The 122,129-nt window shown below is 39.6% G+C and overlaps 1 protein-coding gene across 2 annotated transcripts; it reads left to right on the forward strand.

Moving 5' to 3' along the window:
- The first annotated feature begins 21,107 nt into the window (after positions 1 to 21,107).
- asic4a (acid-sensing (proton-gated) ion channel family member 4a) lies at positions 21,108 to 116,377 on the forward strand. 2 transcript variants are annotated; one of them, XM_039818676.1, is made up of 10 exons: positions 21,108 to 22,093; positions 100,583 to 100,727; positions 101,105 to 101,232; positions 101,356 to 101,509; positions 107,625 to 107,678; positions 110,126 to 110,279; positions 112,346 to 112,437; positions 112,619 to 112,698; positions 113,303 to 113,413; positions 115,309 to 116,377. In XM_039818676.1, exons 1-10 carry the CDS (start codon positions 21,518 to 21,520, stop codon positions 115,444 to 115,446), a joined length of 1,632 nt encoding a protein of 543 aa, XP_039674610.1. In that variant the 5' UTR covers positions 21,108 to 21,517; the 3' UTR covers positions 115,447 to 116,377. The 2 variants fall into 2 exon arrangements, with proteins under 2 accessions (XP_039674610.1, XP_039674609.1); XM_039818675.1 differs by having other exon boundaries at positions 21,109 to 22,093; positions 115,306 to 116,377.
- The last annotated feature ends 5,752 nt before the right edge of the window (positions 116,378 to 122,129 follow it).

Here is a 122,129-nt window from a genome sequence, read left to right on the forward strand (position 1 = left end):
TCCTCACCGCTAGGAAACTACTTCGGTGTGAGGAGAGCAGACAGCAGCTGCGGAGATGAAGCTTCTATTAGCGGTTGTAGCAACTTGAATGCAGCTAGCGTGAACCCCAGCGCTGTGGGTCACAGTGGGCATCTGGCCAGCTGCAGTGCTGGATCTGACCTAAGATGCTACTGTTGCCTACTAGTAGTATTCAAGTGAGGTTCAACCCTGATTACAAAATTTCAACTGAGAAAATCTGTCAGTTACCTATATTACTACCTGGTGTCATGAGTTGCCATTGCGTTATATGTGTCCACACAAGCAGAAGCAGGAAATCCAAACATAGCATCAGACAGTAGAGACATGTATTATAAGTCATGCCATGCAATTTGGTTCAGATGTTCATGTTCCCCTGAGGATGACTTGTAATAACTTTGGTCATCCACTAAGTTTTCATCTAACACCATAATCAGGTCAAATTAATTAGGGTGAGGCTATTTGCACCCCTGGTACAATTAGCAGTGTATGCTATTTGCACCCCTAGTACAATTAGCAGTATGCTATTTGTACCCTGGTGCAATTAGAAGTGTATGCTATTTGCACCCCTGGTACAATTAGAAGTGTATGCTATTTGCACCCTTGGTACAATTAGCAGTGTATGCTATTTGCACCCCTGGTACAATTAGCAGTATGCTATTTGTACCCTGGTGCAATTAGAAGTGTATGCTATTTGCACCCTGGTACAATTAGAAGTGTATGCTATTTGCACCCCTGGTACAATTAGAAGTGTATGCTATTTGCACCCCTGGTACAATTAGCAGTGTATGCTATTTGCACCCTGGTACAATTAGAAGTGTATGCTATTTGCACCCCTGGTACAATTAGCAGTGTATGCTATTTGCACCCCTGGTACAATTAGAAGTGTATGCTATTTGCACCCCTGGTACAAATATCAATCTATGCTATTTGCACCCCTGTGCATTTACAGTACCTTGGCATATATTTACACACAGTTATCCATACTACTCATGTATTACACCTTTTTGGAATATTATCGCCCTGACATTCTTACCCTAACCATAACCATCCCTCTCCTCTTGCCTAAACCTAACCAACCCAACCAGAGCAGGCATATTCATGAGTCTTCCCCTCCCACCCTACCAAAAAAAAAGTTTGCGGGTCCTGACTTGCGCAATTGCATGCAAATTATCCAATCCAAATTTTAAAAAAATAAGATCACCACACAGGGGAATTGAACTCCAAACTCCCATACCAAAGGCAAGCGCACTAACCACTCACCTAGCAGTTTTTTCAGAAAGTTGAACAACTTTTTACCACTTGGTTTCTTCAAGCCTCGGTTGCTAGGTAACCATACTGTATACAAAAAAATAGGTACTAACTAACAAACTAACGGTTGTATGCTTTCACTGAAGACAGAAAGCGCAACTGTAGTATCCATTTTCCGCTAGAAATTCAATTGTTATAAACTTTAGAGACAAAACTTCCCTAATATGCCAGTTTCTGCGGTCATGGAAGATGAACGTCCGCCATGATTTCGGTGCACGCGAGCAACGTTTTTTTGTTGTTACGTCACAGGGTGTAAATAGCTCAGCTGTGTGGCCGAGGCTATTCGTACCGGGGGTGCAAATAGACACTCCGAATTAATTATTTTCTTTTGTTACTAAATACCTGCATAACTGTCATTCCCCTCAGCTGTACTTTGTGTTTACTGCTAATTTGCAAATGTTAGCATGCTAACATGCTAACCTAAACAGCATAAACATTACACCTGTTTTATATCTGCATGTTAGCTTTGTCATTTTAAATGTGCTGACGTTAGCATTAAGCTTAAAGCTAAATTTGACCTCAGAGCGAACACAGTTTGTTGGAACAGAGTATATTTCAGTGGCTGCTGGCTATTCTTTCCTCCGTTTCTGCCCTTCTGGATGATGATGATGATGATGATGATGATGATAATAATAATAATAATAATAATAAGAGTAGCTTTGGGGCTAGAGGGGCAGATGGACCCTCATCCACCCTCCCCCCACTACTGGTCTGACCTCCACGTCCCTTGAAAGCATGATACCTGTGAATAACCTGATTATGGCCAGGCCAGACTGCATAGGCCCACGACCCCTCACTGTGCAGGTGAGTGTTGAGGCAGTAGACGGACATGATTGACTCTCACTGCAAACCCTGTCGGAGAGCTGCGTTCCAACAGGGAAAGACAGAGAAATAGAGGGAATTTGAGATGAGGAGAAAAAGAGAGAGCCCGCCCTGCATTCTCTGGCTAATTAAGTGTTATTATCCTGCACAACAGGAGGTACCTGAGAAATAATTGGCCACAGCGACAGCTAAATGTTCCAATCTGGAGGTGAAGCCAAAAGCACTGTAAAAGGTCACATGCCATTATGCATTGCGCTGATCTTATTAACGCTGCAGTCTGTCAAAAGACCCTCTATTAATTCATAGGCAAAATACTTCCTAGATTAAAACTATTCCCCTTCCCTCGATTTAAAACCATCTTGTTTAGGTGAGGAAATTAGATTTTTTTTGTCTGTGATTTCTGACCTGTTCGTCAAAGAGACAATTTTGGCTTTTATTCTCACTCACCCAGTAGCGATTATGTCTCTTTTGTAGTGCTAATGCCAAATTTAAAAGAAAAGTTATATCAGGGAAAGCATATAGAAATAATCTTCCAAATTATGAAATGTATATGCTCACTAATATGTGAAATTTGATGAGTTTCCTCCTTCCAGCACTATGCAGACATTATCGACTGCAGTCAACAGTGTGCCATGGTGTACCAAAAATATATTTAACATGCTAACAATATTACTTGGTGATTTCACTGATTAACATCTTTAAGAGGAGGAACTAATACGTGAAATTAGCTACTACTGAATGTTCAGTAGCTGTCTTGGTATATTTGGCACTATAGGCAAGACTTTCTGTACCCTTCTTTCATTTAAGCATATTGAAAAAAGACAGATGATTTTAGGTCATCTTTTGATTTAGCTTTTGTGTTGATTAACAGAAATATACCTCAGGATTACAAAGCCTCAACTGAATACATGGATCATACATTGAGCCAGAGGCTTTGTAATTTTGTAACTTTGTGGCTCTGTAACTTAGCTTTCACACTAGAATAACTGCTTAAAGTCCAGCTGTGTGGCAAAATTTTGTTGGAATAAATGTCGACAAAGCGGAGCGCGCAAACCTTAAACCGAAAGCTAAACATCTGAACAAAATCCTGCAATCGCATTTCTCCAGTGGCACCGAGTAATTACCTCAGATCAGTATTTAGAAATATGACTATGTGCTAATAAGAATTGATTTAACTGTTTTTATAGTTGTTGTTTTTTTATTACAATTTAATGAATAGGAGAAAATCACAGTAAAAGAGAGAATATTCACCATTTCAGATTGTGAGACTCCAGATAAAACAGCATTGGTCAGCTTAAAATAACCAATGTGTTTGGTGTCAAAGCCACAAGTGGTGCAACGTTCAGACTGTGGGTGGCAACTTGGTCTGCCACTGATCTCAAAACTTAACAGAGACTCCACTTCTTTCTGGTATTTCTTAGAGTGCTGTCCTTTTCTTCATATGTTCAGGAATTGGAGTCATGAAGCCTCAGGATTAGTGGAATTAGTTTTGCTTAAGCAGAATTGTGTCCTTGCCCTAACTCACTAGCCTGGGTAAACCCTGACTAACTTCCGGCAAATTTGAGATTTGCTCTGCAAGTCAGTCTGGCGAAGAGTCCATTCAAACCCATTTCTAATGTCCCCAAAATCGAGGCACCAATCACAACCGTTGAGACGGCGAGCAGCTTTTTGTTTACATTCAACATGACGGCTACCGAATCGCAGCACCACCCGGATCGTTGGTCTGATTGGTTGAAGGACTATCCAATGCACCCAGAGGCGTTTGAGCGGTGTCCGTTGGTGACGCCCCTTTGGAAATGAACTGTCAATGAACCTTTCCCAGACCCACTCTCAGTTACAGCTGAGAAGGGTCTGGTGTCAACCAGGCTACTAACTCACCTTTCCCTGGAGCAAATTCATGTTAACTCGCAGCTCTGCATTGACTTTATACTGAACAAAGACTTCAACAATGAACATTTCAGTTTGAATTAGCTGTAACTTAATGATAAACAAACCGCAAAACTGTGCTGGATTACATGCATCTTTTACTGGGAACCCCTCATGCTTGTGGAGGGACTTTTTTTTAATCATCGACAGACTTGTATTTTTGAATCCAGTTTTCCTGGAAAAGTTTTCGTTTACTGTCAACTGTAGACAAAATAATGAGTAGACAACATCAGTAGACACTGTGGTTGTGTATTTGTTCCTCTGTGATTATGAAGGGTTAGGAGCGTTGTTCTATTGCTGAATCAAGGCAGGTATTATTCTTCACCATTTATTTGAAATCAAACGTTTATCGTGCAACTAGCCCACCATTGCATTTAGTATAGTCCTCATTCACTTCTTCACTGAGCCACGCAGGCACACCTTCATATCAAAAAGTCTGGATCTTTCAAGAAAATAACCCAAGTGTGAGAGCTGTGAGGCAATCTCTTTTATGCTGGATCAATTTAATGTTGTTGTCAGTTGTTGTTGTTGTTGTTTACATTGCATTATTGTCACAAGGGAGCTTTAAACCATTTTAAAGCAATATTTCTAATATTTGACCAAAATTCCAATCAGAATAAACAATAATTTATCACCTTCTCAAACTGCAGTAATGATCCACTCAGTTTACAGTATATTATTTAACAATGCTGTTTGCTATTCATTGCTTTTTTCTTGCACTGATAAACAGTCTTCTTAATTCAAGGTTTCCTCCAATGTTTCCTCATTGCTCTGTATTGAATTTCAATGTTTTTTTGAGGCTGGTTAACCAACATTTATATAGATTATGAAAAAAATGTATACCAGAGTAGATTATTTTGTTGCTTTCGGGCAGAAACCTTGTATCTCCATATTTTGTCATTTTAGTTTTATTTATAATTCACTGTTTTGGGTCACACTTTACATCTGTCTGTAGGTTTTACAGGTTTTAAACAGTGACGAGGCAATTTCATCTGACTTTGTCAGTTCAATAAAACATTGTCAAATTAGCCTCTTTTCTTTTCCTTAAAGCAACGGTTTTGGACATTGACAATGATGATTTGTTGTATGACTAGTCACAAGTGTCAGGCTTGGTCATCAATCCCTATAGTCCTTTATCCACACCAGTTTGGCAGTGCCCAACCAATTTCCACCCCTACCTCGATAAGTCGCCTGCATTCACAAACTAAAGTCCACAAAGGGAATTCTTCTGATGCTTGACTGTAGATTTACATCTATTAATAACCAGTTACTTCCTCTGAGTTGTAATACAAAAGTCATAGACCTTTACAGTGAGCCACATGAACACCATGAAGTTCATTTTATTATTTTCACCTGTGCTTTTCTCACTGTGACAAGTCGAAATGTCTTTGATGTGAAAAGGCCTATTTGTGAAAAACATGGCTTAAATTTGAAAATAAACCCATTATGAGGCCATTTTTAATTTAGTTAAATAGCTTAATTTCACAAGTGATGACTGATGTGCCAACATACCAACAAATGGATTTGTTAATATGGCAATTAGGTTCTAACAACCAAATAATTAGCAACAATTTGTCAAAGATTATTTGGAGCAAGACAAACACCAAGTATGTCATCACCTTAAATTGATCCTGCCCTGTAAAGTAAGTAAAATAAAGTATGTGCACAATAAAAACAAAATGATACACGGTAAAGTTAAAATGTTCCCTAATGAGGACAATGAGGAAATAAGTCCCTGTGAGATTGTTGAGTGAGACTCTTTGTTCGTGCTGTGAGCAAGTGTTAGCATGAATTAATCAGTGTTGCTTTTTTCACAGAGTGCTTTGATGAACTGAGGGAGCCATGGCAATACTTTTAATACAAAGGATTATTGCTTTCTTTATCTTTGCGCCACAGAACTAAATAAGAATCGATGTGCATTCATAAACTGACTGAACAATATGAGGTGTTGTCAGATAACTGAACACCATGCTGTGAATAGCCAAATTTGTTATGAACAACTGACCCAGGAAATAAAAGGAATAATAAGCAGTACCCATCTCTGTTTGCACAGAGCAGATGGCTGATGCAAAAGCTTACCAAATAGTGTAAAATTGATCTTTCTTTATTTTCGATTGCAAGAATTCTATTATTGGGTGGCCGTTTTGCAATATTTATGCTTTTCACCCCTGGTTGCCTCTGCTATAATTGCTGCTCCCCCCCCCCCGCCTCCCCCTGCCCCTACCGAGCATCTTTGTCATCCAATCATTCACCTGATGCTAATGACCAGTTTCCAGCTCTACTGTCCCTCAGATATCATGCCTCAAGACTGATGTATTGATCAGGCAAGATTGATCAGGGCAGGGACGATACAGCAACATTACATGATTTATTCAAGTTCTAATATTTTGCGTCCCTACTGCCTTCTGGGACTTGGCTGTCTAGGCCTGGTGTACTTTCATCATTCATTCAAGTATAAGACAACACATTCTCATACCTAAATGACATTATGGGTAGATTTCCAAACACTTCCAAAACAACACATACGACCGTTTTATTTACTGCCGCACGGTGGCGGTTTAATCATGTGACTGTTATCATGTGACCATTCTATTTAACGTACGGCTGAACATGTACTTGTACAAACAACGTCAGGGAACAAAATTATTTAGTTAGGGTTAGTAAAACATCAGGAATTGGCTTAAAATGAGTAACGTAAAACTACTCAAATGAAGTTGTGACGTCACGGACTTAAGTCTGTAAAACTCATAGGTAAAACTTCAGTTAATTTCAAAATGACAGTTGACTTTTGGTTTCACTTGGGACATCTCCTTAGTGAAAGTCCTGCATTTGTTTGACTGTCCACCAACCCAACCTGCCTTCTTACGTGGAATTTGTCTCTTTTATATTTTGTTACCTCACTTTCATGTTTGCATTCGTGATACGTGCATGCGTCCGTCTGTCCAGTTGTCTTTTAAATATTTCAAGACCCGTTCATCCGATCTACTTAACACTTTGCGTGTGTATTGCTGGGTACCCAATGTAGTTGGCGTTTCGAATTTGGGGCAGTTTGGACAGAGTTTTGTTCACAGTTTGATAATATTGAACGAAGTGACCGCACAATAAAGGTTGAGGGGAAAAAAACGCAACCAGTGTATACAGCTCCGGGGGCGGGGCTTCATGGCTTTCAGTCAAGCATGTCTTCAGGCGATTAATACGCCTTTTTGGAAATGAATACCTCCTATTATCCTACTAATGTTACAACCAAGCTTTTCTAAACTTTCCCTCGACAAGCACGAGAGGATCCACTCTCCAGCAATACAGGAGGCCAAGCAATCGGCCCGTTTTCCAACAGACACGTTTTGAACGGGCAGTGAACTAGTTTAAACAAATCATGACACAATTTGAAAACTGGTGCTTTTATATTCATTATGCTGTCTATTGAAAACTTTTTTTCATTTCTGTCTCTCATTTTACTTAACAGCCACACAATTTGCATTCTGTAAATGGAAAATTTAAAAGCAATTGAATAAGCTGTTTTCATTTCTCAAAAACAAGACTTAACCAAAACAAGACAGTCTTGCCTCATAATAATGTATTAGTATTCAGTTAGAAATTACTAATACTAATTTGTGATGCATTAGACATCACTACATGCACATGCTGTACTTAGAGTACTTATGGCTTATTTAGCCACAAAGCTTATGTACACAAAATCACAGTCAAACTGTCTCCCAGTGGCAAGCAGATCATTTGTTCAGTTTTAGTGGGGCAGTAAAGCAGGCTGTCCTGCAAAGCTAACAGTGAATAGTTTCAGATTCACACTCAAAAGAAAAGCTAAAAAAAAAAAAACGACCATCTGTTGCCAAAACTTCTTCAGTCCATTTAATGAGCAGCTGACACAAGTATAAATGTTTTAGCCTGTGACCTTCATCAGTGCACCAGGAAACACCTTTTGATTCCCGCCTCTAAATCACCTCCCTAGAACTCTGCACACTACAGCAAACACAGTACAATCTAATGTGTGTAGTGACTACACACATAAGATTTGACTGGTACTGTACATTGACACCATAGTGTTTTCAAAGGTTGATATATGGTATATATAGAGAATATAACAAGACTGGCTCCCTTCTAGAACCTTTCCCAAATTTAAATGACCACTCCAATTGTTACACACAAACTTTAGTTGTCATGAGGTGTAGCCTACCACTAAGCCTGTGAAAAGAGTTTTAAGTTTTAAAAAAGAATTCTCAGTTTGGGCTTTTGGTCAACTTTTTTACAAAGTTCTGTTACAAACAAAGGATGTGTGGTGCTTGAAATATGTGGGTGTTTACTAGGCAGGGAGAGTCTAATGAAAGACTCTTGATTTGCATTATGGGAAATGTAGGCTCCAGTGTTTTGGAGTTTGCCCCAGTCGGGATATCTCTGCATCAATTGCTTCAATTTTGACCATTCTTTTTTTAATCTGTCTCTTGTGAGTCTCCCAACTTTACGGAATTGCAATACTAAAACTCTGGAGTACCACTTTAACTTCATATACCAGGCACTTTAAATAGCATACAACTGTAAATGATTCTGCTGTCTGTCTGGCCAGATGTTAAAAGGCAACCTAAAATGAAACTGTACATTACCAAGGATCATCTCAGAACCTCCTCTATGATTGCTTCTCCTGTGCTCTCTAAAAAAATAAAAAATGTCCCACAATCTCCCCCAACAATTCTTATTCATGCCATTGTTTATGAAATGTCACAGGCCGAATGAATGTGAATTCCCCCAGTGGCTAGCGGAGAATTTGTTCAGGCTTCAGCAGGCCAGTGGTGCAGGCTGTTAGACACAGCTGGCAGGGGAGCGCGCCTTGTTGTTCTGGGGGGCTTGAGGGTAGGTGAGCTTCTGTCAGAGTAGAGGCATAGGTCGGGCCCATGATGCGTGTGGCATGTTGTTGGTACAGCTGATGGGGAGAGGAAGAGGGTCAGCGGTTCCTCCCAGGCTTCCCATCCCCCCGTCCCATCTGCCCTGCACTGACAGGCTGTGAGCAGAATAACAAGTCAGCATCTGTCCAGTAATGAGGTCCCACGCTCAGCATCAAGATATCAAATGCTAACAGGTAGATGATAATAGTGTAGCCTCATCAGTTCACTCACTGTAATCACTTGCTCCTCTACAAAGCACTCAAAACAGTAATTACTGGACAGTTCTGCATTGCAGCAAATATCTGTACACTTCAGATTCCCACTGTATTCTCTCATACAGGGTAATGCTCCTAAGACAGTCAATAAAATACAATGAAATTGAAATTGAAATGAAAAAACTTAATTGCTCTTTTTTTTCGAGAGTGAGATGATATTACTCATGATGATACTACTGCTTAGCGCAAAGATGGAAAGCAGGGTGAAACAGCTAGCCTAGCTACTGCAAAGTTAATATGCCTTCCAACAACTGTAAAACTCACTAATTAACATGTACTGTATCTAATTGTTTTTTTATCTGTATGCAAACATAGACATAAAAGCAACAATTTGTGATTTTTAAATGGAGTGCTGCAACTATTTCTTGACAAACATCATTTTATCCATGTATTAGTATCTGCAACTACAGTGCTGGTTGCCAGATGTGGTCAGGGATAGGGCTGGGTACCGAACTCAATATTTATTAGGCACCGACTTAATTGCCTCTATAGTATTGAGTATCGAAAAGTCCTCATCATTCAATACCAAATTTCACTACCTAAAGAGTAAATCTCATCAGCGTCAGTGTGCCAATCAGCATGCAGCATGCTTCTACCAAGATGTAATAATGCTGGTGATTGGCTGTCTTAATGTTACACGTTGTAGAGGCGTTATTATGGATCCCACGAAGCAGACCGATTGGTTGGGCTTAGGCATTGACCTTGAGTGGTTAAGGTATGATAGCTGATTGGTCAGGGGATAGGACCTGAACAAATCGGGTTACATCACCTAGCGTAAGCATGGACGCATGGCCAATAATAGCGTGTGAATACTATTGAAGGGCGGATTGCCTAGAAGTTGCGTGGGTTCCATAATAAGGCGTTGTAGAGGCATGCAGGAAAAACTACGTTAAGCACAGAGACGGGCTCACATGGTAGGAGCTAAAAAATAAACAATAAGATTTGTAACGCAATTTGTAATGTTGTTAAAATGTTGTTAAATTGTTAAAATGGATTTTATGAAATTGGTATCGAAAAAAGTATCTATTAGGAACCGGTATCGAAGTCACAGTATTGGTATCGGTACAGGTTATGGTCTTTGAACAGGCACAATGGTGCTAACCTGGCAACCTCACTGTGATCACAAGATTATGCACAGTCACTGCGTGACTGTTATTCGCTACAAAATAGTACAGGTGGCAACTCACAGGGAAAAAAAACTGATTTCAACTAGTGGATGAATCAGGGGCGTAACACAAAATTCTGGGCCCTGTAAAAAAGGCATTAATTCTGGCATAACAGTTTTTGGGCCCTGGGTACTCAGTCCCCTTTCCACCCCCAGTCCAACACCCCTGGGACGGATTCAACACATAAGATATAACATGTAAATGAATAAGCTTTGGATGTGCTAGTTAGCTTTTTTCCATTTGGAGAAACAGAGCCAGATTAATTTCAATCTTCTCATCTCACTCTCGAAAAGAAAACATTGACTATTCTTTTAATATCACGCACTCAGGCTAGTGTTTGCCTTTGTGTTAGCCTCCCTCCTGACTGCAAGACTTAAAAAACAATGTAGTAGTTATTCTCTGTGTGGTATACTGTAATTCTGTAGGTTTCTAACAGTCTGGAGATATGTTAAATACCTCTTAAACTCTTAAATGCCTACCAGTTGTGTATCCTTCTTATACTATGGCAGCTCGCTCAGAAAACCTGACACCATGAACTCTGAAAAGAGAAGCAAGGCTGTTTTTTATTAAGAGGCTGTAAGAAAGTAAGCTCATTTATTATTTATAATAAACTACATCTATTGTACTGTTGTATTGATGTTTCACAAGAATGTTTTTTGGGCCGAAAATATTCAACTAGTGACATTTAGCTTTTGTTCCACTTATGGGAAAGAGAGGATTTCTTTTATTTTTCCATGCGGGGTCAGTTTAGAGAACTAAAAATGCACTTTAGAAGGAGAAAGCAAAGTCTCGCCTCAGTTAACTGCTTTGCTGCTGTGGCATTCAGCTATAAAGGCAGATCTCTGCTATTTTGGAAGTTGATTATTGGGTACCCTTTGTCAACAGGCAACTTTTTTTTAAATTCAGTTTAGATAAATAACTTTACATGTACTTCCATTTATTTTATAGTTTCAACTCATTCTGTAGAAATCATTGACATTCATCAGGTCACAGGAATAAGACAAGTTAATGCCAAATTCAACCCTCTTCAGCTACCTTCATAGCTAAAGGTCAATGGTTTGGACTACTACTTAGCCTACTGCAGTGCTATTGAGGCCACACCCACTGCACAGATCATTTCTAGAATCTAACATTCTACAGCAGATTGAAGTTGATTGAAGAAAGATTGAAGCCAGTACTGCGTTTGAGCCCAAGGACTACATCCCATCCAAATTCCCATAATTTCCATTAATTCCCATGAAAGTTTCCAAATTAGAATGTTTCCAAAATTCCCCTTTCCATGGAAAGCAATATTAAAAATATCCAGTTTATTCCCATTAATTCCCGTTTATTCCTGTTAATTCTCGTTAATTTCCATTAATTCCCATGAAAGTTTCCAAATTGGAATGTTTCCAAAATTCCCTAGCTAAATTTTCCATGGAAAGTTTCCGGAAAATTTACCGGGAAATTTCCACCCATTTGCAACCCTAGTTCTGACACACATCTCAAGCCTCTGGAGAGGTTATGGCATGCCCAATTTGTTTTACCTCCAGCAAGTGGCACAGTGGTCAATGTTCATAACTTTTTTTTCTCTGTTTTGCATATAAATATTGAGGGTGTGTGCATGAGTAATATGTTGCATTGGTGAATAAAACAGCGTGCTGTGTTTGGACTTGAAGAGAAGTGATCCTCAGGGCTATAAAAGAAATCACTGAACCCTGCTCTTTGCGCTCATGTGCAAAGCATGGCAATTCCTCAGTCCACTGCACAAGCTTCCCAAATTCCCTTTGGGCAGTGTGTTCTTACATATAAAGAGAAATGAGTACACATATGGTCCTTTAGAAGATAGTACAACCTTAATAATGAGAGCTCTCATTGGGCAGTGGAACCTCTGACTTTCATCTACTATTATAACATGCTAGCAGAAATTGTGCTCGCAAAGGCCAAACTAAGCTACTGAACCACACCATGTCCAATCTCAGCATTAATGCAAGCTGATATGATAGCTAGAAAGCTACACCAGTAATTCAAGCATTTTCATGGTGATGAAAGCTACTGTAAAACTCAAGTGTTCTGAATTTCCAAACTGGTTAGTGAATGCCTTCAAATCCACCTTTGTAGTTTCACCGTAGAATCGCCTAATCCAAAATCACAAATGAACAGATATTTAGACTATGTGGGTTTGCATGAGCACGTTGATCCCTCACCATGTGTGTGGTCATGATGTTTCACCAGGCTTTATTATTTGATATGAACAGTTTTCTATGGACTGCACATTGTTTTTATTCTTCTTATTTCTTTGCCTTAAAGCTTTAGTGCGTACATTTTTTATATTAATGAATGTCCGTTACATTCAAGCCATTTTCAAGTGAGTTGCTACAAAGCTAATTAAGACTTTCAGCTTCACACAACTCTCTCTCTATATTTCTCAGTATGGCTATGTTTAGAAATTGTTGTCGTCCGGCGACTTTCGTGCGCAGAAGCTCGAGTGAAGATAATTACCTTTTCTGAAGAGTCCATCATGTTTTTTAATCCTCCATGTCCTCCTTGGTTACAAGCAACTGTGTGGAGGAGGGGTGGTGGCGCATGCGCGATCACAGAAGGCTTGTATCATGTGGATACAACAACAGTTTTGTGGTCATTATTTATAATTCCTCATGGGGGCAACAGAAACTACGAACTATAGCTTTAACTTTTAAACCACCTAGTTGGTGGCCTGTTGTGCTTCATCTTAGGCCTTTTGATCACTGTAAATATTGGCATTGTGTAATGTGAGTGTCGTGCATTGCTCTCTACCATAGTTTCTTTTTTTGATATCACTTTACTACTAAACCTGTTTGAACTTGTCATTGTGTTTATTGATGAGCATATAACCTTAGAATATGTTCAGTCTTAAACTTCTACATCATTTCAAGGAGGGATGTTAATTATTTTCTCTGAAAAACAGTACATTGGTTATTTTACAGTAAATTGCAACAGTACAGTATGCATCACTTTGACCAGAATAGCAAGTTATGGTGTTCACTAACCACATAAGGTACCTTGATATAGGTAGTTGAGTGATTTTAGTTATGAACAGTAAAGCCAGCCCTTCTAATTGTCCTGTACTTTCAGCTGAAGGGAGGGACAGTAAAGCGGCAGTAGAGCGGGTAGTCGGAGTCGGTTACAACTGTGCATGCTCCCAGCATTAGGGTGCAGGAGGTGAGTTTAAACAAATTAGGAGAACAAAAGATTGAGAGAACAATAATTTTGGCAACTGTTTGTGAAATTCAGCCCTCTTACTAGAACAAGCATAGAGAAAAATCAAATAGTTGCATATAACGGGGCCAACGGGGTAGTTCCATATGCCATGACTTGCTTGAACTGACTTGTCAACCTGTCAATATACAATCCTTTGAATGTGCAGTTGTGAATTGAGAATGTCCGTCATGCATGAAAGTCTGATCTTTTTTTGATTTGGTTCAGATATGACCATCAAACAGACGGTTGAGGGTGTTGGTGGGGCCCTGCCGTGTCATATGTGCAGATCTGAGAGGCCTGATATTATAAATGGGCTTTAGGGGGTATGGATGTCATCCCCTTTGAATTCAATTTAAAGTTTGCCCGGTGATGAAGATGGCTTTTTGCATTTGCAGGGCTCTTTGTCACGGCTTATGTGTGCACATCTTGGCATGCATGGATTTCTTGTGAACAAGACAAAAATGTGCTTTGATTTGAGCACAAGCAAATGAGGCTCTGAAACTGCAGACATTTCCATCACAACATAATTATACTGAATAGCCTTCAGTGTACAAAACTCTACCCAGAGCAGTTACATCTAAGCGAGAGAAATTACATTGATTTAAGATAAACTATTACATACTTACAATTGTAGTGACGGACAAAGGTATGAAACAGAGGGCACAGTTTAAACGTGGGCTCTTAATCTTATAACATGCAAAAGTGGGCTCTAGTTATCAGATGGAGATTAAGAAAAAAAACAATGGTACGGCTTCGTGAACACAAACGTCAGTGACTTAAGTACCCTTCAGTACCTTTTCTCATTAGATTGCAACAGTACAATCTAAAGTTTCCTCTCTTAGCTCAAGGAAAAAAAGAACAAATATCAGCCTGCTGTCTGCAGCCTCCACAATTCCACATTTGAAACATCGAGAAAAACAAGAAATACAATATTTTGTGGCTTTTATGCAAATATGACATTTCCCCTGCTGGTTCCAAAGAGCCAAGTTCTCTGTTGACCACAGATACCTGCCTGTGTTACTGCTGAGGTAGCAGCAGCCTTTGTTGCACTGAGTCTTCATTATTTGTTATCAACACATTAATACCTGTCAAATAGAAATGACACAAATGCAAGTCTAAAAGTTGTGCTGCTCTGTGTACCAAATCAATGGGAAGTGTATGTTAGATGTATCAGTGGGCAGGCCTAACTCGTGGCTGCACTTTCGGGATTGAATTGCAGTGCGTGTCTAGCTTTTTTTTCATTCATTGTTATTGAAATAGATTAAGCATAAAAGTATAGTCCTAATATACAAAATTACAATTCCAATGTATCTTCATGCTGTAACTTTACATCTCTCTAATGTGTTTGTGTATGTGTGTGTGTGTGTGGGGGGGGCTCATGAACCGTTTATCCAATCTACGTCACACTTGGTTTCCTGGGTACCTGATAAACTTGGAATTTGTAGCAGTTTGGACAGCATTGGATATTAATAAACTGTGAATTAAACAACCAAACAATAATGGTTGGGGCAAAAATGCCCTTCACAATAAAAGCCCAGATTAATTTCACTCGGATCATTTCGCTAAAAGGAAACTCAATAAAAAGATATTTTTGCCGACACTAGATATCAATCAAAAGCCAGACACTATATCATATTAAGTTGCTGTGAGCTGTAAATTCACCAGTTCTAAGCACACAGCAGAAGATAACGTCATCTCGGAGCTGACCGGGCAAAGAGAGATTTCTTCCTCACTCAGACTCACCCTGGGTCCGGTTGTTATAAGTGGGGTGCTAAGTTAGGCTAACACCAATCACATTACCGTTGGCAAAATTCCACCACAAATCAAATTCATTCTTCAATGTTAAAGTAATGGTTCGGAGTAATTTCACCCTAGGGTCCTTTGCACCATGACCTCGAGCCAAACACCCCCCCAGAAGCTTTTTTCACCTGGGTCTAACATTGGGAGAGTTAGCGTAGAGTAGCGTAGAGTAGCGTTAGCCGCTGAATAGCTTAGCGCAGAGGCTAATGGATCCGAAGTGTCTCTTAACATTACCCCACTAATAATGCCCGAAATGATACCAAAGGTCTACACTAGTATATATAGGTTCTGCACTCATAAAACGATGGATTGTAAAGTTTGTAAGTACACCAGAAGGTTATGTAAATAACACTTGCCTGCTGGCTTCTGCTCTCTGCTGTTGTTGTTGCTGCTGCTGTAAGACGAGTGCTTAGGGACATCTACAAATTACAACACCGAAAAGAGATGCAACAAAAATATTTTTTAATTTAACTTATTTTTTAAAGTAAGTGCTGTAATATAACTAGCAGGAGACAAGTAATAATTGAGGTAAGTTTGGAGACATTACCTTATTTAATCATTAAATTAATAAATATTTTTGTTGCATCTCTTTTCGGTGTTGTAATTTGTAGATGTCCCTAAGCACTCCTACTGCCCGGTAGTAACAGCAGCAGCAGCAGCAGAGAGTAGAAGCCAGCGGGCAAGTGTTATTTACATAAACTTCTGGTGTACTTACAAATTTTACAATCCATCGTTATATGAGTGCATAACCTATTTGTACTACTGTAGACGTTTGGTATCATTTCGGGCATTATTAGTGGGGTAATGTTAAGAGACACTTGGGATCCATTAGCCCCTGCGCTAAGCTATTCAGCTGATAACGCTACGCTGCACACGCCTCCCAATGTTCGACCCAGGTGAAAAAAGCTTCTGGGGGGGTGTTTGGCTCGAGATCATGGTGCAAAGGACCCTAGGGTGAAATTACTCCGAACCATCACTTTAATCGTCAAGCCGAGCCTGTTTGGAAATTAACACCTCTGCTGAAGTGTTGAATTCATTAACGATAATAATGACGATACGAGACAGCACCGCCGTCATTAAACACTGACTGTCTACATGCGATATCGTTGACGAAAAAGACAACACTAACATGTAATCAAATACTCTTTGTTTTGTGATATAATTTTGTGATATTTTGTTAGTAAATCTGAATCTGCAACGTTCTCCGTCAGATAAATGTTTTCCTCTGAAGTAGATGTAGTAAGTCAGTAGTAGGTTATACAACGTAGTTGCATATTAAGTGCTTTAAGGTCCTTCTGTAAGTATTTTTGGGGTACAGTGGTTCTGGAGAATGCTACAAGCAGCAATACCACAGGCAAAGCAATCTGCCCGTTCCAAACAGGCACAACGGGCACTGTACTAGTCACTGTAAATGTGTGATATGCATTTCTCTGTTTAAATTTAGAGGATTAGCAAAACATTTGCAAAACAAAGCAATCAATCAAAATTATGAATTGACTAATAATTGACTGCTGACAGTTTTAATTAAATTTGTCATTCACATTCAAAGTAGGAGCTGCAGTGTTCAGCCAATTGATGATTTAAAATATCCCTGCCAGCAGCTTTTTGAAGGACACTTGCAAAAAGTTCACAAAGCTGTGAGTAAATAGTAATTCTTGACCATAGCTCTACATTCCATTCAGTCCAGATATTTTCCACTATGTTATCACATTGCAATAACATAAGACGTTTCAGAGCAAACATCAACCAGCACATCATCACTAAAAAATGTGTCCAGTCAAAGACACATTCGTAATATCTCTTTTAATATGTGTTTTATCTGTGACTTAATTACTGTGTTTAATTGATGATCCATGGGCAAAACTGCCAGCAGCACACGCACTTTTTAAAGATGATTAAAGAAACTTTTCATTCGAGGAACACTGTCAAGCTAATTCACTTTAGGCCTGCACTTTTTCATCATTTGTGGGTTTTGTACCTATCCAACACTATAAACTCACCACGCTTGTTCAAGTTCAGGTGAGATTTACCTCCAAATTTACATGTAATCTTTCTAATCATTCAATCCATAACAAAGCTTGTTGGAACAAATATCTAAGTTAAATTATGTTAAGTAAATTAGGTTTGACTATAATATCTCGGGTCCACCTACATACAGTACAAGCTTTTTCCAGGGCCTTCAGCTGCAACAGAGGATGGAACATTTTCAGATGCAGTTTAAAGCTAATGCGCAAACCTTGAGTTAAGAATTTGTTCCCGCTAGTAAGGCTCTGGACTTTGGGTCTACGGTTTGGTTATTAGTGTCCTTGCTTGCAGAGTGAGAAGCGCATTGTTGTTATTGTATGTCATTGTATGTCATTGTTTTCAACAACGAAACACACTTTAGCAGCTCTCAATATGACAGTTAAATCACAGACAAACAGAAATATAAAATTTAAATAATAAAATAGCAAATAACAAAATATAAAATTTAAATAGTAAAATATAACAATCAAGATAAATAAACACGATGAGGTGGCACTATATACATAGTTATTATTATTTTGTAGGTATTTTAAATATGAGAACTGTTTCCAGTACCGCACCTTTTACAGTCACAGACATCAACCTCTTGCCACAAGCCTTCTTTCTTTTATAATGTAAAAATCTAACCCACAGAAAATACACTTTTGACTCTTAATTGATAGACGTGGAGAGTACTGTCAGACTGTCATTTATTGTCATAGAAACTGAAGGCTGAATCCTTCTTCACTCTGCCTCTTATAACTTAAGTTTTTCCTTTTAATTGAATTGAATTTAAACGATGTACACATCATCATGTGCAGGTACTTGTGCTGCCTCTCACATGGTACAAATACTAAAGTAATATGTTTCCTCTCACGTGGTACAAATACTAAAGTAATATGTTTCCTCTCATGTGGTACAAATACTAAAGTAATATGTTTCCTCTCATGTGGTACAAATACTAAAGTAATACTTTTCCATATAAGCACACTTTCTATTTACACAAGATTATCCAGTTATCACAATTGTCTTTCAACCAAAGCAAACACACTTTTCTTCAGAACGTTTTGCCTTTACTACTATAAATGACGTTTGCTTACCAATAGGGGAAAATAAAATGCTGTATTGATTTTGATTAATAGTTCAACATATACTGTATGCTCACTCTTAGATAGCCCTGTTAAAAACAGAAACTTATTGGCAGGAGACCAGCATAATGTCCTGTTTTCACAGCACGTTTTGTAAGAACTCAGAAACCTTAACTGTGTACTAAATGGAAGAACAAGGGTCTAAATTTAGTTCCTTTGCTTTAGTTCCTGAACCCAAAAAGTCCCTGTTGCAGGGGAAGCACTTTCGGATACAACCATCAGGACAGAGTTAGCAGGGCACAGTAGCTGTTTATTACTAAATATCTTCAAATTTTGTGTTCAAAATGTTTTTATTTGGTATTCCAGCAGACGATCATTAGCAACTACACTTTTTTTGCAAACATAAAACTGACAACTTAACAAAAATACATCTCTCTCTCAATCTTCAACCCCACCCAAAAGTGCTATCCAGTGGTAAAGGCAGGTAATGAAGGCGTACAGATTAATCACTAGCTTGCAAAAAAGAAATAAAAGGGGACAAATATCTTCAAATTTTGAGCTTAGTATTTTCCGTCTTCTGTTCCACTGTACCCTGTTGGTGTTTTACTCAATAATTAAAGGTATTAGATTCTGGTTCAAAATATGTAAAATTATATGTGAAAGTATCTACAAACAAAGAACAGTGATTAATGATACTCAATTCCTTTTTGATTATGATAGGAGCATGTCCGCCCTCAAACATCCTCCTTAAATGTTGGACTGTGAGCTGAATGTGTTTTAAGTTGCTACACTGTAGTTTACGTCAAAGCAACAATTGGCCACAGAGACATCCAATAGATGGAGCTTTTGGACGAGATGATAAAACTGTCCGCCTGTTCTCTCTGGGAAGATGTCATCCATCCACATCTTTCAGTTCTTAAAATTACTTTGACTTTTCAATAAACCTTGTATTTGAAAAAGGAGAAAAGCACTTAGAGATCATGCCATTCATAAACTGTATAACATTTTAATTCATGCTACTGGTACTGTATTAAAAGTTAGTTAAGTTAAAGCCCTACAAAAACCCTATTTGTAATGTAAATGTTCCTGCAAAATGAGACATTATTGACAGTTTGAAAAACAAAAACCTGAAGGTCAGCGACATTTAATCGATTGTATCTCATTTTTAGGGATTCAAACACAAAACAGGCCTGGGCTTTGGAGTGTTATTGGCTCTGACAAACAAACATAATGCCATGCACTCCTTGAATGGTTTTCATCTGCCAGATGTGCCTGCATGTTTTTTATTCACATTTGGTATTTAGTCATGGCGTGGACTGTGAGCTTTCATTTCCTCTGTGAGACTGTAAATAAGCCCAGCATCCTCTGGGAGTGACTACATAAAACACTCTGTGGTTAGCAGACCTTAGTGCCTGCCAGAGGCATAGCTAAACCATGGACGCTTCACTTCCATCAAATAAAGGCAATAGCCTAGATATCTCTGTTTATCTAGCAGAAAAACACACCATCAAAAGACAATCCAACTATATAAAAAAGTATAAAAAGCAAATGTCTGAGTCATTGCAACAACAAAAAAACATAAAGAAAAAAGGCAGTTACAGTAGGTGATTTTGTTGTTACATTGTTCTGTCCCTAAACGAGATGATGTTATTTAACCAGCCAATGAGATTCAGTATACAATTTTAATCCAATTTAGATCTGATTATTCTAAACATTTAGTGTTTGATTGTCCTATTTTTTTCCTTTTTTTTTTTGGAAAGAAAATCAGATTTCTTTTGTACCCTTATTCGTTCTTTCTTTTAAGTAATGCATTTCTGATGCCTGCTCGGACTTGACTTGGCACGTGTGTTTGTAGCGGTTGAATTCACTTTTAAATATTCCTTTTCTCTAGAGGTCCCAGCCCCTTGTGATGCGAATGTGACCCGCATGACTAATTCCATTTAAAGGGGAATAACATGCATTAGGGCTCTCACTTTTCTGCCTCGCATTTGCATAATTTTGTTTGGCAACTTGGAAAAGGGCCATTAACAGCACTAAGACACACACTGTAAAGGATAGGGACGGAAGCAGATCAATACTTTATTTCAACATCTTTAGCAGCATTGGGGTCCAAAACAGGAGCCATTCACAAATTCAGATTCGTGCAGGAGTCTTGTGATGATACCATTAGTTCCTGATAAGAAAACACTGTTGTACTATCCTATCTAAGTCTCTGACAGACACGTTCGCTCGATCAATAGTCTTTTACTTTTTTGTTGCAAAGACAAGATTGATTGCCAGGAGTTTGTGCTCAATTCCATTTCTCGCACTCCTCATTATTGTTTCAATTAGGCATGTTCCAGAGACCTTATTGAGGGTTGCATTAAAAAGCGATGACCCCCTGCGATGCACATCAAACACCGGATGTTTGGCTGAACAACCTTTGACACCAACTTTATTCAGGTCAAGAAGTGGAAGCGCGTCCAAACAAGCGGATTAAACAGGAGGGGGGCTTTCTGCGGGAAGCGCTGGGATGACCGGGGGAAGTTGCGGCTCGCGCCAGTGAGGAGGAAATAATCACAATGTTACCTTCTCATGAATTATTAAGTACCCTGTGCCTATTTCAGTCCGACTGAAAATGCTGCATTTTCATCTGTGGGTCTGAGGCAGTGTGCAAGGGTGTTTTTTTTATTTTATTTGACAGCTGTATTACTGCTGATAAGCGAGACTGTGAGCTGATCAAGTAGTGAGACAAGCGTTCAGAGCAGTAGCAGCACAGCAGCAGCAGCGCTCTAGTCACTAGGAGCCGTGGCGGCAGAAGCAGCGGCAGCACTATCAGTCACAGCAGAGGCAGCAACGGCAGCAGCAGCAGCAGCAACAAACTCTCGCCTGTCTTTTTCTCTTCTTTCTGGAGTTGTTTTCTGCTCAGAGGACAAAAAGCCAAGGAAGAAGGAGGGAAGTGATCCAGGGCTGATAGCTGCCATCAAAAACAAAACCAAAACGCAGACCTGGCTGCCCCCATGCCTATCGAATTTGTTTGCAAAATCAAATTTGCAGAGGAGGATGAGAAGCAAAAAAGCAAGCAGGATGGAGACAAGGAGAGCCTGATTGAGGAGAGCTGCACACCTCCGGTTAAGGACTTGGCCGGGTTTGCTAACTCCTGCTCTCTTCATGGGATTAACCACATCTTTGTCTCTGGTCGCCTGGGCATCCGGCAGACTCTCTGGGCTCTTGCCTTTTTGACTTCACTGGTGCTGTTTCTATACCACGCGGCTAAGTGTGCTATCTCTTACCTGGAGCACCCTCATGTCACAGCTCTGAATGAAGAGGCGACCCCAGAGATGGTTTTCCCTGCTGTGACCATCTGCAACATCAACCGCTTTCGCTTCTCCGCGCTCACCGATGCCGACATCTACCACCTGGCTAACTTAACAGGTCTGCCCCCCAAAAACAAGGATGGGCACAGACCTACTGATTTGATGTATCCTGCCCCTGACATGCAGGACATCTTCAACAGGACAGGACATCAGTTAGAAGAGATGCTCATGAGCTGCAATTTCAGTGGACAGAACTGTTCAGTCGAGGACTTCTCTGTGGTGAGTGAAAGTTTCTCAAACTTCTGTCTCTGTCGGACTCTTATCTTATTACATTACTTCCTCGTGATTTATTGGCTTTATATATTTTTTTGTATAAAAGAAGTTCAGTAAAAGTAACATTTTCACATTTTCGGAAACAACAAATAGACTTGTCTTGTTCATGCGAAACTACTTATAAGCATGAAAGCAAAATAAATACTTTAAGGAAAAGGCATGTACTCATCTCTAGGGGCCATTTGGTTCCCACGATATATTTCTGCTTGCAAGATTCATGACTTTGGCTCAGTCGTTGAGCTGTATTTCTTCTCACTAAGTTCCAAGCAGCAACAGTGCTTCTCTTCAGCCGTGTGTTTCAGCCTGTAACCAAATCTATTATGTCAAAGAACAAAGGCTGTTCCCGAAGAGAAACCGAGAGCTGTCGTATGTGGTTGTGTACTTTTCCAAGGCAAACTGTGCTTTAATGCTGCCTCCAACTCCAGTAGCTGAGAGTGCATGGCAATAAAATTGTCATCGAAAATAGCCGAGTCTCCTCTCTTTTCCATTTCTCCCTGTCCTTCCCCCACTCTCTTTCTGACATTGGAGAGCAGCTGCTTTCTGCTCTCTCTCTCTCTCTCTCTCTCTCTCTCTCTCTCTGAGCTCTTGTACCTTTCAGGAGGGAAGGAGTAATGCTTCTTCAACGTTGTATTTCAATCTTGCTGTTAGGATTAAATATTTAAAGACAGACATACATGATTTTTGCATTAGCCAGATTGACTAAAAGGAATGAAACAGTTTCCATGAGAGATAAAGTGTGTGTGTGAGAGAGAGGGGGATCAGGTGAAAGAGGGAGAGTTTGTGCCTGTGTTCTGTGCACTATTTATTAAAGGCACTGTCCTTGCTCGAGATGGATTTCCCCATCTCTCCTGCAGGAATAGGAATATGCAATTGCTTTAGTGATGATAAAGTGCAGGTGTCAAGTCTTAATAGGGTATGTTGAACATTGAAATGCTCACCTTCCTGAGACCTAAAGATTCCGTCTTATCACAGGGATGGCACTACATTACCTCTGATGTGCCAAATTACAGCAAAGAAATAATGACATTTCACTGCTTCTCAGTCAGTTTCTGTAACAATGTATTGAGTTTTTGTTATTTTACTTTGTTGTGTTTAAGGCAGCCCCTTACATGGAGATGTAAAATTAACTGTGCCATGACAATGGGTCCCCCTCCAAAAACAAATCTCAGTTCTATCAGGGAAAAGAAAATGTCATGCTCCTTGGGGAAGCCGAAAAGTTTGATGAAATTCACTCTGAAACCACAACATGCCTCAAAAAGTTTATAATGTGCTTCTAGCACATTTGATGGCGATGTCCTCTGACACTTTGACACTCGGTCCTCCCTGAGTACATTAATTAGCAGACAATTCTGACATCCAGGAAATTTCTGTCCCATGTCAGTCCATGAAGCGTCCTATTCCTCTCTTTGGACACTGGGTGACTTCATCACAGATTAAGATCCTGTTAAAGGTTCCCGAAGCTGCTGTTTCCTCTCTGTCGGCGATGTGATCTGCATTTTCAGGGGCTGTCAGTTAGATTTGTTACAGGCTTCTTGCTGCCTCCAAGCATTACAAATCACCTACTCCGAGTCCTGGTGGGAAACAAAACAGTGCATAGAGTGGAAGAACTGGGAGCTGTGGGACCAGGCAGGAGAGCAGAATGTAGGAGTGCAAATTCAGTCACACGCATGTCAAGTGTGTATTTTGTAACTACAAATCGCACATCATTTGTTACAGCAAGGCAGCCAGTATTACATTTGGTGTCCTATTAATCACATGCAAGCATGTACAAAGCCACATACACACACATACAAAAGTCTCCTGCCTGCATCGGTCATTATTCGTCCTCTCATGGGGCCTTCCTTCAGGACCCGCTTCTTGTAATGTGTTTTCCTCTCGATTGATCATTCTGTAAACTCCAGATGTTTCATTTTGGTAATAGCAACATGGATTTGGGGCTCTTGAAATTAAATTGTCATAGAATGAAATATATTTAAATATTTTTTTTTTTTTTTTTTTTTTAATTTTTTTTTTTTTTTTTTGGTTAATTTAGGCAAAACATACTGCCTCAAATGTGTGCTTTAAAATACTTGAATCACAAAAAAATCCTATCAACTATCCTATCTGTATTGTACGTTATTAGTTTATGACAGGAAATCATTAATTAAGCTTCTGTGCTTTCACTGTTCAGAAGATTTAAATAAATACAAGTCTCAGGGCTCAAACAGAGAAATTTGTTTGCCCCTTTCCAGCATCGTGGACCGGCGTGATTATTTGACGTAGGTAATAAGGCCATTCTTTATAATTAAAGATTACATTATTGACTTGGATTAATCACAGAAGATAAAGCTGATTCAACAAGCCATGAATAAATAGATTATTTTTCTTCCAGTCTAACTCTGAATAATTGTTCATCTATTGTGTTGTGCTGTCGCAGAGATGAGCAGCGAGCCCTTTGGCTTTTTTTAAACAGAGCTCTGAATTAGTTTGCTCTGACTCTCAGCTGTGTTTGCTGCTGCATTATCAGATTTTGCTCTCAGCAAGGACAGATCGCTTCTGCATATATTCATGGAGATAACTAAACAGCTATAGGGTGGCATGCGAGGCGAGCTATAAAATCCTGGGTTAACGGGGACAACACTGAGGAGCTCAACACCTGCAGTCTGTCATCACTTTGACTGAAGCCCCTATTGTGTGTTTTATAGATAATTGAAAGTTTAATAGTGTAAGCCATAGATGATGTTCAACCACCCCTCACTCGTCCTATCCTTCATACTTGGATGAAATTTTAAACCAAATTAATTTGAATCAATACTGTGAACAAATGGCACAAAAGAGACGTTATTGTGAGTTGATCTCAATGAGTGTACTGCCCTTGTGTTGTCCATCAGAAAAAAAGATATTGTGAGCAAAGGAAAAACATGTAAAAAGCACAAATAGGAAAAGCAAATATACGAGCCGTGGGTACAGCGTGCACTTAAACCTAGAAGGCTGCACATATAGGTAGTAGAGTAGGGCAGCATTTGAGTGTGGCGTGTGTGAATTTTACCTATAGGGTTTGTACCAGCAATGTACAGTATTAGACTTTGAGGTGCAAGCATACAGAGATGAGTCACCAGACCTACAACATGAAAACAAGTTTAATATTTTCCTGTCGTGCTGAAGCCGTCCACAAATTTTATTTTTAACTTTCAGGTTCAAGATCGCACCACTGATCTTGGTCTCTTACTCGTTGGGTGGTTTTCAAGCATTTGTAAAAAGATACATGAGTGTGATTGACCCTGTAGCCACAAGAAATAGATGCCTTGACTCTGATGTTGTCTGTGAGTCCGGCAAAAACTCCCATGCACAACAGGATTTAATTCTCGGTTTTGTGTGTGTGTGTGTGTGTGTGTGTGCGTGTGTGCGTGTGTGCGTGTGTGCGTGCGTGCGTGCGTGCGTGCGTGCGTGTGTGTGTGTGAAAATGAGCTGTCTACATGTACAGATGACTGAGAGTGACATCCACCTCCCTAGTGGGTCTGCACACACCCCTTAACAGCCTACACACACCACTCTCTCGCGTCTCGCCAAGCCACCCGCCTTCCCCCTGGTGGAGAGTGAGGAGTGTGGGAGCGTGAAAGTGACTGGCTATGTGGACCAGCTTCGTCTCCAACAGCCTGTCAATTAGCCGTCTACAGTTCCACTGCTGTGGGTGTCCCTGCAGCTTAGCATGCTGTCTGATATCTGATCCACACACCCAACCCTGGAGGCCAACACTGAGCTTTATTACACCCCCTACAACCCAGAAACAAACAACTACACACGCTGTTTTTTCCTCTTAATTTGACCCTTCTTGAGAAATGCAAAAAGAAATATCTGAACATTGATCCCATATCTTTCGAGGCCAAAGGGAGGACTGCTGCTTTTGCAACCCACTTCATTCCCACTGCACTCCTTCCCCACCTTTTCCTCCTCCTATCAGAGGAAGATGAATTGCATTGCAATTGGTCGGCTGCACCTCCTGATATGCATCACCACTGTCTAATCAGATGAAACCCACCTGTGACCAGCCACTGGGTAACACCAATATGCAAACAGTTTATATTTGAGAAGATTTACCTTTTCCATCACTCCCTGAGCCGGTTTTAAAACCTCACTGTGCCACGGTTTGAAGCGCTCGGTTTGATGGGGAGAATCTCCAGCTCAGGGATGGCTTTTAACTCAACGATAAAGGCTTCCGATGTTGTGGTACTGCTAAGCCCCCCACCCCCTCCTCTAACCCCTGGGAGTCTTTTACTCACACCGACATTTGTCTCTTTCTGACAAGTCATACACCAAGCTGTTGGTAGTGTTAATGTGGCTACACACACACACACACACACACACACACACACACACACACACACACACACATACACACACGGACATGTGTATTTAGAGTGTGTATAGTGTAGATAAAATGCTTCCCCATATAAACACACACAGATTTCATCACAGATTGAGAGAGTTGGCTCACAAGATTGATCATGACTCTGGACTGGGTGCCCCTCCCTCTCTGCAGGATCAATACATCCTTCAGTCAGATTGCTTCCCTGCCCTTCCTACTCCAAGCTTGGTGTGACTAATTATCTTGTGCCTATGTTTTGGGCCTATAGTCTCAGCTGCATTTGTTAATGCCACCAGAGTTGGTGAAGAATTTGATCTTTAGAACAAGATATCTGTTTGTTTTAGCTTATATCCAGCCCAAATCAATCAATATACACTGTCTACCTTTTCCCTAAAGGGTGCTGAAATTATCGAGCAACACAAGATGACTCGCAGCTTTGACTGTGTGGGGATGGGGTGGAATGAACGTTTTGATAAAGTGAAATCAAATTTGAAGTCAGATCGAAAAGTCAAAATATAAGTTTTTCATATGCAGTTGATTGATGTTGAAGTGCCCCAAAACAGTCTGAATTAGGATCCACCTAATAAAGAGCAAGAGGGAATTTTGATGGAGCCTGATAAGAATACTCAACCAACTCAACCATACTCAACCAACTCAAAGAGTAATGAATTTGAATGACGAAAACCATGGGCCTACATGTTGCAGGGCCCTGGGGTAAATGATGTTAGATTTCTCCTTTCTTGATTTCCATATGGCACATGTTCTCCACATTAACAGGGCTAATACATTGTTGTGGCATTTCCAAGTTAAGTCTGATATTACCAGTTTTAGAAGGTTTAATTCGCTTTAGTAACCCTTATCAAACTAATACATCTCAACCTGACTCACAGCACTGCCCCCAATACCGGTATCAATCCCCTGGATCGTTTAAAAAAGAATTAATTAACAATATCAGTGTATTTAGGAAAAGATGATCTCTGTTTGATTAAAGCTAATACATGATTTTAGTAGTGAGTATGCATTTTTCTCAAAAAAAAAGATTTAAACTTCATTCTGTCACAATAAGTTGTTTTTTTTATTGATTGATAAAATAAAAATATTGATGATGAATAGCATTCACAGTACACGCTAACTATGATAATGAAAGCCTTTGGCTGAGCACACTTTAGATGCACACTTTTCTTCTTAGCTGCCAATGTGAGCTTTTTATTTTGTCATGTTTCCCAGTCTCTGAATACATTAGCGGAAATTCCTCTGAAAAATTAACCAATCTTGCTTTTAGGCCACCACCACATAATGGGTTCATGCTTCTTCATTCCCCTTGCTGGTACGGTTTAATTACTTTGGGAGACATAGCACATGCAGGAGGTGGACAAAATATTAGAGACACCTTACCTTACAATGTAATTCGGTTCAATGCAATAGAGAGGTTTTTGTTAATGAAAACTAAACTTAAAATGTAGAAATCCATTTTGTTTATTAACAGTAAAGCATGTTCAAAATAATGATGAAAACTGAAAGGTTACAATAGTACAAACAACTGATACAAAATTAAAATATTTAAATTTTCATTATTTTTTTATTATTTTAAATGCCTATTTCCAACTGAACAGAAGAAATTTCCAATATGTATCACAGAAGGAGTGTACGTTTGAGATCATGGATTTGAGCCACCAATTTAGAGGTTTCAAATGAGAGAGCAGTGTGTGGGATCATTTTGAGTTCATACCAGAAAGTATCACACTTAAGTGCTTAATGTCTTCTGGCAGCCATTTGTGAATTTGAACTAAAAGGGAAAACGAGAAAAAACTAAAAACACACCTCAATTTTCTCTATAAAGATGTGTTACATCATGTTATGGGGTGAAATGCCAAAGGATAGCCAACAATACCAGAACTAGCATGAACGAGATAAATGCGGTTAATCTAACAATGTAACATCATGCTTCAATACAGCTACTGTGGTCTGAACAGTCTGCAGAATACAAGAGAGAGAAACAGCTGTGGTGACGTTATACTGTATGTTAAATCAAGGATGTCTACCAGATTACGTGAAGCCATGATAATGAGTGGTGTGCAAGTTTGTTGTAACTTGTTTAATTCCAAATTGAGGTAAAACTAAACTAGAATACATTTTTCTGACTAAAATAAGGCAGAAACTCAGAACTCAAATAGATGTGGTCAAAAGCTCAGAATACTGAACTTTGAGGGTGAGGTGGTGTCATATCACCTCTTTATTGCAAAAACACCATGAACACCTTACAATCTATTGTTTGGTGTCCCCATACCAAACAGATTTAAAATGTAGAAACCATGGGCAGTGTGACTTGGATGAAAATGTCATTTGGCTACAATTCAGCCCATGGAAATAGCAAACAGCACAAATGTCATAGTGAATATTTACCCCGGGCATAGTCTGAACATGAAAGCCTCGTCTGTCCGCTTGGCTGGACACTTGGCCCTTATTCTGAATTATGTCTCATGTCACACACTTGCCTGTGCCACTTTTTCGAGTTTGTTACCCCACAAACTGTATAACAAACAAGCTTTTTAACATCCCTTTCCTGTCTCTTTTTCCCTCTATGGCTACATTACTGTTGGCTATAGTTATGCAAACAAGGATTGAACTGTAGTACATAAATACTATGGTGTCATGACAGGTGCGATATTTTGTCTGAGTCTATATGATGTTGGGGTGTAAACCACCTGGACAGGCCTTCTTGTATGATGACATTTGGCATACCCTGTGGCTTCCTCTTGGGAGATTCGTGCAATGGTTTGTCACATGGCTTCGAGGTTGGGTCAGCAGCAAGTGCACCAAACACATTTCTTTCTCCACTGTAATGTTAATACCGAATGAAAATACCTGACATTTTATATTACTTAATAATGTACACCAAGCTTATGGAACAATATGCCATGAATAATTCAAGTTATTGCCCTCCTAATGTCGCTCCCGCTGGCCACCATTGAGGCAATTTTTTGAGGAGGGACCCTGGTTATGTTTTTATACTGTTTTGTAAAGCTAAGAGGAATCAATAGCAGAAAACATATTTCAAAGCAATTTCAAATTTAGTTTCCCTTTTTTACTATTGTAATACTATTAGCAGCTGTCTGTTATACTCATCAACTCGAGCTAGCTGCTAGCTACTCATTTTAAAATAACATGAGGCCTACATAAACAATGTAGTTTTCAGTATTTACTATATGTTAGTATTAGGGCTGTCAGCATTAACGTGTTAATCGCGTTGCGATTAAGGGCCAAGCATAACGCGTTGATTTTTTTTAATCGCATGCCGCCATTTATTAATTTATTTTCACTTCACTCGGCACATTGTGTAAAGCCGAATTAAAATATCACCGAAGCACGTTAAGCTTGAGCTACCAGCTATGAGCTAAGCATAGTCCAGTTAACGTGACTCAGGTTGATGCTAGTGGGCTCAGGCAAAGCACTATTTTGGAGAGTGCTACTCGCCGACCTGTTATTGAAACCAAAGTGCAAAGTGCAAACGCTGCCTCATCAACCGGTGATCACTGGACGTCAGTGAGTAATCAAAATTATTTAGAAGTTACTGCGCACTATATTGACTCTGGTAAGTAGGGTTGGGTACCGAAATGTCCCAACCTAAACGGTAGTAACGAGACCGAATAAGAACGAAAATTTCTGTGCCTCATTTCGGTGCCTGACTTTACAATACACCGGACAGCAGGTAACGTTAGCCTACCTTTAGCTAGCAGCTGGATTAAACAGGGTTAAAATGCTGACAGCTAACGTTAAACAGTATAAAGTGTGACTGTATTTCACTGTAGAGGATTCCAACACCAGGATGTAACAGTCTGCTCTGCAGCGCAGTAGCTGCCATTGTCGGAATTAAACAATACAGACGGTGCGTTCACTTAAAATAGGTAGCCTCGTGGTGCATTCACAGTAATTGTAAAATACCCTTTTCCCATCTGGTGGTTGTTTTTGTCGTTCAACGGCAATTTACTGGTGAAATAAGTTATTGTTATAGTTATTACAATATTATTAAATCCTTAATTTTGACAATGGCCTTAACAATAAACAAGTTCCTGACTGTTGTTTAGTACCCTTCTTTTTTTCTTCTTTTGTTTACAGTAAATAAATAATAAACAAATACAAATCTTAAAGTCAAGTTTAACACATGATTAATCGCGATTAACTATAGAAATTCAGCAATTAATCGTGATTACAATTTTTTTATCATTTGACAGCCCTAGTTAGTATCTTTTTCGAACAGCAAAAAGACACAACCCACTCACTCATAATCAAAATGATATATCTTCCACGACAAAACCGTCTTTAGCAAGTGTTAATAAAATGCCCTGGAGTATTAACCAGACGACAGCCAAGATCTCTTTTTTGTTGTTTCAGTAAGAATTAATGTCAATTAGCTACAGCTGTAGTAAATTTTTTTGTCATCGGTTATTGACTTAAATTTCTGCTTGCTACAGCGTGATTAGACACTTAATTATGTTTTAATTAAGATTGCAATTTAAAATTTCAATATAAAAATTATTTTGTGATTGTTGTTGCGTCTGTTATATGCGTCTATTCTCGCTTTACCCTTTTCCCTTTTCTTTGCACTTTCTGCCTATCTTTACAATAACGAATTTGCTCTTTCTTTATTGTTTCACATTTTACAATTGGACACAGGTCTGAAATACAGTGCACCACACTCCCTAATATAGATATTGTATCACTCTTCATGCAAACCTTCATTGTAACTCTACCTTTTTAACCAACATCGGTAACGTCCCTTCCTCGCAAATGTGTTATGTCCACGTCTTGTTTGTGGACTGTAAATCTTTCAACTAATGTTGGCAGCTTCGTCATCGGGCCCTGTCAATGTTGACAAAACACTTGACCTTCAGGTGCAGTGAAATGTCATCTGATTTAGCACAGCCCGTTTGAATTGCCACCACTCATGTTGTCATCCAAGCGCTGCATTTTGGTTAGGAATTGTCTGAGCAAATGCATTACAGTATAATGAGCTTGCTTATATCATTTGGACACAGCATTTGCATGTGTGTGTGTGTGTGCGTGCATGCACTTTAGTTTAATTGTAAAGAATATGACAATGGATGACTATGCATTGCATGGTATTCTTTAACTTGTATACCAATTTGTTGGTCTTATAAATGTGAAACAGCTAGGCCTCTTTTGCCCTGCATAAAAGAGATACTAGATTTATGCCCTACAAATCTTTGAAGTGGCATTCATGCTTAAAACCCTGCTTTTATCCAAAATGACAGTGAGCAAAGCCATGCTGCACTGAGCGCTTGCAAAGCTAAAGATGGCATTGTGGATTGCTTTGTCATTATACATGTATAATGCAATGTTTAATTTATTTTAAGGCAAAATACAATGTTGTCTCTGCTCATCCCTTTTTTTCTTAATTTGTACTTCTCCTTCAGCTAACACAGTTTTGTCCAGTTTAACGTCTGTCAGGCTGTATTTACCTACATTCCTCATGTCCCCTCCTCACGTGATACCAAGCCATGTTGTTTAAACAAGCGTGTAACTCTAGTCATGTTCCCCAATGGTGTTGTCAAGATTAATTCCGTGTTTTCCTAATGCATGCTAATGAGAAAGCTGTGTGCATTTGATTGTCAATAATGTGAAATACGGCCCTGCTCCCTAAATGCTGGCTCCGTTCAATAACCTATTAACGTTGAATCACAGATAACTTGGCGCACATCAGGAAAGCAATCTGAAATTTGTGCTGACATTGATCCAGCAGGAAGGAGACCTATTGCTCCGATTAACACTGTTGCCCCAGGAGAGGAGTCCCTTAGCCATTAATAGCCCACTGTCCTAGATTGTACTTAGACCACATAAAATGCTTATATTTATGAGACACATAGGTGCAAAGCAGAATAGTAGAGTAAAACCAACCTTTTTAACCATCTCTGGGAGCTGTGTTGTTGTTTCATTTTCAGGTAATATTCTAGCCAACACTATGTTTTGATCTGTCAATATAACATAATTTGCTGATTACACTATGATGTAAAGACTACTGCGTACATTGATACATCTAAACTATTTACTTATTATACAGTAGCAGTCAGAGCCACTGTGTGTATGCTGGGAAATCTGTTCTCATAGTGATGTGTTTACATAAAGCTAACAGTCGATGTTATGAATGTTTAAGCAGTGTTGCACCAAATTATTGGAAAGATAAATTTGCACTTTGTGGCACAAAACATCTCTCCTCTAACACTAATTTAACAATGAGTAAACTGTGATTAAACTTTAATCTCTTTTTTTGTTGCTGATTTTTTTTTTAGCTACATTTTAAGATCTTTAAGATGTGACATTTGAGGTGCCCTTAATACCAAACATATGCATTTGAAGTTTGGAGGTTTGAATTCTTAGTTTCAGTTTCTTGCACTTCGGGTCTCATCTCAGAACCAGCTAATGGGTGTCCTGACACATTTTAAACAGTGCACAGGAACATCTGTAAAATGCCACGGACCCTTTCTAATTGTGCCAATTATTTGAATACCAGATGTCTGTGTGCTTCTGTAGTTTAATGCCAACTCATGGGAGGCTGCTATAATTAGACCCACTCAAAATGTGATTGTCTGATCTTACAACAAGATGAAAAGCATATAACATGCATCATGGCTGGAAAAGACAAATAGCTCAGCCATTAAACACCCCCAGGAACTTGAAAGGGAAAAAAATGACATTGTTTCAAAATTGCAGTCTCATCCATTTAATAATATACACAGTGATAAGGGCATCTCCTTAGAAAAATATGACCAGTAATGAGGTATGGCATCGCTGTTTACGCCTGTCCTTGACATTCACTTTGAGAATAAGGAAAGGGGGTAACAGCATCTTTCTAAACAGATCTGGAAAGTCCACGGGAAGGGATAAATGTCAGTGGGCTTCACTCACAAATCAGGGCTTTTTTCTTCCTCTCTGACCTTCACCATGTCTACTCTACAAAGAATTAGCAGGATATTAATAAATAATTGGTATGTATACTATGATGAAAGGGATCCCCAGAGACAGATTGAATATGTCTTGCATAAAAGCATGCCCTTGAACTGACAATTAATTAGTGCGTTTAGGTAATGATAAATAATTAATTAGCATGACATTGAGAGACTTCTGGGACAGGGCGACAACTGGATGAATTACCAAGCTTCACCGTAAGCCAAGTATGAGACTGTCGCCCATGCCACATAAATCCATTGTCTATTTGAATATCAGTGTAATCTAATTGGTGTCATCATATCTCTCTTGGTGAGAGCTTCACCTAAGGATACCATTTGGCTGCTCCAGTGGAAGTGTACTGCGAACAGATCAATAGATGTAGTTGGCATGATTATGTTACGATTATAACAGGAGAGAGTCTTGTAAAGCCTGGTGATTTGAAGAGAGGTGCCACACCTCTTGGCACAGTTCCTTCGGCTGAAACAGCTCAGTGGGAAACAGAGCGGTCAGTGAGATTGGCTGCGGCCCTGCTTTAGGACCAGCTGGCTCGAGAGCAGAATTAGAGCCTCCCTCCTTGTTTCCACCTGCCGTATGCTGATCAAGTGTTCCAAGTCAAGCCATTATTTGCTTCATTTCCTTGCCGAATAATTCACCTTGCAAGCAAGTCAGCTGTTCTCCCTATATGGCATGACATCTCCCTGCTTATGAAAATATCTAAAATAAATCTAATGGTGAAAGCTTCGAAAAGTGTGCTGGTATTAATTCAACCAATACTTAGTATAGATAATTAGTATAGAGTATGAACTTTTACCAGAATAATAATTGGAGCAAAGTGTCAACATGAATTTTACTCTTCAAATATCCTTTAAATATAATAACCACAACAGAGCCAGTTCTCTTCCGTATAGGCCTCTGAATAATTGAACTTACCGCTCTTAGAATTCAGTTATGATGTGGACAATGAATCAGAACTGATCCTTACGGAGGTTATGATGATACTCTGAAGAGGTCACCTTTAACCGTGCCTCTTTCTAATGCAGGTTATGCAGGACTATGGCCTGATCTAACCAGACATCGCCTGTATACAGAGTAGATGCCACTGAATAAATAAAACCCTCACCCCTCCAAACACCATTGAGATGCCAGGATTAGCATCTCATTAGACAGTACTTGCGCTGGTGGTTTGTGGACAAAAGAGTGCGAAGCCAAGCAAAAGAGGGACTGTTTGATGCCTGTTCTCTGTATGTGGAAGAGATTTAGGTTCTTGCTTTCCCTGGAGAGTTCATTTTATAAATGTAAAAGAATGCAGCCTTTTTTTTTGGAAAGGGATTTCCTTTTTGTGGATACTATGAGCTTGTTGTGAGGCATGATTGCCTGCTCTGTTACACCAGCTGCATCATTACAGAGCTGTGAAAGATATGTTGGTTGAAGGTAGACAAGGCAAAATTCACCCATGTAATATTTTTTTTAAGTGTAAGATTATTGCTGAAATCCATACACCCAGTAAGACAGTGTAATCTAAAGAATACTTGCACTGAAAAACTTAGTGACAGTTTGCTTCTGAGATAAATTGGCCTCAGCAAAAGTGTCTCCTGCTGGTGGCCAGTCTGTGTTATCTGCGCCATGAACATGCAATTTCCCCTTGATTGTCTTCCCCACGGATAAGTAAACACATTCAGCAGAGCAGTAAACTACAAAAGACAAGAGCCCTAAAGACTTTGGTAATAATCTACCTGAGGAGACAAATTCAAACCCTAATTCTTAGAGATTCTGAAAATTTTAGGTATTCAGATTGTCAGCCTGCCGTAAACATGTGGTCTCTTTTGAAGCATCCATTTATTAAGATAAAACTTGGATGTCAGTTTGTTCTTTCTGCATTGCTCCAGAATACGAAGCAAAAAAAAACTTTGTATCCACTCTGATTTCCTAGATGTCTCTGAGAGATGTACTAGAACTGACAGATATGAATGAAATATGAAACGCCTGGATTGCCTGGACAACTTCACACCACCACCTCAATTTAGCCGTACAAACAGCCCTTTGCAGCATTGGTTTGCTAGGTTAATGTTACAGAACTGCATGGAACAAAGTTTAAAAAGGTCAATGTTGGTATTTTAATGGTATTCCCAGGTGTGCTGTGTAGCAAGTTGAACTACAGAGTTTTTATTCCCATACGGATTGTGAAACATATTTCCAGGTGAAATGACATCCCTTGCATTTATATTCTATATATGGAGGCTGAAGTCTGAATGTTGATTGAAATGGCGGTGTTTACTTTTGGTTGTTGATGGTACCATAATCTCTTTCCAACTTTGACGACTGTTCCCTGTTAGTGTGCAACACTATCATAACAATCTTCATGTCACTATGAGCAGAGCAAGAAATCATACTGTGAATGTTACTAAAGTTAAACTGCCTTGCTCTGCCTTGCCATCGTGACATGTAGGCAGTGTCTGAAATTACCTTTTTAGCTCTCTGCCAAGGGCTGTAAACTAAAAAATTACCTGCCAAGAATACCGCCCCTTATCAGCCACAATATTTAATATATATTTTTCATAAGAAAATGTCACACTACAGGCTCTTCTAAATCAGGTACTGCATGTGGATTAGTTTTAATACTAGCTTATTTTGGCATACTCTTTTAATGTTTCAGACCTGATATGTACATTGGAATCACAGTGGAATATGGTTAAATAGGGTTAAAGGAACAGTTCAACTAGAGCTGTAACAATTCAAAATTTTGCTGTACAATTAATTGTCTAAAAAATAATTGCGATTAACAATATAATTGTCTCTTTAAATGAAATTGAAAAAGATTTATCAATGTAATACTTTATTAAACAAATGAAAGTTTTGAATGATTCCAGGAAACATCTTTTGGTTATGTGACCCAGATGTTGTAGTAACAACGCCTCTTTATTATCATAAAAACATTTTTTCTAACTGTATCCCCCCTTTTTGTCACTATGAATGTGTATAGAGTCAAGTGCCAACAACTAACAATTTAAATAATATTAAATATATAGTCCGACTGATATTCACTTACATAATTACAATTTGGCACATCTAAACTAAATCAACAATTACCTGTCATGCGCATTACTTTAGCTAATATTAGAAATGAATTGCGGTTAAACGTAAATATAGCGATTATTTAAAAATAATTGACAATATTAGACTATTATTTAATAATTCAAAATCAAAAATAGATATTTTTCCTCTTACCTGTAGTGCTATTAATCAGTCTAGATGGTTTTGGTCTGAGTTGCCCAGTGAAGATATCAGCCGTGGAGATGTCTGCTTTCTGTCCACTGTAATGGAACTATATTGCACTTGGCTTGTAGTGTTTAAAGCGCCAAAAAATACATTTGAAAAACTCAACAGCAATGTCTCTTTCAAGAAGGTCTGACCTGTTTACTCAAGATTATCCACAGACCTGGTTGTGATCGGTTTCATGTAGGAAGTATTTTCTTTTTTTACCGAACTAGACCCACCATCCACATCATGGTGCAGAAAGAAGCATACTCATGGACTCATGCTTGTGACAATGTAAGGTGTACACTTTAATGGCGTCCTCCTCGGTTGAGCTCAGGTGAGCTATAAACTAATCTCTAATCTTCAAGTTAGCAATTGGACCATGAAGGACTGCAAAGTGATACGGTTGTTGGATGTAGTTCAGTAGAAAGAAAATAGTTCCTGTAAGAAACTGTCCACAACCAGGTCTTTGGATTATCTTAAGTAACTGGGTCATGGTTTCTTAAAAGAGACAATGCTGTGAGTTTTTCAAATATATATATTTTTGGTGCTTTGAGCACCACAAGCCAAGTGCCATCTAGTTCCATTGTTTTCTAGAGAAGGCAACTGACACAGTAGTAGTACACAGCAGAAGACAATAGTACTCAACATTTGGTTTTTTAGATGGTTGGATTTGCTGAAATGTTTCAAAAGTTGATTTCACTGCAAGAAATAGGGAGCCTCTTCAGGATGATAGGTTAGAAATGTTTTTTTTATCAGGCACATGGTGAACAGTCCATGAAAGGTTTTTGAAGTTGATACAAAAGGGCATAGACACAAGCAAAAACACAAAATACAACTGTAGCAGCAATGGACCACAGTATGTGCACAATCTGTGTGTTAATAAAATGTGTGTTAATAAAACATACATGTTGCATTATTTAAGCTGGTATATATACTATGTAGTATACATTTAACAGTGAATAAATAACATTGACATTGGAATCATTTAAGTTGTAAAACATACTTTGAGTTTTTATTTTTACTCTGTTGGTATTGTGAAGAGAGAAATAAACGGCAAGAGTATAGATGTATGAAACTAACAGGCTAAGTCTTGATTTAGTTGTTTCTTAACAGGAAAATAGATTTAAACATTCACCCTTGTTCTAAGACAGTGTGAACACATCTTCTATTCTGCCTACACTAGAGGAGGCACCGGCCGTGACTTGCATTATCACACCTGTTTGGTTCCTTTAGTCTGGAACAAAGAATAAAAATGATATATTGTTGTCCTTGAGTTCTTGTCCATTTTGGGGTTACAGTGAATAGACATAGAGTGAGGTAAACATGAAGTCACATGGACAGACAGGTAACTCATTCGTTGGACAGTTTTGGTGGCTTGTCGTCCTGCATCATCAGCACGACATGGACCTTCAGGGTGAAATCAAGGTTTATTTTGGTGACTGATAGAAGGTTGTGCTGCACTTCACTGTGCTCTGTGGCTTTATTCAGCATCTAGGGTGTCCCAATTAGAGCTCACAAAGAAATTGTTGGCATTATTAAAGGACACTGCAACTGGATATCAGCTGTCTGACATAATGACAGAGTTAAAAATGCAGGAGAGAAATTAAGGTGTCTTGTACTGTAATATTATGCCTTGACCAAATAGTCTTTGGTTTAACCTAACCAAACCATAACAATAGCAGGGGCAGGTCCAAAAAGGGTCGTATGAATAATAACGGCCATTGGTTACGGTTTTGGCAGCCACTGACAATGTTGTGCTGAGAGAAGGGGCACCAAATCAGAAAACACTCACATGGGGCACTGGCTTGTTGCCCAACCAACCTGTGTATCTGTGATCTCCCACTCCTAATACATTGTGAAGTTTAAGGAAATAAAATGACTTGGCTAGGTATTCAAACCAATCACCCCTTCCTAGGGCTGCAGCTATCGATTATTCCATTGATTAATTGAGAAATTGAATAAGAAATACTTTTGTTTTATTGAAGAGCAATAATATACATGAGTGGTTTAATTTTCAGGAACAATTTACATTTTTATTGCCTACATTGCTTACAATATTATTTCTCAAAAAACTAAACATATTTAGTGCATTTAAGTGCCATATTACATTGTTTTTAAAGAAAACATTTTCTGAAATGCCAAACAACCTCAAACTAAGGCATACATTTAACATACATAAACATCGCCTTAAGTTGTGCAACTTAACTTTCAGAACTACAAGTTTCAACCTGAGACTATTCTATATATAGGCCTATATATAACTTATACTTATGTATTTGATTACAATGCTACACATCTTTGTTACACTTTATGCTAGTAGATCGTTGATCAGCTGTTTCTCCGTGAAGAGAGAGTGAGAGAAAGAGGTGCGCAACAATCAGCTGTTTTTCCGAAGGGATAGTCAACAAGTCGGCTCTTTAGATCAAATTGTGGTCCCAACTACGTATTTTCTTGTCTTTGTTTTTGGTAGTTGTTGTGTTTGGTGTAGTTTCATCGTCCATATGACTCTGTGATTTACTTTTGTCGGGTTCGCTTTGTGGAATGAATGAGTAAGTTAGACTGGATGTTTTCTGTTGAGATGCTGAAGCACTGACATTGTGCTATTATGTGGTAAGCTAGCTCAATTTTGCAGTAGACACACTGTACAGCGTTTTAATTACATTTGAAATTATTCCACACTTTGGACACTTTCTGTTGTTTTTTTAGTAATCTAATTATTCAAGGTACTCGAGGAATCGTTTCAGCCCTACCCAGTCCTAAGACTCCAGTGGTATAACATGATACCACTGTACTTCCATTGTTGCCATTGAATGTTTTCATTAGGGTTGGGGGATATGTTAAATATTTTCCATTCGATCACCATCAGCCCAACATCCAGCAATTGTCGAACATATTCGAAGAAGAAACGGCACATATTGTGTTTGTGGTAGACAATCATAAAGAAGCAGATCCATTAGTGTGCAAAAGTGGACATAATTGCCATCTCAGAGTGAAATCTTGGAAGTTGCCAGCTAACTATGCCACTACTTTATCAGATCATATTTTTTTATAATAAGAGATGTTGAAAGGATGGAGCTATTTGCGTGTTTATCCTGTTAGCATTAGTAAAGATGATGTCAGCGAGGGATTATTGTCATAATTTAAAAGGAAAGAAAAAGGGCATGATCATATGATGGAAAGGAGGTGGGAGGCACTGCCATTCTCTCCCAAGGCCAGTCATGTAATTTATTTTTCAGATTCACAGGCACAGAGAAAAATGATCAAACAGAGCAGAAGTGAAACCAAAAAGCTGCAGTTGCTCAGAACCATCAGGCAGCAGAAGTTAAATGCTACAGCTTTGTGTAGACTGAATAATGGACAGCTACTCAGAGCCATTGTCTTACTTTGATGTAACAGTGTGTGGAGGCCAGCAGAACAAAGTGTAAGAACCAAGGCGTTCAAATGTTACTATCCAGACAGTAATATACACCAATTGCAGTTTGTAGGGCCATATTTGCAAATAACAATTTACTATTTTTGAATGGACTTCTGTGTCAAATAAAAAATGCTAATAACTAATATTGATTTTAAAATGTTACTGTTTATTTTTTTTCTGTATTCGGATTTAATTCATGTGTGCTTGTCTATTAGAGGACACTAACAAAGTGTGATGCGTTGTCCTAAATCGGGACAGGTATTAATAAATAATTTACATTTAATTGATAAAGTCTACTGGAGAAAACTAATTACATGGAATGTTTCAGAAAAAAACAACATTAATACTGTATCTGTATTGGCCTAGATGACTATAAACATTGAAAATTGATTAAAAAAAAAATCCTAACAAGTATTGCCATTATATATTATTAGGTGGGAATTGCAGTATTCTTTCAGATTTTTTCACCAGCCACATATAGCAGAATTTGCTGCTCATCATCATGAGAAAATGCATAAGTAGAAATGAATCCCTGTAAATGTGGGGATTCAGGTTACTGCGTGAAATGTAAGATGTGATTCAAACAATCTTAAAGCTGGTAACACCTCCTGTGAAATATTGATAAATGTGTCTGGGAACTACTACTCTTACAGTCTCCCCATGCTGGAAAGTTAAGATCATTTGATCACCCACCTCAGAGACATCTGCAGCAGTGATTTACTCCCAGTATTTTATTTTATATTTTATCCAGCCGATCATCTATCTTGGCCCAGCACATGGAGCCTGGATTTGCCCTCTGTATTCTGTCTTCAAGATTACAACAGGTTCAGCAGCCTGTCCACCGCCCACCACTCAGCTGAAGCCTTTTGTGGGGCCTGTGGGACGTGGCTTGGTGCCGGTGATCCTGAGATGTTGCTGCAAGTTTAATCCCCACACTGTGAGAAATAAGGTTCTCCTGCTCTCCCTCTTGCTCTTGCAACTTTGATCAAGCCCTAATGTGATTAGGCAGTGACCCTGACATGACTGGCCCGGAACTTGTAAAAGAAGTCAGGGGAGGGGGGGTTAGGAGGGAGTCTGATCTGACCAGTAAACCAGGAGAAGAAAGGAATTATTCTGAAGGTGTCTTTCCTCTGTTGCTGCTCTGCCTTGTGGGTAATAAAGGTTTCATGTATTCGTTTTACCCTGGCAAAAATTGCAATCTATAATGACCTGACATTTCTTCTTTAAAACTAGCCATGAGGCTCATGATTTGAATGTTAACCAGGGCTGTACTTGATGTAAGGTGCAGTCTACTGGGAGGAAGCATCTTTTAAATTTTACAGGATCTCCTCTCAGTTGAGTCTTGGTGGTAAATTAATGAAAATCCTCTGCTTCCTGTATTACAGAGCAAAATGTGTGTACATATCCCATCATTGCAGTATATCTCCATAAATAACATATTTCAGTTATTCAAATAAGACTATGGCTGGACTATAATATAATATATATATATATATATATATATATATATTTATATAATGAATTAATTAATTATATATAATATAATATATCATGCACAAAGCCTGTTTACTGTGTCATGTACTGGACTGCTCCCATATGTGCTGCACATTATTCTTGCCGTCCACTCACTGATGATGTGTGTGGGGGGGAACGCGGGCCTTAACTTCAGAGGCCAAATGTGTCAAGTTTCGATATATTAACTTCACTCTAATGGACTTTATCAGCTATAGTGCAGAAAGTCATGGAGATTAAAGCGAGAGGGAGTGGATGTTTTATTATTTTAGCATTTTGTTTGGTTCCCTGCATGCCAGCAGTTGCATGAGGATACTTAAAATGCCTTTTGGAATCTGTTGAATATGGCATCATGCTTCATATTGAGGTACCTGCATTTCCTCTACTTATACGAGGCTCGCCACAACCCTGTAATCCTCACTTGTAATTAGTTCACAATAATTCAGGGCTATGGTTTATTTGTTTAGTGCCCCAACATGTTGGTATGATGCTCTCAAGGTTTGCACAAATGTTCAAAGTACAAACTTGTATACCATAGAAAAAAGAGAAATATATCTGACATGTTCACCATGTTTTTAAAAAGTATTCTGGTCAGATACTAGTATGAAGATCCCCCTACGTATTGTGTATTCCTTACTTGCTTTGGCAACCCAAAGGGGACAATGTCAAAGAAGAGACAGAATGTGAAATATGTCCTGTACAATTGGCAGTGAGATGGAAAAAGATGCTGCACCACAAGGGATCGTTTGCCATTAGTCTAGAATGAGAGAGCTGGTGTGGAAATGGAAATAGGTAGATTTACCGATATGATGGTGCTTTGGATCAAGAAAAATGTGTATCAAATTGTTGATTGCACTTGAAGTTTACTTTTGACCAAATATGAGGGAAATGAGCTGATCTATATATTGTTCTACAGACATTTAAAACATGGATTTGGGCCTTAGGGGTGTGTGATATGGTGATAGTAGATCATGAACAATTTAAATGTCTCTATGATCTGCCTTTACAGCAAATTCGCTATATGTCGTGCTACAGTGCATATTCTATCAGCAGTGTTTCCGCTTGCATACGGCGCAGCCCCGCTGCTTAATAATTAACGCTGCAGCTATATACAAATCTCCCCAAATGCAATAAACTTGCTATCTCTACTTTAAGCAGCATAAGTCAGGGCTGAGCGAGGATTACAGTTGTTGTCGGACTCCGTTTAAAAAATAGCCTTTTCAGTGCTATGTTTTTTATCAGCAGCCGGTCATATAGTAACTTAGGAGGCAATTTGTGTGCTCTGATTACCAGTCTTAATTTTGTTTTAATGAGAACTCAACTCCTAGCATTTTCTCACCACTGTTTCGGAAGAAGGAAATAACAGGACTAACAGTAAATGAGTGTTGTACAGTATTTCTAATCGTGGATTTCGAAAAGTAATGATAAATATTTGGAAAAGTGACTGATAAGTATTTCAAGAATGTTAAATTTGAGAACGGAATTTCTTGTGTTGTTCTGTTACCTTGTAGGATATATATATATATATATATATATATATATATATATATATATATATATATATATGTATATTATGTTTGTGTTTGTTTGTAATGTTCAATAACTTAATAGTTTTATAAACTAACATGAAAAGAATAGTGACTAGATTGTGGATCATGGTCCAGCCTGAAAAAATTGTGATATGAGCTTTTTGCCATATCGCCCACCCCTAATGGGTTTAATAAAGCGTCATAATTTACTGACAACACATAACCATTATAACAGTTGATGACGTTTGAGTTACTGCACAGAGTGACTCACTCTAACATCCGGGTTTGAGTCAGTGACTCATATTAACAGCAACCAATATAGGAACACTGCTAGGTATCATGTACAACCACTGCATCCTTCCCATCCATTGAATTATAGTACCAGACCTGATGGTCTTACTATGCTACAACAGAGCACCAGAACTCTCCAGGCGCTGGCAGCCCATAGATGCTGCCTGCCTGACTGCGTCTCTAGTCCCTCCGCATTCAACAGCGTCATTCAAGGCCGTGTGGGGCTAGACAGGAACATAAACTAACACGGATGCCTGCATGGTGGCCTTGATAGATCGGGCAATAAATATACCATTTGAGCAAGGTTCATTTCTTTGCATGGCCTATTTTACAATTGTTTTTTCTGGTCAGTAAATAAAAGGACTACAGATTGAATCAATTATAATGAAGATCAGTGGGTTAATCTAAGTATCTCTAGCGCTAAGAGCTCATTGTGCTGTGGTGTTTTTGCAGTGCACTTCCCAGAGTTCACTTGCCAACTGCTCATAGATAGAAACAGCTGTACCACCATTCCATAAATGGCAGATTGAGGAGGTAATGGCACATTTTAAACTTTATTGAATTACTAAAGCACGCCACCAGAGGTTCAACTGCCAGGCATTAAGATTTGGTGTCAATATGGTGACATTAAGGTTATCAGATCTTTGCATAGTATTCTGACTATAGGTGGACATTTGTCAGATCACATTGAGGGTGGTGGTTTGCAATGCAGATGGAAGATTTTAAATGCAAAATAAAATATTGGTAGCCTGTTGTAGGGTGGCCATGTTAAAATTACCTGTGATCATAACAGAAAGGTTAACATTTTGGCTACACACACTGCTGTTATGCATGGGTGGATACATCCTTGGCCTTTGGGCAGCTATTTTTAAGAAATTGTATAAAATTATTATAGTAAGTTATTCCATTTAGCTCCTTGTGTAAATTAAGCTGAGTGCTGGTCTGGTGCTTACTTTGAGAGCCACTGATTTTAACACGCAAAAAACCAAACCCACACTTTGCATTATACGCAGGGGTTTTCAAAGTCCGACACTGTATTTTTGGACATTGGGCTAATTATATCCTCTGAAAGTCTAAAAATATTTATATCATGAATTTGTATTCAGATTTGATGAGCTGTGACTCACAAATTTGTGTGCCAATTGCAGCTATCTGGGGTAACGACATTAAAGTAACTATAGTGGTGAATTGCTGTCACAACCACTGCTGCAGCTGCAACTGCTGACCGTGTTGATAAGCTGGCCAAATCAGTGAACCAAACTGCAATTACTAACTTCCCATTGTTTTCAGCGCATCAGCATCTACCTGTCCCTTTCACCTCACTCAGTACCGTTGCCTCATGTCTCTCCCTCCAAACACCCCCTGCATTATAGTAGCCATATATTTGAAGAGAGTTTAGGTGCCTTAGTTAGTGAGTAAATAAATACTGTAGGTTATTATTTGGTAAATGAATTTGTCAGACTTGATTTGTAAAGCAGGATTTATGGTTCTGCAGGGGCTCCACGCAGAGAGTTCACCGTAGCCTACGTAATTGGCCTGAGGTTTATACTTGTGCGCTGGTGTCTGCGTCGTTCTAGCGTATCTCTTTAACAGGGATTAGCTTTTGAGCGAGTACCGACTCTGGAGCCATAGTGGAAGAAACAAGGTGTCTCCCCTGTGCTTTCTGACCACAATTGGAAATCTGTAGCAGGAAAAGTTAACCCTCTCCTTGATTTCATGTTGTTCACGGAGAGAGAGAACCCGGAAATGAGTAGGGGGAAATGCGACGCTACCAAGCCACAGGCAAGCGGACCAATCACAGTTGTGCGGTCTGCGTCACAGCGACGTGTGGTTACATATTTTGAGAGGTGCACGTCAGGCTGCGCCGTAGCACTCTTTAGCACTAGACAATAGGAATAACATGTATGAATTTTGGATTGGCCTGGTTGATACGGTCATCTCTTTACCCTGTACAAACTTCAGTATCTACACTTTTACTGCAATGTTTTTACTTATCTTGGAGCTCTGGCCTCAAAAATAAAAGCCAAAGCAGCTTTCCACTGAACCCAAAATAGAAAAACTTACAAGTGGTTTACATCCCACACAGAGTGGGCCAGACATCCCACCTTCTCCTGTGTTGGCCTTTTATACATCCTGCCTGCATATAGGAAATATGTTATTTAATTCCTATACTCTTACTACTGTTTTAAATGCAACAAAAACAATATTTACATATCTCATATATGCAGAAAAGATTATGGAACTATTAATGGTGACATGAAAATTTCCATTGGGATTTTATTAATTAAATGAATTCATTTTTGGAAAACGTCCAGTTAGTTAGCCCATTGCACACTCAACACGTTCAGAATGGGTAAAGGGGGCTGAAGCCTCACCTGTTTGTGATCCTAATAAGGAGATCAGGCAGCCTGACAAGGAGGGCTTTAACGTAATTAATATTGTGTCATGGCTTAGCTGCCATACATGTAGTATTAGATGCCCTACGGCTCTCATCAGGTCTAGCATGACGGCACTGGTAGCCCGTGACTTGGCATAAGCAGTATCTAAGGAGGAGTGCATGGGGCCCAGGGGTGCACTTGATTTGGTCATCAACATAATGAGGTACTTTTAAACAGATTGCCACTGAGACATATAATAAGCACATCATCAATGTGCTGGCCTGACCTTTACTAACAAAGCATAAAACTGTCGTGCTCCTGCTTTATGTTCATGTTCTCGGGGCACTAAGCCTTTGTGTCAAGTTTTTACTCTTTTTGCACTTCGGAATTTATGTAAATGAATATGGATATATTGATTAAGACATGCTTTCCGGGGATTCCATATCATTATTTTTCTGTCACTTGGCAATAAATTGCAATAACAATGATTTTTTTTATTTAAATGTTGACAAAGGGGTAGTACAATCAAGGTGAAAACACCTTTGAAACTCTGTTACAGGGTACCCAAATAGCTCAGTTGGTAGAGCAGGCACCCATATGTAGAGGTTTACTCCTCGACGCCGCGGCCCTGGGTTCGACTCCAACCTGCACCCTTTGCTGCATGTCATTCCCCTCCTCTCTCCCCGTTCGTGTCTTCAGCTGTCCTGTCAAATAAAGGCCTAAAATGCCCAAAAATAATAATAAAAAGAAACTCTGTTACATTTCCAAATTGATTGGCAGGTCTTTTTGTGTTGGCCTCCCAGGGGTTAAAGTGGGCCAGAATGATCCGGAACGTGCACCATTAGTCCATAAACGAGTAAAAATAAAATAGCAGGACAGTCGTGTACTATCTGAAGGTACTATTTGAAGAGAATGTAGCCCAGGTGTGTGTTTATGTCGACTGACTGCACTGGACTCCGTTTAAAAATAGCCTTTGCAATGTGGTAACTTAGAAGGCAGTTTGGCCTTGTGTGCTCTGATTTGGCATGCAGTTATCACACCAGTCATAATTTTGTTTAAATGAGAACTCAACTCTTGGCTGTTTTGGAATAATTAAATAAGGACACTAACAGGTGAACTAGGTGTAGAAGTAACTTTTCTTAAAGTGCTGTGTAGTGGATAGAGACTTTATTAAAGTAGCCTAGTAGTAGTAGTAGTGTTAAATTCAAATTTGACACACACACACACACACACACACACACACACACACACGCACACACCACACAAAGTGGACGTATACACACATACATACATGCCGTCCTTTCAGCTGCTTATGGACTAGTACTGTATATCTACAGAGACCTTGAAGTAGATCTAAGACGGTGTTCCCCCCCCAAGGAAAGTCAATCAAAGCCTCCCAGCGGTTAGCCATTTCTACAGGCCTAGCTGATAATTATGCCTCTATCCTGAGTCCTGGCAGCTCAGAGGCTGATCAATGTTGTTGAAAACAGAAAACTGTCCATTCTGTCTGGGAGCAGTGGGGGAAGTGAAAAACACACTGAATTGATGACTTTGTAAATGGTAGCTGGGGTAGACTTTGTGACACCCACAGTTTCCCCCCTCAAAATAGGTTCCCTTTCGTCCTCATCACAAATGAATTAGCAATTCAAAGCGTGGCCCTGGGGTTGCCAAGTGTTTATGTGGATGCCCAGTGTGATGAAGGCTCACATTTGTTTCCCGTCACTGACCTGTCGCTCACTCTGCCATTAGAGCCAAAGGCAATGCTGATTTTAACCTCAAATAGTAGCAAAGACGTACGCTGTGACCAAAGAAAGAGGGACAGAAAGAAAGAAAAAAGAAGAGGGGAGAAATGTTTACCAACCACACACCCTTCTCCTTCATACACACACACACGCACATACACACACACACACACACACACACACACACACACACACACACACCAAAAGCAGACGTTATACCATCAAAGCTTTCAGGGAGAAATGCCCTTCACAAAAGTGGTGAGCTGGCACCCTCAGTCTCACAGTAGATTACACAGTGAGAGACAGGCTCTCTGTTTTTATACATTATTATATTCGATCAATATTCCTAATTAGCACTTCTTAAGCAGCCTAAAGTATTTGTCAGATTTTCAGATTGTATTTTCCAACGCATGGATCGATTTGAAGTGTCATCTTATTTCTACTACAGTAATTCTCACCCTTTGCAGCTTAATAAAGAAAGCTCCTCTGCCTTCTTGGGACGTAGAGGTGCACCTAGTCTTTTAAGGTAACTCATAATAACTTTACATCAAGTTTAAAGTTCTAAAGGATGCGGCTTATCCCCAAAGCACACACCTGACATTGTGTAATGTAGATTAGCTGCAGAGCGCATTACATTTAAATAGCATTTATTGCTGTACCTCACGATGATCCAAAATACCGACAGCAGGTGTTAATTGAGATTCAGTGCAATGAATGCTAGTGGATTGATGAAGGTGGAAATAACGCCTTGTGTTATGCACAGGGTTATTTTACATTCAGTACTTACATATACTGTATGACTTCTGTCTTAACAGTATCTGCTACAGTGTATGCATTTGGCTATTAGTCAGTTGTTTAAATTCTCTAAGGGCTTTTAGCTTATATGGTTATATCCTAATTTTTTATTTGTGCCTTGTGACAATGAATGGGTCCTCCTATTAAATGTACCTTTTGAGTCTTTTTCTTTACATTTAGTTTTTTTCTCACCAGAATGCATTGTGTGTATCTTTGATGAGTAATAAACACGTTAAATGCATTTCCTTCCTTATAAAATATATGCAAAGCTGATTTTTTTGAAGACTTTGAAACCTACATCGTTTACATTAATGTTTGTTTGCTTGCTAGCAGTCTTCTTCTTCTTCCATACCTAAATTGGCGCATTGCTACATTTCTTGGCATGTTACCACCACCAGCTGTCAATCAGCGGTATAGCGTGAAACCATCTGCAGGAATGTGCATGAGCGTCCTGGTGCTACTAATGCTACTGGTCAGGGTACCTTTAGGCCACATGGGTGCAGCAGAAGCAACTTTAAACACAACTTTGACATATTATAACTTTATAAACAAATGTACACATCCAGCAAATAACATTACCACTCATTTGGAATGTGAATGTCCAAAATCTTGCCCTGTTTTCATCTCTACCAACTCCTTAGGGAATGTAATACCTAGCTGCTACTACCTCCACTACGTTTACCAGCTTTAGTGCTAAGCAGGTAGTGTTTTTAGAGTTTTTTTAACGGTCAATATATCAAAAAACTGTTGCAAACCTGCATCCGCCCCTTACACGTAATGTGTAATAATGCTTTTGCTTGGGCTTTGCTTCTCGAAGACTGATAAATGAGAACCACTACTTGGTGAATTATTGTTATAATGCATACCAACTACTGACTTTAAGACTGTGCTCCTTTTAAAATGCATTTGTATATGAATGGCATTCAGTACATGTGGGCTGTGATAAAAACAGAACAGCTTGCCACATAAAACAGCTAATCAATGTGTTATTTCCTGCCACATTTTTATCCACTGGTTCCATATAGGATGACAGCTCATTGTGGCTGCACAGTCTTATTAAATTCAATAGCGGTCATGTCATCTTGGGTTTTATATATGCGGTGTTTGTCCATTGCTGACCCTAATTATTTAAATGCAGCATTAATCCTCAGAATCCGGGGGATTGTAAAGCTGAATTAGGGTCAGCCAGAGGTTAATAATGGTCAGAATTATCTGGGTGGTTCTCAACACCGTCTTTTTAAAAACCTGCATTTAATATAGCTGCTGAATGATTATAGCGTGTAGACTCAGTTTTTCCCACTTTGTGCATGTCCTGTTTCTTTCGTGTTTGGAAGCAATTTTAACCTTTACTATTTTGAAATATCAGTTGTATATTTAGGCCCACTGCCAAATGGTTCCTTTATTTTACTCTTTTGTTGATATTTGTAAAATGTTTTCACCTACATGAGTTGTTTAATAGTACAGATCCCAGTGGGATAAGTGTCAGTATTTGACTGCTTTTGATTTTGGGTCAAAAGATTGTGAGTGTCTGATCTTTCAGTGGGCTATAGCCTAATCAATAAGAACTTGGGTGGCCACTTACATGTTCTGCATGAAAGCATTCACTCTGGTACAGTTCAGCCCAAACAAAGCACCAAGGAAATCGAGTGAAATAAATGGTGAATAACCAATCGAGCTAATGTAGGTAAACAAATGGTGAGAATACTAATTCAATACTTCTTGAAAGCTTTTGATGTGATTTTGACGTGCATTGTTCTTCAGGCTACACTACAATCTTTGCATATCAACAACTCAAAGTGTTACTGAAAGGTAAGTAGGATGTAAAATGCTCTTTAAATAATAATGTGTTAAAAATTAAACCTTACAGGCATATTTCCAATGTCTGTTGTCAGGTAAAAAGTCACTGCTTACCTCTCATTCATCAACATTTAACTCTCTGTGGTGGGGAGATGTGCCTGCATGTTGGACGGATTACCACAAGACATAATGATGATGATGATAATAAATACTGTTTTATCACTCTGTTATGCACATAAACATAACCAGGTTATCTGAGCTTAGAATACTAATTATTTTAGACCTTATCCAGACTGCAGTGCATACATTTAGAAATAATACTACAGAAAAAAATCTTTCACGTTACTGATTTTGCATATTTACACTGTAATGACCTACAGGTAAATTCTACACTTACTCAAGACTATGGAAAGTCCATCTTTCCTTATTTTCCTACACTTTTTAAACAAAAACCTTCCCATTAATTTACAAGCAGTTTTGCTGTCAAGGTTTGGTTTGTCCTTTAAACTGTGAAATCCAAAGTCCTACCAGAACTTAAAGTTGAATATCCATTGGCATGTCATTGTCCTTCCAGTTTGTTTTCACCATACATCCTGCTTGCACAAAGGAAATATGTTATTTCATTCCTATACTCTTACTGCTGTTTTAAATGCAACAAAAACAAGAATCACATGGCTCACATATGCAGAAAAAATTATGGAATTATTAAAGCGCCCATATTATGCTCATTTTCAGGTTCATAACTGTATTTTAAGGTTTTACCAGAATAGGTTTACATGGTTTAATTTTCAAAAAACACCATATTGTTGTTGTACTGCACAGCTCTCTCTCACTGCTGCAGATCCTCTTTTCACCTGGTTTCTGTTTTAGCTACAGAGTGAGACCTCTTTTCATCTTCTTCTTCTTCTGTACTATTGTAAGGTTTAGAAGTGGAGTTAATTCATATTTGAAAGCTGTAAGGCATAGAATTTAATATGTTATATGTGAGTTAATTTACTAGAAATGTATTTACAATGTTTAGTCAGTTAATCATTTACATATTTATGTTACACAATTATTAGTTACATATTTACACGTTTACACATTTAACACAGGATGTTCTGTTGAATCTGCCTCTCTGATTTCATCACGTTTACCTCAGTCTGTTCTCGCTTCTGATTGGTTAGTGAAGTCACGTGTGAGGTCCGAACAAGGAAGTGTTGTTGTTGTGAGCAGTGTGCAGTAAAGTACGGCTTGAGAGAGTTATCCGTCTCCATCCTGCTGTTTATTCTCATAAAGAGTGATCCACCACCACATATCGAACCTTCACGTTACATTTGGTGGCAGCGTGGTGTTATTTTGGTGGTCCTTGCGCATTTGGTGAGTTTTATTCCTACGGACTGTGGATGTAGTCACTTTTTGTGCCGTCTGGATTTTACACTCTTTGAGAGCAGTGGATTAACTACAACGTAGTTTGGAGATATTACGGGACTTTTGTTTTTCTGCTTTACGTGCTTTTTGTGATTTTTGGACTGGACGTTTTGTTGCCATGTCGGCTGATGAAAGTGACGCTGTGCTGCAGTCTCCTCCCTCACAACGACGGCAAGATGTCACAGGGACAGGTGCTGCTTCTCCAGGCACACTTGCTGTCTCCAGTGCCCTGAAAATTGATCTTCCGCCTGCTTTTAAAGGAGATGGGACTGAATCATTCACAAGTTGGTCTCGACGCTTTGAAGTGGCAGTGCAGGCTATGAGTTCAACTGATGCGGATCTGCCTGCAGTGATGGCCTCCGTCCTCCCTACTTGCCTAGCGGATGCTGCATTTCTATATTGGGACAGCCTTCCTTCTTCAACCCAGAGGGACTATGATTCACTGAAGGAGAAACTCAGGGATGTTTTCGGACCAATATACTCCCTGCCATTCTTCCAGACACATGTGAATGCTCGACCTCGTAAACCAGGTGAAAGTTTGGATGTGTACAGTGCAGACATCACTCGTCTTGTACTAGAAGCCTTTCCCAACTATGACCACGATGCACTAGAGGGTGAAAAATTTCGCCGCTTTGTTGCTGGCTTGGACCCACATCTTCAGTCAAAAGTCAATGAGATGGGTGCTGAGGATCTGGAGGAAGCTCTGCGTATCGCCAGCCGCTGTGAGAGGGCCCGTGCAGCGCTCCAACTGACGACTGTAGGGACTCCACACACTCAATCTTCAGAGCAGGTAGCTATGGTTCGTCCTGAACCTACTGATGACAAGCTTCTGCATGCAGTCGAGCTGCTGACTCTTACTGTCAACAGCTTACAAAGTGAAGTACACCTGTTACGTGAGGAACACAGTTACCTGGCTCAGCGTGTAGACTCCAAACCTGAAGGGTTTTCCTCCAACGATGCTTGCGACAGTCGCGCGCAGTGTCTCTCCACAACCCTACCATAACAGACAACACGCGAAGACAATTACTTACCTGAGCAGCATCATGGTCGTGATCCAGGGTCCTGCTATGGACGTTGTCCTCCTTCACCTGTTGCTCAGAGAGACCGTCAGTGGCATGACAATGACAGACGTGATCAGCATCGCTCTCCCTCACGCCAGTCCTATCAGCTCTCCAGGTATGGTCGCCATGACAATGATGACACAAACAGATACAGACGCAGCCCTAGTCCTGCTCCACAGAGAAACAGAGATGCAAGTCCGCACACTAGAGGCAGTGTTCGCTTCCAGTCTGCTGAAAGATATCCACACTCTGGCTCCAACCATCAGGGAAACTTCCCTTAGCTGCTGTTGAGGGGCAAACATCAGCTGCTGTTGAGGGGCAAACATCAGCTACTGTCTCACAGCCCCAGACTGATTCCCCCAAGTTAATGCCTGACAAGGATGACTCACAACATGATGATTCTGTCTCTTCTACGATCTTGGCTATTGTTGAGGGCATTGAGGTGTGCACTTTAATTGACTCTGGTTCTACTGTCTCCATTGTGAGCGAAGATTTTCGTAACTCTCACCCAGCATTGAGAAAACGCCCCATGACACCCTCCTCTCTGCCAGCTCGCTCAGTGAATGGACAGAACCTGGACATTTTAGGCAAGTTAACGATTGGGATCAGACTTGGAAATCAGGTATGGCAACAGGACTTGGAAATTCTCAGAGGTGCTTGCCAGCCAGTCATTCTTGGTTTTGATTTTCTGCGGACGCACCATGCCCTCCTTGACATCAAAAACAAGGTGCTGCAACTTTGGGATATGAAAATTCCTCTCCTGCCCAAAGGACATGAAGGGCCGCCTGCTGTAGTGTCTGTGCTAACGCCCACTAAGATTCCAGCTATGAGTGAAACCCTCATCACAGCCTGTGTGTCAGCAGCCACACCTGCTTCTCCCATGCCAACTGACTACTATGGTGTTCTCATGCCCAACCCATCGTGTGACATCATTGTGGCACATTCTCTCAGTGAGGTTCAAAATGGCACAACTGTTGTTCGAATCTTAAATCCCTCCAGAGATGACATTGAGCTGCATTCCGGTCAACACCTGGGTGAGTTTCATTCGGCTTCATCTGTTGACATCATATCAGATGGAGGGACATGTTGTGCAACCTTCCCCGTACATGATTTAGCTCCATCTGTTCGGATAAATCACAGCGACCTGTCACCTTCCCAAGTTCAGTCTCTGAAATCACTGCTTCAGAAATACTCAGCAGTATTCAGTAAACACTCAGAGGACAGAGGTCGCACTAGCATCATCAGGCATCAAATCCGCACCGGTGATGCCACACCAATTAAACAGAGAGCCTACAGAGTGACACCAGAACAGAGAGCTGAAATACAGACTCAAGTTGAAAACCTGCTAAAAGCAGATGTCATTGAAGAAAGCTACAGTCCCTGGGCTGCGCCAGTTGTTTTGGTGCGCAAGAAAAATGGCACATGGCGTTTTTGCCTGGACTACAGAAAACTCAATGCAGTGACCATCAAGGATTCCCACCCTCTTCCAAGAGTCGACGACGCACTGGATGCTTTGTCAGGTTCTGCCTGGTTCTCCACAATGGACCTGCAACATGGCTATTGGCAAGTTGAGCTGGATGAGGAAGACCGTGAAAAGACAGCATTCACAACAGGTAGTGGCCTTTATCACTTTAAAGTTATGCCAATGGGTCTCACCAACGCTCCAGCCACATGCCAGCGCTTGATGGAAATGGTGCTTCGGGGCCTCCCATGGAAAACCTGCCTAGTGTATTTGGATGATGTCCTCATCTACAGCCGCTCTTTCAGTGAACATCTCCCAGCGGGACGCATTCTCTCCAGATTTCAGTGAAGTGGCCTGAAGCTGAATCCCTCAAAATGCTGTTTTGCCAGAGATCAGGTACAGTTTCTGGGCCATGTTGTATCCAAAGACGGCATTCAGCCAGACCCGCGAAATTTGAAAAGTGTTCAAGACTGGCCAATTCCACGGTCAGCTACAGAAGTAAGAGCATTTCTTGGACTTTGTTCATATTACCGCAAGTTCATCAGAAGCTTTGCACATCACAGTGTCCCCCTACACGCCCTCACAGAAAAGAATGCACCTTTTCAATGGACTTTTCAATGTCAGGATGCATTCACTTACCTGAAACATGCGCTCACAAACCCTCCAGTGGTTGCATTCCCTGACTTTACTGTGCCATTCTCCCTCTATACAGATGCTTCCGGCTCTGCTATTGGTGCTGTGCTTGCTCAGAGACAAGGGAATCAAGAAAAAGTGACTGCTTATGCTAGTCATGTCCTCACAAAGGCGGAAAGAAAATGGTCAACATATGATAGAGAACTCTGGGCCATTGTCTGGGCCGTGCGACATTTCCGCCACTACCTTTACAAACAGCCCTTTGTTATTGTCACTGACCACAAACCTCTCCTGGGTCTCAGGAAAATACCCATTGACAATGACAGAACTGGTCGTCGTGCACACTGGGCTTTTGAACTTGATCCTTTTGAATGGACTGTAATTCACAAGGATGGCCACAGTCACCTCAATGCAGATGCAATGTCACGTCGCCCTGCTGACATCAGTCCAACGGAGCAGAGCACCTTCTCCAGTGCTCCCGGTAATCCACGCTGTGACGAGGGACATTCTAGTCTAGGTTCTGTAAGTCTGTCTAGTCCTGTCAGTTCTGAACATCACAGTCTCTGCAGTACTGACACAAGGCCAGTTTGCTGTAACCTGACTGGACCACAGCCTCCCCCAGCCTCTTCGCAGTGTGTTTCACAGTCTGTCCCCTCCACATTGGTGCTTCGGCTCCCTGAAGATGATTTCAAAAAGGAACAACGGCAGGACTCCATACTGTCAGAGGTCATTAGCTGGAAAGTTAAAGGACAGAAACCAAATTATTGGCGCATGAAAAAACGCACACTTGCTGAGAAGGCACTTTGGCACGAGTTTCACAGACTTACCTTTCATAATGGTGTTCTCTGCCGTAAAGTTTTCAACCCATCCACAAAATCAGTGCTCTATCAAACGATTGTCCCTCATGCTTTGAAAGACACTGTTTTGCAGATGCTGCATGGACATCCAGTGACTGGTCATCTATCGGCTGATAAAGTCCTGAACACGTACGCAACTGTGCTATTGGCCCTTTATGTCACGTGACATCAGGATGTGGTGCAAGCAATGTACTCCATGTGACGCAAGACGGAGTCCCACACCTCATCAGAGAGCTCCAATGGGAACAATTGTTGCTACTGAGCCATTCCAAAAGGTTGCAGCTGACATACTTGAGCTCCCCATCACAAGTCGTGGAAACAGGTATGTGCTTGTTGTCCAAGATTATTTCTCCAAGTATGTCAACCTCTATGCCATTCCAGACCAGCGCTCCATAGCAGTTGCGAAATGTCTGTTTGACAACTTCATCTGTGAACATGGCATCCCGGAGATGCTACACACCGATCAGGGACGTCAGTTTGAGTCTGACCTGGTGAAACATCTGTGTGAACTGCTGGGCGTGAAGAAAACACGAACCAGCTCATATCATCCTCAGTGTGACGGCATGATCGAGAGGTTCAACAGGACACTTATTGATCAGTTAGCTAAGACACTTCTTCAACAGCCTGGTGAATGGGATGACTGCCTCAACCAAGTTGCGTTGGCTTACAATACCAACCCTCACTCTACAACAGGTTTTACACCATTCTTCCTCACACATGGTCATGAAGCCAGGATGCCTGCCGACATGCTGTTACCTAACAACACACCATCTTCGTCTACTACAGGTTCCCCTGCTGACTATGTTGCACGATTGACGCAGAAACTTCAGTCCGCTTTCCGTTCGGCTGCATGGAACAGAGATCGGGCCCACAATCAGCAGAAACGACAGTATGACAAGAGTAATGTTAAGCACACTCCCTATGTTCCCGGAGACCTTGTCTGGTTAAATGACCCCACTACAGCAAAGCAAAAACTTGCTCCTCACTGGAAAGGCCCCTTTGAAATATTGGAGTGCCTTGGATCTGATGTGGATTCTCCTGGAGTGACATATAGGATTCACTACCTCCTGGATCAGTCTTATAAGTCCCAGATTGTCCACTACAACCGTCTCAGACCCTACCATGCTCCTGTGCCAGATTGTGGACATGAGGCACTTACATGTGATTCTTTGCAGCCTAAACTCCCTTGTTTGACTGCATTGTCAGGTGCTTTGCCCTTTAAGCCTTCAAAGTTGGCAACCACGAAGAGCTACAACTTATCTGGCCACAGCAGTACTCCCTCATTAACCCTTCCTACTGGCCATCCGCAACCCCGACCGCAGCCCCAATTCCGCTCTCCCCTGACTCAGTCTGGGTCTGCCCCCCCCTCTGGCCCAGTACGCCAGTTTGACACTGTCCCCTCTTCCACGCTTCAAGGTGCTGTTTCTTCGCTACGCCCTGGGAAACGTCCAGTTAGGCCTCCCAGATTCCCTGAGGACTATGTTCTGAAGTGACTCAGTTGCTTTATTGTCGTTGTTTACAGTTACTTGTTTGTTTACTTATGTATTTGCTGAGAAACGGGCGGCGTTGTGGTTTTGGGAGGGGAGGAATGTAAGGTTTAGAAGTGGAGTTAATTCATATTTGAAAGCTGTAAGGCATAGAATTTAATATAAGTTATATGTGAGTTAATTTACTAGAAATGTATTTACAATGTTTAGTCAGTTAATCATTTACATATTTATGTTACACAATTATTAGTTACATATTTACACGTTTACACATTTAACACAGGATGTTCTGTTGAATCTGCCTCTCTGATTTCATCACGTTTACCTCGATTCGGATTGGTTAGTGAAGTCACGTGTGAGGTCCGAACAAGGAAGTGTTGTTGTTGTGAGCAGTGTGCAGTAAAGTACGGCTTGAGAAAGTTATCCGTCTCCATCCTGCTGTTTATTCTCATAAAGAGTGATCCACCACCACATATCGAACCTTCACGTTACACTATCTTTGATTGCACTCGCACATGCGCAGTATCTCAGATGTAGAGCATGTCAGCTAGCTAACTCTAGAGACAGTAAAATTAAGGCTGTTTCTCCAACTTTGGTCAGTTACAAGGCAGGATTAGCTGGGAGACTTCTAAATGAGGGCACGTAGTGTAGTTCTTTGTAGATTATGTGTTGGTGAACTTGTGTGTGTTGTAGCAGTGCTTTGCTATTGAGAACGACGTAGCATGCTAGCGTTGCGTTGCGGCTAACGCTAGCGTAGCGCTAATGCGCTTAGAGCGCTAACGGTTGTGGTTAGCCAGCTCATTTCGGACTGTGACGTCACAGTCCGACATTTTGAACAGCTCACTAGGAGACTGAAAGCAGGACACATTCAGAAACCGTATCTCACTCAAAACAGCATGGATGGATTTTTTTCAAAGTTTGTATGTGTGTGGAAGCACCAGAGACACAAAAGAACACCCCAAATCCCAGAAAAAGTGTTTTTTTTTATAATATGGGCACTTTAATGGTGACATGAAAATTTCTATTGTGATTTTATGAATTAAATGTTTTTGGAAAAACGTCTAATTAGTTAGCTCATTGCACACTCAACACGTTCAGAATGGGTAAAGGTGGCTGAAGCCTCACCTGTTTGTGATCCTAATAAGGAGATCAGGCAGCCCGACAAGGAGGGCTTTAACGTAATTAATATTGTGTCATGGCTTAGCTGCCATACATGTAGTATTAGATGCCCTACGGCTCTCATCAGGTCTAGCATGACGGCACTGGTAGCCCGTGACTTGGCATAAGCAGTATCTGAGGAGGAGTGCATGGGGCCCAGAGGTGCACTTGATTTGGTCATCAACATAATGAGGTAATTTTAAACAGATTGCCACTGAGACATATAATAAGCACATCATCAATGTGCTGCCCTGACCTTTACTAACAAAGCATAAAACTGTCATGCTCCTGCTTCATGTTCTCGGGGCACTAATCCTTCGTATCAAGTTTTTACTCTTTTTGCACTTTGGAATTTATGTAAATGAATATGGATATATTGATTAAGACATACTTTCCAGAGATCCCATATCATTATTTTTGTCACCAGGGGACTGTTTCACAAAAGCAGAATATATAAATCCAGGATAACTGATAAAGCGAGGCTTGACCTAGTCTAATCTGTGCAGCCTGGCTTGGTGTGTTTCACGAAGGCCAAGCCAGGCTGAGGAGGAGCGACTAGGTTGAGCCAGGCTGAAGTAATTCGGATAGATGTGCGTTCACAGCTTTCCTCAAAAGACCGCGAGGTCAATCACAGATTTCCTGATGCTAAAATGGAGAATACGCATTGTACATACTTTACACAGAGTGAGCAGCACCTTCTTGTGGAAGTATGATAACATGAAACAGTAATGAAAAAGTGATGTAATGAAACCGCGAGAGAAAAGCAAGGCAGACGATCGCGGACCAACTGAATGCATTAGTAGCCTAAAAATATACATTAACTGACCACTGCTCTGAATTGAGCCCGGCCGTCATAATATGTTCGAGGATTAGGTCACTAATCATTTGCACAAATTAACCGTTGTTGCCTTTAAAAGTAAGCAGAAGATAATGTTACTCAGGAAATTTACTATGGAGATAAATTTTCTACAACACTAGAATATGATGCGTAAATATGTCTTTCACTTTGTTTCTCCCTTTCTCTCATGGGCTAAAATATAAATGACCTAAGTCATATTAACTTCCACTGCTCACTTTTAATGCAAAGTGTACAACTGTTTATTTTTGCAAACGACAAGTGACTCATTGCATGGCTTCAGTTAAGAGCAGTAGTTCAAATGGATATTTTTAGACTAGCATTCAGTCGGTCCGCTATTATCTGCCACGCTTTTTCCTCACGTGTTTTATTTTTTTTATATAGAGGACGAGTTTCCTGCTTTACATATATGCTGTCTTCCCTCGTATATATGGACATAGAAAAGAAAAAACACAGAATAAATTGGACTCTAAATAATAGAAACTATAAAGATAATTAAGTGATAAATTTCATGCACACTGTAAACATGAATGGAACAGAGTATGTTCATCAGTTATTTCCCCCCAGCAAAGTATGAGTTTAGAAACCATTGAGGTGTCCTCTCCCTGTTGTTACATGAATGTACAGTAGGCTACACTATATAGTTACGTATTGGTTCAGTGAACTAAGACTATAATTTGGGAGGATTGTACAATTAGGATATGATCTTAAAAATGTACAATCCTCCCAAATTATAGTCGTTAAAGAATACAAAAAAAATTTATCAACTAAAATAATTTAAGGTGCATTGGTCCACTATAGGAACACACATGTACAACACTTTATATATTGCCCTTAGTAACTGACTTCATTTAAAACCCATTTGAAATTGTATCAGCCTTTTCTAATTATCTCAACAACTGCCATAATATATTCATCAACCTTCCAACATCAACATGAACAGCAGTCTTCATACAGCAATATAACCGTAACATTGACTGTCCCATGAATAATTATAAAAATAATGGTCACAACTTTAAATAATAACAGTACTTAAATGAAAAGCAACATGCACCTGTTGTATTTTAATGCAGGCTGACAACAATAAGGTAAAAACCACTGCTGAGTGAACAGAAAAGGCTCCTGGATTAATAAATGCTGGCTGCTAGTTGGGACCAGGCTAGCTGTAGAGAAGAAATCTCCATGGTAACTTAGGTGCCTCTGCTCTGAGTCAAGTCTAAATTGAGCCAAGATAACTGGGAAATCCCAGCTTAATCCCTTATCTTGGTTTTGTGAAACAGGCCCCCGGCAATAAATTGCATTAACAATGTTTTTTTATCTAAATGTAAACAAAGGGGTACTAAAACCAAAGTGAAAACACCTTTGAAACCCTGTTCCAAATTGATTGGCAGGACTTTTAATATAAGGCCTAACAATACACAATGTGTGTTATGAATAATTTCTTATGTTGCAAAAACAGGCCTATATTTTCAATTGTGTTTAGCTGAGGAACACAATCATTTAATCATTGAATAGTCATACTCAATAATAGGATTAAACCTGTGATTTGTATTCTGACATATTTTACCATTTAATGTAAAGTTTTCAAATCACGTCAGCTAAAAAGAACTGATAATATGCATACTCATATATCATACACATATATATTTAGTGCAGCTAAAGATTCAGAATAACATCCTTTTAATTGGTAGTAGTACTTCTTAACTCAAACTGAATTCAGCACCAAAATTAAATCAAAATGTCATGGCTATCCATCCAATATTTGTCATGATATTTCTGTCAAGAGCAAAGTGGTAGGCCAAATTAATTTCTCAAATAAGGCCTTTTTGTTTTTGATTCAAGATTGGTTGTATTTTCACTGAGAATCTATGAATATATGTCTTCATTTTGTATTTATTTGAAATGCTCCCATTTTCAATATGGGGAAAGATCCACCCTGCATTGAAACTGCATCACATTAAATGGTGAAACTGACAGTGCAAGCCTCTTATTTACTTTGTACAAATTGACAACCTCAAACAGAGACTCTGTTCTGACTGATGTTCTCATCTTACCGTGCCGCTGAATGAGAGATGCACACTTTATCTCTGGTCAGTGAAAAACTGTGGAGTGCTTTTGGGCGGTTACTGTATGCTAACTTGTATCCACTGTCAGGTCTCAGCAGGGTGTAGACTTATCTGAGCTGTGGGCTTTGATTTTGAGGATCCGTGTGATTTTATGTGGTTTTATGTGGTTTTATTTTTTAACTCCCCTGTACGGTTTCCTTTGCTGGTGAGAACACAATGCCGTCACAACCTCTACATCTGTTTAAATAAGAAAGATCCACCCTGAGACAACTCAGCAGCATTAACTAACAGGACGAATTAGGTACAGTTTTAAATGAATCTGTCAATGAAATAGCTCATTGTAGCCATTTGGCTCTGTGGTTAATCTCAGCATTGACCTCAGACATTTGAGAAGAACAATCAGCATTACGTCATCTTGTAAAATAATTTTCAAATGCTTGGCATAACAAATAAATTGGCCCAAAGTACAAATGTAATAATAACAACATAATAGTCCACATGCATCCCAGTCATTAGTCATCATACACAAATGCTCACTGTTGCTGGCAACAGACATTAGAGAGAATGGAGGAAAGCAGCGTGTTGAAAAATGTATTATCCATATTCTAATTCCAACCAAATCTATGTGTGTTTTGTACACTTTCTCTGCCTAGTTAATGTGAACAGGTATTTCCATTATGGATTTCTGTCTATAAATTTGATTGCATACTGCATACTTAACGTTTTTAAACATATTACTTTTGACATGTTTTTACCTGCTGTCTTTTCCCCATAGAGGTAGTGAATTGTCTCATATTTATTATCAGTAACATAGACTTGAAAAAGATGTTTTATGATGGTTTGAAAATAAACGTTTTTCTTAGATTAATGTTTCCCCCTCCTCTCAGTCCTCGTAGACAGTACAATAGATAACATTAAGCACTGCAGATTTAAAATGACAATTTCAAACGTCACACTTTGCTCTATGATAAACAGCCCGGGGTTGGGAATGCGCACAGGAATCTGCACAAGAACTCTCCACTTATACACTTACATATCACAGGAAAAACATCTGCTAAAGCCACATTCCTGTGACGCACATAGACACACACGCACACAGACACAGGACAGATGACTGTCTTGACTCCTCGTGACATGACTATACACTGTGATCTCCATTAGGGTTCACCCGGTGTGCAACGTCGTTCAGTCCTCTGCCTCCTAAGCCACGCTGGCCTTTGACTTGTTTACACAGATTAAAGATGTGATGTTGAAACATGTGCTGGATCAAACAGCAGCTCTGCCGAGGTGTAACAAATGTCAGCATGATGAAGGCGAGGACTCTAATGCTGTATTATCTCTGCTACATTGTTTAGTGGATACAAGAGAGGAAGCAGGTGTGATGAATGCCCAGCAGAGACAGACACACATTTCTACCTGTCTGTGTAGGGGGAGGGGATCTTTTTAGCTGCGGGGGTGGGGTTGGGTCAGGCAATCCAATCTGAAGATGTTTGCTGGTTGACGGGGTGGAAGCAGTGAATGGACAGGGCACCGTTTGGCCCTGGGAGATTTCTGTCTGACACTGCCAGGGAGGATAGACAGGAGCGGGTCGAGGACAAAATAGGCAGGTCAGGAGCACAGGACAGACAGGTGTCACCTGATGTATTGTGGGTTAACAGCATCCGAATGAGTTGCCATCGGCTCACCCCACAACAGAGACATCTATGAAACAAGAATGAATTCCTTCCTCTTCTCTGCATGCCTCTGATGTTACACAACTGATTATTGTGACTGATTTTATGTATGTGGAGTTTGAAACCAATTAATCTGATTATCATACAGTGATGTAATTTAGTAGACAAAAAAATCTATGTAGTCAGAAATACAATACAAGAAGATTTCCAAACTGAACAATAAAAGTATGTTTGTCAGCCTTACAGATCTTCTCAGTGCCTTCCAGAACTAAATATTATTCATTTGATTGGTTTTGAATCTGCAACCACTATAATTAAGGTTAGGTTAAGTTTAGGTACTATAGCAACACTACTTCATGCATCAGCACTTAACATTGGCATTGGATGTAAATCATGAGGTAGGACTAATGCATCTTATAAATAATTTTCATAATTCCTAGGGCTCATAAGTGTGACAACCAATGTTGGTTTCTTTTAACAATCACGATGGCCATTTTATATCAAACCATGATATTTCCTTAAAGGAAAAGCACATTCATCCAGTACAGCTATAACATTACATTTCATTGAAATTAAAAACCTTGATCACAGTCAAATTAATGTTGTCCTGACCGGTTGTTTAATATCCATTTTATTATGCATATGGCAGCTAGAGGTCTGGTTCACATTGGTTGTGTCAGGTTTTTGAACAAATGACAAATGCTGTCATTTCTCTTGTGAGGGTCTCGTAAATACATTGTTTTCATCAGTTGAATTCCAGTACACAGCTAATATTTTATTTTTTTAAAAGTCATCCATCACAAATGCTGTATGAGTCAAGAGGCAGTCAACAACAGTTAAATTGCTTTTCAGACTCAGTTTTAGATAATGAATCACAGTTTTATCAACAGTGAATGAGGGTGAAGCTCCCTTTTCTATTATGTAGACAGACAAAATTCCACTTGTGAAAAAAGATCATTAGATTATGTTGGTGTCAGGTTTCTGAGAGAAAAACAGGCTCTGGTTTAAACATATAATAATTACAATATAGCACACTGACCTTTTCTCTGACCCTTTTTTTAAAGGCTGCTCTACTGACGGGCTCTAATTAACATTAGCCTCCAGCAGCTGACTGGTGTCTTCTGGGAAGTAGAGAACAATCCTGGACAGGCTGTAGTCCTGTAAAACACAGCAAAAGGCCATCAGTTAATCTGTTCATCCCCCTCCTCTCACCACCCACCTCCTTCTCCTCTTCCACTCCAGTGAAAAAAACCAGCTGGAAAGATGTTTAAAGATGCTGCCATTAGAGATGCTTTCTCTCTGTTTTTTACATAAATCTTTTCACTCCTTATTTATAACCATGAGGCTGACTGAAAGCTTGCAGCAATCACTTAAGAAAGATGTAGGACGCGGGTAATTTCAAACAGGTTTACATAGAATGAACATGCCGATGATTTTGTTGCTGTAAAAACGTAATGTTGGTACCCACTATGTGATCATTGTTAGGAGTGACATAATTAGACATTTGTCAGACTATGAATATCTTACAACATTTCTTTGTAGCAGCTAGCAGGGCGAGCTAGCTACTGGCAGGATTGAGACAGGGTAGGTGAATTTAAACGTCTTAGTTGAAAACGCATCTTGTTGTCACGTAAGAGCCCTGTTCATGTTGCACAGAAACTTTAATTTTGTGTCTGTTAAGAGGCACAAAGGCACTCTAAAACTTGCCCCGACAACTGCCGTTTTAGCTGAGTGTAAGCTCGGAGACATAGCTGCAGCTACTCCGTGTTGACGGCACCGATTCGGCTCGTTTTTTTTCTTCTATCGACTGTATTCGCATATTTATAGCGATCAAGATTAACGTAAAAATTGGCCGGAATTCTCCTTTAATGGAAGAGTAACATTAGATAGATGTAATACCTCTTTAACCACTTCTTTTGTTTCTTGTATGGTGCGTCGAGGGTCTATCGTGCAGATGTGAAAGACAGCCACAATACATGACATGTCCAATGTTTGTTGCCCTTTAGGCCCTGCTGCTATCAGAGCAAACACTAAAATACAGCTCAAAATGCCAGAAAGTGTTTAAATCTTCAATTTTAGTTATGCCTTTGTGCATTCTGAAGATAATGAAGACACAGCAGAACAGTCAAAACTCTTTTTGCACTAGTAAAAACTGCAAAGCGATAAATGTGCTCAAGTGCTTAAGTTCACTGTCCTTGATCTGAGAAGCACTCGATTCAGCTGCATATTGCTGGAAGATGCCAAGGTTTAGGTCCTGATATCGCAGAATTGTGAAGGAGGCTGTTATGGATGACTACAGACATCATCTCAATGCTGTTTTGGTGCTGTATTTACTCAGGCTTCTGTTAACCCTTACTCAGGTTGTAGTATCAATATCGATTCTGTGTCTAAATGCTGGGCTCTGGAGCTGCCTGCCAAAGCGCTCGGAGCTCTCTGGATCTTTTCGTCTTAAATACTTTTCTTCTGATCTGTCACACTGACCTTTTTATTTTTTAATGGCAAATAAAGATAATCGCTAAAAAAATAAACCCAAAGTGAGTTTTTACTCATCTACGATTAGTTCAGATTTTTCAGTCAGGGTCAAAACAGTTCTTCTACTTAAGGCAAACAGCAATATCTCCTCCCTCTCAAAGATAAATTCAGGTAGCGTGAAAACGATTCCCCATACCTTCTACAATTTGTGTAGTGCTGGCAAGTACTCCCTACACACCTGCCATTTTTCACTGAAAAAAATCAATCAGCTGCATCAGGGGGACTCATTTTCATCATCACTTCATTGGCTTTCTCCCTGGCTAAATTCTCTTTACAACTTTCTAGTGGTACAGCTGGAGGCCAGGGAGATCACAGTACATCTTAATAAGCTTGTGTTTGCATGCACTTCTTTTTTTTCTTTTTTTTGCCTTGTTAGCTGACATTTAACAAAGGCGCTCACATGTTGCTGACAAAAGCATTCCCAGAGATGCTCTTGCTAGGTGGTGCACGTACAGCTCTCTGCTTGATCTTGGCAGCTTAGAGGCATGATCATCACACAAGCGGTCAGAAGAACAACCCAGGGGACAGAGAAGCACCCTGCTGGGATTTTCTGTTGATTTAGCAATTTTATGAATTGCTTTAATGGTCCGGCTCTTGTCTAGTTGGATAAAGTCTTGATTGATTTGTATTCAGTGTATATAACAGCCATAACTGTAGCCAGTTTTATCTTTTTTATTACATTTACATTGAATTTAATTCAAATTAATTCAAATATTTACATTGAATTTGATTCAAATTGATTCAAGGCTCTAGCTAGCTTCATAAACATGAACTTGAATTAGCCGCAGATGTGAGCATTTGGCTACAGTTAGCAGAAGGCTAAACTATTAGCAACATTTTCTCTTCATTTCTGAAAGGCTTTGCTGACATAAACACGTGTTTTATTGTTTGTCAGACTCTCTTTTAGACTCTCTTTTTGATAAGCTTGTCTACCCTTTTTGGGTTGATTTGCAATGTAGGCAGTTGTTGCCAATGCTGAAATAGCAACTTTTTCTGCAGGATTTTTCACCAAATCAGGCTTTTACCATCTGAAGGGACGTGCACCTGCATTTGTAGAACAGCCAATAGGAACGCCCTCTCTCTGAAATGATCTGTGATTGGCCAAAGTCTCCCGTCTGTTACGGGGCGAGGGACGTTGAGGACCCAAATGCAGAGAGAGCAGGCAGGCAGGCAGGAAGTTGTGGTACTCAGGAATTTAATAACAAAAAGCGGCAGTACAGGGACTGGAAACTCACAAAATAATAAACTGACACAGAAACAGACACAAGGCACAGGGAAGAAACACAAGGGCATGGCTACAAAAACGATCCGACAAGAAACAAAGGGATTCACAGAGGTTAAATACATGAGGTAGGGAGCAAACAAGGAACAGGTGGTAACATCAGGTGAAACACATCAGGGCGGGGCAGGACAATCAACAAAGGCGGGAAAACTCAGGAAGTAAATTGGACAAGACAAAACAGAAAACCAGACTATCACAATAAAACAGGAACACAGACAGAAAACATGACATAAACCAAAAGCAAGGCAAAACACCGAAACCATAACACCGTCACTGGCTAGATTTTTCTAGAGCCTGACCACTTGAATGACAATATGCTGAAAGGTTATTATGGACTTTTTACCCAATGACACAAAAGAAGCCTGCAGCTTTAATCAGAATTCTAGCATTCAGGTTTTACATTAATTAAGTTGAGTATTTTTTTTTATTTGATAATGTAGGTAAACCAAATTTCAATAACTTAACTATTAGTTATTACGTTATTATCTATTGTTACATCATCAATTACACATTTCTTACTGTTTATGAGGCAATAAGCACCAATTCATGCAAAACTTAACAGCCCAAGATTTGGTACATATTTCACTTCATTTATAAGTTACATAGACACTTTTTATATAGCTACATTATTAAGTACTTTATTAATAAATAATCTGTTGAGCTTTATCTTGGGTCCTAAATTAAACACCAGGTTATCCAGTGATTATGTTGATCTAATTTTAAACCCAGCGCACAATTGATAATACAGTCCTGTTTGCCTGTTGCCATGGAGATTATTGGTAGGGAAAGCATTTTACACTATATGCAAGGGATGAGGAATTTGACTGTAAGCCTAACAACTTTTCCATTGGCAAGAAGAAACAGAGACAGAGACATTTTCTTTTCTTCCCCCTAAGTGCAACTCTCTCGGGTTAAGATTGTCAACCTTTGCTTCGTCCTTGTAGCCACTGAGGTCTTCCACACATTTCGATGCTGACCTTATTCCCAGTATGTGTGATGTAATCCAACATGACATTCAAGTATGTCCCCTGGACCATCGAATGGCTCTTAGTGCTGTGTGCCTTCAGAAGAGGCCCAGCTCTCTGGTTCCCTCTGCTATCCTACAGGGAATGAGTCGATCATCTCTTGTTTTTCAAATGGACCTGAGGCACCACTATAGAGCTGCTCCTAAGGTAGTCAGGTAGGTGGAAAAGTTGGAATGAAGGTCACTGAGGGGAAGAAATGCATGTCATGTTCAAGATCTACATACAGCATACTACTGCTCAGCTGAAGAAAATAACACTGAAGTGCACCGAAAGGCCGTGTGGTCACAGTGATCTCTAAAGGCATTGAAGTGTGTTAAGCAATCTTAGTGTTTAAATATCCTGACCAATGTGGCTTTGGCCTCACCCAAGGGATACGAACTGCGCTAATGGAAATCAATAAAACCACTGGCATTTCAATAGTGACTTGAGGAGATGTGTGAAGAGAAAGGGGATAAATTGATCCAACGAATAAATAGATGCAGGCTAAAGTGATAGATGTCGCTCGCTGATATTGTATAATGTTTTTCAGAGGGCGTGGATGTGAGCCAAACATGGGTTGAGCGACCTGTAGCTTACCGTTGTCCAACCACCATTATGTAAAAAGACCCATATGGGGATTCCAGCCAAGAGCTCACATAGGATTGATGCCTCAGGGGTAATCACAGCAGCAGTTACAAAATACAAAACATAAGGGCAGGATACTGTGAAATGTTAGTGATATTACTAGCTGAGGTGCAGACCTTAAATGGAAGTTAGTGGGTGTTGGATGTGTTTTAGAAGGTCCCTCACGAGAATCGCGGTGAGAAATGTTTTTTGCCGAAGGAAAGGGAGAGAGAATATGCATTCTTACCTCTTTTCTCGAAGATACACAGTTCAGAAGTGAACTACCAGCCTCCTCATCTCACCTTCTCATTATTTTACACCAAATACATCCCTGCCATTGTTTGTCCAATGTAAAGCCAATGATCCACATACATATTGGACCGTGCAAAGACGTATTTGCTGTTTCTCTGCAGATGCATGACACTAAACCAACAGACAGTGCAGGCTCTCTTACAATTAGAATTTCCATCCATTTCTTTTCAAAGATTTATTTTTTGAAAGGCACACATGTATCAGTTTTTGTTATGTGAATTCCCAATTGTAATTATTCTGAATGAAAGTAGGACTATTAGATATAATTGCAATGCTTTGCTTTGCTCTGATAGACCCTTTGTTTTTGAAATGTTAAAATGCTGATCGCTGATTATTTTGGCAAACACTCTTAATTATAAAAAAAAAAACTGCTGTTATCACAGGTTGCAGGGTTTGATAAGAGTAAAAACAGGGATTAATGAATTTCATAAGCTTCATTATTTACTAATGGGCATTGTGTTTAATTAGTTATAAATGTGTCCACATCCATTGCCTTTTTAACAAGGGTTCAAGAAATAAGGAACATCAGGTTTGCTGAAATTTCTTTGATACAAAAATGACAGAGGGCCCTCATGAACAGTGACACATGTATTATATAGTTAAATGAGTGTATTGTTTAATCCAATGAAGAGAAAGAAGTAAAACTGAAACTTGGGAGAAACAGAGAGTCTAAGAGCAGAAAGCTGCTCATTTGGCAGACAGACAGCTGCTGTAGCAGCTCCCAGCGGCTTTCTGTAGACTCTGCCTTTGACAGCCAGGAATAGGTGGCCATTAAAATCCCATGATCACTTAATACACCTGTCATTAGCCATCGACTGTACATTAACACCGCTAGCTGGGGCTTTCCACAAAGGAAGAAATACAGTATTGTGTCAATTAAAAAAACTAAAAACATCCTACATTTTGCCAATTTGTCTAGTCTTTGTGCTCTAAGTGCTCTTGGAGAAAGTAAAAATATGTTTTTAAATGTTCAACACTTAACACACATAAATGAAAAAATCGGACACACTGTATTCACATTAAGTGCGCTGAACATTTAATCTTTGGCAGTCAGTCAGTTTTTAATTTTGAAAAAGGGCAAAATCATTACGCAAAAATGTTTTGCACTGATTTGTAGACACATAAAGCAAGACCTCTCTAGGGAAGGGATTTTTTTGTATGTCATTAATGGTTACATGGCAGTTATTTGGTGGTTATGGTTAAGATTTGGTAACTACAATTTTAAAGTAAATGTCAGGGAAACTAAAAGATCAGACACAGCAATCTCTGGCGTCAATTTCACATGCGTTGAACACCCCACCATCCACCTTGACCTTCTTCCTAAGATGTTTTGCAGCTGTATAAAGACATCACACTACTTCTGCCTTTGCTGCTTTAGAGCATTTGAACATCATTTTTTGATAAGGACAGTAACTTTGGAGACAGCTTTTTTTTTAATCTCCCTTTTTACCTTTGTACCTGTCCTTTGTTCTGTCCAAAGAATGTCTCAATGACTCTTTGTTAATGTCTCGTCACGTGCTAAAGTGACATTTTGAAAGCACCCAGCTGCTTTTTCGTAGGACAGCAGTCTCATTTGCTCAATCTCTACACTTTTTCAGATGCAGCGGAAACACAAAAACTAATACACTGAAGGAAAATGTGGTCCCCAAATTCATTCCTGGGGCTTATAGTTCTTGGAATGGTTGAAAATAACTATTTGTGGACACCGACAGTACTTAAGGGGATTTTCTAGGACAGAGGACATATTTTCATATCTGCCAATCTCATTTTTATGAAAAGGCTCAGAGACTGTGAGCCTGTTAAAGCTGCCGAAGCAACACTGTCAGTGAATCACCTCCAGAAATTGTAGTTCGATACAAACGCAGATTAGGAACTCCTGTTTCCTGCCTTTAGATGAAGTTGCCTGTGTAAACAAATACAGTATCGACTGGGTTCTCCAACATTTCACACATTCTGATGCATAACTGCTGTTTTTATTGCAGATTTACTCTGTAAAGACAACAGGCAGTTTATCTCAAAATGTTTTCTCTCATTTTGCTCTATAAAATAAACAAAACGGACAATAGAGTTGGGACTTTGGCCAGTCAATAGAATGTTATCATTAATAGAGTCATTAAAAGAATAGGAAGCTGTATATGTATAAATGGATTTTCTGGTAATTGTTTTTGTAGCCTGAGGCTTAGGAAGCAAATTTGTTTTCTTGGTCTGTTTATTTCTTTCAGTATCGTAGCTAAGGGTTGCCCATTTTCTGCATGAATATACTGTTGGGAAAGCATAGATGCCAGGTCATTTTAATTAGGTCCAAAAGTACAAAACAGGGCATTTTACCTGCCAACAATTGTTACTCTTCCTCATGTTGTGTTAGAAATTGTTATGCAAAATTAGGTAGTGTTAGAAACTGCTCGTCAAACTGCCAATCTAAGCTGTGAGTTATAATACTCCAATTGCTTCTGACAGCGTTATTAATAAAGATTTATCAAGTTTTCCACCTTAACTTGATTGATTATTTGTATATAAGTTGTTACCTTATATTTAGCTTTTGAAACCAAACCATCACAGTTTGAAATAAGTCCCATCAGATATGGTCTCACATTAGTCTTACAGTTATGGAAGTGATCCACTGAGTAATTAGTATTTGGGAGATGACCTAGTAGACAAGTACAAATCATTGATGGATGTGAAATTGTCAATAGAAAGACATACAAAGGAATGGCCTCGTTTGATGGTGTAGTGGTTATTTTAAGGAGATGGATAGGACCCGGCCGTATGAGGGAAATCAAAGGAATGAGGATGTCACTTGACGTCGTCTCCCTCTTTATGCTGATTTTTGTAATTACTGCTACTCTAAATCAGTGAATACAGTAACACTTCTCTCCATTTGCAGTTGTCAAGGCTGTTTGTTAGATGTTGCCCTCGAGAAAAGATAGTTGGATCCAAGGCTGAAACCTAAATGGTGGTTGTAAGGTCAAGTGGAAGTCATCATCAAAAGATTTTGAGTTCTTTCCCCACTTCCTGGAGGCGGGTCAGTTGTTTTGTGCTGTTAATAACAGTTGACTTGAGCTTGCTACAGGCCTTCAGTACTAGCTGCCCTTGTGCATATTATTCTGTCATCTACTAATCAGAGCCATGAGCTAAGTTGCAGTGAGATGTGGCTTTGAATATGAATATCCATGCTTTAGTTTTTTTCCAAATAGGCATGCTAGCTAAAATGTATGCCCATGTGGGATTTTTCTTGTTTCTTTGCTGCCTGAGGGTAGTTGACAGCTGTTCAGTTTGCCAAAAGTTTTGTCAGATAGAAGGCCAATGAGTTCCAGTGTTTCTTCGCTGGTTTCTTTCCTCATCGCAGTTTCACCATAACAAATATGGAAATGGAAGTTGTGAGTGTTCAGTCCCACAGGATGTTGAACGGAATGAGCGGCATCTGACTGTCCATGGTCGACACAAAGCCCCACGACAGGGCATGTGGGAGGGTGGGGGAATGGCAGGGTATGTCTATGCCTGAGGTAGCATTGGCACTTAATGTAGCTGCGAATAGCTTGTCTTTCCTCGCCCCCCTTCACCCCAGCCAACCCCCACCACAACCCAGCACTGAGTGATGTCAGACAGTCAGGGATGCTGGATGCTGAAGGAGAACGCAACGGCAGCAGGCGGCAGAGATAAGGCCCCCCCATACCTCCACAGATTAAACAGCAGGATTAACCTCTCTACTCCACTACTGCCACCACGGTGTCTTTCACCCCCTTATCTACCCCCACCTCCCCCTTTTCTCCTCCAACATTTGCCACCATACATTTGTACAGTTGTCATGATGTAGGAAATTGCTTTTTAACCCTATGTTTCCTCTGTCCCTGGCAAAAAAAAAAAAAAAAAAAAACCCCCCCCCAAAAAAAAAAAAAAAACCCCCCAAAAAACCCCCCTTCCCCCCCAGTCTTGAAATAGCATGTCTGCACAAATCAGAAGAAAAGGAAACCCTGCTGAATATGTCACAGATTACAGCAATTTTGGTAATTTTGTCAGCTTTTATTGCTTCTTTTCTTTGCGCTTGCCAGATGTAATGACTTGAAGATTCAGTTGCAATATTTGAGTTATTCATGTTCAAAGGAATAAGGGGAGCCAGAAGCACCAATAAATAGTCCAACAGATAATGTCCTCAGCTGTGCCACCCTGAAGCCACACTACAGAAATGATGTGCAGAAATGTATTTATTTCCTGCTCCAGTGTTAAGGGCTCCAACCACACTTGTCCAGTTCTTGGGGTTCATGGTTATTGAATAGCAATCAAAAAATATATATGTGTATGGTATATATTTACATACATATGGCACAACAATGCCTCAGTCAGCATCCATTCAAAAGTCAATGTATTTCAACTATTTGCCCCAGGCTTATGTTGCAATTGGATAAAACTACATTTGAAACACAACAGCTTTATTTAATTTTATAATTTATGCATATATATAATAATATATCCAAAATTTCAGTTTTTACCAAATGAGTTGGAATTTCCTGCAGTGTCTAATCAAAGAGCCTTGCTATTCACTGAAAATATATTTCAGTGTAAACAACACATCATGTTAACATTTTGTCTTTGCATGTATAGGCTTTTGTTTGGCACGAACACATATAATCAATCATATCAAATGTTTGGTTCTGGCCGTCAGACGTCAGGCTATAGAGGAAATGAAGAGCCCCTGCTCTCTAAACCAGGCAATTAGCATAGCATCCCCCTGTGTTAGGTACCTGCGATAAGACGGGTAGTGACCAAGTGAGCTATGACATTCCATTGATCCAGAAAATTGCTGCAGAGCCAGGCTTGAAATTAGTTTAAATTGCTGAATCAAAAAATGTTATCCTGGATTCTGGCAAGGCCAGCGTAAACCTTATGCCTCTAATCCCCAGACTGATGTGAAAAGTTGTCAGGGATCGTGTCGCCCACCGCCACGATTGATGGGGGAATTTGGATTCTGTGTGACAGAGAGAGACACATGCAAGCAACTGGGATTCGACTTGGATGGCACTTATGGCTACTAGGGTCGTGACTTGGTTTCAAATCTGCAGGCTTTGGGAATTTCCGGTACAATCTACCAGTGGCTTTGTGCTTTTCAATTCAATTATACGCCAACTCTTTACTCTCTGACAATGTCGGATATCAAGCCCTCTTAGATGTGAGTTGAGTCATAAATCTGAGCTTTGACGCACAGTTCAAGGATTTGGTGGGGGAGAGAATTTACCATCAGTCAGGTGCCTCGTTTTATCCTCTTTGGATACTCTCAAAATAGCAACAAACAGCCGCGTTGGAGTTGTAGATTGATGGAAGGAGGGAGCAGGCAGAAATATGTCAACTCTAAACACCCTTAATGTGGAATAAGTTCTGGTAAGAGGATCACTGAAGCAAGCACAGGAGTGGATTAAAGTCAAATATATAAGTATAATCACCAGTCTGTCTAAAAGCAGTGCTTGACCAAGACTAAATTATAGATTACATATGTGCTATTTGGACAAGGGAATGAACACTGATTGGTAACAATGACACAAATAGTAACATGTCAAACTCAGAGGGAAGTTGTAATTTGAACTTTAAGAAGTCACCCACACATTGGCACATACATACTTTTCACACAGTGATTAAAGAAGCAATAGACACAGCCTTCTAAACTTATTTGAGCTCAGTGGCTGGCTGCAGCATGGTACTTCCCAGATGTGCGGAGACTGCTCACTAATGCAGATGTTGTTTTCACCTGTTAATACGATAAATAGTGTGTAGCTGTGAAATACAACCCCAACCTCCCTGCTCCCGATACCTGACACCAGTGCACCCTACTCGTCTTTTTTTCCTTTGGCACAATTGAACTGTTGTGGATTCAATTTCACATTCAAATAATATCTTCCATCTGCACCACTAAGTTTTGAAAAATGTCAACAACCCCAGAAAACAAAAGGCATCTTATCTGCCACTTTAAAGGGGCAATCAATCTTTGCACTTTGCCCTGTTTTTAAGGCTTGTTTATCACATCCCACAATGTCAGCAAATATAAACGGGTCTTTTTTTAGTTTCTCTTGTTTTCCCATGTGGAAAAAAGTTCAACTCTAAGTGGGTGAAGCTTTAAGTATCGTACATAATCCCTCTTGCTTCTGACAGGAATAAGAAACTTGCCCTAAAGACCACTCAACGGATTTTTAAGTTAGTGTGTGAAAATCCAGCAGGATAAGAGAATGCCCCACTGGATACACCCGGATTAGTATATCTATTGATTTGTGTCATCTTGAGGAACTCGCAGTATATTACAAGCACATTAGAAGACAGTATCTCTCCACATTAAAATGTGAGGCAATGGGCAAGGGCACTTCAAACAGCTACTTAGAAGCTTACTGATTTGCTGAGTGTGTTTCTTCCCAACAGGTATATAGTAATATGTTCTCATTAGAGCTTCAACATCAAAGCCACAAACAAAAAAAAATCTTACATAGGGCTAAGGACTTCACTTCTCAGAAAGAAACTTTATAAAGCTCAAGATTACAAAATTTGATGTAACTTAAAAAACAGCATGTGGGGTGAAGGAACTGGCATTGCAGTGACTAGAGCTGTACCTAGAGCAGTCCTCAGTGCTTTGTCTGCTTAAAGTCTCCCACTGGGGAGCAAAAACCACAAGGCCTGACAGTGTGTTGACTCTGCAATATGTTGACACTGTCCCGTATGTCACACCAGGAGAGATGCTGAACTGGAGCAAAAATAGCCAACCATGGCATGGTCAATGTCCAGCAAAGCTAAATAATTTCTATCCTTATCCCAGCATTTTCTACTGTATTTTTTTTACTCACATTCATCATTAGGTTCTGTTGTGACATCATGCAGTTCAGGCCTCTAAATCACAGACTGATTCAAAGTCTTTGTCAAGACGGCGGATCGTAGCTGCTCCTCATCTGCTTCATCAGGTGGCTGTCTTGTGGAAAAGAGTTGAAAGACATTTTAGCCTTACACTGACTTTTGTGATTTTCTAAGGCCCTATATAGACCTGGCATTAGTCTCGCATTGCCAGACCTTCCTTCACAGCACTGCAGAGGAGGGTCTGGCTTTTCAACACAGCATTCCAGGATGATAGAAAATTGTGCTCTGGTTCATTGGCATTTCTTTAAACCAATCACAATCGTCATGGGCATTGCTAAGCGCCGGACGGAGGCATGGTGCTGCTGCAAAATAGCCTTGGGAAGGAACTTGTTTTGGTGGAAGGTGTACGTTCAAAAGTTGTTTTAGTCGCACAACAGAAAATTCTGATTGGACAGATAGTCTAGCTAGCTTTCTCGATTTACCCTGCAGAGATCTGAGGAGCAGTCAACCATAGTCCTCATGAATCCATGAGTTTAGAATTCCAACACAAAGAAAGCGGAAGGTAATGGACATCCGGCCGAAAAGAGTGACATCCGGTCAAATTTCCGGCGGCATTGGAGCAATCCCAGAAGTGGAACGTCGTAAATATAGACTAACCTGGCATTAACATCCTTCCTGAGTGATCCGATCACAAGTGGACAGCTCGCAGTACAGGTGTGAACGCACCCAATTGAGATCAGATCACTCAGACCACATTCGGAGGTGGTTTAGGCTACATATGACCACATACGTTTTGCATATGTACACGTTAAAAATGTCTTCCTCTCCTGCACATGTCCACAGCGACTGCATGTAGATATTACTTTTTTTTAGGTAGATAAAATGTACCCAATTTTTGAACATATTACACACACATACCATTGTCGGGTGGAGAAAAGTATGCCCTTCAGCACACAGACAAAGCCTCTAGGCAGTAGAGTGCAGATCAAGCCGCGTTTTTCTGTCTGAACCCGGCCCGAGCCCAACAGGCATTAAGATAATTATGTCCGAGCCCGACACAGTTAAAATCTAATGACACATACTGTACGTTTGTTTGTGTGGAAAGCCCGCTTTTATTAAGTAACTGTAGGAAGGCATTCGGAAATGTCAACAGATGAGGGGATCAGCGTACACGGGGGCAACAAGCGCACGTTAACACAAACACGCACCTACATAATAACCTTTTTTTAATTTAAAATGTTAAATACCTTATACCGCTGATGTGACCGAGCCCGACCCGAACATCATTTCTAAATATCTGTCTGAAACCGGCCGGTCCGTCGGGTACCGTCTGTTCGGGTATCCACCCTCTAGTAGGCAGCACTTTTTCATTAGTCATTGCATGTTTCTGTAATAATGATTTATGTGAGTAACAACTGAAATTTTCACAAAAACACGACATAACAAAAACAATTTTTCATTAAAATATGTACAACAATAAATACATGATGTACATGTTTATTTGCATATAGAGCGGGGAAATGAGATCAGACTTGGTGCCTTAAAGGAGAATTCCGGCCAATTTTTACGTTAATCTTGATCGCTATAGCTACGCGAGTACTTTCGATAGAAAAAACCCCGACCCGAATTAGTGCAGCTAACACGGAGAAGCTGCAGCTACGTACTACAAGCGTCCCCTGAGCTAAAACAGCAGTGGTCGGGGCAAGTTTTAGAGTGCCTCTGTGCCTCTTAACAGACACGAAATGCAATTAATATGTCTGTGCCACATGAATAGGGCCCTTACGTGTCAACACGTAAGGCCCCTATTCATGGATTTTTATTGGGATGATTATCACAGAAGCCTGGCTGAATACACTCACCGGACGGCAGCTAACAGCTAACAGCTATCTGGCTGTACACACTCACCGGAGGGCAGCTAGCAGCTAACAGCTACTACCGCACTACTGTATTTTTTAGGGGGGGAATACACTTCAAGACGTGACATGACCTGTCCTCTGGAGGACATAGCCACACTACCGCCGCTCCGTGGATTGTTATTGGGATGATTATCACAGAAGCCTGTCTGAATACACTCAACGGACGGCAGCTAGCAGCTAACGGCTATCAGCTAGCAGGGCAAGCTAGCTACCGGCAGGATCGAGACAGGGACCAGGGTAGGTGAATTTAAACAATGTCTGAGTTGAAAACGCATCTTGTTGACACGTAAGGGCCCTATTCATGTGGCACAGACATATTAATTGCATTTTGTGTCTGTTAAGAGGCACTCTAAAACTTGCCCCGACCGCTGCTGTTTTAGCTCAGGGGACGCTTGTAGTACGTAGCTGCAGCTTCTCCGTGTTAGCTGCATTAATTTGGGTCGGGGTTTTTTCTATCGAAAGTACTCGCGTAACTATAGCGATCAAGATTAACGTAAAAATTGGCTGGAATTCTCCTTTAATAAGCCCCTGAACCATCCAAAGTGAACAAACCGAACTTACAGGGGAAAGAAACAGAAATCCTACAAGGTTAATGGTTTCATAAGCAAGGCCAGGCTGTGGCAGAGGAGATGTGAGGAAGGAAATGTGAGCTGCTTCTCAGACAGACAGAGCTCTTGTAGAGAAAATGGTGAAAACGTGTTTCTCCAAGCTCCACAGTGAGTTAAACTCATATTTAAGTGATATTGACAGGACATCTGTTAAACTGAACTGGGCGAGGAACCCTTTCGGTAGGACTGAGCAGCAGCAGCAGCTGCAGGCTTGCTCGGCTGCAGGAACTGTTGATGGATGTGTCTTCAGACTGTGGGCTAAAGATTAAAGATACAGACAAGACGCTGTCGCAGTGTCCAGACTTGGGGGAAAATATGGCCTTAATGAACCCTTATCCTTTGTATCTTCTTGTGTGAAGTGACTTCTGCAGCTTTGACCCAAATCAAAACATAGCATAGGAACAGATTTAATGTGGAGACGAGCCTGATTACAGCTGTGGTCAAACTATCGTCAACAATTTAAAAAGACAAACAATCTGAGGTGCTTCATTAAAGAGAAAGGAAGCTACTTGGTCAAAGTAACACACTGTATTTCTGTTTTGGTGTTGAAAAGGGGTGAGAAATACTGCCTAATAAGGCCCAAAATAACTATGCTGCCACTGGAAATGACATCTTCATGAGTACCAAATTGACTGGAAAGCATCGATCTGACCTTGAATCTCTTTGAGCCACTACTTTATCTGGCTTTAATAGATTTGCCCACTCAATGAATTTTTGAAAATCATCGTCCACTCTAAGCTTTCTGACAATTTATTAAATCAACTATTTCACCATTGTGTCAGCATAGTTGTAATACCACACCTCAGAACCCCTTCTCCCTCGTCACGGGCAATATTACATATTTAGATATAAAAATATCTTTAGGACTGTCGGAATCATTCTCAACATAACTCCATTATTAAAAAACAATAGAAAATTACTTAAACCGCTGGATAGTGGTAACCTCATCCAACGAATCTCTACTGATATTACCACAAATCAATTACCTAATCACAATGATCCAAGTCAAACCCACAGACAAATGGTTTAACACAGTGGACTCGCTCATTACAAGATTCTATTGGAAAAAAAACAACTTCCAGCAATATTACCTACTGTATACCATACCAACTACAATAAATTACCAAATGGAACCACAAAACCCACCATTGTCAAACACAGCTGGATATAGAACAAACATAACGTCAAGAAATAGCAATGCAAGGATCTACCCCTCCTTAGCGACCCTATGAAAAAAACTCAACTGCTTTAACAACACTGTAACTGCCACAACTCTGTCAGCCTGGTGGAAAGTCAATAAAATGACAAACTTGACAATGTCACCCAGTTCACACACCCATTGTGCGCAACCTAGTATTGCTTGTTAACAAATAAACCCAAGACAGGCGTCAAGTGAAAGGAAAAAGCCATAACCCATCTACACCACATTTTTGAAAATAATACTTTACTTACCTTTGAACAGTTAATGCAAAAGTACAATATGGGGGATGGCCAATGAAAGCATGCACTTAGGTCAAAAAACAACACATCCACTAAACCTTCAACCATCACCCCTATTAGACAATAGCAATAAAATTGATAACTAAAACAAACTTCTGTCAAAATTACACAAACCTTTATCTTCCATGGACTCCACCAACTCTTCAAATAATTCAATACAAAGTCATTTACAGAATACGTATTAAACAACACAAGATGCACATAATGGGACTTACTGAATGAGACATATAAGACCCTGTTTTCCTTAAAACAACTGCCCACTACATGCACTCTGACTCTGCCCACCAATACAACACTCCTGGAAATAAATAACCTAGTAAGATATCACTGTTGTTTGGGTGCAACATCTAGGAGCCTTGGGCATACTTTAGTCAACACAATAACAAATCCCAACACCTCTACTGGTAGCCCTAATTATTGCCAAGTAAACTATTCTACTAAATTGGAGAAACAACTCACCATCTCACAGTGGTTACATCTTTTAACAGAACAGGTAACACAACACAACAAAACTCAACCCTACAAAAAAAAAATTCAAAAGTTCTTAAATCCTTTGAGTTGCCGGTGAGCTAACACCACAGCAATGTTTTGTTTGTTTCTATTATTACTGCTACCATTAATGACTCAAATACGTTTATGACCAAACTGACTCCACACAGCTGCCCATATATTCAACCTTTAAAACCTTGAAGGAAGAAAAAGATTTGTATTACAATTCTCTGGTTTTGAGTTGCTTTGTCCATCTATTAATGGTATGAAGGTCTGGGAAAATACACATTAATCTCTTGGAAAAACTTGGTCACACCCAACAATAGTTTCAACAGCATCAGAGGTAACTGAAGGACACTATAATTACAATTGAGTGTATAAATGTTATTTATAACAGAGGTTCAGTACCAACAGAGGTACTTAGCGGTATTTCTTTAGTGTTTGTGGTGCCAGGAATTGGAATTAGTAACAATGTTAATGTTAGGTAAGATGTTGTAATAAGAAACCACTACAATAAATTAATAAAATAAAATAATTAATAATGATCTGAGCTGGGAGCATTTGTTATTATAATTCATAAAAATACCCAATATACCTCAAATTACGAAACATTATGCTAATAACGTTATCATGAATGACCAAATTGTAGTGAATGTGACATACATAATTCACCTTTGTTGTTAAGTGTGGTTCTAAACACTGTTAATTATAAACGCAGCACTTTGTTCTTAGCGTTTTTCTTCATGCAGTGATAAACGTAATATGTTATACGTTTATCATATATATATGTAATGTACTGTCCTTAGTCACTTCATGTACAGTAAGTATGACTGTTCAGGGATCGCGGTCCCTTTAAATGTCCTGAATGTGTGATGACGTTGGACAGCGCCATTTTGAGTGGTGTTTTTTCCTATGAAAATAAACGAGGGGAACGTGAGGAATTGTCTCTTGCACATGCACAACATTGGGTATGTTAGCATGATAGGATATTTCTCTCTCATTCTAAACTGCATAAACACCACTATTTATTTACCACTAATATTTCTTCATGTATACAACAACAAAGTGACACCTGCTGTACATTTACTGTATACAGTTTAATACATGGTTTGTCTCTGAAAACTGTCATTTTTGGAGGTTATGTTGTAGCATGTGATGCTACTGTAACTCACTTCTCCTTGGCATCAGCTCTACCTACATCAAACAACTCCAACTGGTCCAGAACGCAGCCGCCCGACTCATCACCCGCTCAAAATCCTGGCACCACATCAAGCAAGTCCTAAAACAACTCCACTGGCTTCCTATCTCCCACCGGATCACCTACAATATCCTGGTCCTCACCTACAAAGCCCTCCACCATCTGGCCCCCTCATACCTCACTGACCCCCTCTCCCCGTACCAACCCTCACGGGCCCTCAGATCCACCTCAGCCGGTCTCCTCTGCATCCACAAGTCCAACCTCTGCAGTTTTGGGGACACAGCCTTCTCTAGGGCAGCTCCCAGTCTCTGGAACTCCCTCCCCAAAGAGATCCGCACCTCTGAGTCCCTCACCATCTTCCAGTCCCGCCTCAAGACCCATCTCTTCACTTCTGCCTATCCGTAGCCCCACGCCCCCCTCCCTTTTCATCTGTGCCTGAAGTTTGTTTTGTTTTGTTCTGTTCTGTTTTGCATTGTTTTTATTATCTACCTGCCCTGTAAAGCGACTTTGAGTTCGTGAAAAGCGCTATATAAATTCAATTTAACATTATTATTACAATGACTTCTTGTTTATACGTCACACACGTGCAACAATCCGGGATTCTTGTGGCTTTGCTATTTTTACATCAAGGACAACAATTCTTTTGTAGTTTTGTGTGATTCAATGTCAGAGGCAAAGTTATTAATTTGTTATCCGTATTTCAGTGAGTTTTTATCTCTGAAATGCTGCATTCTGATAACACTTAATTCTTTGTCTTTTAATTGTTTCATGTGATTTCAATTTGGTTGAAGTTGATACATTATAGTTTTTTGCAGCAGCACTACAGTGCATGTCCCAGTGGAAGGCAAAAAATAAAAGCAAGTAGTACTAAGCTTTGAGTAATAGCAAGAGGGGACCATGCAAATAGGCAAAATATTTCATGTTGGGGCAGTCATAATGACAAAAGAAAAAAAAGCATACCTTTTAGTTTCATTCAGCAAAGCTGCTCCATCGTTAAATAGTTGCTGTGCAAGGACCTCCTGGGAAATTAAAAACATATTGTGCCACAATTTCCCTGTGACTCAGAGCATCCCTGGGGAGAGCACTTTTCAAATCTCTAATAAAGGAGACTTCAAATTACAGAGAGGGGACCTGGCATTAATTAAACTGGGGATTTCAGTAGGGTCAACTTCTCGTATTTATCTGTTTATACCCATGCTTTGGTCTTCTGTAAATACTGTTTGGTGTATTGAGGTCACAGCTCATGGGTAAAACAAACATGTGGATGTTCTCAAGTATGATACAGAGAGGATTTATGTGTTACAATAAACTAAAATCATAAGGTGATAAAAAAAAATGTGTTGCAGTGCAAAGGGCTCGGGAAGATCTGACAAAGTTCTCTTTTCTATTATTTTTCTTCTTTGAAATGTCATCAAAAGTCCTTACACTGTGGAAATGTGCTGTTTGCTCCGTGATTATCAGATTTTAATGCCATCACCTTATTTGTCAGATTAACCTTTTAATAGGGTGTGCATGCAAGTCTGCTTTAACAGGGCTTTTCTTGCCCTACAAAATGACCTGCCCCAGTATGCCATTATTTCTGCTGTACCAATGTACAAATTATCACTCACCAACTACCTGCAGTTTTACCAGAGTAAAAGCACCTGTAATTTACTGTCCTACCTGACTGCTGTGAATCTTGAATTCAAGATACTAAACCTATGGCTAATGTTGTTTGCAGTGTGTGCGTGCGTGCCTGATCATGTGTCTCGTCAAGTCAAGATTGCCAAAATCACTATGAACCTAGGTGTTTTATTTTGAAATCTTTTTGTAAAGTATCCGGCTGCACTGTGGTCTTCCTGTATGTGATTACCTGCCTGGCTTGATGCCGAAACGATCACTGCAACGCGCGGGCCGACTTGGCCGCTCTGCACCCGGTGTGGCCAGACAGATTGGATAACATGGGCTCCGAAATGAAAATAGCTGCACTATGCGGCTATACACGACGCTTACGTGCCCGGTGTATTTTCACTGTAACTCTCCAGTTCCCCTCAGCTCGATGGAGCCTTTCAGCTTCTTTTAACTTTCTTTTGGTTATACCGCCTGCATTAGCCATAACAAGTTTAAAGAGTGATAATATGTAAATGTTGTGTTTACAGCTTGTTGTACTGCCCCCAAGTGGCCAAACAAATCTAATACTGCAGGATTAATAGTTAGTGTCAAGATTGTGTGTTTGTCACGTTATTTGCCATTTGTCCTGAATGAACAACATTTGGTGGCTGTGTTTAGAACACAAGCATGTATTCATGGCTTTATTTTACATCACAATTACAACTAGTGTTTCCAATTAGTAATTTCCTGTTATATGAATTGAGCCGGACATCTACGTGGTAAACACAACTTTACTGGTGATGCTTTACAGCCAACAGCAACATTTTAGACTCTTTGCTTCCGCTTTACGTCACATCTACGATCAACACATGCTCCTCTTGAACTGTTTTTTTTTTTTTTTACAAATCTCACTATCTATGACTTTGTTAAACCCTGACAACTGTAAACATGTCTTACAACAGGTTTCATAACACATATTATCTCTCAAACATATATTCTCAAACATTTTACTCTGTAAGGTCAAAAATACAGCAAACTAAAATAACCATAATTTAAATGACCCTCAAAACCTCTTAAACTTAACATGTAAGCATATCATTTTCCTGGTTGTATAAATACACTCTCTCACTCTTGGTATCAAACAGATATTCTTCCTTGTCTCCCAGATCTAGTTTGATATGAGTGTGTGTCAGATTGTTTATAAGTTGTGTTTTTTTGGTGTGTGACAACTGTGTGTTCAGATGAATGCGAGTGTGTTGCCTGTTTGTTGTTACCTTTTTTGCAGTCTAACATCTCTTAGTCACTGTGTATTTCTATGGCTTGTTCATTTGTGGATGGAAAGGTTTTCTCATCTGTTTCTCCTATCCCATCTGGTGTGTGAACCACAGTTGCTCATGTTTGTGCAGGACCACAGTTGGCTTCTATATCTCTCCTCTTTGTATCCTGACATTTTCTCCAGCTTGCAGATCAGATAGTTGTCATGTCATAGTAGAATTTTAGTTTCTCTTGCTTTTCTCTCGACTGCTTGGGTACCTGGACTGTTCCCTCTGGAGTTTGAGGTTGGCAGTTTTCCTTTAAGTTGACATCCCATCAGCAACTGTGCTGGTGATAATCCTACATTCCAGTGGTGTATTGCAATACTCCAACAATGTGGTGGTCGCCATTATTACATTGTTTAAATAGTCTTTACAGTTCTTACTGGGCGTGGCCAGCTTCCTCGTCTTGAAACTCAGCACTGGCATACTAGGGATCATTATTTGAGATGACACATCAGGAATGCCATGCATTGCAAACATCGATTACACTACAATAATGAAACTGCAACTGGTGATTTCCCTCAATTTAGAATCTCTGGGGACTTTGAAAAGTACTCTACACCTAAAAGAACGTTTCCTGAACTTGTGCCGTTTTCCCCCTGAAATGGGCAGCTGAGGTGTAATCCAGTTGACCTCCAATTCTTTCTACAGCAGATCTTCTGTTTGCTCTTTGAGGAATGCTCCACTTAAAGCGTTTGCAGCCTCATAGGAGCTCAGTGTAGTGCCTTTTTAAAGATGCTTTCAAGCAGCTTGTGGTCCCTCTTAACATAAATGCTTTTTTCAATAAATATACTGATGGAATTTCTCACACAATGGTGAGTAACTATTTTTCTATCTTGGAAGACGACGTTGGGGGCTTAAAACACCGACAGACAGTAAGGGCTTTTGACCCAGACGCTACAGGTTGTCCATCCTTCAGTATGACTGCTTCAATGTCTTCTGATCTGGCATCTGGTGACAGTGTGATCGGTTTGTTGACACCCGTGTTGGCGCTTTAGTGACAAGCTGTTTAAGCCATTCAAAACTCCTTCCCTGCTTGTCCTGTGGTGGTGGTAGTTGGGTCACTGCTCTCACTTTTTACTCATTTGGTCTCAGTGCCCTGGAGTGTGTCCACTGTCCAATGTATTTGATATCTGTTGTCCTGATTTAGCAGTTGTTTTTGTTTAGTTCCAGGTTATACTTCCTTCCTTTCACCAACAACTTTATCGGCCTGTGGTCATGCTCTTCCAAAACAACTCATCAATGATATTTACAACAACACCATCCAGACCTTCAGTCATCTGTGCAATGACCCAATGAAACCCCTCAGATGCCGATGAAAACTCACACAGCAATCGCAGTAATCTGTATCTTCCTCTGGGGTCTATAAAGGTACGCAGTTTGAGCTTTCATCATCAAGTTGTGTCTGTATCTTGAAGTACTTTGCATTTTGCATACAGGAAACTACTTCCTCAACCGTGAGCAATGGATAGTGTGAAAAAGTGTGGTCAACCTGTATATGGTGCTGACCATTGATGAGATCATCACAGTCTTCAACAATGTCCTTTTCATCATCATGCACCCTTTTCACTGCTCCTGCCCTTGTACTCTCATTAGTGCTCTCCTGCCCAGTGGTCCTATCTTATGACCAGAGAGGGCATTTTGTTTTCTTGTACTTGCCCTGAGCCTGCCTTGCAACATCCAGTGCATTGAATCTTTTAACTTACATTGCAGTATGTGCCTGTTTCCAGTCTAAAAGTTATAATTTTCCTATTTATTCTAAAGCTTCTGTCCATTTTTCTTCCTCGGATTCTGTCTCTCCAGACTCCATCACGCTGGTGTATTTTTCATGCTCCTCTTTAACTGTGCCAATGAACATGTTCTTTTCACTCTCACTCTGCTCAATTGCATGCACTTTCTTTGCATGCTGATGCTGACCCTGTGATCTACACATCTTTGCAAAATGATTTTTTGGCATTATTTACATGTCTGGCCAATCGCAAGACATTTAATTTGGTCCTTGTTTGAAGCCATGTCTACTGGAACTTGTCTCTTTCTTGTTCAAGATTTACTGGGTTTACTTTAACTGTTTTATTATGTGGACCTCTACTTCTTCTATCAGTGCTTTGACTGGGCTCGATGTAACCTCACTTGCACGGCAGATATCGATAATTTTTTCTAACAGCAAATCTGCTTTTCTTAACAGTCAGCTTCTCACCTGGTCATTAAACCACAAACTATGCTGTCACGTACCAGGGAATCACACAGCTGTCCAAATACACAATCTTTGGCTTTATTTATAAGTCTGTGGCGTATGCATTAATGGGTTCCAACAGTTTCTGGATTGGGGTGAAGAATGTGCAGTATCTATATATATATATATACCGCCGAACAACTGCGTTTCACTGTGAACATAACTTTCACAGCAAACAACATTTTAGACTCCTTTTCTTTGCTTCGGCAGTATGTCACATCTACAATCTACGTATGTTTACATGGCATACAAGCCTATTACATTACACCTGTGTTACCATGTTTTCCCCACAGTGGGCTACACACTGGTTTTATTGAGTCTGGTTTTGTAGATTTTTTGATGTATTGGGGAAAAAAATATGTTCCACAAATTTTGAAATCTAAAACCTCCTGACCCTTTTACTTCATATTAGCTGACTAACTAAACAATTGATAAAAATCACTCAAAACATGAGCATTTAACATGGGTTCAAATGTACTTTAAGGAGCTATTTGATTATAAATGTTGAAAACAGATATGTATTCCCATATATAACAGGCTGTGAAACAATAAGTGTCTTCTTGTAGAAACAAAACAATTTAGAATGTGTCAGTGTACTCAACAAAGTTACCTGAAAAGAAGGACCTGGCCACATGTGCCTCAGTTATGGTACAGACCATGGTTGCCTGATTTTAATTACATTGTCCGTTTGGCAGAGCAGTGGCACATCAATCTTATCTGCTAAACTGCATGCAACAACCCCCAAACCTCAACAAAAACCTCTCAGCTGACATAGAAGTACAGCACATATTCTGCTCTCTGTATTGTCAATACAGTGAAAATCACAACTGACTTTAGTGAGAGTGAATGTAAAAATTAAACTTTATACAGTGTGTTAACATTATGTGAATTGGTTATTACTGGATTATTAGATTTTGATCTACATAAATAAGGAAAGTCTGTATTGATGCAGCAGTAATATTATGGCTAATACTAATGATATGGATATGACTGTAGTTTTACAGCCATAATAACCTTAAGCACATTTTTTATCAGTGTAATTGATACAGTGCTGCAGACTATTGCATAAATACCCATCATCGCAGCATAATAATCCCACAATTTTCTATCAGTCAATTCGACAATAAAAAAAAAAGTGCCGTGACCCAGGCCTCTCTTTGTTTGTTTTGTTTAGCATTACAGATTGGTCCTTAACAATGTTTGATCAAGCTTAATTAAAGATAAGGCCAGCTTTATCTCCAGCTCAACAAACAGCAGGGTAGAACCAAGTAGGAGTGATGGATGGTTCCTCCTAGCTTCTCTTGTTGTTTGTTTCATCCCTCGCTGTGTTTAAAAATGACCCTTCAAAACGGTACCAAGGGTGGAAACTAGTGTTCTCGGCTGCGCTGAAGGAGGACATGCTTGCTTGGGTAATCCTTTACCATGGCTTTTACAAGGGCCTTTCTTGGCATCAAGGCAACCCTTCAAATATCAATATCGGGTGTGCGCTATCCCCTTTGGGTAGGTTCAGTTGATGGCTTTCCATCCCTATATGAGAGCCTGCTGGCAGAGATGGAGGAGGCATGAGAATGCACTGACATTGATTTCTTCATCCCAATGCACACGCTGATGTATTGACTGCCGTGCCAATCAGTTAGAGACATTCTGTTTGCCGCTGTTTGGTGTAGCGGAAAGACAGTGAACAGAATTTTATCAGACTAAGTCACTGAGACAAAACCATACTCATTTCATTTCACTGGAACACTGCTTTCTTTTTCTGTTTCTTTCAGGAAAAAATTCCACTTTGACTGTTTTTCATCTGTGAAATTTTGCCGGAGTCAGTTTAGAAAGGAAGTCTTGACTTACTGTTCAAGCTATGATGACAACCAATGTGATTATGCTGAGAGGTGTATGAGTGCAAACAGTAGGCTTGCTCTTCTGTGTTGCACTTACTGTCATTCACTTACAGTCAGCTGCTCATGTTTAAAATGTCTATAGACTAATTGACAGATACGCATAGAGAGCCTTGTGGAGAGTCGGGTGGGCCTTCCCTCTTTCGTCACAGTGAAAAGTCTCTGATGCATGGGGCTTTGTTATCCTAATTTACTCATCTGAAAGGTGTCACTGCTCGCTAATGATAAATCATGCACAGCACAGAATTCACAGACTGCAGGATGATAAGGCCTCTGATGTTTTCAGAGGAATATTTTGCAGCCTGTTGTCACAGTGCGGATAAAATAAACATGCTCCGTTTCTGACATCTGTCAAAGTGAATTATAGATCTTGAGAAGAGTTGCAGAAGTCACAATTCTTTTTGGTTTACAGCTTTGTTGTTTGTTATAATAGGTCATGCGTTTTTAGTGCCTGACGGCAATCTAACTTATATGACATGCTCTAGAGGCAGAATACAAGGAGAAACACACTGCAGCTGCTCTCCACCTTCAGGAAGTAGAGTTGATATTGTGTGTGTGTGTGTGTGTGTGTGTGTGTGTGTGTGTGTGTGTGTGTGTGTGTGTGTGTGTGTGTGTGTGTGTGTGTGTGTGTGTGTGTGTGTGTATGCGTGTGTGTTCGAGGAAGAGTTATAGCCCTGCATACTTTATGATCTAATATCAAGATGCAAAACAGAAATTAATTGTATTTATTCACTCATGACCCTAAAAATCTATTAAAGCATTGAAATTTAAATAGCCTGATGATTATTTGAAATGCACTGATTTTTCTAGATATGATATATATGTAAAGTGTTTGCATTATATCATCTCACTTTCTGCCTGAAAAAGTGCTCATCACTGGAAGCATCGAGGTTGGCTTTGTGTCTGTAAAATGCTACGAAATTGCTCTGAGTTGTGTTAATGGAACTCTGTCACAATCTGAGCAGCTCACAACAAGGTCAAAGTCGAGGGTAGCACCTTTGAAATTGATTTGACACAGATTCATCCGCATAGAGCAAATGTGTGTTAAAAAATGCATGTGCTTGATATTTTCATATTATAAATGTTGAAGCCTTATTCACCTGTGACACAGAAGGAAAAATAAATGTATTAATGTCGTGTCTCCTAGATAGAAACACATAGATGACAAATACAATTATTTATCTGGTAATAGTGACAAAAATATTGTTCTGTTATTTTGTGAAGAAAAAAAAAATATATATATATATATATATCAGTTTCAGTTGTATGCCTTTGCAAAGACACCAACAAATGTACTCTTGTCCTATTTCTGCAAATGTTAAAAATGTAAAGAAAATAATATTTACATTTATATTTTTTTAAACATTTAAGCATAGATTATCTAAAATATATACAGTATGGTATTGGTTATCATTTTTGTACCATTTAATCATCATTAGTGTTTCCATCAATCACTGGTACCATCTTTGTTTAGCTTTTTATCATGCTCATATTGGGTAATTAGCACAAATGAGGCTGATGGGATTGTCATTAATTTTGACGATATTTGGTCATAAATCAAAGTGTTGCGAATGACCAAAGTCCTTAGAATAAATCCTCTGGGCACTGTGGACATCTGTACCAAATGTAATTGCAATCCATCCAGTAGCTGACAAGACATTTAACTAAAACAAAACAAAAAACTGAAATAATAATGACACTAGAGTGAAGGTCGGGATCAGGATCTGGAAATGACCAACATCTCTTTAGGTTTCATAATTCATATGATATGGCAGACTTTTGCATTCATGTATCTTCTGTGTGATTTGGACTACAGTGTGAAATTGTCGCACAAGAGTTGCTGACAAAACGGTCTTGTGACCTCTGTACGTGGTTGAATGTAGCATTTATGTTTCCCCATTGTCTCTGCTCTTATTGTGACCGTGAGTAATGTGTTTCAATAATGGTAAACATAATGGCAACGATCATCTGGTCCGCCACCACCGTTCGGCCGAGTGTACAATGGCGCAGACTCACTCTGAGGCTTTGGCTGTAAATAACAATAAACAGCTTCAGTGTGAGTAAACTCCAAGGAGATCAAATGCACATTGACAGGCAGGGCTGTAACCACAGGAAGCCTTCCAATATTTTGAGGCCCTATCACAGGCAAGTTCTTTAACTGACAGTCAGAGCCCATGCAGCAGGCCTGGGATTGTCACGACTGTGGGATATGCAGAGCCCAACATCAACTCTTTCTAATCCACACTGAGCTTTTTGGCCTCTGATGCAGGATATCAAAAGTGCCTGTTATGTTCATAGAAAATTAAAATGTAAAAGTCAGGCAGCTGTGTCATCAACTTCTAAAGGTGTCTGAACCAAATGCAATAACTTTGTTAGCTAGATGTGAAATTTGTCTTTTGAAGAATGTTTTATGAAACCTCTAAATGGACATTGAACTGCATACATACGTGTGGCAAACATAAAAGCATTGATAGATAAATATAAAAATGTAAAAAATGTTTTTAACATTTTGACCGCAGGCTTGTCCTTGAAGTTTTGGAGCCTCAGATGCTTCCTGGAAGGCATCCTGCAGTCTTATGATTCCCATTTGGCAGAACTGGGGTCCACATGCCAAACATCTGGGCAGGTGGCATCCAGCCACTTGTTTAATAGCAGGCCAGATATCTGGCCTGTCTTTGATGTGCAGACAGGGATTAGAGTGGTCCTCTGCTCTTACTCTTAATAACCTGGTATTAAAGGGGCATCAAATCATCTATAATCTTTATCGACCGCCATTGGCAAACAGTAGGAGATGCAACAACAGTGATACATGAACCTCAGGCACAGAGAGACAGACAAGCAACGTGTAAACTAACTAATGAGAGATCCAACAGAATGTATAGTGAGGAAGTGATATGTCACTGTGCAAAATGCTGCAATAATTATACTGTAGAGTGATAAAGGTGCTTTGTTTGCGAGGGTGTGTGGCTTTCATAAGTGAAATGTGATGCTGGTCGCTCATTTGTATGGTGTGCGTGCGTGCGTGCGTGTGTGTGCGTGCGTGCTTGAATAGGCTTGTGGCGTTTTTGTTTCAAACTAGAATAAACACAAGACATTGAGTTTATAATGCCAGAAATGTCACCACCTGAATTATAATTAATGAATCATCCATTCTATCAGTCCCCTGCAGATACACTGTGCAGAAATATGGGCATTTTGTCCTGTAAAATATTTTCTCACTGTGACTTTGATCAGAGTCAGTCAAGGACAGGATGTGAGGTTTTCCATTCCTGTTGGATCTGCTGGTGCTTTGTTCCACTGCTGCATTATCTCCTTCTTTAACTCAAAGCCATTTGAGAGGACTGTGATTAGAAGCCAAATTAAACTGGACGTGTTTAGGTGTGCAGTTTAAACCTCTGTGTCTGCCAAACTTCCTTGGGCTCTGGCTTTAGATCCAGCTTAGTCTAATGGACTGTGAGATCTGCTTTTGACTCAAAACAAGCTCTTTCGCCTGAGCAACAACACTAATCAGACTTGTTTACTTGGATGATTTATGAAGCATGAAAAACATGAATCCCCACGCTCATAAATGTTACACAGTTGAGAGACAAATATTGTTTCACTGTTGTGCTCACCAAAAGGCTAAGGTTTGGATAAGTGAGTCAGTAAGTGGGAAAGTAAGTTCACTTATTGCACCATCTTGTGAATAAAGCAAGTGTTGCATGTCATTAGGAGTCCCAAGACATTACATGTTACACGGGTAAGAGGAGAACACAAAACATGTATTTATGATTATCTCATGCAGCAGCTGCATTTAATAAAATACTGTCAATCACATGCATTTGTTTATGCTGATACATGCTCAGTTATGAATAACTTGTCACAAAATGACAAGAGCTAGCAGCTGATATTTATTTGCATCTGTAACTCTCATATCCCTGAAGGGACATCATATTTTATATTGATGATTCATGTCAAGAGATAGTAGATCCTGCTTTTCCTCTTCGGCAGTTTCATCAACCCTAACATGTGGCTCCAATCCAACAGATATCATTTCCCCAGAGTTCCCTGGGAAAGAAAAACAACCAAGCAGGTGTCTTGGTTATGATGAATACTAAATAAAAGTTTGGCCAGGGAACTGTGACGGTGTTTCTTCAGTGGCAGTTGGGTGGGAGTGTTCGTGTTTTGGAGTGGGTGCCAGAGTCTGGGAGAAGCAGAGAGTGTTGCGAGATTGAGAGCTTAGGAAATGAAATCCTGTGTTAATGACAGAGGTACCTTAATTAAACCTGAATATCTAAATGACTGCAGAAAAACAAAGTCGACAGTTAGACAAATGCCTAAGGCGGGACTGTTTGCCGGCGCAGTGCCCAGGGCAGATTTCTCCTTAGCTGTATCAGTGCGGACCATACTGAATGACTGATCAGAACTGTGGGCAAAATGAGGTGAAGTGGAAAAGGGAAGCATACTTGGCTCATGTATAGCGGCAATATGCTTCTTTGCTATCTTGAGAGCCCCATTAGCTCATACATTCAGCATGACTGTACTCAACTCCTCCCTTCTGAGCCATGACCTCGAGCGCTGGAGTGGAATAAATAGCCTGAAATTGTTCCTAAACCACCATAGGCCAAGAAATAACCATAGCTTAACCAGAGGCGCTGTAAGGTTTGACAGGGAGAGTCCTGAATGTCTCAGATGAAACAGAGTTTGACAGAACTCAAAATATGCCAGGGATTATATACAATGATATGTTGTCAGAACAGTTTTTCGAGCTATTATCTAGTGGATTGAAGACACTTTGACCTGAAAATAGCCATCCAGGTTGACTCATTTTACATAATGTAGATAAATGGATAATGAGAACTATTGTTCCATATGGAGCATAATTAAAAGGCGCTGTTCTGTTGGACTCTTAAGGTCAAGAATTATTACCATTTTGGTTAGACCCAGGCACAAGCTCTCGCTGCAGGAAATGATTAATCTCAATTACACATAAGGACTGATTAGGGATCTGTCTCACTGTGGTGATCCAGATGAATTATCCCCATTATGACAGTAGTTTCTAATCTCATTTATAAAACAGCACCTTTATGGGCCCATGGCCGTGTTGTTAGTGCAGACTGTACTCAAAGAAAGCTTTCACATCTCTTGAGAGTGCTGCATGTCGTGGACTGTTCTATTTGTGAGTTGCCGTATTGTGCTGGAGAGCCTGTCCATTTTCAACCTCTCTTTCAAGAGCATCTCTCCCTGCTCCATTAGCTGAGTATGCTCGGATATGCGGGGAATAGCAGCATGGGGTAGGGGGTGGGGGGAAGACAATTTTTTTTTTTTGGAATACTAACATTTGAAGAGAGAGAGGTTTGCTGAGTGCACTGTTCTGACTTTGGTGCTCCACTTATTTTTGATGCTCTGTCGGAGGAAACAAGAAAGAGGGCAGCAAAGGCAGAGGAGAGATGAGTCAGAACTCCTACACTAATGACTGAAACAAGCCCTGCAGGTTTATATATCGGAGATCATTATTTTAATGTATGGTATTTAGTCAAACGGGAGAGCAAAAATGAATAGAGACACTACTTAAAATGATCAAGTAAATTCCCCACCTTGTACCTACCTCAGTGTTTGATCATGAACACTGTGGGTCAGTGAATAATCAGAAAAGGTGACATTTGCTTTTCTTCTTATTAATTAGAAGGTCTGCCGGGAACACTCATTATACCCAGCCTTCATTTAAATTTCTTTTGACAGTTTGTGGAAATGACCACATTTATTAAACGTGTAATTTTGCCTAACTGCAGAGTTAATACCAACCATGATGACAACTGCTGATTACACAGTATTTACCTCACTTGAATGACTGTATTAAACTACTGTGTATTTGAGATCTCGGAACTCGGTTGTGAAATGAAGGTCGGAATTGATACAGAATAACTGTAACGTGTTGAATGGCAATCCAAAGCTGCGTTCCTGGTGCCGACATTGAGATGGAGGTTAATGGTGCAAAACTTGTGTGCTTCACATTCCAGTCTGCACTGTTTATGTTTCATGTTTGAGCCTCTCCTCTGTTTAGCCAAACTGTTAGTCACCGAATATATCAGAAAGAAGGGGGGGGGGGTATATTAGGGAGTTTATGATGTTAGCTAGATTTGTATTTACTCCCCACTGTTGTCGAGATCTCAATGCACTGACCTAGGATAAAAGTAATCTGCCTGACATTTGATTGAGGATTATTTATGAATTATGCAGCTTAACCGTGGTGCATGAGAAGAAGAAAGATTTAGCAATGAGTTCTTATCACTTCTTGTCAGTTTTTGCAAACATGGCCGCTGAGTTAACACATCACTATCATTTTTCTTTTCTAATCTTGAGCTAAATAAAAAATGGTTAGAATGTCTGCAGCCCTGCCTTTAGCCTTGTCCATGATTTCTGAAGACTCCTGAAGGTTCTGTCACAGTAGAGGCAGATCGTTAAAGGGATTTTTGTGTTGAGTCTCGGATAAATTAAGAAAATACACTGAGTTAGCAGTTTGTGTCAAATCTAATGCAATGCAATAGCACTGTAATACGCCCTATCTTAATGAAGCTCATAAATCAGCTTTTGTTGTCACTGTGTCAGGTTTTTAGTCCACTCTATGGCCATTTATAAGGCTGTGGATAGTGATGTTGTCGACTGTTTTATAATGAAAGGTGTTGCTAATGTTTAGTCCACCCCATAAGAGGGTCCGAGGGCTTTTTTCTTTTCATGGTGATGTGAAGATCATCTTTTTTTCCCCTCTACTTCTTTTGTTGTTTAACAGAAGATCATAGGCTGATAATTGTTGCCTTACGGTATGGCCCTCCATTGTTCTTTATGTGTCTTTTTGTTTTTTCTCTGTCTGTATTGAGAGTGTGAGAGGGAAACAGTCATTTCATAGAGTGAAGTTTTGTATCCGGGAAACAAATGGGAGTATCAAGTGCAAGGGTAAAAGGAAGAAATACAGCAAAACATGTTTATTTTAAGACTTTTTCTGTTTAGAGGGACCTAAGATTAAGACATCATGTTCTCTTCGTCATCACATCCTCTTATACAACAACAGTTTTGAGCGACTTGAGGTGTCTTCAGTACTTTTTGTCTCAGATGCATTATGTAAGATTTATGCATTGACATGACAGTGCTGATTTATGTATTTGGCTGCTTGTTTAAAAGGGACGATTGAGCAATAAAAAACAAACAGCATATATCATCTATCCATGTAGTCCATAATAATGTGAACTGGGACACTTCTAGCTGCGGTGTGAATGTAGTCAAACATTTAGACTTTTTAATTCCTTGACTGTATGGCAGAAAAGTAAAGCATGTTTACTGTCAAACAGATCCCTCATGCAAACGGCGTGTGTATATATTACATTTTGTCCATTTTCCTATCCCTGTGTATGTGTCATTTTGTCTCATATTGGGTGTTTTTGTTTTACAGCAAGACAACATGTCTGCCAATAGGATAAGACCAGTTCCATTTGCTCACAGTGCAGTTTCCCTTATACCAAGTTTCTTCAAACAAGAATAACAGAATAACCACTTCACTAGAATTAGAAAAAGAAAATTATTGAAACAAAATGAATGATTAATGGTTGCATCACCACAGTTTTGAAAAGTTAATCGTGGATAAAATAACTTTGTGAGAGAGAGATTTTTGCAGTGTAGTAAATTTGACTGGCAGCCCTGTTGCATACACCGTTGTGAAAACATTCAGTAATACCATGTAAATATTCAGTTCATGTCACATTGTGATTTGAGTTTTTTTTTTGCTGGGAGGTTGTAATGAAGCCATTAAATCAAAGAACGTTCTGTCTCAACCTTAAACCTGCATGAGCCAGCCTTAATGGTTTCAACTGCCAATCAGTGCTCTGGCATATTCCACCACCCTCCGTAAATTAATTCAAATCCTTCTTCTTCATATTCGGAGAGCTACCCGATGACACGCAGCCTCCCTGGAAATGGATGTCCTCCGGAGAAGCACTAAAGTGATTCCTGCAGGTTATTTAAAAGGAAAAGTGCCGTGGGACTATCAGAATAGGCCATAACGAGGGTGTTAAAGGGTTTTCCCCACGAGAGCTTATGAATTACATGGTAAGGGGTTGGTCTCTTAATGCATTTAGCATGGAGAGACAGAAAATGAAACAAGGCACTTTGAAATAAAAAAAAACACTGGCAAAAGACACATGATGAATTGACATTTAATATAATTAGGCTATAGTTGGTAAAATACAGTACAGTATATGCAAATGACATGAAGTTGGAAGTTGGGCATTTTTCCAAAGTATGTTGCTGCTATAGGCTAGATGAGGGCTCCATCTTAAGGCGTTTATACTTTACCGTCTAGTCAAGTGGGCTCACCCCCCCTTGTTCTTCCCACTGTCTTTGCATTATATGTATGTATTCTGTTAAGTGGGCATCATGTATACTACACAGAGACCCAAAAACCTGCAAATACTCTTATTCTGAAATACTGTCATTCTCCAGGTTTGCTGTGTAAGTTGGTTTGTGGTAATTTCATTCAACCACAAATTTATTTACTAATAAACTGGGTTAGAATTACATTTTGACACATGATCCCTCTGTAAGCATCATAATAAGGTAAAAATGCAAGACCTTAAACCAGCATTACCTGATTTGTTTGGCCACTCGGGAGCAGCAGAAACAAGCTGTAAGCAACGTTGACATATTACAACCTTATACAGTTGTTATGGCAACCTTTTTAGCATAATCATTGCCTTTTTCTTTATTCATCAGATATGTAACAACATGAGCATTTATTTAGCGTCATGTGTGTGACCACATGCTCTGTCTTGGTCTCCACCAACTCCTGTGAAAAATATCTGCTGAATGTTCCACTATGGTCACCAGCTATACACTAACTTTGTCAGGTTCAGTGGGTTTTTGGAGTTGTCCGCAGCCGAAAAATAACACTAGAGAGTGTTGAGACTGAATCCAAACAGTACAGTTGCAGGCCGTAAAACCAAAACAATAGGGCTTTTTGACATGTCACTGTGGAAAAGCACAAGTGTAAATGATAAAATTCCATTTTGCTAATTTGTTTTCAGGGTCCAGTGACCTAGCGAGTCCTATCATATACAATTAGTTATATGGTCCATTATTAAAATAGGAATATTAATTATAGCCCTCTAAAGCCCTTCTTATTCTAGGTTTATATTACTTTTTAGTGGTGCATACACTACCAAACAAATTATCAATTATTCAAGCTAATTGCTACACAGTGAACATGGGGCCTGAGGTTATGGGGCCCTGGGCCAGATTGCCCAGTAGGTATTCCAGCCTTGAATAAGCAAATTAAAATATGGAGAAACAGAATAATATATATTGTTAAAATACAGCACATACATAACAGAACAACATGGGATTAAAACATATTAAGTGTATTAGTGTGTTAGAGAGTTTCACGTTTGTGTTCAGACCTAACTCACAGAATAGTACAGAACTGAAAAACGTTTGGTTCGATTTTCCATTACTATCTAAAAGTCTGTTGAATGGAGTGATATTGTTTTAGACATCCGAATGACAACAAAGTGAACCATGCTACATTAAGTGCCGCAATAATTAGCTCTTGTAAACAACTTGAGTCACTCAGAGGAGTACAAAACCTCTTTTCATTTGGTTTGTAACTGCCATGCTGCTGCTTTGTTTCAGCTTGTCAACAGCAGTGCCAAGTCCCCACTTGGGAATTGCCCAAGTCTGCCCTGTTACCTTTGCTAAATTTGGTGCAAGATGTAAGAAGAGAAAAATGTTCCATCAATCACATTGCAGATGCAGGAAGAGAAGAGTGGGGGGTTCAGAGACAGAGAAATAAACCAGTGTAAGCTCTGCCAACAACCATTTCCTGGGTGAGATGATGGGAAAACTTTGCCGTACTCTCTGGGGACATCATTTGTGAACGCACTGGCGTCCTCCAGAGCCCAAAGTTTTGGAGCGGAACCCAGGCACTTGGTCGGAGTGTTTTGAGCATTTCTAAAGTGAAATCCTCCTTTGCCTCTGATGCCTGCTCCATCAGATAAAGTCTGCCTGCCGAGGCTTAAGTGTGTCAACGAACGGGAGGAAGGATCAATGATAAGTGCAGCTTACCTCCGCAACTGCTCCGCACCAGCCAAATAGAGATTAAACCATTTCAACCTAATAGCACATGTCAGTCAAAATTCACACTTGAATACTCCTTCCCGGTCCTGGACCCCATTTTGCCACCTCCCATTTTCTAATCACACTGGCTAGAAAGTTGCTGCCATTTACAGAGGAATGCAGATTGGCCATCAGAATTAACACATTTTCACCCTTTGTACAACACATGAGCCCAAACTGAGATCTGTGATTCTGCCAGCCATTTCTCTGAATTCTCAACTAAGACTCACTTTGAAGGTTACCATTCGTAATACATTCGAAAGCACACTCATTACAAACATGTATTCACACACACACACACACACACACAGATCAAAAGCCTGAGTCTATTATTGCGTAAAATACAGCTCTCCTTCTAAAGACCACGTTTTTGTAAATGGTACTCATTTCTTGCTCTAATCACTGTTGTGGATATTGCTAAATTGCCACTGTTCCAGGACTGAACCACACAACCGTGGCTTTGATTTGTTGTTCAACCTTCTCAGATGTGAATACACCCAGTGGTCTGTAAATGAGAGTGTCTGTTGTTCCACCAGCATCCCTTATTTAGACATCACAGCACTCATTAGGTGGATCAAGCTGATATCAAAGTCAGAACACAGATGACGTTGTTTTGGAGAATGCTGGGACTGTCGCAGTGTCTCTATAATGATACGTCTGCCATCTATTCAGCTTGATTGTTATTTCACTGCCATTTCTCCAGCGACTTGGTGGTTGACCTCCCCTGCAATGTGATTTTTCCCGCTTTATACTTTCACCACTGTCCTCTTTTATTTGATGTTTGGACAAAATTATTCCAATAGATGACTCTTTGTTTTGCTCTGTGGAAAGATGTAATAGGATGTATTATAAATGTGTGAAATTTAGAAGCGAAAGCTGTACTCTAATGATGACAAGGCTTATAACTCTGATGCTGTTTGAATCCATCATTTCATTCTCAAAAGCCTTTTAGCTTTAAAGCCAGCCAAAACTTATTTTTTGCAGTCTTACGTGTTTTAGCAGTTTCAAAAAACATCTAAATAATAATAAATTAAAAAAAGTAATCTGATTTGACTGACCTTTTTTTTTTACCTACATATTTGCCAACATCTAATGGCAGCTCGCCATGCCCCGACTCTCTTAGTTATAGCTGCTAAGCCTGTCGAGCTTTCCATTCTCGCATGGCAGAGGAAACGGTTGCAGATGTACCTCTTAAAATTCTTAGTAATACAAAAGCAGGCTTTTTATTTCTAGCCACCAATCGTCAATGTTATCTGCTGAAATGACAACTTTTGCCAGCAGATTTCATCAGCTGCTAGGATAACTAAGCTAACTTGTTTTAAAATGAGAATGTTGTTAATGGGTCTTTAAATATGGACTTGATGGGTTTATACATGGTATTGTGCTAAAATGTCAACACCCGCACCAGTTGATCCATGTGAAGGACATGTAAATAAAGAAAAAACGTTTTTGTATTGCAGTGCGCTTAATATTCATACGATTACAAAAAATGAGAGATGACGACCCTGATATGATTTTTTAAAGGATTTCAGAATGGGGACTTATCAACGTGTTTAGCAAATGTAACCCTAACTCAGGGATACATTTAGTAAATGTATCCCATCCCTTACACTTTTGCCCTTATTGAAGGGCTAAAATACACAAATCAGGATCAAAAATAGTAATAACTGAGATGTGTTGTGTGGTTTAAGTCTGTTTATTAAAATACCTGTCAATCATTTTAGGAGTGATGGCATATTACCATCCTTTAATTTGGATTTTGTTGGTGAATCTACAGTACCTTTTTGTTTCCATATAGATCACAGATTGCCCCTTTAAATCTCACAGGAGATACCAGATAAATGATCTGTTGCAGTTTGATGAAAAACACAAACAAAGAGATGATGTGTTCCCCACAGAGACAGCTCCTCTGATAGGTGGTGACGTGATGCCTCTCTTATTGTCTTTTGTTTTCTTTTGAAGGAAGATTAAAGAATCTCTCATGCCATTTGATATTTCAGAGGGATGATAGTACTACTGAGCAGCATTGTGCAGAGTTTGTGTGGTGGGTGTTGGGAATTCATTCAAATACAGCTTAACAAAGTCCATGAGGGACTGAGCCAGCAGACTGCATCCAGAGGTTTGTGGATATAATTCAGTAACTTGCCCAAGCAGACACTCAGCTTGTTTATTTATTTATTTTTCCATATCTCTGCCTTCATTGCAATGCACCACAAGTATGGTCTTGTCACAGCCAGTGTGTGGACTTTGTCATGTTCATGATAGGAATCTATTCTCTTCCAGGTTTACACCAGATATGGGAAATGCTACACTTTTAATGGCAACAAGACGACATCCAGGAAAAGCAAACAGGGCGGAATGGGGAATGGGCTGGAGATCATGTTGGATATCCAGCAGGATGAGTATCTGCCCATCTGGAGAGAGACAAGTAAGCCTCAACACTATTTGTCCAATGTAATCCCATCATATGTTACAGCATGAGATACCTCTGCTGGGCTTTAAAATAGCCTGCACCCATTTCTCTGGGTCACGTACTGTAAATAATGCATTTTGTAATTGCATTCCTGCAACCGGGAAAATGTGATTTGTAGGAGGAAATTCCTGAACACAATACACTATCTCAGATTTGTGTTCCCATTGTAGTTGCCACATAATATTAATCTCTACTGCCGTGTTTTTCAAACATGACTGAAATATGGTTTGCGGTTAGCATCAAACTGAGTCCAAGCTGTCAGATGAGGCAGCCATCTGAAATTACCTTGTACTTATCCTTTGCAATGCTTTGTTCTCTGTTTCATTCTGAAGATGAGACGTCCCTGGAGGCCGGCATCCGAGTTCAGATCCACAGTCAGGACGAGCCTCCCTACATCCACCAGCTGGGCTTCGGCGTCTCTCCGGGCTTCCAGACCTTTGTTTCATGTCAGGAGCAGAGGGTAGGTCTTCTTCATCACAGCCCACCGTCCCTGTTTCCCTTCCCCCAACAGATTACTCTTCTTTGTGCAACCGTTTGCCCCTGGTGGTTCATACTGGGGTCTAATAAATCTCTGTGTGCTTAGCTGACCTACCTGCCCCAGCCCTGGGGGAACTGCCGCTCCACCAGCAAAGAGAAGATCCCGGGGTACGACACATACAGCATCAGTGCCTGTCGCTTGCTCTGCGAGACCAACGAGGTCCTGCGAGTGTGCAGCTGCAGGATGGTGCACATGCCCGGTAAGATCACCCCCTACTTCACATTTAAACAGAATAATGAGCAGGTGGCAGAATAATTTGTGCGCATAAATTACAAATGCAGCCATAATTAGTAATTAGAATGTAAAAACTGATAACTAAACTAAGAACAAAATGTATTGTAACTTAGAAACACACCAACACAAATCCTTTTCATGTTATGTGGTAACTTCAAAGTCATGGCATAGCATATATAAGGTAACACAACTCACAATAGGAACATCAAAAGTATAAAATATTCCAACAGAGTTAGTATTTTCAAGTATTTATTTAAAATTTTTTGGTCTAGCGTGATTGAAAAAACAGCCAGCCCAGTATTTGTATCCTTTAGATGACCCATTGTGCAAAACAAGTCATCATTTTTTTGCCCACTTGAATAATTCCAGCACAGATATAATTTTGGCTGCCACATGTCTGACCTTGATGCTTGATATCTGGAGTGGAATGCTCTTCAGCAGCACTGGCAGCTCTCTAGACAGGGACTCTTCACTTTCACTACATGAAATTCTGGATGACTTTTGGATCCATTTGTTCATACATCTCATCTGTTTGGGGCTTGTTCTGTTGGGTGCTGTGTGGGACTCATTACTTATTTTTGATTAATTAGCCTATTTTGTATCAGTCCTGGTTGTTCTCCTGGTTGTTTCCGCTGGTAGATGGTTTGCAAACAGCTCTTAGGACTCCTTTATAGAGGATTCATTTAGCATTGACTTACACAAGGAGAGATTGCCTCGAACACACAATCAATTTAAAATCTCTTCTGATTACAAAGATGTGGCACAAAGGATTTTGTGTTGTTTTATGATTCATATGGAGTGTTTTCTTCTTTTTGTAATCCTTTTAAGGACATATTTAAAGGTGCAATATGTAATATTGTATGTAATACTGGCAGCTAGCGGTTAAAATAGTTACTGCACTACCAATTAAAAATACTGGACAGTCGTTTCCCCCGCCCCCTCCTGCCCAGACTCGAAGTTCACGGGGGTTGCCAGGCTGAGACCGCAGCATTCACAACAATGTTGCTAGACGCTTTTCTCACATAGCCAGACATTACTTCACAGCACAGCAGAGTAGCTAACGTTAGATGCTTGTCTCACATAGCCAGACATTACTCCACAGCACAGCGGAGTAGCTAACGTTATGCTGGCTATATCGACAGTCATAAAAGCCCGTGCTTACGCGGAGCCATAGATATATACACGACGCGGAGCTCTGTAACCAACTGACAGACACACTTTTTCGGCTTAAAATTACAGTATGAACCGCTAAAAACACAAAAACCTCACCGTCCTCTCCACACACCAGTCAGGCACACGGCCTCAGCTTAGAATTACAATACGAAACGCTAAAAATACCACTAGCTACCTTGCCGACGGAACACACTTCATTGGCTTAGAATTACGGCAACAATCGCTAAACACACTGTAAACTCATAGTCCTCTCTTTCCGATTTACAGCCCCCCTCTCATGGCTTAAAATAACTCACCGTTGTCGGCTCCAGCTGCTGAACTACACGCTGTAAACAGCCATGGCCCGCTTGCCTGGTCCTCCCGGTAACGTTAGCAGGGTTAGCATGGCGGCGTTAGCCAGGACCAGTCGGGATCACTTTACTGGCTGTGTCTCAATTGTTTTTGCGAGTAACCAACTCGGGTACTCTAGCTATATAATTCAATGCGAGTACACAAATGTTGAAATGACATAAAATGCCCGTCCCTAGTAGCTGTGATAAATTAGCCTGAAGCAAATGCTTACCTGTTCAGGAGGAAATAAGCCAATTCTGCGTCCTTTTGGGATCTAAGCTGTCTCCATCTTTCAAATACATCTCCAATATTTACCAGGGGGTTGTTACGTCTCTAGTCACGCAACTGTTAGAAACATGCCGTTTACTTTTTTTTTTAGGTCGGGTAGAATCTATCTCCGTTGATCCTGTTCGTTTGTTAGCTGCTTTCATGGCTGTAACAACGTTACAGCTGTAGCGCGCTGGGTTTACGTTTTTACAGGTATATCTGGCAACCCGGCCTGGCTGTCAAATTGGGCCGTTGATAACAACACACAGATCAAAACATAAACAGAAATTCCATCACGGAATGTATATTTCAAAAAGAAAAAATACTGACATTAGCATTGTTGTCAGAAAAGATTTACAAAAGATGTATTTCAGTTTAACATGTTTCCTTAATATCTGATGAGGCATTGGTGTCATTTTTGGATTTATTACAGTACAAATATTACATATTGGACCTTTAAGATGAAGAAAAAAATAGCTACTGTATGGATATGAATATGTGATGATATGAGCAGAGCAGAATGATGATCAAACAGACACAAATACAGCACATACTGTAGAAGACACAACATGTAGCTGTGTGTCAGGTAGATACTTGTCACAGTAGTTTGTAGGGCTGGGGGTAAACGATTATTTATTAAACGATTAATCGGGCGATTATTTTATCGATTAGTCGACTAATCTAACGACTAATTGGACGATTAATTTAACGTTTATTTTTCTGTTGCTCGATTAATAAAAAACATAATTATCAAATAAATACCAAAAAAAATCTTAATATACTTTATTAAACAGTTTTGCACAGCAAAAAATCTCCTGCTTTACACAAAATTAAATAAATACAATTATTTTACTGTTATACAAAATGAAAGGCCAGCCTGTTTACTCTTTTACAGTACAAACATAACTCTCTCATAACTCTAAAAAATAATAAGTTGTAGTGCAAAAAAATATCGTGCAGTGCAGTATAGACATTCCTGAAAGTGTTTAACACAATATAAAATTCCTGTATTCAGTTTTACAGTCCCAACATAAATCTCTCCTGTACAAAGCTACTGCAATCTGTTTGCTACCGTTAGCTAGATCTAGCAGATGTGCACTTTGGTGGTGCAAGGCTAACCAACGCATCTTAGCTCTCTGTGCAGTTTGTTATTGCTAGGTTAGTAGCTAACGTTCACGTTAGCTAACGTTAGCTACTATAGATAGCTAAGTTCTGGAGCCGTAAGCTAGCTACGATTCAAGCCAACATTAGATGATAACTAACGTTAGCTAAACACAGCCGTCTAGGTGCCAGTAGCTAGTTAACGTTAGCTACTAACCTAGCACCAGCCTAGCACGAACAAACTGCACGGAGAGCTAAGATAGTTAGCTAGCACCACCGGCGCGCGAGCCGCGCAACACAACACACTACGCAAACATGAAATAAATTTAGCCAACGTTATTACGTTATTGTCTCCTTCACGAGTGACAATGGGGTGCCTCCGTTTCAGATGCTCCCACATTGCTGTTGTGCTGGTGTGGTATGCCAACTCCATTTGGCAAAGAGCGCAAATAACGACACCTTTTACGTTTGGGACTAAATTTGAAGTATTCCCATACCTTCGATGATTTAGGGCGAGCTGTTTTTTAGGACTTTTTATTTTATTTGGGTTTTTTGCAGGGCATTGTTGGGAATTATGTGAGGAGGTTGCTGTTTCGTTCTCCATTGTGCAATGTTTTGGTCTCTCACGTGTGTGTGGCGAGCTGTGCCGAACATATGTCAATGGTGCCGAAGCGTCGACGCAAAAATTTGACATCGACGCATCGCTACAAGCCTAGTAGTTTGTACTACAATTGACACAGTTTCTCTGTTCAGATCTGGGATATGTTGCAAAAGTGACACAAAAACACAAAATAAGTTGTTTAGACTTGCTACCATTGACATATATAAAATTTGCTTGCTACTCAGTGTGTGCGCCGCCATGGCCAGGGTGCATCAAGTCAAAGAGCTGAGTCACTGAACGCAAACTTTTTTTGGCAAATATGAGGAAATCTGTTTATGTAAATAAACAACACAGTATGAGACATTTAAGGTAGAAAAAAGTTGTACTAATAGTTTAACCAGAACTGATGCATTACTGAGTTTTGACAAAGGGAAGCTCTTCACCAGAAGATAAACACTGTGGTTCTCAGGTTATGCATTTACATATCAGTCACACATTTTATTGGCAGTCTGTTATGGCCGCACCAAAGTGGTGGTCTGATCTGTAGAGAGAAATCACAGCTAATCATTTGATCCCGACAGGCTGTGACGCAGACACATTTTTAATCAGTTGGGTGCTCTGCAGGGGGACAGTACCTACTTCGCTACAAGATCGTGATTGTGTTGCAATACGCTGTGAGCAATGAACTCATGAATTTGGGAAAACTATGGAAACAGCTTACTTTAGTTTATAGATTTCACACAACGTTTTTTAGTCTCACACACCTGCAAACCCATCTTCAAGGTGTCAGATCCAAACCTATGAAACAAACTCAATCTCACCAATCACAGGAATGAAAAAGGACTATCGAGTGGGAAACCTTTGAATTAATAGATAGCGAGGGCTGTTCACAGAGCAGCAGAGCCATTTTGCTTTCTGTAATGATGTATTACATCAGATATGATATTTATTTTTTATCAGATGTAATAAATGTGGAAGCTTTTCCAGGCCATTTGCCCAGTCTGGCTTGAGAAGAGGGCTCCTGTCAGCAATCAGGAAACTCATATTAGTTCACTGCACTTGTCAATAGTGAATAATATTTATGGTTGCATATTAAGTTTGCTGAAGTTCCTTCATAAGGGTGCAGGGTGTGTATTCGGTTCAAAAGCTCGCCAAGGGAGCGTGAAGCCAACTTGTGAATTGAAAATCTTTTTACTGCCTTGTTTCAATGATATGGTACTGTGCTGTAGCAGCCCAGTGCCGTATCATTGAAACGCCGGACCACAGTGCCATACACAATTTACAGTATCAATTCTTTTCTCCAGCAGTCCTCTAGCCACAGCAGCAGTTCACAGTTTGTTGCTCAGATTTTTTTTTATTCACTTTAATAGTTTGCTTTTAAGAGAACAGCACAAATGTTTGTAATCCATTTCTTTCTCATACTCACTCACATAATCCAGCAAAGGTCTACTTAACATGCCAGAAAATTGTCTTGAGCATGTGTTCACATAATCCCACATTTGTTTACGGTCTGTTGCTTCTAGTTTTTCAGTCTTTTGTACTAGTTCAATTGTCTTTTTATGTTGTTTGTGTGCTTATGTTTATTTTAAGACACTGAATTATATTGTTGTTAATGTTGTTTTCATGTCGTTCTTGCTGTTGCCTCCACTGAGTAGATCTTGTTTTTGGTGACACATTTATGCATCTGTGTTTGTTAGCAGGATATCACAAAAACAACTTTACAGATTCCAAAAATGTGTCCGAACAAGTGATTAGTTTTTGAGGTGGCTATTTATATAAAGCATTTTATATATTTTTTTCTCATGACTCCTGAACTGCGAGGCTTAGAAGCAAATCTGTGTTTTTCTTTTGGGATTAATATTTTAGTATTTCATCCTATTTCTATATTTGGATGACCACCAAATAAAGGCTTTTAAATTCTTCTTGTTCTTAGCGTGTGAACAGCATACAGAGACACTGCACAGCTTTTGCCTCTGCACACCAAATTTCTGAAGAAATAAAATACACAAGATGATTTAAAAAAAAAAAAAAATTAATCTTTATTAATAAAGTTTAATGATGGTTTATTTTGTTTCAAATCTTTGCAGGTTATCTCCACGACAGAATAAATCTAACTCTGTTCAGAACGAGGTAAAAGTGTGAATAGACTCACTTAGATCATTAGACATTATTTCACTGTGTATCAATTAACATTTCTTAGTGATTGGAAAGGAGACTTTCACAAAACGTTAACCCTGTGAACATTTTACGGACAGACAAACACACCTCTGTCAATTAATTATGCTGCTGATGAAAACCTTTCATCAGTGTCCTGGGCAATATGTTTGTCTGTAAAGAAATGACTCATTGATTGGTTTTTAAAGACTTTCTGAATATGCGTTATGGGTGAAGCCAGCATGCTCCATTTCTCAGCGCAATCAACGACAGACGTCAAAGAAGGCCCATGCTCTGTGAATGTAAGTCATCCTCTGTGTGTCTGCCCTCATTTGAAGATGACTAATAAACTGTGGAGTGTTGTTCAAAGCCACGGTTCCTCATTGCAGCAGACACGGGTCACTGATCGTTTTGTTTCTGATTGATCAGACTCATTTTCTGTTCTCCTCTCCAGGAACTGCAGATATCTGCCCTCCCAGTAAAATCAACTGTGTTGACAAAGCACTCGGTAAGAAACAATCTTCCTTCATTTCTTCTCTCATTACAATAGATTCCCCCAAAGGGAAATGGAAACACACTCAGTAAATATGATAAGGATGTTTTTTTTTTCTGTAATACAAATACCTGGAGGTAGACTTGATATTTTGAAATTACTTTTCCTCATTGTGATTTAGTCACTTTATAGCTTGATGGCTGTGCTGCCTCCATTGTTGAACTTTTAATATTAACTCAACTCTCCATTCCTGCATATCTGCATCCCCCAATCTGAGTCCGACCTCACTCTCCTCCAGCTGAACAAAGGTGCCTTGGTTTCAAAGGCATCACAGTGCAGAACAAAAAGATCTTTTTCATGGTTATGGCAGACATATAAGTACAATTATCATTTTTCAGCCAAATAAGCCAGAAATTTAATTATGTCTCTCTTTGCTGAATTCAAACCCTATTTAAAATATGGTTCTTAGAAATCTTAGATATATCTTACAAGAGTGTTCCATATTCATGTGGGTCATATTCCTGAATCAAATAGGGTGAATACATTAGCCCATCATGAAAGTTAATACATTAGAATATCATTTATATATTTATATTGTAAAGGTGTTTTTGTTCCCATATCAGACAAAGAATATATGTGCCATGCTCCTGCATACACATGGCCTTATTGTTAGACTTAATACATAAATCATCAATTCAAAATTACTGCTTTCAGTGCTCCCTCTGTGTTTTTGTCCGGACTTCTGGTCTTCAAATTTAAAAAGAGAGATTGGGAAAAGCTATGTACTCTCCTGTGTACATAGTGTTGTTTAGAGTTATGGTTGTGAAAATGTATTTGTTAACGTGAGAGCAATTAATCCCTGTAAGTTAACTGAGTGTGAGTCTAGGTATGTTATTCTGAGCCCTTACTGTAGCAATTCTCTGAACAAATGGCATAACTGTTATACAAACTATGTATTCTAAACACTGTTAGAATAACACATCATTTTGTTAATATATCAAGAACGCTATCAGTCTGTTGGTCTCTTTTCTTATATGGCAGAGACCAATGCTGGAGAAGACATTTTATCCACTAAATGATTTTACAAACTGTTCAATTGTTCATTCAAAAGCTCTAATGGATTTGTTCATCCTCAACATTACCCATCTAACTGAGATAAACACTTATTACTAGATAATTAATGATGCTGAGTGCTCCTTCTAAATAAAAATACACATTTTAGCCTTCAAAAATTCTTATTAATGGACCGAAACACACACAGAGAAAATGCCTTATCATCTCTATCAGCTCATACGTACTTTTATTTTTTATTTTTTATATTATTATACATTTCCCACTATAAGCACACAATTGTACTTGTTTGTACTTATACATCATGGCCACGTACTGAAGCAAACAGGGAATTTCTGTTTAAATTGTCGTTGTCGGGTAATGTAACATGTGCCATAAGCACTGTTGCTATGGTTACCTGCAGTCTAAGCAGTGTGCATAGATGGTGGTTGAACATGAATTGTAATTGAAGTGTCCTGATATGTTGTAACAGTCTGCCAATCAATCTGAAAAAAACTTAATTTTTGTAGTCATAGAATAACAGTTTAACAATGGATCAAATTTAAGATTTGCATTGTGAAAGAGGTTGCTCATAGTGACAAACCCACAGATAATTATCAGATTCTGCAGTTCCCTCACCGCTACGGAGCATTTTAGCATCTTTTAGCTAATTGTTTTGGTCTTAGGCTGCATTCGCACATTAGTGCAGAGTTGTGCGGTGATGTGGGAGTGTCACCTAAATGGCCATTTATGTTTCCACACACAGTCAACTGCACACAGACAAAGTTAGCGACTAGCTGGTGAACAGGAAGGTCGGTGGTTCGATCCCTGGCTCTGCAGTCCCATGTTGAAGTGTCCTAAACCCCGAATTGCTCCCAATGCTGCGCCATCGATGTGTGAATATTTATCTGATGAGCAGGTGACACCTTGTATGGCAGCCTTGGCCACCAGTGAATGGTGCCTGTACTGTAAAAGCGCTTTGAGTAGTTGTTAAGACTAGAAAAGCGCTATATAAATGCAAGCCATTTGCATATTGTAGCATTTAGCAGCGAAAGAGCCAGACAACAAAAACAGAGCTAAAAGAAGAGTGAATATTGGACTGAAATTTGCCAGGTGTTCAGAAACACAGCTCCACATGAATGCTAACGCTACTAAGGAAATCATAACATCTTTATAAGGTTATAATATGTAAACCTTGTGTTTTTACAGTGTGTTCTGCTGTTAAAAAAACACAACTTTTGTAGTACACACTCCCTATCCTTCACACATATATTCCTTTTTTGCAGATTGTTTTTGCCTCTAGATTCTGTGTAGTATCTCATATGCTTCTCTGGCAGAGTGATTGCAAACAAATCATCACTGAAACTGACCCAGTCTATAGCTGTTAAACCACTGTTTCCATTGTGTTGCAGCACAGCTACAGAAGAACAGTGGGGATACCTGTCCATGCGAGACGCCCTGTAATCTCACCCGCTACGGTAAAGAGCTCTCCATGGTCAAAATCCCCAGCAAGGGCTCCGCTCGCTATCTCTCCAGGAAATATGACAAGTCAGAGGACTACATCAGGTACGACAGGAACCTTGAACAAGACTAAACTCACGTATGGGCAGTAATGTGATGCTCAATAAAAAGGGCCATCAATGATGACCTCCAGTCTGTTATAACAAACACAAAACCATAAATATAAAACAAAATCAATTATATTTTCACACAAGCATCAATTTATATTGTGTCTTTAGGTGAATAGTTGATCTTCTTGGAAATTAGAAAGTCTGGTGATAGCAAGTTGATTGTTAGGCACCATGAGGTCATTAGAAGTGCATATATGGAAATTAAATGTATTTATTATACTGTTTAAGATTCTGATGTCATACTTCTCCTGGGGTTCATCCTGGTCTGTCAGTCTGTCTGTAGGTCCGTCAAACACAAAAAAATATTTGGCAACCACAAGTCAGATTGCCATGAAATGTAATGCTGGAGATACTCTGTTAAACGGATAGAGTCCAGAGGATTATTTCATATGATTTTGACCAACACTTGATGATGAGATGTCTTCAGATTGAATTAAATGTGTGATTGATTTTCATGGTCCCCACAGAGTAATTATAATGTGTCCTCTAGCACCACTTTTGGGGTAAAACTTCTTCTCGATAAAATATCAAATGAGCAGATTGTTGTGAAATTCAGTAAACACTAATAATGATCCTCAGAGGATAAAACTTTTCAATTTTGTACACTTCTTTAGCACAACAAAATGTCAGCTTTGGAGATGAGATATCTCATGTGTAGCTAATATTTTGGGAATAATTCTGACTTTAAAGACCCCATGGTTTTTCCTGTAGCGCCACCCTCAGTAGGAAAATGGAATAGCAAAATCGTCATAAGATTGAGCACTTAAATTTCAATTACTAGTTTAATAAAATAATCGTAAAACTATATATTTATGTTATCCTTATTATGCAATGATTTATCCTTATATAAGTAATTGCAATATAGCTTGGGTGTACACACCAAACAAATCTGATGATTTATTCATTACAAAAGAGATTTGTTTTGGGGTAAGTTACAGGTGCCACACAGATTCTGCTATTAATTAATTATTATAACTATTAATCTTAATGTTTTCCAAATCAACAAACTGCACATTGTTCAGTTCATACATTGTTATTTCAAAAACACTCAGTCTTCATTTCCAAGAACTTGCCAGGTCCAATCTGAAATTCAATCCCCTGTGATTTTGTAAATGTTTCCCCAGAACCTTTTAAAAGTGTGCTTAGAAATTCCTCATTTATTTTGAAAATACATCCATAACAATGTTGTTTTTGTCTGTAGTTATTTTGCAGTTACGGGGTGGCAGTAGCTCAGTCTGTAGGGAGTTGGTTTGGGAACCGGAGGGTTGCTGGTTCAAGTCCCCATACGGACCAAAGTATGGTAGTGGACTGGTAGCTGGGGAGGTGCCAGTTCACCTCCTGGGCACTGCCAAGGTGCTCTTGAACAAGCCAACTGCTCGGGGCAGCCCCCTCACTCTGACATCTCTCCATTAGTGCATGTAGAGGTACTGAGCATGTGTGTGTAATTCAGGCCTGTGTGTCCAAATTAAAGTGGACCTTGTGTTAAGATAAATTTGTTAAACATCATCATGTTGTTTGTTCCATCCAATGCTGTGAGGCATAATAACTTCTAGTGACCACTGGCCTATATACATTTTAATCCTGTTCTTCTACTTTTTAATGGAACATTTACTAATTTTCTGATTTTAATTAACTCAATGCGCTTAATAGGCAGGGATGTAGAAGGTAAACATGCCTAAACCAAAGAGCTCTTGATGCCTCGCAACACTTAATATTACCAGACTTTCTAAATCCAGAGAGATCAGAGACATAGCAGTGACAGAGGATGCTGTCAGTGCTTGTTCAGCTCATCTCAGTTAAACCCTGAAACACCTCATTATCTCACAATCGCTGGTTAGATCTTTGTGAAGCGCTGGAGGCCTGACAGTCCCATCATGACAATTTACAGTGAGCATTAAAATGACTCGGAATGATATTTTTTCAAATGTTAGATTTGTAGTGAATTATAAAAACAGTGTATTTCACCGTGTTTGACATCCACACTCCACTTGTTTGTTCCAGAGACAACTTTCTGGTCTTAGATATCTTCTTTGAAGCGCTGAACTATGAAACAATTGAGCAAAAGAAAGCCTACGATGTCGCGGGTTTATTAGGTAAGATTTCTGTCACTTATTTTCTCTCTTTTCTGAATATTTAAATAGACTTGCAGGTGCAGAGTCAAAGGTGTTGTTATGGGAGCTGCACTTACTTTTCATTGTTATGACGTAATAGTAAACAGGAACTGCTTTGGCATTACATCCATTGTGCTTCTCCTTAAGTTTTCCTTCTTTTCAGGTGACATTGGTGGACAGATGGGCTTATTCATTGGAGCCAGCATCCTCACAATCTTAGAAATACTGGATTATATCTATGAGGTACAGTGCCTGTGCAAGCATACACACATCAGCCAATCACAATGTGAGATCAGAACTAGCTGCGATATAATCAGCAATAATTACTGGTTATTGTCCTCAGCAAGAAATCAGTTTCAACTGACTATTGTAACTATTTAGAAAACACATTAGTGCCTTAATTATTTATTTGAATTTTTCTCAATATTGACCGAATGTTGTTTTTTTGTGATATGTGTATTAGTACATATCAGTGTTCTTTCTAAGACATAATTATGAGAAAATCTCAGGACTGGCAGTGTAAATCTTATCGCTTGTTATGCATGTGTGGAGTTTTATTTGATATCCAGGCTGGAGAAACTACTGTATATAATATCCGCTCAGGTCTGGGCTGAAGACATGCTACTAGCGCTGATCATGAAATGAACTCCTGTCTCAGCTGTGTGTTTAAGCTTTCTAGCCAGCAACCTGCTGACTGCCAATCATGTATGAATAAAGCTAAATCAGAGGGAGGGACTGTAATGCAGACATCACAGTGACTGAACTCTTCACTCTGCTGCGTCTCTTATCTCTCTCGCTCATCTCTGCTCTTTCACCCTCCCTGCTGCTGTGCTATGGGTAAAACCAGGTGATCAAGCAACGGCTAAAACGTCTGCTGAGGCCGCAGAAAGAGGAGAAGAAGAACAAGCAGCAGACCAGCACTGTTGCAACAGTGGGTCTTGAGGAAATGAAAGCAAAGGTACAGCACATACTGTACTCTAACAAATAGCTGTTTTCGTGCCGAGTGTACAACTTTCCCTGCAGCACTGTAACTACATTAGGAAACTACAAGGGAATAATTCAGGAAGAAGCAAATTCATATTTTTCCACTTCTAAAATAATGAAGAATGTATTGTTCCCAATTAGTCTTAACTACTGTGCAAAGCACATCCTCCCCTGGAGCTTGGATTTGTTATTGCACAACTTAATTCTGCTTATATCTGAACAATAGACTTCTTGTCTCACATCTATCCATAACTGTGTCTCAATTCCACACAACACACTAAAACTATAACAGGGTTTTCACTTTTAAACAAGTCTGCCAGTAAAACTGAACAGACAATTTGTTCTGTTGCCATTCAATATTTGCAGCTTTGATTAGGTTTGGCTGGCTTACATCACATTTTACTTTCCAGAGTAGATGTAGACACCAAATTAGTTTTAGAATATGGGCAAAAAGAAAAACAGTATGAGAATCGATTAACAATTCACAGAAAATCCATTCAAGCTAACAGGGAATTCCGCTCTCTGTTAATCTAAAATATATATACAGAACTTAAAAGTAATTTCCACTCAGCTATTATTTATCTAGGTAGCTTCTGGTATCTTTTTCTCTGGGAAACCATAGCCAAAGATGCATCTGTGGCCAAGGGTAAGTGTTATACACATCATCTTACACAAAATCCAAGAGTTTAATTTCACTATCTCACTGAATTAACAATTAGCTACAGCTGAGAAAATGACAGTTGTCATTTCAGCATGCAGCATGTTTGTTGCATTTGGAAACACAGCAGACACTATTACTTAACTGGATTGGTTTGGCCAAATTCTTTTATGTCAATATTTAAAAGGAATACTTAAACATAATGGGAAATACACTTATTCACTTTCTTTCAAGAGTTAGATGAGAAGATCAATATCTCATTAAGTATACAGTCTATGGTACAGAGCAGGAGTAAGGAAATGGTTACCATAGCGTACCATAAAGACTGGAAGCAGGGATAAACCGATAGCAACAGCTAATTGACACATTGTGTCTTTTCTTTTTTGCCATTCATACTTATATACACACACACACACACACACACACACATATATATATATATATAAAATGTAAGTCAGACAATTTGTGGTTTTAGGGGAGTAATGTGCTGTAACTATTAGCCAGGTGCAGTCATCACAGAGGTTGTTAAGTGCCATTGTGCCCGTACAGAGATCAATACCAAACTGTACTCAGCGACCATATCTGGCTATCTGCGCTATAGCCGGAGACGCTGCACGGTAGTACTACTGGATTGACTCTTTGTCACAAAATAATTACAGCACATTACTCCCCTAAAACCACAAATTTTCATTTTGCATTTAAATTAATAATCTTTCGAGGTGTTGGTCTGTATTTATTTTAACTTTCGACAGAGACAGGCTAGCTTTTTTCCCCCTGCTTCCAGTCTTTATGCTAAGTTAGGCTAACTACTTCCTAATTTTCAGATGCATGCTTAGCACTTAGACATGAAATTAATATAAATCTTCTAATCTCACTCTTGTATGCAAAGTGAATAAGTGTATTTCCCAAAGCGTTGACTTTTTCCTTTAAATTACAATGTATAAGTACAGTGATGGTATCTACAAGCCTGGCTCCGCCCTTGTACGTACTTCCACTCAATTTTCATTTTCCTTCAGTACTCCGTCTGGGTTTGCGGTATATTCTTGGGTTTTCTCCGGCCAAATATTTGGCAGTCCAATCAGCGAACAGAGGGAGTGGCTGAGTCAAGAGATTATTCTTGATAAATGTAATTTTACTGTACATTGTTATCTATGTATTGTCATATACATGTTATCTTTGAAGCATGATCTGGTTTGCTGTGCCTTCAGCAGGAGCCCAATGACATGACACGGAGTCATCCAGAGGGGGCATACGCCAACACCATCCTCCCCAACCACCACCACCCTCTCCCACACCCTCAGCGCCATCACGCCGGGCACCTAGGGGTATTTGAGGACTTCGCTTGCTAGAGCTAACCACCGCTTCCCATCCTGGTGACACCAAAAGATAAAAGCCGTCTGTGTTCAGATCAATAACAGACCCTTGGCATTTCCGTCGCTCCTTTGCTGTCACCAGTGAAAAGCTACAGCCAAAGTCGAACACCAAACTTGTGCTGCTAACAAAGCACTTGTACGTACAGTATGTAGGCACAAATTGGACACCGCTTCTTTTGTTTCTCTCTGGATGGGACCCCTCTCAACTTTGTCCAGCTTCATTTGAGAAGTCAGGCACTTTGTGTTTTCAGGACCAATTTTTGGTACATGATCACTACAAGGGAACAAGTGGAGAACCGCATGTCACCTTGATCCAGTTTATACCCTAATGATTTATATATTTAGCTAGCATCTCTGCTTTTTTTGTCTGTATCTCTCCATGTATCTCTCCTCCAACTATTCCTCTTACTTCAAGGAAAACACTGTACCATATGAAGCCATTGCACATTCTAAATTATGTAATTATTTAAAGAGATACTATTATCTATATATGTTCTATATTGTCTACAAGATGAGAATACTTACAGTAAGCAAATCTTACTCGTGTTACATCCATCCAAAATATGAGGGGAATTATTTAGGCTGAACTGTATGACTGGAAGATCTAGCAGCATCTTTCCACATGATACACTTTGTCTGGTTTGTGGTTAAGGTGTTAGAGAGTAGCAATGTACCTGTACATAAAGTCCAACTTTAAAATGAGAATGTTCTAAAGTTCTGTTTCAATGGCTGTTGTTTATATTCTTTTAATATATAACTTATGTAATATTATTTTAGTTATTTATACATTTTAGAAAATACTTTTTTATGACAATAGTGGTCACGATTGTAGCAATTACTGTACACTTAAAATCTGCAGATATATTAGACTGCCAAACATCAATACAGTGGACTGTATGGATCATGACCATTATCTCCATTGTTTCCTTTTACATGTCCTGCTGTTACTAAGACACACAAATACTTGATGAGGGTTGGATGATGTTTTCAGTTGTTGGTTGTACTTAAGATTTTTCTTCTTATTAATTCATTTCTGCCCACCATCCACTCTTCACTTTGGTTAGCATCAAAACCTTAAGCTGACATAAGCAATAAGAAACAGAATTTTACTTTTGCAGAGTCATCTTCTTCAGCTTGTGGGCCAGTACCACTGTAAAAGTGTAGCAGCTATTTACAGTGTCAACCTGGCATCAATGTGTGTGGGTGGGTGGGTGGGTGGGTGGGTGTTTGTTTGCATGTGAACTTTAACATTTTGCAAACATGACTGAGCACATTAGACTGATGCAAATCGGCTGAGCTGAGCTGTGAAAAAAAGGAATGTTTGAAAAGTGGAATAGTTAGCAAGAAAGCAAGGCGTTTTATTGCAGAAGTAAGGTTTTTATCTAATAACTGTAGAGTTAGGGCAGTTCAGAGTTTAATTTAAAAATTGCTCTGGAGGCTGAAATATTCTTACTGGGTAACTTAATCCTCACCTGGCAGGACAAAGACACAATAGTTTTGAAGAGCACAAGTTAGTAAAGTGGAAATGAAAAATAAAAACTCTATTTACAATCATGTTTGTCATTACGGAAAGTCGGCTTGCTGACTTGCCCTTATGCACTGCAGCAACTTAACCACCTGTAACCTCTGCGCTTCTCATCACCTGATCTATTATGAACTTGTGAAGCTTTGGTGCCAAGTTGTTCCTTGCATAATTTACAATTTGAGACATTTTGGATTTACACTGTTAAAAAGGCAACAGTGGTACCAACTATACTATGTCATTTAAGAAGATATAATGTGATATAAGTGGGACAGACAACAATGGAAGTAGTGCAGATATTGATTTTCTTGCACATTTATGCTAGCTCCAGGGCACTGCTGCTGTCGGTGTTCAAAAATGGGATCCAGCTCTTTGAACCACTTTGTAGTTTTTCAGCTGTTTGGTTTTTTTACTCTATTCCCTGCACTGTTTGGCCGTGTGTCGTTGCCAGATGCTAAGGAAATCTTCTTGTCTTCTTGTTTTTAATGGTTCTCTCACCAAGACGTAACAACTGTTAGGCAACAAACAATATAGGTTGTCATTGTCAAATAGATGCAGTAGTAAAAAAGAAACTCCAGAAACTCATCTATGAAGCGAGTGGTGGAAACTAAAGCAGATGGGTACACATTAAGTTCCAGCAGTGGAAAACGGCTTTGAATAATCTAAATAACTACAGGCTAGTACTGAATTTCTAAAGATTTGATATAAAATAGATAAACTAAGTAATCTAGACAATTGGTAGAAAGATTTAACTGGGCCTCATAATATATTTTCATCTTTTCTTACCCTTTTGCCCTAATCACTGGGCTTCAATATAATGTTACTTACAGTGCAGGCACACTTGCATCATCTTTTGCAAATATTTGTTCAGCTTCGTATTCGTCTTCATTGAAAGAAGCATTCAGGAATGTGCTTTCAGAAATGATGCAATGCCAGAGATGCGGTCTTTTTTTAATTAACTCTCACCCACAAAATATCACACACTGCTTTAATAGTGTGTCATTTCTCATGTTGCCCCATCATCCATTTATATATTTCCCAATGCCAGGGTACAAGAAAGTGATTCACATTCAGGACTACATGTGCTAAATCACCAGACAATTGTTTTTTTTGTCTTCATGGAGATATTGATCATATTTTCCTCATAGCATGCTAGCAACTTATCTGCTATCAGGCAGCAGTTCCGGCTTCAAAACTGTGACATTACATCCTGTTTTATTGGTAATTGTTAACAAATTTTGTTGGACTAAAAAAAACTTTTTATAGTGTAACCCCTAACCTGCACAAAATCAAGCCTGCTTAAAGCACCCTACGTTTTGACAGACCTTTGACAATCCACTCTGTATGTAATTCATAACAGAAATGTATGAAATACTTCACATAACAGGATATCATGTTCACAAATGACGACATAATTTTTCTGTTAATTTGATCGGTGCATTCTGTTGCTGCAATAGTCATCACTTTAGCTCACAATGAGATTCCACAGGCCTCCATCTGTCATATCTCCTCCTCCTGTCAAGTAATCATGGGCTATACATGGCTGTTTAATATTCATAATCATGTGTCACTTTGACATTTTCAAAAGGTTCCCAATCACAGTCTCTGATGGCATCCTGTACAGGCTATGCATAACAATATTCTCCTCTGTCATCAATAATTGTAGCCATCCTCAGACAAGTCACACAGGGGCTGATGTGTTGAGATGAATACTGGGCTAAATTATCACTGTAGAGTTGTGTTTGAATGGTAGACCCTGGAGTCGGTGTAGAAAGGTTTTGTATTCTCGAGATGCTGTGCAATGTAAAACACAACCCGATTAATTCTGTATACAAAAGCATTTTAAAACAGATTACAAAGAGTTGATTTAACATCAGCATGCCGCCTGTGTGAGGTGCCACAGCGGTGGGCGGCAGGTCTGTACTGTAGCAGATGGGACAACTTCCCTGCCTGATAACATGTAGCTCACATTCCTGGAATTCCTCAAGCCTCTACTCTAAGCTCCCTTGTTGCACAGCTCTTTGAGCCGACCTTTTTATAGCTCCATGACATTCAGTCACATGTGCTGTATGTGGTTATTACATTATCCGTAAAAATCAATTTAATCCGACCAGCCACAGATGTTAAATTTTGAAGATCTGCTGTTATGTCCTTTTTTCTTTTCTTTTTTTCAGCAGCTTATTTTTATTTTACTTTTTACTGAAGTCTGAAAGGGTCATCTGAGAAGAGAAAAAATGAGTGCAGGGTGACACACGCAGCTGTCAGGAGTTCCTAAGAAGGAATTCCATCCCATACCTGACAGACAAGGAAATGGACCATCACTGCAGTAACAAGGAATGCTTACATTTTGTACAGATGTGCGATATTGTGATTATTTCCTCTGTTAGAACACATTTTATAAATGTTACATATGGTAAATACGATAACTATTAAAGTTTAGATTGGTAAAACCAGTGCCTCCTAAATCCAGAGCCCAATTCACTTTTTTACTCCACGTTGTCCATTTTTTCTTCACAACAGTAGCCGCTTTCCGACCAAGTAGTTACAGGAACGTAGTTATAGGAACAGTCCACTTCTAAACAGATCTACTAACTACTCTGCCCCAAAACGGTTTTTTCCCATTTGCATTCACACTGGCCAAGTGGCCATAGGGACTGACCTTTTGTTATTATAATCACAGCCATCTAACCACCACATGCAGGAAAGGAAAGGGAAAAGACAAAAGACCCTGCCCTGAAGTAGAAGCTGAAAGAGTTACAGGAACTGCGGCCAGAGGAACTTAATAATCCCCTAATTGGTCCAATCGGAACACGAGAAAAAAAGGGTTCTAGGAACTGCAAAAATCCCTCTGGTCGGAAAGCGGCTAATGAAAATGTATTTCAATTTTGCCACCTGTTGTAAATCCTTTCCAACATTGACTAAGACATTGCTATAAAAATGACCAATAGAATGACAGCATCTCAAAGGTAGGTTTTGAGTAGACAAAATGGGACAACTCAGAGGGTGTTTGAAGAAGTGTTATCATGTAGTTAGGATAAGTGAGGTGATTTATTGACCATGCTTCTTAATGTCTAGCAATCTGTGTAACTCTGCTTCATCAAATACCCTCCAGGTGAACCCAAGTTGTCATGAAAACTAATAACTTCTAGTTCTAACTGCGTGTCAATCACTGCTCATGCACACGCATTCATTCTCCCTTGTGGGGGGAGGGGCTTAGAAGACAGTTTGGGGCTTTAGCAGAAAGGGGGGAGGGACTGAGAAGTTGTCTGTTAAAATGTTTTGGTTAAGTCCTGGATCTTCACAATCCTACCTACGGCACCTTTAATGAACTTTATTGTTGACTGCTCCTCAGATCTCTGCAGAGTAAATTGAGACAGCTAGCTAGACTATCTCCAATCTGTGTTTTCTCTCGCAGTACTATTTTGCAGCGGCTCTGTGCGGAGTTTAGCACCGCCCATGACGATTCTGATTGGTTTAAGAAATGCCATTAAACCAGAGCAGGTTTTCCTCCGATCCCCGAATGCTATGTGGAGTAGCCAGACTCTCCTCCAGCACACTTTGGAGGAGGGTCTGGCAAAGCTAGACTAGTTTCTGGGGGACTTGAAACTGTGTCCCTGTGTGGGAGGAGAAAGTCCTGGGATCGAACATAAAACAAAGTACAAAATAATGACTTACAATTAACTCCCAGCTGCTCTGTAGTTATGTGGTTTTACAGCATGCCTCAGGGTAGTGCATATGGACCCTTGAAATAACTAAAGCTATAATTAAGTTTGCAACGTTTTCCCTGTTTTTACCCAACCCAGACATCAGGAATACCTCGGGTCTGACATGGGCAGGAATGTTAACTGCAGTCCTACTGAGCACACGCTGGGAACATGAATGAGATAACCAGATACCAGTTTGGGTTAGAAATATAATTTCTAAATGTTGTTCAGTAACACTGCTCACCTCAGCAACTGGCGGCCAGTCCTGGTCTAGGACCTGTGCTGCAGACAGTAGACACGCTCTTTTGCTGACACCTAAAGGACAAACTGGATTTTGTACCTGCAATACAAAAGATACTATTTTCTATCTTAAAAAAAAAAATTAAGACAACAAAATGAGGAAATGTTTATATTCAAATACTCTTTATTTAAAAATTACAATAATTCACATTTCATTGGGAATTACAGCATACAATTAAATGTGATGAGCATTAATTAAAACGTACCGCTTTGGTTATACTAGTACCCATATGCATAAAATAATGTGAACTGAACGGTCCAAACATCAATGAAAATTTAAAAATGAGCCTATGTAATTGCCTGTTTTTTTTTTTAAATGAATTACTTGATTGAAGGTGAGAGTGAAATACACACATTTAAAATTGTCTCCACAGTCAAATAACATGATTTTCAAAGTACAACATGCAAAGTAAGATACAATATAGGTTTAATTTCGTCACCAAAAATAATAAAGTATAAATTGCTGTGTAAATAAAGCTACAAAAGACTTAAAAATAGAATCTATAAAATATTTATACATGTACAGAGAATGTCGTGAAAGCCTCTGTTAGTGCGGAAGTATTCAGAATCTGCATAATTCATAGAGAAATGACAAGATAAATAAGTTATGGACAAAATACTTAGAAACTTCGCTTAGCGATGGTGGCTCTTTTAACAACACAGGGTGATTAATCTGCCACGCTTGCTTAATTTTAAGCTTCTCACGTCTACAGGAGGCAGAGATGACGCAGATCACCACAATAACTTCATATTGTAATGTAAGCCTTCCATCTTTCACAGTGGTATTTGGAAGATTCAGTTTCCAATTCTACACATTAGTAGTGTCGTACTTTTCTCCTCTCGTCAAAGGAAGAGATGCGTTATAAAGTGACCTCTATGGGCTTTGTTCACATGGCAGAAAATACAGCAAACACTGTTGAGGATCACCACTGGATGTAGTGTTTCCAACAAGTCCTTTGAATCCAATTAAAGTTAAATAAAAAGGACTTAATTTTATGTATGTCAACGTTAAATTAATGTTGAAAAGTGTCTAGTATCAGCAAATACATTAAAGGTCTTGTCAAATGAAAGTACAGTGTATTTACTTAAAATTGAACAGAGAGCATAAGTCTTACATTTTGTAATGTCATGAA

This window comes from Perca fluviatilis, chromosome 12 (genome assembly GCF_010015445.1).
Source record: "Perca fluviatilis chromosome 12, GENO_Pfluv_1.0, whole genome shotgun sequence".
In the NCBI taxonomy this organism is placed as follows: domain Eukaryota; kingdom Metazoa; phylum Chordata; class Actinopteri; order Perciformes; family Percidae; genus Perca; species Perca fluviatilis.

What these genes read in the sequence shown, in the direction of transcription:
- asic4a (XM_039818675.1), top strand. Translation starts at nt 21,518, where the DNA reads ATGCCTATCGAATTTGTTTGCAAAATCAAATTTGCAGAGGAGGATGAG. An exon ending in GCCCATCTGGAGAGAGACAA is followed by an intron (nt 100,728 to 101,104) that starts GTAAGCCTCAAC and finishes TTCATTCTGAAG; the next exon opens with ATGAGACGTCCCTGGAGGCC. An exon ending in CTGTGTTGACAAAGCACTCG is followed by an intron (nt 107,679 to 110,125) that starts GTAAGAAACAAT and finishes ATTGTGTTGCAG; the next exon opens with CACAGCTACAGAAGAACAGT.